The following is a 144,179-nucleotide window of genomic DNA, read 5'->3' on the forward strand; positions in this document are numbered from 1 at the left end:
CAAAGGTATTGTTAAATTACCGGTTCGTTTTCCAATTCATGTTCAAACTATAACATATTCAATTTAAACCAAGTTGTTCCTTGATCATAAATTAACTTTTGTCGACAGACAAAGGGAACCAATTGGTAAACCCCGATTTTTGCTTCGTGCGTGTGGGGTAATAATGTTACGAATCTGGAAGCCATCGCACACAACAGCCAGAGTCCCCGTAGATCAGTTATCTCGGTAAGTATGTGTTTATAGTTAGGGTCCCGTCCCTTAAGTCTAATGGGAATTTCATGTGTGCGCTGCGGGTTTATTTTTCGTCAGGGTTTTTTACAACAACAACAACAGCGGCACCGTCACCTCGCCCCACCGACGCCATAACGCACGTGCTTCTGGCTGCGGATGTGGGTGGGACCCCTCGTTTCAGAGTCGACTCCGCCCACGAGGGCAAGGGCGCGACCTTCGTCCAATCAGGAGGCTCATCGCCTCAGAGCCGACTCCGCCCACGAGGGCAAGGGCCACACACCCTTCGTCCAATCAGGAGGCTCATCGCCTCAGATTGGGACTCCACCCAGAAGGGTGGGAGTTGCCCCGCCTACCGTGGGCCTGTCCAATGAGGGACAGCCAGCGAATCGCGACGCAACCGTCCAATCAGGAGGCGAGTGGCCAGGGAAGAAATCCCCCCCACCTCACGAGAGGTATAGAAATCGGCACGTTCTGTCAGGCTGTCTGGGTCTGCCTCGCCTGGTGTCGTCTGATCCGTGGAGGATTTTTCGGCCTTGATCGCCTGTCGCCTCGTCCGCCTTCATGCTGGCTGGCGTCCGTCGCTCTATCCCTAGTCCTTGGTGCTGCATTGAGTTAGAGTCCCACCACCGGACAAGCTCAACCAGACCGCACGAGGCGGACAGGTGCAAGTGCAGGCTCTTGCCCTCAGCTCGCCTTCCCTCCCGAGCTGAAGGGCCAAATAAAGGCCGCGGCCACCATTTCGTGTGTGTGTGTGTGTGTGTGTGTGTGTGTGTGTGTGTGTATGTGTGTGTGTGTGTGTGTGTGTGTGTGTGTGTGTGTGTCGCCAGTCTATAAGTAGCAATTGTTTAAGTGCCTTGTACATTACTTGCATTCCTTCTTATAGTCGTGATAACTCTGCTCTCTGTGCTCCCCTCCCCATTATAAACCCCAATTGTTCAATGTACCAGCTCGTTGTTGTGCTTTCTATTATTGGCCCAGCACGGTTCGTGCTTGAGAACCAGTAAGCCGATTGGGCTGTAAGTTGTCGTTTGGACCGACGGACTTTGGTAATTCCGCTCTGTTACACCGGACCGAGGTCACTAGAGCGACGCGGTTCGACAGAGTCCTTTGAGGGGTGTGACTTCCCTGGTAATTTGACGACGTGGGTACTTAGGTATATTGAAATTTGGCTATTAACCCAACCCCACGCCATCAGCGAATTGGCGAGCACAGTCCTTAAGTGACCCGTGACTTTCGGAGTTGTCCGAAGGTTATGACTTGCAATTCCGGGTGTTCGGTGAGAGACGGCTCCACTGCTCCACCTGGCGGCCGTTCCTCGCCACCGATCCCCGGCCCACAACAATAGTACCAATGCCTGTCCCTTTGTCTATCTGGTTTCTTTTTGTCCTCTCACATCTTTATGCATTGCCACCAACCTCTGAGCTTAATTACACCTTACAATTCTACTTACGGCATCTTACTTTACTCACAACTTTGATTCCGTTCAGACAAGTCAATAGTAAATGGTTTTTCAAAGTGGTCGCCCAGCTGATGACATCACACCATTGTGGTAGGCAACGCTTCCAGCAGCACAGTCACAGGATTGTTGTTGTTGATGTTATTTCATGTTTCTCTCAGATACGGTTCCATATCATCATTAAGGCTGGTGTTGGCTTGAAGATTAAGGTGCATGGTTTAAGATCTTAGGGTCTTAAGTTTTAGCCCCTGTTATTGCATTTAAATAACACCAGGTGGGTTAACTCGGCTTGTCATCCTTCCATTGTCTGCAAAATGAGCACCAGCTTACTCGTAACAGGGACACTGAATCAGCGGCACAGCCGCGCTCCTAGAAAATGATACAACCAGCAGCCACAGGCTGCATATGAAACAGCAACATATCATCATTTGTCCATGACAGGTATATCTGCTAGTTAGTCTCACTCTTGTCACAGCTTTGGGGTATTCATGGCAAGTTAAGAAACGTTGCAAGACGAGAACCAATGTTGGACAGATTGTCGCTCTGTCACAGACACTCGACTAAAAGTGGCAGCAATTTGTGCAGGGTCCCAGCAATGACCCCCCTCTTCTGGGATCTTTAACGTCCACCCACAAATACCAGCAGACAGGACACCCGTTTGTCCATCCCAGGGTGGGCACACATTGATGAATCAACTGCCTGCGAAACAGCAAGATGACTGTTTACAGCTGGGTCGGGATTCAAACCCAAGCGAGACGGCTCAAGGTTAAGTGTGAATACATTTTGGCTATCCTATCATATTATTACAAAGAGACTGAAAATAAATTAAAAATAAAGAACGCTTGTGTTGCACGTCCTCCGATCACATCAATCCTACTATTAATTGGCAATTGGTCACTGGCTTTGACACCAATACAAATATGTTTATGACAGACCCTAGCCATCAAAAAGCGACATAGATTGAACAGTTTCAAATGGAGCACCTCATCGCCATTAGAGTATTTAAATTGCATCAGATGTGGCAATAAATGTGAATTGTTGCTCCCAGCTTGGCGGCTCGATGAGAGAACATGCCATTTGCGTTTTTACCGCCTCTATCCCAACCCCGTCTCAAATCCTGTGCGTGAACGGAAAACTTGCTCGTGTGTCTAATGTACAATTATCATCTCAAATAAACTGTTAATACGTCAATAAGGTTTATAGACCAGGATTAAACATACCGCTCCGTGTGCAGCTCCGAACGTACGGCATTTTGTTCAGCTCGTGAAACCAACGATGATGCATCGCTCATGAAAGTAGGAAGTTTGAATTTTCTAGAACTTATAAAAGAATGCATTTTATTTGAAGACCCCTCTCCGTACTTAGCCTGAAACGAGTTGAACTCTTCCTCCGAGCACAACGCCAAGGGGGGACAAACGAAGGGCAACGAGGCCATGCTGTGGACGACACCCGCATAAGTGTGCTACAAAGCATAAAAAGGCAGAAGGGCAAAGGTTTTATTTAAAGGCAAATAATTAAGATTGCAAATCACATGTCCGAGCAGCTGATTGCCAGAGAAAAATATATTATTATTATTATTAATATTATTATCTATAAATGCAATGTTGCATGGTATAAGTTATGGAGACTGACATACACCAACATGACATCATATAAATTAATATTCTTTGCTGTGTGTGCTGTGATCGATGCGTTATTTGCAAGTGGCGTTGGAGGAATGGATGGGGAGGACAATATCGAGGAAGAAGAGGAGGAAAAAAAACAAACAAACCCAAAATACAATGAAAGTAAAGGATGAAGAATGACAAAAGAATAAGAAATTAGGAGTGTATCCGACAGCGCAAGGTACACAAACACGCTGTCCGAAAGAAGGGTGTTCTGCAAGAACGACTCGTCCGTCCACCAAGGATGGATTGAGAGAGCTACAGAGGGAGACAAACAGGAACACACAAAGTATTATCATTGGTTCACGAAATAATATTTTCTTGAAAAAATAAGTGACCACTATATTCGTTATTGTTGTGTGTGTGTGTGTGTGTGTGTGTGTGTGTGTGTGTGTGTGTGTGTGTGTGTGTGTGTGTGTGTGTGTCTGTCTGTCCCGAGCATAGCTCCGTGGGTTTTGATCCGATCCTGATAAAATTTTGGTGGGAGGTTTATATCATGATCTAGTTGTAGTTTCCTGAAAATGGGCGTGGTGCGCCCATTATGGGCGGAGCCACGCCCAAAAATCATGTGTATATAGGGGTTAGCCGATTTCAATTTGCATCTTCTCAGAGGAGGTTTGTCGAATCTGACAGGGGTTTCAGTATTTGGTTAGCCCAATGGCACCTGCATAGCCCCACGGAGCTCGATTTTTCATTTTCGTCCCAAGGTCAAGGTCACAAGGTCACGAACTTAGAAAATTGCGAATTTTGACATAAAATCCATCTTCTCCGAGGGGTTTGTCGAATCTGGCAGGGGTTTCGGTATTTGGTTAGCCCAATGGCGCCTGCATAGCTCCACAGAGCTCGATTTTTCATTTTCGTCACAAGGTCACGAACTCAGAAAATTTCGAATTTTGACATAAAAATCATACGATTGCCCAAACTTTGAGAGCAAGGATGACAATATTTTTTATGCATAATCTTGAGGTCATTCCCCACCTAAAGTTTTGAAACCCTTTTGCTCTATCTCAAACACCTTGCCCGTGGCGCCCCCTTCAAGTTTGTTTTTATGCCGATTTCATCAAAGTATGGATAATCCGAGGAGTGCGAAATGCCATATAGCCTATATGACGTTATATTGTTCCTGGAATGTTCCAGAGGAAGTTTTGCACCAAAGGTCATAATCCTTGACCTTTGACCTTTAAAATTCACAAAGGTCAAATTTTCAAAGTTGTGGGAATCGAACCGAGTTTTCGACCTTCTTCGACGAACTAACTCCAATAAGCTATAGCACGTATCCCGTTTCCTTATTTTAATGTCCACAACATTGTTTTGTGACCTTTAAAGGTTTTGCAAAGGTCAAATTTTGAAACTTGTTGAACGAAACCGAGTTTTCGACATTTTGCAGGTCATAACCTGTCACTCGTACCACATCATGTTGATCATTTTTATAACTTGGTCAAACATTATCACATTGTCTCATCCTTGACTTCTGAAACAATCTACATCGTCAAATACCGCTCGTGAACCATCGTCGTCTTCAGACTTGTCATCATTTACAATCATTACAGTTAAACCAATGTGTATTGCTTTAAATGACTGGATAGTTACAAACGATACACGTATCAAGTTAAAGCACAAGCTCGAGGATCCACATCGTTTTATAAATACTCTCAAGAGTGTGTGTGTCTGTGTGTGTGTGTGTGTGTGTGTGTGTGTGTGTGTGTGTGTGTGTGTGTGTGTGTGTGTGTGTGTGTGTGTGTGTGTGTGTGTGTGTGTGTGTGTGTGTGTGTGTGTGTGTGTGTGTGTGTGTGTGTGTGTTCTTTCACAGCCAAACCATAGCACCTTCAAGCCTCAAATTTTGGGTCTCGGCACTTCAGAATCTGGGTAAGGTTTTAAGCGACCGCACATTGGTCGTGACGTCCATTTTGAGGCCACCAAAGGCTGCTACATTAATTTTATATTGGGATGTGGGGTCAGGCAGTACTGTCGCCAGGCTGCAGGCACAAGGTAATCGCCACGAGGCCAATAACTCCATAGGTTTTCGATATCCAACTCGTCCCGAAACTCCCATCAGGAAAAGTTCACCCAGCCGGGCAGCACCGGGTATCCCCCTCCGGGTAGCGCCGGTAACTCCGGCGAGTTAAATAATAATGATAAATAAATAAATAAAAATAATGAAAGAGAAATGGACAAATTGTTCACAAATGAGGCATCGACAAGACAAAATGAAAGTGGTTCAGAAACCAGGAAGTCCTTGGAATGGAGATACAAAGGAGGTAAATGACGACTGGTTACGATATGGTACCAAATAAATGTCTCGATTTGTCGCTCTGTAGAACACCGCCCCCCTCCCCCCCACCCCATCCCTACCACTCCCCAGCAATAAGGAAGATTAAAACATCAACAATCACACACATATCACCTGTAGAGACTTTGGGGTTCCCCCTCTCCTCCACACTACCAGAGGAGCTGCATTATGGAGCACACAGACTCAAGGTACACACTAACCTTCAAATATGGAGCGTGACCCCAAAAAAGTGGGTCCTGGGAAAGTTTAATAACCTCCACAATTTTTACTCAATCCCTTTCATTTTTCAGGACGTCAGAACTGAGTTAAGGAAGAGCGTATCTGCCAAGTTTCTTGAATCTGTGACATTCACAAACCATGTCATGGACACCTGAAGAAAAGTCATTTTCGGTTTGTGAAAAGATGTCGACAGCATGGCACAGTCTTGAGTATGGATTCACCAAACAGAAGAGGCCACTGGCCGACTAAAATCAGGAAGGTAACCTTAGAATATTGGTGCCGTCGCTGACTTGGTCATCTGCAGTCCCGAGAAATCTCTTCGGCACAGCCATCAAGAGCTTAACATCAGCAAAGAAAGCTCGAGCAGAATTATGATAACAGTGCATAAAAGGAAACGATAAGTTCCCTCGACGTGTGGTCCTCTGCATTACACACTCTCGTGTGCTGCCTGTGACTCCTGGCTGCATCATTGGTTAGGGATGCGGCTATGCTGCTACTCATAGAGTAGCCCCTATTACCAGTACTCTGGTGCTCATTGCGCCGACCTCGGAAGGATGACAAGCTGAGTCAACCCCACCTGGTGTTGATTCAACAGCTGACAGGGCTCAAACTCAGAACCCTCAGATCTAACACCAGGCTTGGCCCTCTGCATCAAGAGAAATTGTGCCCATTTAGAGCATATCAAACATCGACATAGTCAGTGATTTCATTGTAAAATTGTCAAATCTCTTTGTGGACAACTAAAAAAAAATTTGTGATCTGAAAATTTCGTTGCATTTGATTAGATAATACGAACGTAATTTAAACTTTTCCCAGGACCCACTTTTTTGGGGGGGGGGGGGTCACCCTGTTGTCTAGTTTCTTGAAGAGGCAGATACACCCACAATGAGAAATTCAAACCGCATCAAGCAGCCGTGAAACCCACGCATTGAAACCAGATAAACCACTCTCCTCGCGAGGGAATCCCTGGCACTCAACTCTCCTGAAAGGGTAATCCTTGGCAATGATGGGATCATCTCTCAAGAACCATGGGTCGAAAGCAAACCGGGCGCAAATCTGCAAGTGTCAGACGAACCGAGAGGTAACAAGCAATGGGATTGGGGAGACTGACAAAGTCCCTGTTATCGTAATGCAGTGTAAGTGGTAACGGCTGTACACGTGCACGTAAAGCTATATTCCCATGTAACGTACCATGCAGTCAGTTAATGGGAAACTGGATAGGCCAGCAATAAATAAGACGGAGGAAGGACAGCAGTTCAGCTGTTCAGTTTCAACTTCCAGTGAAAGTAGAGTCATCACCGTCATCATTTCACATGCAGCATGTGGCTTAAGGTTTTTATCAGTCTCGAGAGTGCGGTTGTGCTGCTCATATGCTGCCCCCTGTAGGTTATAGAAAGAATTTGTAATTTGTTCAAGGTGCCGACGATAGGTCTTTGTGAAGGACACCATGGGATATTTAACGTCCACCAATTAATGCCGGCAGACAGGACACCCGTTTAATGTCCATCCGAACGACCGCACATGCATGGATGAATCACTCTGCCTGTGAAACACCGGGACGACAGTTTGTAACTCGGTCTGGATAGCTCGGAGACAAGTGTGCGTACCTCGAGACGAGGCAATCCTGCCCGCCCAAATTTGTGATGGGTATGTTGGATTAACATCCCAAACTAACAACCAGTCATGTTCAACGTGGCCCAGCCTCGACGCCCATTGAACAATTTCCTTAAGGCTTGGAAGATCATCGACACCAAGGCTGATGACATGAACATAAGATGGCAGGTTCATCGATTGGACAAGTACAAAAATGCAAATGACTACGAAAAAGGCACGCGGAGTCACCACCAAATAAAGATGTCAGGTCAGGTAACCGTGCGTGCAACATTTACCTGCAAGTGTACAGGTGCTAACACCATCCAAATGGGAAAAAAAGCAGAGAGCTCAGGACGGCACCCGTCATGGCGCCTGCGAACATCCCCAACGCAGGATCTGCAGCACAAGGACAGCTCTCACACCTGGGTTTTATGGGTAATCCGTTAAAGGACAAAACATCTTAACCAGAATTTACCAGCAATTAATTAGAACCAATATTTTTTGTTTCCATAGGAGGGCATATCGAAAGTAAAAGGAGCTATGACACAGGAGACCATTTGTCCCATCATACCTGCATTCTATCAACACCACATTAACTAATTCCATCAGGTTATCTAGTTAATTTCACTGGTGGTGGTTAGGGGAGTTGTACGGAGAGGAATGAACAACACCGGCAAGATAGTCACCTTTTGACGAGACCTCACAATCACTAACTACATAGGTGTACAATAACCAATCCATACCCAAGGTACCTACCATTCTTGTCAATATCCATGTACGCTTCTATCTCCAATGCTTCGAGGTACCTATCAAATTCACGTTTAAACCTATCTACTGGTTCTGCTTCCACTACCTTTTACAGGGAGACCGACCACTCCATACGTTAACTCGAGAGTTCATACATAGAACACCTTACTCCGTGCAGTGTTGAGAAAAAGGACGTGGGAAGGGCCTTTCAAACTCTTGCTTTGTGTTTCCGAGCACGATCTACATTTCTGACGAGTCGCGATTTTGTCTGAACTCAATATTCCCAATGAACGCCGAAAGCGCGAGCGGCAAATTTGATTGGTCGAGATGGTTTGAAACGGCACAATATTTTGGAAGTGCCAGCAAGGTGATTTGTGCTCAACAGATTACTTAAACCCACTTTGCACGTCGGGTAACTACTCTGAGTGAAAGAACCCTGCCTTTACGACCTTCCTAACTCTCCTCTTCATTCTCAGGCTAAGACCCTGGGCCTACGACTGTTCATTCTGCAGAGAAACTCTTCTGCACTTGTTCCTTCTCAACCCTTCATCATCTTCAACATCTCTGTCTCGTCACCTCCTTCCTCACGAATAAAGTTCCGTCTCCTTCAGCCGCTCATCATAGCATAGCCTATCTATGGCCAGATTCAATCGAGTCGCTCAATGATGAACCCTCTCTATGGTGGTTATGTCAGATGTGGAGACCAAAACTGCGCATAACATTTGAGAAGACATCTCACTAAATTCCTGTAATGTGTAAACACAATCTTCTCTTAACTTCCTGTTACTTTACTTCCGACACTCCGACCTGCATCTTCTGTAAAAGCGCTTCCTCACTCCTTGTATCACTTCTCTCAGCTATTGACAATCCCCTGACTGTTATCGTGTGAACATCATTGAAGCAAAATAATTATTTAATAATCCTGCCATCTCACTTTCATCTCGAACCAATCTTCCTGTGCTCTTCCTCGATGGAGCCCACACTAACCTGAACCTGTTCTTCCACCTTATGAACACAGCATACTAAATAAAATGGACTATACATGTAGTACTTGCAACACAAGGTGATGTCACCAACAGAAGCCCTTTGTTCCAAACACGCTACGTGCCATGAACAGTGCACGATGCGGCATCGGCACTCGTTTGAAGAATTCTCCTTTCACACTTTCAGATGCGCGAGACAAGGATCATACCGGGAATGTCTCGGTCAAAGAGGGGAAATCAGTGTTTAGGGAAATTAGTTGAGCCTTTGGAATGTTGACCCGATGGGGTTCAGTGCTTCATGTTAATAAATAAAGTTTGCAATAGTCGGTAACACGAGTGGCCGCACCATCGGCGCACGGACACAGTTGAGGAGCGCTTGGTACCCAGGAGAGGAAAACTAAAGGGCTGGCTGCTGAGAGCATGATGCTCTGCTTTATCCTGAAGCATCGACCCAAGACTATCTATTTATTACATATGCAAAGATGGCATGTTCAGAACAAAGGTGGATTAAAAAAAAAAAACAAAGGAATGCTTCATTCGAAGAGAATCTGAATGGATGTCGACGAGAGTACGATGTGGATTTTTTTTGGGGGGGGAGGGTGGGGGGGTTCTCTATGTGCAAAAATCTCGGGTCATGAAAGGGTTCAGTGACGAACGATATAAAGACAACGTACCGAAAGTGAGACAATGGAATAATGAGCAATGTAAACAGGAAAAGAATAAATATTCGGGAGTCAATGTTGCTTTCATGATGCATAGAAAATGTACCAAGAGCCAATGAGGAAACGATGGACGTACCTTCATAGGGATATGGATATTGGTAAGGGTGTGGAGGGGGGTAGTGATGGTGGGGATAAGGATAATGGGGATAGGCGTAGGGCATTGGTGCTGCCAGTCCCTCGTCATATGGTGGAGGGGCAGCGAGGGCTGACATCTGCACAAGGGAGAGAGAGAGAGTGAGAGAGAGAGATATTTAGACAACCGTACAGCCGAGCTGTGCGAGTGAGTGAGTGAGTGAGTGAGTGAGTGAGTGAGTGAGTGAGTGAACACGAGAGTGGGAAAAGGAAGTGGAATGCACACCAGAGTGGGACAGTCAAGCAGAGTTACAATGTGCAACTTGGCGATTAGGGTTGTTTGTACATGCATGATGTCGTTATGAAATATGTGCGAAGAAGCAGCGGCGAAACAATAACGTGCACAGCAATGTGGTACGTACCACTGCTGCCGTTCCTTCCCTCAGTGCAAATGCCCAAGCTCTGCAAGAGGAAATGAGGACGGTAAACAAAACAAACCGACAACAGTAAACATCGAACATCACGTGCAACGACTTCGCACGGGAAACCTACGACATTGTGAAGCTCCCAAGAAATATTTCAACATCAGCTGCAAATAAATTGATAAACACACGAATAAACCCGTACGTACGTACATACACGTGTAACTGACAAGCCGACGAGAGCGAGCCCGAGGCCCCGTCTCTGCACGAGTGAGCCTTTTCAACCTCCTCTGTTCCTTATTTGAATCGAAACAAAAGATAAGATATTGCATATGTTGTTGTAGTTAGTTGTGGGTGGTACACGTTGTGCGTGTGTATATATGGTACATCAATATCAGACTATATTACTGTCGTGGGTACTGGGAAGCAAGAGCCACACCAGGTATTGCCACACGTATCTTGACCAACAGGAAATGCCTTCCACACGTTAACCTGTCTGTGGGACAGAAAACAGTTGTGGGGTTCGCCAGGAACAATTGAAACCTTAAAAAGGCTCTTCTGGATAAACAGTTGCACCGGCTCCACCCCACCTATAAGGCCCGATCTTGGCAGAGCTACAGCCCCCTAACTCCCAGTACGATTGTACCGCAGCCAATACTAGAAAGAGAATTTAAATCTCAGTTTTATAGACCAGTCCACCCCGGAGAGGGAACATCCACGGACACGTGTTTTGGGATTGTTGGCTCTCGTCAGCGAGGAGCAGAAGCTCCTACTCCCACTCCCACTCAGGCCCACTGTCGTCTCGCCAGCCTCGTGTACACTCACATATAGGAGCATTTGTCTGTATTCATGTCTGAACTCTCAACAACTCGAACTGCATTTTCTTCCAGTTCCCCTGTTCTAATCACCTGTGCTAACCAAGGTATCAAAATTACAAACCAAGGTCCTGCATTCCGTTGATAACTTGGCCAGCAAATAACCGATATGGATCTCATCCTAAAAGTGATTTGCAGTCCAAGCCATAAGGATAGGTTTTCCTAATACTTCTGGTCAATAATAATAATAATAATAATAATTTAATCACACAGAGATGGCAGTCACAATAGTACTGCTTAAAGTCACCAGAAATTAAAGTTCATTTTCACATCACCGGAACAAAGAGCCTCGAAGGTGGCTACAACTGCCTCCGAACATCATTTACAAACACACGGGTTGGATAAAGTGAGAGTGAACAATCTTTCGTGTTATAACAGACAACGAATGGCAATACCAAGCATTCCGCAAGGCACCGAGTGCAAGCTCCTCGAGAAGGTCTTGCATTTGGAAACGCGATGCTCGTTGTATTTGCAATTCACATTATGCATCATTGGTTTGAGATTTCATTTAAATTACTTTTCTATTTTCTAGCAAACAGACATTTATGGGCTGAATCAAATTTTACCACATTGTAGGCCAAATCAGCCATGATCTTTCTTGGGTAAACCACATTTCAAATTTGGCTTCCAAAGCCCGTCGTCGATTGGGCATCCTCCATCATACGAAGTCCTTCCTTGGCACACCTGAACACCTATCCACCTACAAGGCTTTCATCCTCAGCTTGATGGAGTACTGCTCTCCCTTCTGGGCTGGCTCCCCTGTCTCACGCCTTGCTCAGCTCGACGCCATGGAAACCAAGGCCTTCAAAGATCATTGGAATCTCCCGTGCTGAAGCTGAAGCTTAATCCATTGGTCTAAAATTTCGCCTTCGCAGACAGGTCAGGGGGTAGGGGGGAAACTACCTGAATCCAGGATCACTGCTCACCTCCACTCATTTGTTCCTGTTGTTTTTTTGTTTTTTCCACCTTCCCTGTGGAATCAACTTCCACATTCCCTTCAATCTCATTCCTCCCTCCAGGTCTTCAAGACTGTTCACCACCATCTCAAATTGTCTCCAATCCAAAACCATGATCTTTTCTACTCTCGTAAACCCCACCCAAATCCCTCCTCCTTCCAAATTTCCGGTTTTCCCTCCTTGGAGTTTCCTTCTTTGTCCATCGTATCCACCCAATGCATGCGTGTTTTGTGTCCTGTTTGTGTCTGTTACGTCCCGATCCATTCAGTGTACTGGCTCTTCCACAAGCCTTGACTATGTATACAAAAAAGGTGTACGTCAACACCGTGGTCCAAGCTCTGCATTCTATATTTTATAAGCCAGGTGCATCAGGAGTAAGTACATGACAAAATGACCTTCCATGAGCCTTCACGTCTGGACTGAATCTATAGGTTGTCTACATCGAGAATGAGAACTCTCAGACTTGTCCACATTGTCAAGCCATTCCATCATGCATATTCACCGCACGACGATACGCTCGACTTCCAAAAGATTCCGACACCGAACCAGACTCCAATGGTGTACCTTGTCCTTTCAGGGCCATCCATATGATGGTCTAGGACTCTAGGTTATTTGGTATTAAAGGAGTAACCGGATTTGGACCCACCGACAACGTCTTTTGATTGCCCATTGCAGTTACACAGTTCTTCAGCGAATCGCAAGAACATTGGACATGCCAAAGCATCGCGGCCGTACCCATACAGATGATCGGGCCCAACACACACAGAGGTCATAGGAAAATAAATGGATCACACTCACCTATACTTCACACTCAACGGAACACTATGGTGGATTCTTAACAAGCTCCACGTTTCGGAGGCAAAGTTTTACTCGATATGAAAACATGTCTATGAGGGTGAAGGTTCTGTATGCTGAGGAAGTTAGTTCAGTTGCATGACATCACACGTAAAAACAAACACGAGAAATGATACAAAGACTCCTATTCTAGTCGTGAGGCGATGTAACTCCCTCGTGTCTAATAACAAGCTGCAGATTGAAAATGTTAATGAAACAGAGCATCACGCAATGAGGAAGGAGAGGCGAACAGAAAAGGTGGAAATAGAGAAATTAAAAAGATAAACGACGACCCAGGAGAACGTACATGGCATCATCTTCCGTCTCTGCGCACAGATTCACCGACGAGTTGTTGATCAGAATTATAGACAACAGTGATTCTCTTGGCTTGTCTTCTGGTGGATTCAAACCTGACAGAAGAAAAGACAAGAACGCAATTAAACAAAATTCCTTAAATCCGGGACGAAACCACTGAAATAACCATGACCCCGGAGATTCAGCTAAAATCCCCGGTCTCATCCACGAGACACTCACCACAACATTCGAAGCCGGTGTGTAGCGTGTGCGTGTCCGACAGCAAAAGGGCAAGCTCGAGGTCCGAGCGGCTCGGATCGGTGGAGAAGCAAAGCCGGCCGTCTAGAAACAAATCGAACCAAGCTCGCCGCCATCTCCTCAACACCGAGGCTAAAAAAAGGCAACGAGAGAGAGAAAGAGAGAGAGAAAGAGAGAGAGAAAGAGAGAGAGAAAGAGAGAGAGAAAGAGAGAGAGAAAGAGAGAGAGAAAGAGAGAGAGAAAGAGAGAGAGAAAGAGAGAGAGAAAGAGAGAGAGAAAGAGAGAGAGAAAGAGAGAAAGAGAGAAAGAGAGAAAGAAAGAGAGAAAGAAAGAGAGAAAGAGAGAAAGAGAGAGAGAGAGAGAAAGAGAGAAAGAGAGAAAGAAAGAGAGAAAGAGAGAAGAGAGAAAGAGAGAAAGAGAGAAAGAGAGAAAGAGAGAAAGAGAGAAAGAGAGAAAGAGAGAAGAGAGAAAGAGAGAAAGAGAGAAAGAGAGAAAGAGAGAAAGAGAGAAAGAGAGAAAGAGAGAAAGAGAGAAAGAGAGAAAGAGAGAAAGAGAGAAAGAGAGAAAGAGAGAAAGAGAGAAAGAGAGAAAGAGAGAAAGAGAGAAAGAGAGAAAGAGAGAAAGAGAGAGAGGATGGATCGAAGCTGGAATCACAAGTCAACTCTCGGCGCAAAAGGGAATCGGCTTACACAAACAACAATCATTCACGGACAATTCCTGGACATTCAGATCGATGGTGTTGACTGGATTCATTTTTAGAGACAACAAGAAAAAAGTAACGAGAGCGAAGTTGATGGCCTGCAATCGCAAATCCCCACGCTTCCCACCGAAAGCAAAGTTGAAAGATGACATAAAGTTCCAACAGGAATAACCCCATATCAAATGTTGAGTTAAAAAAAACAAATCAACAATCTTCTGTTTTGACCTCTGTGACCACGAGTCCACACCCATTGGGGCATGAACCGGGGGTCCAACCCAATTTTTAAAAATTAAAATATTACATATTTCATACGTCCCCCCAATGTTGATTGCATGTACAAAGATTCATATGGATACAAACAAACACGACATAATAGTGACCGAAGCTTTTCGTGCTGCACTCTTCAGGGTAAAAATCGCAGCAAGTGAAGGAGGACGTGAAGGCGCGTGCTTTATACGCAGGTCTCAATAAAGGTAGATGCTGATTGGTTCAACCGTAATGACGTCTCGGTTAATCCAAACGCCCATTGGTCGGCTCATCATCTTCACCTCGAGCTCCCATTGGCTGGAGCAGAGTTCGTCGATGATTGACGTTTGCAACCTCATCCTGGAGAGAGGGGGGATGGGTTTCCCCTAAAGTCCATTCACCATTTGTTAACGTACTTCCCTTGATCTTTCCATGCTGAAAGAGACACAGAGATCGTACAAATTCCTTTTGACGACGTAATATTGGATCGGTGCTAAGGATGAAGGTTGCTCCTAATATAACATACGTAAATGAAACGAGCTCCGACCTCGGCTCAATATCCTGAACATATCTGCATTGTACTGGTCTGCACAGATAGGGTTGGCAACCAGTGCTGTGCAATGGCAGATGAAGCAGATACAGTGGTGGGTGGTTGCTGGATGTTTCTACATGCTCGCACTGGTTGTGTTCTAACCCTCACAATCTTTCTTCGAATCGCCAAGGGGACGTGTTGTTTGATCCGATCAGCCAATCTTAGTGTTGTGCGGCCCACGTACCGAGCTTCACATTGGCACTTAAACTCATAAATTACATTGCTTGTTTGTGAGGTGGGTAGCACATCCTTGTTGAGCGACGTCAGCAAACGGCGAGAGGTAAAGATTACTCGGGGTTGCACAGCCGGAAACGTGTTGGACACAATACGTTTGATTTGTACTTCAAACCTTCGTGATGATTGCCCTTTCCAGAGCATCCTGATATAGAATGGACATTTGTCTGGACCAATCTTCCGATCTTTTGTCGTGTTGAAAAACTTGTGTATGTATCTCTTACCTATATGCTCAGGATAACCATTCTCACCAAGTATATTCATGATTTTGTCAATTTCAGCAGGAAGATTACAAGGTGAACAAATCCTGTGCTCTGTTAACCAGGATATTGATCAAGGCAATTTTGTTTCTCGTGGAGCTGTAGGAGTCCCACCGAGTATACTGCCCTGTGAAAGTGGGCTTCCGGTAGATGGATGTTGTGAAACCAAGGCTGGATCTATCAACCAACAAAGATTGAGGCAATACAAGGATTGAGGAGGAATGCTGCCATTCACATATGCAAACCGGATCAAGGTACCGGAGTGGTAATCATGAATAAGATTGATTGCATTGACAAGATGATGGACATCCTGAAAGACGAAACGAAATTTAAACATCTGGGCGGTGTAACGGAACATGATCGCATGCCTCAGGTGGAAGGTCAGATCGTCAAACGACTGTTAGAGCTTCTCAAACGTGGAGAACTATCAAAGGAGGTGTACGACAGCATTAAACCTGTTGGAGCCCAACGTCCAAGAATGTACGGCCTGCCAAAGATTCACAAGGAGAATATCCCTCCCAGACCGATACTGTCCATGGTGTGATCAGCACAACATGAACTTGCCAAGTGGTTGGGAGAGGTACTGCAACCAGTATTGGATTCACTTTCTCATTTCGTGGTTAAGGATTCCTTCACATTTGCAGAATCCATTGGAGCTAAAACACCGACAAGTGAGCACAACATCATGGCATCCTTTGATATTAAAAGTTTGTTCACGAATGTACCATTGACGGAGACGATTGAGATATGCGCACATTTGCTGTGCACAAAATTTGTCGACGAGCTCGGCGTACTACGACGTATGCCAGCGTGCTTCAGCATGCTCTTAATGTATACAAAACTTACCCATAACGTATTCGACGTGTGCCAGCATATTCGCCAAATTTTTCATACGTCGGCATACGCTGGCGAAAACGTCAAGGTGTGACAGCTTGGCTTAAGTTATCGAAACGTTCTGTGTACATTACTAATACGTTATGCATACGTCCAACTCGTTATGAATACACTATGATACGCCCAAAACTGAAAAAAAAACATCATTAGTTCAGCGTAGGCCAGCGTTTTAGATAAATTTTGATACGTTGCCATACGCAGGCTAAATCGTCAAGGTGTGACAGGGGCTTTGGGTGTTCACTTTTAACCCTCAGCACCGAACACCTGCAAGCAATTATGTTTTTCTTTGCCCTCATGGCTGTTTTTTTAAAGCAATTGCCAATTGGTTATTTTATATAAATCGGGTGTGCTTTAGAAAGCCTGTGCCGATTATCAGTACGGCGATCCATGATCATCATACCAGCCTGTGCCAATTATCGGTACGGCGATCCACGATCATACCAGCCTGTGCCAATTATCGGTACGGCGATCCACGATCATACCAGCCTGTGCCGAATATCGGTACGGCGATCCGCGATCATCATACCAGCCTGTGCCGATTATAGGTACGGCGATCCACGATAGTCACACAAGCCTGTGCTGATATGACTATCGTGATCCACGATAGCGATACTGGCCTGTACGGATTTCCAAAATTGATCTTGCTTTAAAACAAAAAAAAAATCATTTTTTAATTCAAGTTGAAGTTGGAAGTAAAATAACTCGTCTCATTATAGGGGGTGGGGGGAAGCCCCGTGTGAGAATACTGTTGCGGCCGTGGAAATTGACACTACACCATGAGGGTCCGCAGGTCAGTTATACCGATAAGTATATGTGTAGTTAGATTTCCCCACGGTTGTTTAAAGGGAATTTCCGTGTTCACAGGGCTGTGATCCTTTGAGTTAGCCGTTTTTCTTTTCTCTATCATTATTTTGGACCAAGCATCCCCCAACAACCAGATCGCCACCACCAACACCATCCCCAAACCACCACAGCAAACCCCCACCACCTTCGCCTTTTTCCCTCCACGACCATCAACAAACACCACCCGCAAACAAGAAGTCGCCTTCGTCCCAGAGTCAACACCGAAGTCGCGCTGTCCAAAGCCCGTTCGGTGATTTTTACCACGTCCAGACATGATTTGAACAGAGAAATAGAACACGTTACCGAACGTCGTGCCATTGGTTGTGAATGAGATCCTTTTGAAGGAGAAGTCGGATCAGGAATCATACACGCCGACTTTTCATCCATCCAATGGCTGAGCATCAGGTGGTGTAGCCCCACCTCCAAACCCGATGTGATTCTCAAATTTGCATATGAACTCCTTCACAGACGGACTCGATGCATTACACGCATCGGTTTGGCGGGACAAAGGCCCCAGCGAAACCCGCATACACACATCGGCTGGTCAGGCAAAACGAAGCCGCGTGGCGGACGGACTCGATGCATTGCACGCATCGGTTCGGTGGGACAAAAGCCCCGGCAAAACACTCACACACACACATTTCCTCAGCCGGATCGAAAGCGTGCGGTCGGGGCTAAACACCACCATCAGCTCGAAGGGGTAAAGCTGAAGCTGACAGGGTGAGGCTTTGGTGATTCCTACCACGTCGGCTATGCCGGGGTCAGGGGTCACGCTGACAGGGCAAGGCCCTGGTGATTTCAACCATGTACGCTTTCCAGAGGTCGAAGGTCATAGGTCGGGGGTTGGATTTTTCCACTCCCCCGGCCTATATAAGGGCGAGCACAACGGAGCTCGCGGCAGACGGGGGCAGACGGGGGACGTCGATGGAGAGGAAGCATCTTCGGAACGAAGCTCAGGTCGAAGTTGAGGGGCGAGGATGGCGAGTTGCTGAGTGGAGCAGGGATGCGGAGAAGGGCTCAGAGGCAAGCCAGAGGGCTGAGTGGGGACCACCGCCAGAGAAGGGGCGTTGTGGAGGCCACAGCCAGGAGGAGTTTTGCCGGAGCCAGTGCGGTCCAGAGCGCCAACTCGCTGACGGGAGCAGCAGCAGTTCCCCTCTCCCAAACCGAGCTTTGCGCTGAGAGAGCGCCGATAACCCCTGTCTCGCCAGGAGGGCATCGACATTGCTAAAAGAGCATCAACAACCCTCCCCATACCGGGCATCAACAATCCCCCCCCCCATCCGCGCTGAGAGAGTGCCGGTAACCCCGTCCGTTCCCCTCCCCAACCGTGGTGCCGACTGTGAAACACGTGCCTGCGTGGAGAATGCCGGAGAGAGTTCACCGGCCACGGCAAGGGCACGAAGTCAGGCGCGGCTACGCTGACATCGCGGCTTGCCCACCATCGCGCCACGAGGGTGCGGGTAAGACCCTTCGGTCTCGTGGACCTGGCCGCTCATCCAGGTTCGCCGTACATTTGGTCCACAGACCTGTCTGTCACCCTTGTCTTTGAGGGTGGCTTTTCTTTGCTTTTGTGTAAGTGCATGTGGTGGCACCATCTTGTAAAGTAAACCTGTTTAAGTAAATGTGTGAATAAATATTCGGTTGGAACTCTTCAATTGCTTTCACTGTGTTACTGTTCTTACGTGCATGATTTACTGTATGGCTGTAAATACGTGCCTTGTCTGAGTGTGAAATAAATGTGCTTGTTGAACTGTTCCCCGTTTTGTTGCGTCAGTTCCCTTGTTTGAAAGTTCCATCTTGCATCATGGAAGGAATTGGTAGAAGGGTGTAAGCACCCAGTAAATAGAATCACATCCGTCGGGGTCGGCGATAACACCGCTTGGTTATCACTGAAGCAAGGAACGGACCGCTTAAACGGTTCGTGTCCAAGGCCGGCCAGCGGCGAGGTATGATCGCCCGGTTAACTACTCGCGCAGGTACTTAGGTAGGTCGAGTTAGGCGAACAACCCAATCCTGCGCGGTCCGCGGGTGGCCAATTGGCACGATTGTGGTGAGGTCGAAAGACCCAACCGTGACTAGCTCCCGTCGTTGTTCCGGGAGGGTCACGACAGAATTGTCCGTTCCGGGGGGAGACATGGTCGCGATTCGAGTTACGTGGCAGATTGCACGCCGGGCGGACATGAATTCGTAACACTGGTGTACAGGAGTGTGGGATTCAAATCCACCTCCTTTTGAAGGAGATCCTTTTGAAGGATCAACAGCTTGGTCTCCAACTAAATTTACGGGGATCGGACCAGGGGTGTGTGAAGTCACGACAAGGTGAGGTAACCCCCCCCCCCCCGTTCCCCCCAAATTACGAGCAAGCCAAATAAATTCCTTTCCGAGAAATATGATGGAGTTTCAAGGCGAGCGGGAGCCGGGGGTAGATATGGATTTAAAATGTGTAGAATCCATGGCTCAGGATGAAATCCCCGAGCAGGAAATGCTTGTGGTGCAGGACGAACTCCCCCAACCAAACCCAGAGCCCGAAATGGGTGCGGCAGCGGCCTCAGTGTATGCCACCTCACCTCCCCCTCTCCGCCAAAACCCCCCGATCCTGGCCGAGTGCACCTGACATGGCCCATCTATGTGCCATGCTGGCAGGATTAAACAACAAAATGGATGGAATGGCACAACAGATGGGAAACAAAATAAACGGAATAAACAGCGAAATAAATGGCATGACGCAAGCGCTGCGGGAAGAGATGCAGCAAATGGGCCGAGGCCTGCAGGCAGGCAAAGAGGCAATTGTGTGCAGCGAAACGCGGACGGTGGAGCTCATGACGGCGGCACCACAGGCTAGAACGAACGAGCTTAGGGGGAGTGCAAACGGCTGTCAGGCCCGCAATGGAGGCGGGTGAGGGCGAATTAATTCAGGGGACGTATTGGGCGAGAAGCGTGAAGGTGACGGAGAAAGTGACGGTGACCGGGAGGGAAAAACCAAACGAGGTTACGGAGACGTGCAAGAGACACGTAGAGACGAGGGGGATAACAAGGGAAGAGACGGAAATAACAGAGACAAGGGAGATGGGAACGGTAAAGGAGAAACTGCACGATGAAGACGGGGTTAAAAACGAGCACACACACACACACACACACGGAGGTAATGGAGGACAATGGGGGCGAGCTGGCAGAACGAGTTGGGACCCAGTGCGAGCAGCTGGATAGCCTCCTCCAGGAACGAGGGGAGGGAGTATGCCCCCTTGAAGCGGATTGTGACCAGGTGGGTCCGGTCGAGCTTCGCTAATTTGAGGGGGCGAGTGCTGCGGACGGGTGCACGAGGACCTTGGGGGGTATGGAAACCCTGGAACCCCTTGTGGTGGCACTAATCCCCAGTGCGATTGTCCCGGTGTGTGTGTGTGTGTGTGTGTGTGTGTGTGTGTTTACGAGTGTGGCGAAATGTGTGCTGAAACGCGCGCAAAGCGTGGGTGAAACGCGTTGTGTGAAAGGGACCGCGTATGTGAGTGGAGTGGTGTGCGAGGTTGCGAGTGAGCCGAGGTGGGGGCCTCCCAGCACGCCATGTGTGGATGAGGCACCGTGTGTGAATGGAACCACGTGTGCGAGGGAAATGGCATGCGTGAGTGAACGGCAGAGTGTGAGAGGGACAGCGTGTGTGAGGTCGCTGTACGTAAGGGAGATGACGGTTGGCATGCGGGAGCACGCAGCCGCGTCTTCGAGTGTGAATGTCATGGAGTGGTGTGTGAGCGTCGTATCACACAGGAGTGAGTGCGTGGAATGGCGATGGAGACGGCGACAGAGGGACAAAGGCCGGGCAGCGGCCGTAGCTGTATTGGGGACCGCGCCGGGTTTCCCCAGCAGCGAGCGTGAGGTTCGGGCCGTGCTTCGCACGAGACCGGCGCGTGCGTGTCTGCGGGAGTGAAACCCGGTCTGGAAACGCCAGCGGTGGATGTTGCCGATCCCACGGACGGACAAAAGGTAGGCTGGACAACGGATTTGGACCGGATGGGTTCTCCACGCGAGCGTGTGTGAAGCTCCGATGGGCAGAGCACGTGTTCACGTGGGGAACCCCTCAAAACGCGAGGCTTGTTTTTTTTTGATGCGCAGGGTGACGTCATGGCTGCACGTGTGGTTGGAATCTGGCAGGAGGGTGAATCCCTGCCGGATGGTGCCGTCCAGGAGAGACGAGGTACAAGGTGCGTGAACAGCTGCCATGACGTCACGTAAGGGAGCGCAGGTTGCGAGTTGCCGCGCTCGTGCTGTGCGAATAAAAAATTAAAAAAAAAGAAAGGCAAGCCTCGCTTTGGGTGAACAAGATTCCCTGAGCAAGGGGTTGAAGACCCCCTTGGCCAGGGCACAGGACAACACTAGTTCGGAGGAAGGGTTAGTGTTAGTTAGACCGGCTTCATGGGGCAGGGGTAAGTCCTCATGGAGCCCGTTGTATGGATTAGATAGAGGGATTTTAGTTGAGACTTCGGAGGGGAAATGATTTTTAGAGATTTGAGGACAGTGACAGACTGTGAGTGTGTAGAGGGGACGTAGCTCAGCTACGTAGGTTAAATGGAACGTGCTGTAGTTTAAGGGACGACATGGGAGCACGAGTTAGTTAGGGGAAGTAGTGAGCAGGATGGCAGAAATCAGCGATGTGTGAGTTGAGAAGTGTGGGAAGGAGACATGTTGAGAGAGTGAGGCCAGCGAGCCTGTGTGTATGGAGTGAATGTGGAATGCATGGTGCGACGAGTGATTGGGGGGAGGAGTGATTCCCACCCAAGGGACCCCGGGGTCAGAATAATGTGAGTTAGTGGGTTAGTCAAATTGACAAAATGGAGGTCGTTTTGCTGTTGGTGGGAATGTAGGCTCAAGATCCATTTGGAGGGGTGCAGGAGTCCTGTTGACGGGTTGGGAGCATGGCCACGAACGGTGAGTTTCGCTGAGTGGGTACCCCAGGCACCGGGCTAGTCGGCCGGGGTAGGCCAAGGGTCCAGTGGGGGCCGGGATAGTGTAGTGGGCACGGGTGGCCCGCATGATGCGGGGCCCGGGGCGCCATATGTCACGAGGGCAGTGTACTGGGCACGGGCGACCCTCGGAAAGGGACCCGGGGCGCCAACACGCCACGTGGGCATCGAGGGGGAGTAGCCGAGGAGGGCACTCCCCAGTTTTTAGGGAGCTGGCAGACTCGGAGGCAGTGTAGTGCCCGGGGATGCCATTGTTGGGGAATCAGCAGAGGGTAGTTCCTGCCAAGGGAGCCACACGTCTCAGCCGTGAGACCGTGTGAGGGCACGGAAAGAAAATTGGGGGGGCATCGCCCGAAATTTGAGAGGACACCAACACAGGCGACAGGAATCTTGGATGGTAGAACCGATAGATTAAGCGAGAGGCGCTTGTTGAAAGCCCCAGGGTAGTTTAAAGGTTAATGGTTAGAGTAGATAGGAAGTGTACCCCTCCGCACCATCCATTCCTTCGCTCTCGTTGTGGGCCGCTGAAGTCAGAGGAGGCCATCCTGAGGCTTGAGTTGCGCCTCGACACAGGATGCTAGCTCTCCCTTATTCCCCTCCAGGAAGGGAACATAGGGGTTGTGAGCAGGCTAGGTTCGCCGAACAAAGACTGTAAAGGGGGTTAGGGGACGATTTATAGGGGGGAAGTAAAAAATAAAAATAAAAACAAAAAAATAAGTTGGGGCTAAATTGGGTTTTACAAATTAAGGGGGTGGGTATGGACAGAGACAGGCAAAGGCGATAGGTTGGGAGGGAGACAGTAGGTAGGTCCGAGCCCGCCTTCCGAGTGGCCAGCACCACCGCACTCCCTCCACCAACCTCCATTGAACAAGTCCTGTGCCGGCCACGTCATCAGCTGGCTGTTACTGCAAGGCCTGTGCCGGTCGGATCGTCTGACGGCTGTTTTTGCTTCAAGGCCTGTGCAGGTCGATCATCTGCCGGCTTTTTGCTACAACAGCCCTGTTTTGCCATGCCTAGCCTGCCCACCTTTGCCATCCATGCCTACTGCCCATGTCCACTAGCCACGTTCTGTTTTGCATTCCCCCCGCCCCCTTTTTTGTTCAATGCCATGTGCGCCAGGATCACCGCGCAAATTTGCAGGGACTGCCCTGATGGCAGCTGCAACACGGGCCTGCACCGGCGGCCCGTGTATTGTTCATTGCATGTGTCACTTGAGCTGACACGGAGACTGCATTTGTGCAGCTCGTGCGGCGTTGTGTTAGCTGCATTCATTTCCGAGGAGGAGGTCTTGGACTGCGTGTGAACAGCCGGCCACGTTTCCTGTCACCTGCATTGCATGAGCCAGAGACTGCGTGCGAGCAGCCTGGCTCCCTGCTGACTTTTCTCTTTGCAGAGTCCATCGATCCTGGGCCATGGTTAGTGTAGAATTTGTAAGTTGTTAAGTTGTGTATTGTATACGAGTGCACCCCCGGCATGTATGTCATAGCGCCGGCATTTTATTTAAGTCATCCGTATGTGTGGGTTTGTTAGTTAGTTACTCAGCCCGTAGGTTATTTATTTTGGGGACACGAATACACTGAATGTCGCACTCAGGGATCCGAAGATAAACTGTACGAGGGGAGAACTACACATGATGGCACACGAAAATTCGGCGACTCGGGACGAGTCTGTAAAAAGGAGAGGGGGTAGTGTTGCGGCCGTGGAAATTGGCACGACAGCATGAAGGTCCTCAGGTCAGTTATACCGATAAGTATATGTGTAGTTAGATTTCCCCACCGTTGTTCAAAGAGAATTTCCGTGTTCACAGCGCTGTGATCCTTTGAGTTAGCCGTTTTTCTTTTCTCTATCATTATTTTGGACCAAGCATCCCCCAACAACCAGATCTCCACCACCAACACCATCCCCAAACCACCACAGCAAACCCCCACCACCTTCACCTTTTTCCCTCCACTACCATCAACAAACACCACCTGCAAATAAGAAGTCGCCTTTGTCCCAGAGTCAACACCTAAGTCGCGCTGTCCAAAGCCCGTTCGGTGATTTTTACCACATCCAGACATGATTTGAACAGAGAAATAGAACACGTTACCGAACGTCGTGCCATTGGTTGTGAATGAGATCCTTTTGAAGGAGAAGTCGCATCAGGAATCGTACACGCCCACTTTTCATCCGTCCAATGGCTGAGCATCAGGTGGTGTAGCCCCGCCTCCAAACACGATGTGATCCTCAAATTTGCATATGAACTCCTTCACGGACGGACTCGATGCATTACACGCATCGGTTCGGCGGGACAAAGGCCCCGGCGAAACCCGCATACACACATCGGCTGGTCGGGCGAAACGAAGCCGCGTGGCGGACGGACTCGATGCATTACACGCATCGGTTCGGCGAGACAAAGGCCCCGGCAAAACACACACACACACACACACACACACACACACACACACACACACACACACACACACACACACACACACACACACACACACACACACACACACACACACACACACACACACACACACACACACACACACACACACACACACCGCCTCAGCCGGATCGAAACCGCGTGGTCGGGGCTAAACACCACCATCAGCTCGAAGGGGTAAAGCTGAAGCTGACAGGGCGAGGCTTTGGTGATTCCTACCACGTCTGTTTTGCCGGGGTCAGGGGTCACGCTGACAGGGCAAGGCCCTGGTGATTTCAACTAGGTTCGCTTTCCAGAGGTCGAAGGTCATAGGTCGGGGGTTGGATTTTTCCACTCCCCCGGCCTATATAAGGGCGAGCACAACGGAGCTCGTGGCAGACGGGGGACGGTCGATGGAGAGGAAGCATCTTTGGAACGAAGCTCAGGTCAAAGTTGAGGGGCGAGGAGGGCGAGTTGCTGAGTGGAGCAGGGACGCGGAGAAGGGCTCAGAGGAAAGCCAGAGGGTTGAGTGGGGACCATCGCCGGAGAAGGGGCGTTGTGGAGGCCACAGCCAGGAGGAGTTTTGCCGAAGCCAGTGCGGTCCAGAGCGCCAACTCGCTGACGGGAGCGGCAGCAGTTCTCCTCTCCCAAACCGAGCTTTGCGCTGAGAGAGCGCCGATAACCCCCGTCTCGCCAGGAGGGCATCGACATTGCTAAAAGAGCATCAACAACCCTCCCCATACCGGGCATCAACAATCCCCCCCCCCGCCGGGAACGCCGTCCTTTCCCCTCCCCGACCGTGGTGCCGACTGTGAAAAACGTGCCTGCGCGGAGAATGCCAGAGAGAGCTCACTGGCCACGCCAGGGGCACGAAGTCAGGCGCGGCTACGCTGACATTGCGGCTTGCCCGCCATCGCGCCACGAGGGCGCGGGTAAGACCCTTCGGTCTCGTGGACCTGGCCGCTCATCCAGTTCCCACGTACATTTGGTCCACAGACCTGTCTGCCACCCTTGTCTTTGAGGGTGGTTTTTCTTTGCTTTTGTGTAAGTGCATGTTGTGGCGCCGTCTTGTAAAGTAAACCTGTTTAAGTAAATGTGTGAATAAATATTCGGTTGTAACTCTTCAATTGCTTTCACTGTGTAACTGTTCTTATGTGCATGATTTACTGTATGGCTGTAAATAGGTGCCTTGTCTGATTGTGAAATAAATGTGCTTGTTGAACTGTTCCCCATTTCGTTGCGTCCTTTCCCTTGTTTGAAAGTTCCATCTTGCATCACGGAAGGAATTGGTAGAAGGGTGTAAGCACCCAGAAAATAGAATCACATCCGTCGGGGTCGGCGATAACACCGCTTGGTTATCACTGAAGCACGGAACGGACCGCTTAAACGGTTCGTGTCCTAGGCCGGCCAGCGGCGAGGTACGATCGCCCGGTTAATTACTCGCACAGGTACTTAGGTAGGTCGAGTTTGGCGAACAACCCTATCCTGCACGGGTGGCCAATTGGCACGATTGTGGTGAGGTTGAAAGACCCACCCGTGACTAGCTCCCGGCGTTGTTCCGGGAGGGTCACGACTGAATTGTCCGTTCCGGTGGGCGACGCGGTCGCGATTCGAGTTATGTGGCCGATCGCACGCCGGGCGGACCAGAATTCGTAACAATACATTGAAAATTTTTGTGTCAATGATGTGTACCTCGTATGAATACGTAATGGACCATTGCATATCTTTGGAACGTGTATTAATAAAAGTTTTATTTTATTAAATTTTTAAAATAATGAAATACCGGTATATACGTACTGGTATGAGCCCACTGATATATCGATATCGGGGGGGAAAAAAAAGATATATAAATAATAATAATTTTTTAAAAACCATACGGACGGAGCCTACCATACTACTCCACTTCTCTTTCTCAGACTTGTGGAACTTCTGCCCAAGGCTGTTCTTCCCACTTCCCTCCACGGCTTCAAGCACCATCACCTTACGTCATCCCTCATTGATACCTGCAATCGTTTTTAGCCCCTATTAACCCTACCGAGCTCAACACTTTTTCTTGCAGGTTTCCGTTTCCTTCACTCATTTATTCCCTTCCAAGTATCCAACTGTTGCCCCGCTGTCAGTTTGTTCCCTTTTTGTCACCTCACTCTTCCATGAGCATCAATCTTGTACAAGAAAAAAAAAAAATCCATCTAAGTGTTTAAAAGCCCTGTGTATGTATTTATTTCTCTGTCACACAGGAAGTGACCTCATGTTCACCACTGAAGGTGAGCACACGCAATATCAGTGTTAGCACCGTTCGCCATTTTGTTTCCACTCGGGAAAGGTGTGCTGAATTTATTCCATCCCAAACTTGTACCACACACATCTAAATTTGGATGGATTGCATGACCATTCCGGTTGTTTTCACAACTATAATTATTGCTACAAGTGAGACATTAGTAATTTTTATTTACAGTAAAAAGATCATGCAGTGTGTGCGGGTGAGTAATTGTATTCACTCATTTGAAATTCCGTTATCACTTTGATAATCAATATATTTCGAATATAATCATACTTTTCTTGCTGAAACAAAAGTAAATCCACAATCCTGTGTCATGGTCTTTAACGTGCCGTGATGCTGGATGCTCTCGGCCCCATCATTTTTGATGGGCTTCACACGAGTATATAATAAAACTAGACATTTGTGACACAGAAAACTCGCCCGAGATAGAGATGAGGGAAGAAAGGAAGAAAGTTTACTTTGTCTATGGAGCCATCCACTCTTCACAAGAGCCATCTCACCCTAAAACAAAAAAGGAAGAGAAAAAAACAAAACAACAACAATTAGAATGGGCCAGGTGCCAAAGACCGCATTAGGTAACCCAGCAAGCCCATCACCTACAAACTTCAATCAGATATGTCACACACAGCTTATGCTTTCGAAGCAAGATCTCAAAGCGCTTCCATTTGGTTGATCGTTTGAGTAATGAGTGCTTTCACTGGTGATGAGAATCCTTGTGGAAGTGTTATTTGATATTCCATCCCCATCATGTCTCTCCATATTTGATACGAGCGAATACAACCAGTCACTTAGCTGACGGGAAAAAAAGGGGGTGGTGGGGGAGAAAGCGGGAGAGGAGGGTGGGGAGATCAAGGGGGAGCAAGGAATGGGTGGGGGGGGTGGAGGGAGCGACGCCTCAACAAACGTCGCTATACATGCCAGGAGGGGGTGGGAGCAAGGAAAACATGGGGAACAGAGATGGAGGGAGAGAGAGATGGAGGGAGGGAGATGTAGTTGAGAGAGGAGAGGAGAGAGAGAGCGGAGAAGGAGGAGAGAAAGGGGAGAGAGGGGAGAGAGAGGAGGGGGAGAGGAGAGAGAGAGGAGAGAGAGGAGGGGGAGAGAGGAGAGAGGAGAGAGAGGAGAGGGGAGAGAGGGGAGAGGAGAGAGAGAGAGGAGGGGGGAAGAGGAGAGAGGAGAGAGAGAGGAGGGGGGAGAGAGAGGAGAGAGAGAGAGAGAGAGAGGAGGGGGAGAGAGGAGAGAGGAGAGAGGAGGGGAGAGAGGAGAGAGGCGGAGGGGGGAGAGAGGAGAGAGGCGGAGGGGGGAGAGGCGGAGGGGGAGAGGCGGAGGGGGGGAGAGAGGAGAGAGGCGGAGGGGGGAGAGAGGAGAGAGGCGGAGGGGGGGAGAGAGGAGAGAGGCGGAGGGGGAGAGGCGGAGGAGGGGAGAGGCGGAGGGGGGAGAGGCGGAGGGGGATAGAGGCGAGAGGGAGGGGAGAGAGGGGGAGAGAGGGGGGAGAGAGGGGGCGAGAGGGGGCGAGAGGGGGAGAGGAGGGGGAGAGGGGGAGAGGGGGGAGAGAGGGGGGAGAGAGGGGGGAGAGAGGGGGAGAGAAGAGGGGGTAGAGAAGAGGGGGTAGAGAAGAGGGGTAGAGAAGATGGGGTAGAGAAGATGGGGTAGAGAAGATGGGGTAGAGAAGATGGGGTAGAGAAGATGGGGTAGAGAAGATGGGGTAGAGAAGATGGGGTAGAGAAGATGGGGTAGAGAAGATGGGGTAGAGAAGATGGGGTAGAGAAGATGGGGTAGAGAAGATGGGGTAGAGAAGATGGGGTAGAGAAGATGGGGTAGAGAAGATGGGGTAGAGAAGATGGGGTAGAGAAGAGGGGGAGAGAAGAGGGGGAGAGAAGAAGGGGGAGAGAAGAGGGGGAGAGAGAAGAGGGGGAGAGAGAAGAGGGGGAGAGAGAGGAAGGGGGAGAGAGAGGAAGGGGAGAGAGAGGAGGGGGAGAGAGAGGAGGGGGAGAGAGGAGGGGGAGAGAGGAGGGGGAGAGAGGAGGGGGAGAGAGAGGAGGGGGAGAGAGAGGAGGGGGGAGAGAGAGGAGGGGGAGAGAGAGGAGGGGGAGAGAGAGGGGGAGAAGAGAGGGGGAGAAGAGAGGGGGAGAAGAGAGGGGGAGAAGAGAGGGGGAGAAGAGAGGGGGAGAGAGAGGGGGAGAGAGAGGGGGAGAAGAGAGGGGGAGAAGAGAGGGGGAGAAGAGAGGGGGGAAGAGAGGGGGAAGAGAGGGGGGAAGAGAGGGGGGAAGAGAGGGGGAGAAGAGAGGGGGAAGAGAGAGGGGAGAGAGAGGGGAGAGAGAGGGGGAGAGAGAGGGGGAGAGAGAGGGGGAGAGAGAGGGGGAGAGAGAGGGGGAGAGAGAGGGGAGAGAGAGGAGGAGAGAGAGGGGGAGAGAGAGGGGAGAGAGAGGGGAGAGAGAGGGGAGAGAGAGAGGGGAGAGAGAGAGGGGAGAGGGTGGAATACCTCCAGCACAAGGTGTCGAGTTATTGGGGAACACCAGCAGGTGTCAAATGGGTAGGAAGTATTGGGAGAACAGCACCAGGCATCATGGGGAGGAGGCAGGGGGCATCGGGAGCCAGCATGGGCTCCGAAGAAAACAACCTCAGGGTCCCCACCCCTACCCTTTCTCTCTTTTTTTTGTTGAGGGTTTAATGACGCTGTCAGAGCCAGGAGGCTCGATCCACGCCACGCACCAGAATCTGGTCAAACTCGCCTACAGCCATAGCCCTTCAAAGGCCGATACATTTTAAATGGGTCTCCCTCATTCCTTCAGGAATTTTAATACCGCCTTACAGAGTTGAGGGTGCTTCCAGTTCTTTCTCTCTTACATTTGCATTAAAAAGTACAGTTTCAGGAGCTCATTATTGGGAGAACAGCACCACGTGTCATGGGGAGGAGGTACTGGGAGACCAGCAGCAGTTGTCATGGGGAGGAGCTTTTGGGACAACAGCACCAGGTGTGGAGGGGAGGAGATATGAGAACAACAATACCAGGTGCTGTGAGGAGGAGGTATTGGGAGAACAGCACAAGGTGTAGAGGGGAGGAGGTATTGGAACAACAGCACCAGGTGTCATGGGGAGGAGCTATAAGGAGAACAGCACCAGGTGTCATGGGGAGGAGGTATTGAGAGAATAGCAAGCACCAGGTGTCATGTTGAAGAGGTATTGGGAGAACAGCACCAGGTGTAGAGGGGAGGAGGTATTGGGAGAACAACACCAGGTGTAATGGGGAGGAGGTATTGGGAGAACAGGACCAGGTGTAATGGGGAGGAGGTATTGGGACAACAGCACCAGGTGTCATGGGGAGGAGGTATTGGGACAACAGCACCAGGTGTCATGGGGAGGAGGTATTGGGACAACAGCACCAGGTGTCATGGGGAGGAGGTATTGGGACAACAGCACCAGGTGTCATGTTGAGGAGGTATTGGGAGAACAGCACCAGGTGTCATGGGGAGGAGGTATTGGGACAACAGCACCAAGTGTCATGGGGAGGAGGTATTGGGACAATAGCACCAGGTGTCATGGGGAGGAGGTATTGGTAAAACAACACCAGGTGTCATAGGGAGGAGGTATTGGGACAACAGCACCAGGTGTCATGGGGAGGAGGTATTGGGAGAACACCACCAGGTGTCATGGGGAGGAGGTATTGAGACAACAGCACCAGGTGTCATGGGGAGGAGGTATTGGGACAACAGCACCAGGTGTCATGGGGAGGAGGTATTGGGACAACAGCACCAGGTGTAGAGGGGAGGAGGTATTGGAACAACACCACCAGGTGTAGTGGGGAGGAGGTATTGGGACAACAGCACCAGGTGGAGTGGGGAGGAGGTATTGGGACAACAGCACCAGGTGGAGTGGGGAGGAGGTATTGGGACAACAGCACCAGGTGTAGAGGGGAGGAGGTATTGGAACAACACCACCAGGTGTAGTGGGGAGGAGGTATTGGGACAACAGCACCAGGTGGAGTGGGGAGGAGGTATTGGGACAACAGCACCAGGTGTTGAGGGGAGGAGGTATTGGGACAACAGCACCAGGTGTTGAGACAACAGCACCAGGTGTTGAGGGGAGGAGGTATTGGGACAACAGCACCAGGTGAAGTGGGGAGGAGCTATAAGGAGAACAGCACCAGGTGTCATGGGGAAGTGGTATTGAGAGAATAGCAAGCACCAGGTGTCATGTTGAAGAGGTATTTGGAGAACAGCACCAGGTGTAGAGGGGAGGAGGTATTGGGAGAACAACACCAGGTGTCATGGGGAGGAGGTATTGGGAGAACAGGACCAGGTGTAATGGGGAGGAGGTATTGGGACAACAGCACCAGGTGTCATGGGGAGGAGGTATTGGGACAACAGCACCAGGTGTCATGGGGAGGAGGTATAGGTAAAACAGCACCAGGTGTCATGTTGAGGAGGTATTGGGAGAACAGCACCAGGTGTCATGGGGAGGAGGTATTGGTAAAACAGCACCAGGTGTCATGGGGAGGAGGTATTGGTAAAACAGCACCAGGTGTCATGGGGAGGAGGTATTGGGACGACAGCACCAGGTGTCATGGGTAGGAGGTATTGGGACTACAGCACCAGGTGTAGTGGGGAGGAGGTATTGGGACAACAGCACCAGGTGTTGAGGGGAGGAGGTATTGGGACAACAGCACCAGGTGTTGAGGGGAGGAGGTATTGGGACAACAGCACCAGGTGTAGTGGGGAGGAGGTATTGGGACAACAGCACCAGGTGTTGAGGGGAGGAGGTATTGGGACAACAGCACCAGGTGTTGAGGGGAGGAGGTATTGGGACAACAGCACCAGGTGTAGTGGGGAGGAGGTATTGGGACAACAGCACCAGGTGTTGAGGGGAGGAGGTATTGGGACAACAGCACCAGGTGTAGTGGGGAGGAGGTATTGGAACAACACCACCAGTTGTCATGGGGTGTTATTAATATCCTGTAAACGAGTTTAAAACAATTTTTAAAAGTAAACAAATAAATATGTATTTAAAATGTTCGACAAGAAAATATGACGAACAAGGTGTAACAGAGAACCCAAGAAACCGAAATGGAGACGGAGGTAAAACAACCAAGATGACGCAGACAAAGCTGAGGGAACTAAGATCGGGACAAAAAATCCCGAAAGGTAAAAAGACAAACAAAGGATTCTTTAAGATATTTACGGGCAAAGAGATTGTATTTTGAACAGAGAAAACACCTGAGGCGCGAACACGAACACACAAACACGAACACAAACAACATCCAGTGAGACGTTAAAAATTATGCACAAGATAGAAAAATAAAAACCCACACGACAACAAACCTAAAGATGGCTTCACGACAGGTAACCAGCGCCCACCACTTGTACACACCTTTGCATCCAGGCGATGCCCTGGAGGCGTCGACCGGTGCAACGTTCCCCACCTCAGTGCGATTCCGATGCCCCACGAGCATATGTACTATTGTAAAATGTACTACCTCGCAACACGGCGTCTCTCTCGAGACGCTTGTGGAGGGGGCCAGGTGAGCAGTTCGTGTAATGGTTGATTTACCGAGCGAGGCCCGTTCATCGAAAGGGTTTGTGTCGGATGCAGTGAGGACAGGAAGAGGGTCGAGGGCAGGAAGAGGGTCGAGGGCAGGAAGAGGATCGAGGGCAGGAAGAGGGTCGAGGGCAGGAAGAGGGTCGAGGGCAGGAAGAGGGTCGAGGGCAGGAAGAGGGTCGAGGGCAGGAAGAGGGTCGAGGGCAGGAAGAGGGTCGAGGGCAGGAAGAGGGTCGAGGGCAGGAAGAGGGTCGAGGGTTTCACACGGACACCAGTGTGTACTCCCCATGGTCGTACCGAGCATCCTTCAAATATCCCACACCTGGTTACCCTCACCGGGTCCAGGCTTGATGCTTATGTTCAAACCCTCCAGTCCCCAAAAGTGCTACCTATGGTCACCTGCCTCTAAACCTCCTCCCCCACCCCACTTCTAAACCTCCTCCCCCACCCCACTTCTAAACCTCCTCCCCCACCCCACTTCTAAACCTCCTCCCCCACCCCACCTCTCCTCTCTTTCTCACCCCACCTCTGATTCATCCACTCATGTGTGATGTCCTTGTCCCTCTGTTCCCCGATATCGTTTCGCTCCTCCCTGAGCGAACCTTTGTGCAGAATCTGTAGATAAATAAATTAAATAATGTAGCTACATGAATTATCAAGAGGTCGTGGTGTCTCTCTCAGAACACCTAATGGTCAAACGATGGCTTTTTAAACATTTCTGGATGACCACAACTGAAGAGGGTAAACCATAAATTATTCCGTGTGGCTGCTCGTTGCATCATTACTGCTGAACCGCTGATGCAGTGCCCCCGGTAGGTTGGAAAAGGAATTAGTAATTTGGCCATGATGCCGGCGATAACTCGCCTGCCGACTCTTCGCGAAGGACACCGTGGGGATCTTTGAGGTCCACCAACGAACGCGGCACACGGAACCGCCGTTTAACGTCCATCCGAGGGATGGCACACACATCGACGAATCCCTCTGTCTATGTAATGATTCTAAAACACCAAAATGACTGTTCATAACTGGGTCGGGATTCCAACCCAGGCGAGAAAGCTGAGTGAGTGTGTATACTTCCAGACCAGTGATTCTCAACCCTTCCTCTGTCATTTACCCCCTCGGCTTGATGCATTTCTCCATTTACCCCCTTACTCCCATGCAAAAAATGCATAGCCGGGAGAGAGGCACAGTAAACCAGAGTTGGTGTCAAAGCCACCCAATGCTCGCCTGTTTCTACATTTATCGTTTTTAAAAGACTAGTCTAATAATATTTTTTATAAAGCATTGCAGTGAAGTCTGATCCAAATAATTTTAAAGCAATATATGTATTTGTATATTATAATCAGTCAAAAATAGTGTGGTAGATAAAAACAGAAAGGACAACTAGAGGGGGAGCACTCGGGAGAGTGCAAAACCTCCGCCGCCAACACTGCTGGGTCACTCAAGTGAACCTTATATCTTATTCATTAAATATGATGTCAACAGTGCTGACAGAGTTATAGTTCTTTTCTCCATTTTTCTTTTTTTTTTTGGGGGGGGGGTTGGAAATCACTTAAAACATGTAGAAATACAAAAAAAAATGTTTCCCCTTTTTTGGGGGGGGGTTGGAAAACACTTAAAAAATGTAAAAATGCAAAAAAAAAAATTTTCTAAAATTTTTTTTGGGGGTTGGGAATTACTTAAAATATGTAGAAATGCAAAAAAAAAAATTTTTCTCTTACAATTTTTTGGGGAGGGGTTGGAAATCACTTAAAACATGTAGAAATGCAAAAAAAAAAGTTTTTCTCTATTTTTTTTTTGGGGGGGTAACAATTTTTTTGGGGGGTTGGAAATCACTTAAAACATGTAGAAATGCAAAAAAAATTGGGGGGGAGGGTAAAAAAATTGGGGGGGGTTGGAAATCACTTAAAACATGTAAAAATGCAAAAAATAAAAAAAAACATCGAAATTTTGTTGAAAAAAAAAAGTTGCAAAATTTTTTTTTCTCTAACAATTTTTTTGGGGGGGGGGGTTGGAAATCACTTAAAACATGCAGAAATGCAAAAAAAAATGTTTCCCCTTTTTTTGGGGGGGGGGTTGGAAATCACTTAAAACATGTAAAAATGCAACAAAAATTTTTTCTCAATTTTTTTTTGGGGGGGTTGGAAATGACAAAATATGTAGAAATGCAAAAAATAAAATAAAATTTTCTCTAACAATTTTTTTTGGGAGGGGTTGGAAATCACTTAAAACATGTAGAAATGCAAAAAAAAAATTCTTTTTTTGGAGGGGGGAAAAAAATTGGGGGGGGGGTTGGAAATCACTTAAAACATGTAGAAATGCAAAAAAAATTTCTCTATTTTTTTGGGGGGGAAAAATTGGGGGGTTGGAAATCACTTAAAACATGTAGAAATGCAAAAAAAATTCTTTTTTTGGAGGGGGAAAAAAATTGGGGGGGTTGGAAATCACTTAAAACATGTAGAAATGCAAAAAAAATTCTTTTTTGGGGGGGGGGAAAAATTGGGGGGTTGGAAATCACTTAAAACATGTAGAAATGCAAAAAAAAATTTTTTCTCTATTTTTTTGGGGGGGTAACAATTTTTTGGGGGGTTGGAAATCACTTAAAACATGTAGAAATGCAAAAAAAAAAATTGGGGGGGGGGGTAAAAAAAATTGGGGGGGGGTTGGAAATCACTTAAAACATGTAGAAATGCAAAAAAAAAAAATTTTTCTCGAACAATTTTTTTTGGGGGGGGGGACCAAGTCCAAAATTTAATGGCAAGATCCTTGGACCATACCTCACCCCCCCCCCACCAAGTTTCGTCGAAATCCGTCGAGGAGTTTTTCCGTAATACTGTTCACAAACAAACAAACAAACAAACAGAAAGGGGTGAAAACAGTAACCTCCATCCATCTTCGAAGATGGTGGAGGTTAACAATGAAAACATGAACATGACAAAATCTTCTGATGTTGCGGGTGTTCCCGATGACGCGTTCAGGCCAAATCAAGTTGTTGTCGTCAGTCTCCAGTCTATGTTTAAATTCACATTAGGTTTCAAAACTGGTTTTGACTCTTCGTGAATTAAAAACTCACTGTAAAAGTCCTCTTCCTGCAGAAAGTCAATTAATTTTCCTGACTCATTGCAGAGAGGTTATTCTTCTTACTTGGGTCGACGTCGTTATTTATCTATATGGTATTTATATTTACGTTTATTACCTTGCATTGTTAACCGAAACTTGAAAAACGTAGAATGAGCGAGGTAAACCGCAACTGAGCTAGAAAAAGTTCAATCCACACTCAAGTGTCTTCCCTGATCGCCACGGCTGTTTGTGTGTTTCCCTGCTTTCTTCAGTGATGAGTTTGTGACCTCAGAATATATTTAGAGAGATATTGATTTGGTAAGAGTATGTATGAAGAAACAAGAGGTCCACACGGGGAATTCAAAACTCAGAGGGGTGAACTTTCTCGCTGCAAAAAGTCAACAAAGGCTTTCAGAGGTAGGAAATGCCAATGGCATGGATGGTCGAGGTGTTTCTACTGTTCAGATTAGACTCAAAGCAAGATCGATCACTTTTTGTGGCTAATTTTCGGACGTTTTTGCGCTTGGTTTTTTTTGTGCAACATTTGCGGCTTATAAACCAGTGCAGCTTGTGTGTTTCAATTCCAGATTTTTAAAAATTTAGGGGATTCGGCTTATATAACGATGCGCTCAATGGTCCGAATTTTATGGTACTTGCCTTGCCATGAGAAATGCATCTAAAAGAAAAAGTAATATGTAGTGTTGGGAGTTAGAGTGCGGACAGGAGTGGATGGAAAACAGCAACCACTTTAGATGACGAACGTATGTCATGACACACCGTCTCCAGTCTGTACATATGTACCAAATATGAAACGTGAAAGTTGAAAACTTTGGGAGTTCGAGTGGGGACAGGAACGGATGGAAAACAGCATCCTGGTTGCCATGGCAACCACTTTAGATGACAAACGTATGTCACGACACACCGTCTCCACAGACTGTAACTATGTACCAAATATGAAACGTGAAAGTTGAAAACTTTGGGAGTTAGAGTGCGGACAGGAACGGACGGACAGACAGACAGACGGACGGACGACCGGTATCACATAATACGCCCCGACATATATATATATATATATATATATATATATATATATATATATATATATATATATATATATATATATATATATATATATATATATATGGCATATTAAAAAATAGTGTGGTAGATAAAAACATTAGAAAGGAAACTAGAGGGGGGAGCACTCGGAAGAGTGCTAAACCTCCGCCGCCAATACTGCTGGGTCACTCAAGTGAACCTTATATCTTATTCATTAAATATGTCAACAGTGCTGACAGTTATAGTTCTTTTCTCCATTTTTTTTTGGGGGGGGGGGGTTGGAAATCACTTAAAACATGTAGAAATGCAAAAAAAAACAAATCGAAATTTTGTTGAAAAAAAAAGTTGCAAAAATTTTTTTTATCCTCTAACAATTTTTTTGGGGGGGGTGGGGGATGGAAATCACTTAAAACATGTAGAAATGCAAAAAAATAATTTTTTTTCTCTAACAATTTTTTTTGGGGGGGGGACCAAATCCAAAATCTAATAGCATGATCCTTGGACCATATCTAACCCCCCCCCCACCAAGTTTCGTCGAAATCCGTCGAGGAGTTTTTCCGTAATACAAAAAATTTAACATTTTCACGCTCACGCTCACGCCGGGGGTATCGCTATAGCTCTCTGTTCTTCGAACAGGTGAGCTAAAAAGAATATGGAACAACTTTATTATTAAGGTTTTGCACAAAATAAACTTTGATAAAGGCAAAAAAAAAACAGTCCACTTATATCAAACAAGATCAAACAAAAATACCAGAAGCATTATCAGTGGGAACTCTGCTGATTCATTGAGTCAACCAGTTTATTTATTCGAGGAGCTGTTGATGACGACGCTACCCTCATGTCGTCATCGGCTTTCAGGCGGTTCCTTGCCTTCGTCTCCATTGCTACGAAAGTAGAGAAACCTGATTCACATAGATATGCGGTGACAAAGGGAACAAGCACTTTGAAGGCTCGCTGAGTAAGAAGTGGGAATGAATCTGTGAGTTTCATCCAGAAATCAACACCAACTTGATCAAATTCTTCTTTAAGAGTAGCAGAGGACTGAAGATCAATCAGCTCCTCTTTTGTTGGGGTGTCATCTCTCATTTCTGACAGATCAGTGGTAAAAGGTCTTAATATCCATCTTTCTGTCGGTATCATGTCTTCTGGAAAGTAGCCAGTGAAGTGATGCTTCAAGATGTTCAAATGTGCTGTGATGTCTTCATTTATTTCAGGTAACGCACCAGGTTCTTCTCTCATAGCCTCATCCAAGTTTGGAAAATTTGCAAACATTTTTTGATGAACTTTTCGTGCCCATAAATCCAGCTTTGTCTGCAATGCTTTCTTCTTTTCACCTGCTTCAACGATGGTTACTGATTTTCCCTGGAGTTGTTTGTTGACTTGGTTAAGATGTGGTAAATATATCTGAGAGGTACCCGAAAGAGGCGATGAACTTCGAATCAGAAAACTTTTCCCACAGCTTTGAATCCCGGTCACGAAGAAAAATCTCTACCTCAGTACGGAGCTCAAACACATTACTTATTAACTCATTAACTCAACATTACTTATTAAGAATAAGTCCACGTGAGAGCCACCTCACCTCAGTATGAAGCAAAGGAATTTAATGCACAGAGCCCATCTCATCACAAAAAGCTTTGAACAAGCGGTGATTCAGTGCTCAGGCACGAATGAAATTAACAGCCTCAATAACTTTCTGCAAAACCATTTTCAGGAAGGGTTTTCGCAACTAATGCATAACTGTGAAGAACAAAATGCGTTGTTATCACATAGGGTGCCTTGTGTTTTACAAGTGCAGTGAAGCCTGATCTGACTCTCATCATGGCTGGGGCTCCATCAGTACAAATTAACCAAACTATGTCCCATGTGAGATTGTTCCTTTCAAAGAAGTCTTCTATTTTCTGCATCATGTCAGCAGCCTTTGTGGTTTGTTGGAGAGTTTCACAGAAGAGAAATTCATCCTTCAGTTCTTTTCCACATATGTACCGGACAAAAACAAGCAGTTGTGAAAAATTTGATCTGTTCAACATCTTGTTGACAAATATCTTGAGACATTTCACTCATACGTCGATGAATTGTGTCATGAGAAAGGGGAATGTCTTGAATCTTCTGTTTTGCTTCTTTCCCACATACATGTTCAACCATGTCTAAGGCACAAGGTTTAATCAAGTTCTCGACGATGCCGTGAGGTTTCTTTGCCTTTGATTAGGCCTGAGTGTACACGTCCAGAACGAAAACTGGACGGGATCAAGACTATCTTTCTCTTTTTCTCTTTTGGGTGGTCGCTAGACTACCCTTATTCTCAGGTTTTCCGTCTGTCTGTATGTCTGTCTGTTTGTTTGTATGTAATGGACAGCTCTGGAGGCCAGAGGAGTCAACCGATTTTGATGAAACTTGACTGGTAGGTTCATACCAGGATCTAGTTGTATGCTTTTGAGCACCGTTGCTTAGCAACGGGACTTTGACATTTTTGAAAAAATCCGAAAAAAGAAATTGAAAAAAATAAAAATAAATAAAAAAAATCGGCTTCTGCGTTTTTATGCGCACTATAATCAACCTCTGTCAAAAAATTTCAGCCCGATCCGTCAAAAACTGTATGACTAGTATGCAATTATATTACTATATATTTTCACCCCAACGTTCACGTTGGGATTCCCTAACGTAGGGTTATGGAATCGAACACAAATGATGAATGGACAGTTGCTCGTCATGTTCCTATATGGAACAACAAATGGCAAAAATGCCATCTGATGTGTTCTCTTATCTACATATTTCAAATTCGCCTTAGTCTTGCGACCACCCATGTCGCCTACTGGCTTGTTTCTCTTTTTCTTCTTTTTCTTTCTCTCTCATCAATTTTCAAAATACATACACAGGTATTTGTACTTTTTTGAATATTTAATTCTAACCTAAATTGTAAATAAATACATTTAAGTGAGTATTTAATCCTAACTTACATTTGAGTGAGTATTTCACCCTAACTTAAATTTTAAGTAAATAATTATATATATATAAATATATACATATACATATATATATATATATATATATATATATATATATACATACATATACATATACATACATATACATATATATATATATATACATATACATATACATATACATATACATATACACACATATATATATATACATATACATATACATATACATATATATATATACATATATATATATATATACATATACAGGAGACTGGGCATAAGTCGGCAGGGTGTAACTCGTCACTTCGCCTAAGTCGGCTGCGTCAAAAGTCCCGAATTTTTCTCATGTTAAATCCCTTTGAATAAAGGGTCATCCCTCTGTAAGTCGTCATCTCTAAGTCGTCACTTCGTCTAAGTCGTCAGATGTTGTCCGTTCCCGCGTAATGGAAACTTAAGTAAATTACCACTCATAACTCGTCACACGGAACTGCTGCCACGTGAGAAGCCCGATTTCATGGAATCGTGATGCTCGCTCATTGGTTTACACCGCCAGTGAGAGGCTATTTATAACTGCGTACACACGTTGATCGCACTGCAGGCAGGACAATGGCGACTAAGCGTAAGCTTACAACTAAAACCTACCAAGAAAAATATGACATTATCCAGTTTTGTGAGGCAAACCCACTGATGAAGAAAACAGCCATAGCTGAGAAGTTGGACATCAACCGGCAGACATTGAACGATATCTTGAAGAATAAGGGCAAGATATTTGGACAAGTGGAGAAGATCGTGAGGCCGGTGGTAAGTGTGAAATGTGTGTCCTTTGAAGATGTCGATGACGCGCTCATCATCTGGTTTCGGTAAATGTCGGCTCAGCCAAATATTCAGTTTCGGCCGATTCGGCCAAATATTCGGCCGATACTGTCTTTCAGTGGAGGATTGCCCAGACAACATCATGGAATACAATGACCGGTTTGAGTCTTTTCTCATGTACCAGATGCCCAAGAGTTTGAGGCAGTCAAACATAACGGATTACTTCGCGAAGGAGTAAAGGATCGATCGAGCTTCGTGTTGAAGTCCGATCATGGTTTTATATTGGCTTGTTTTGTACATTACCGCACTCACTTACACATAGGCATTGAGTGGTAATCATCACCAAGATTACTGTGTCATGTAATTTGTCACCATACCATCACCGATGGTATACGAGTTGTCTTGCAGTTGTTCATTGTCTTTACTTTTGATAAACTGATTCATGAATTCCATCTTTGCTTGATCACTTTCCAACTCACCAATGAACCCCCACCTATGCCCCGAGGATTGTGTTTTCCTTTTGGTACAATAGCCGGCTCTCACACATACGTGTCCAGGCCACGCGCGACTTCATCCTTCACCCCACAGTCATCATGAATGTTCGCATACGCATAAGTCGTCACATTTCTAAGTCGTCACTTTTTTCTCGGTCCCGATGGTGACGACTTACGCCTAGTCTACTGTATATATATATGTTTATATGTATATGTATATATATGTTTATATATATATATATATATATATATATATATATATATATATATATATATATATATATATATATATATATATATATATATATATATATTTATATATTTGTCCACACATACATACAATTTTGTCAAAAAACTAATGCAGAAAAAATTATCTCTTTTTGGCCAGGTGCAAAAAAAAAACAGGTAAAAACTGATTTAAAACAAAAAAATAAGGCCGAAACTCAATTCCTGACCCTCAAAATCCAAAAATATTTTTCATAAGAAAAAAGAAAAAAAACAGCAAAAGAGAAAATTGCGGTGGGGGGGGATTCATTTTTGAGTCTGTTTCGAATAATTTGTATAGAATGTGAGAGTCTGTATGTTATAATGTATTATGTGTTGTCTGTCTCGCATCACAACGATAACGGTGTTATTGATTGTGTCTGAAGTTGCTAAAAAAAAAATCGTCATAACATGATGTATCAAATAAAAAAATGAAAGTTACTATCAGCATCATCATGATAAAAAATAGGGACATCGAGTTAGAAATGAGTTATGATTCATAAATTTTGATTGAATATATATGATTTTATTATGACAAACAAAGGAATTTGAGGGGGGTATGAAAGATAGTTCATACTCCCCATCCTACATGAAGGGGGGTGGGGATGCATCCCCCCTTTCCCCCCAGGATCTAAATCCATGCCAGCCAAAATTTTTAGATCCTCGTGGAGGGTCTCTAAGTCTTACTCACGTTGTTGTTCTTCATCTTCTTCTTGTGGACTTTTTTGTTTCACAGCCTACAGTTTTCATCGAAACTTCCTGAAATTTGGCATATATACGTAAAAATACCCTGCGCAGACAGTAACCATCTCCGGTTTTGAAAATTCCTCCGAGAAAAAAAAGTTACGACGTCAAAATATCTCCGCTAATGGAAATCGCCGAAAAAATTATCTCCGAAACTAGGCAAGCTTTTTGAATTCTGTTTGTGGGAATCGAACAGGGCATTAGCAGAGATGAATTACCGCACATATGATACATCACTATGATGTCATATCAATTTTTATGACGTAATTCCTATTTTTTGACATTTTTGGTTTCACAACCAAGAGTTTTCATCAGATCTTCGTGAAACTTACCACGTATATGCAGAAAGCCCAAGCGCAGGCAGTAGCCATCTCCGATTTTGGAAATTCTTCCCAGAAAAAAAGTTGACGTCATAATATCGCCGCTAATGGAAATCGCCGATACCATTATCTCTGAAACTAGGCATGCTGTTTGAATTTTGTTTGCGGGTATCAAGCCGGGCATTAGCACAGATAATTTATCGCAAACCTGATACATCACTATGACGTCATATTCGTTTTTATGACCTCATCATTAAGAGGACGAGGATCTTAGCTCATTTGAGCTTGTTTTCAAACAGGTTGACCAGGTATAGTGTATTACAGAATTAATACTTAATTTTCAGGTATGATGTATTTACCCCCTGCCATGTAAGTTTTTACCCCTGGTTGAGAATCACTATTCTAGACCATCATGGCAGGCTGAAGGAGAATGAAGACCATCATTCAGGGTGTTGAGACCCATGTACGAACTTCGGAGGGTTTCACACTGAAAACGCATCCATTGTGGTGTAAGTGTCCAAGTGATGTTTTGTTTTTGTTTGTACACACAGTCGAGGCTCGTGGAAGAGCTTGTGTTTTTACACTGAACAGAACAAGACGAGGAAACAGCAGCGCCGAATAAGCCAACACATGGGGAGGTGCACAAACAACGGATGTGGGGAGGATGCATGGGGCGGCCAAGATGGACACAGAAGGGAACTCTCAGGAGGGAAAACCGGAAATTTGGATCTGGTCTTTTGATTTTATATATCATATCTTGTCTTTATACCACGTCGTTTCATTCCATACGGTGTCTAATCTGTACGTGATATAATATCGTGCGGTGTAGACGGTGACCATTCCGTACGGTGTATAATCTGTACGTGGTATAATATCGTGCGGTGTAGATGGTGACCATTCCGTACGGTGTATAATGTGTACGTGGTATAATATCGTGCAGTGTAGATGTAGGCACTATCATTAAAATTTCAAAACCCTATATATTTATTTTATGTTATTTTCTAATAGCATAGTTTAATATGAACTCGTAGCTTTTGGAATTTTTAAAAATGACTGAATATTTTTTGAGATATTCAAGTTTTAAATTTTCAATATCGGCTGAGGTGTCGTCCACCAGACGGCGGTCTCCTTGGGTTAACCTGAGGCGGTCCCTTCGGGTGGGTGCCTGGAATGTCCTATCCCTAAGAGAGGATGATCACCTGTCTCTGTTATCATCTGAGCTCAAGCGTTTGGACATCGGGATTGCAGCTCTCTCTGAGGTTCGGAGACCGGATTGCGGCGAGATAATGGTGGGTGGTTACACCTACTATTGGTCTGGTCGCTCTGATGGTTACCATACCCAAGGAGTTGCTGTAGCTGTGTCCAATAAGCTGACCCCAATGATAATTGAGGTAACACCGGTCAACGAGCGTATTATGAGATTAAGGATTCGTCACTCCTTAGGTGTCATTTCCCTGGTCTCTATTTATGCTCCGACTGAGGCGAGTGATCTTACCGTGAAGGACGCATTCTACGCCACACTCGAGTCTGTGGTTGATCAGTGCCCCAGACGAGATACACTTCTAGTCTTGGGGGATTTCAATGCATCGACTGGAACTGATAGGGATGGTTATGAGGTGTGTGTTGGTCCCCATGGGTCAGGAACTATGAACCAGAATAGCACTAAGTTCCTTGACTTTGCAAGAAGTCATGGACTTAGGGTGGCTGGTTCATGGTTTCAGCGCCCGCAAGCTCATCGCTGGACTTGGTATTCCAACGCTGGCGGTGTGGCAAAGGAGATTGACCATGTCCTCATTGACGGTCGTTGGAGGATGATCCAGAACTGCAGGGTCTACCGGAGTGCTCAGTTCCTCAATACTGACCACAGGCTTGTTGTAGCAACTCTAAAGCTGCACCTTAAATCCTGGAGAATGGTACCATCCCAGCCTAGGCTGGATGTTGCCAAGCTCAGGGATGAGAGAGTAGCTGAGGAGTTTGCGAACAGGCTGAGTGGACACTTGGGGGGTCTGGGTGCTTTGGGGGTCCTGAAGAGTTGTGGAGCACCTTCAAGACCACCGTCCTTGATGTTGCCGGTGGATGCCTTGGAGTTCACCGCAGGGCAAAGAAGAATTTTGTCTCTCAAGGGACACTGGATACCATTGACCAGAGTCGCAGGGCCAGGCTGAATGGCAGAGCTGAGCTGTTCAGGGAGCTGAGGGGTAAAACTGTACGTGCACTGAGGGTGGACAAGGAGGCCTATGTGCGAGGAATCTGTGAGGGGGTAGAGCATCACCTGTGGACAGGTGATTCTCGTCCCGCTTACAGGGGAATTCGCGCATTACGTTCATCCAAGCCCATCCCTCGGAGCACTGCAGTTCGAGCAGAGAGTGGTAGGCTCTTGACAGAGGAGTCTGAAGTGAAGGCCCGCTGGGCTGGTTACTTTGAGCGGTTGTACCAGGCTGATCCCCCAGCTGTCGAGTTGGACGTCAAGGGTGTTACAATCCCTGTTGCTGACCCTCGAATCAACTGTGGTCCACCATCGCTTGTGGAAACACGGGCTGCGGTGAACCAGTTGAAACGGGGCAAAGCTCCAGGGATCTGTGGCATCCATGCCGAACTTCTCAAGGCTGGTGGAAATGCTGCACTCGCGTCGTTGCATGCAGTTTTGTGCTCTGCCTGGAACACAGGCATCATCCCAACTGACTGGAAGAGGGGCCTTGTTGTCCCTCTCTGGAAAGGGAAGGGTGATCGCCAAGACTGCAACAACTACCGAGGGGTGACGCTGCTCTCAGTGCCGGGCAAGGTCTTTGCTCGGATAATTCTTGATAGGGTTCGCCACCATCTGCTTGAGCACCAGCGTCCAGAGCAGTCAGGCTTTACACCAAAGAGGTCAACGATTGACCGTATCCTTGCACTTCGTGTCCTCACCGAACGCAGACGAGAGTTTCGGCAAGGGCTGCTTGCAGCCTATGTTGATCTCTGTAAAGCGTTCGATTCAGTGAATCGGGATGTCCTCTGGAGGATTCTTGGTCTTCGTGGGGTGCCACCAAAACTGATCGATCTGATGTCTGAACTCTACTCTGGTACTGAGAGTGCTGTGAAGTGTGGTGGTACCATCTCTGACTTATTTCCAGTTGTTACTGGAGTTCGTCAGGGGTGTGTACTTGCCCCCACACTTTTCAGCACTTGTATGGACTGGATTTTTGGGAGGATGTCGGAGAGATCAAGTTGCGGTGCATCGTTTGGCAATGTCAAGATCTCGGACCTTGATTTTGCAGATGATGCAGTCATCTTTGCGGAGACTTTAGACATCCTCTTGGGGGCCCTCGAGGTGCTGAATGAGGAGTCGGAGCCGTTGGGATTACGGATTTCTTGGGTCAAAACAAAGATCCAGGCTTTCGGTGACATCTTGGATGCTGCTGTCCTGTCTGTGTCTGTTTGTGGTGAGGATGTTGAGGTCGTGGATAGATTCACTTACCTTGGCAGTGATATTCATGTCTCCGCAGGTTGTGAGCCGGAGGTCAATAGACGTCTGGGTCGGGCCTGGGGAGTCATGGATTCACTGGATCATGGGGTGTGGCGCTGCCGGTACCTGTGCGGGAGGACGAAAGTCCGAGTCTTCAGGTCCTTGGTACTTCCAGTCTTGCTCTATGGGTGCGAGACTTGGACTTTGACCAAGGATCTGAGACGGAGACTTAATTCCTTTGGTACCAGGTCTCTTCGGAGAATCCTTGGCTATCGCTGGTCGGATTTTGTGTCCAACGAGCGGTTGCTGAGAGAGACTCGGATGAGATTTGTTACCTGCATAGTCCGTGAGCGTCAGCTGCGGCTGTATGGACATGTGGCTCGTTTTCCTGACGCTGATCCTGCTCACCAGATTCTCTCAGCGAGGGAGTCTCATGAGTGGAGGAGGCCAGTGGGCCGACCACGTGCCTCATGGTTGCAGCAGGTTGACCATCATCTCAAGAAGATGGGGATGGGCCTGGCATCTGCCTGGGGGATGGCCAGACGGAGGCCCCTGGAGTACCGGCGGAAAGTGGACGCAGCGACGCGCTGTTCTGGCACATGCTCCCATACCTGACCTGACCTAATATCGGCTGTATTTGGGGACAATATGTAATACATTTATTATGTAACGAGTTGTGTCCAATACCCATTAGGAAATTGTGTAAAAATAACACAAAAATAGATACAATGTCAATAACGTGCTTTATTACTGGAAAAGACATATAAAACCATATATCAGCATTTAGGAAATATTGTAAGCAATACAACCGAAGATAAATAAATGACCTTGGGAATGACCTTGACCTTATTTCTCAAGGTCAAAGCGCGGATATCGTGAAATCAGAAATGTATGGATATTACGTAATAATGGTAGAACGCAAGATAAAATGCCAATAAAACACCTGTATTACTCATAAAAAACATGTAAAACCATATATCACCATGTTTGTAATATTGTAAACAAGACAAATAAAGAGAAATAAATGACCTTGGGCATGACCTCAACATAATTTCTCAAGGTCAAAGTGCAGATATCGTTAAATTCACAATGTATGGATATTACGTAATAATGTGAAAAATGGTACAACGTAAGATAAAATGCTAATAAAACACCTTTATTACTCATAAAAAACATGTAAAACCATATATCACCATGCTTGTAATATTGTGAACAATACAAATAAAGAGAAGCAAATGACCTTGGCATGACCTTTACATAATGTCTCATCAAGGTTAAAGCGCAGATATCGTTAAATTTACATTGTATGGATAGTATGTAATAATATTTAGCTAAAATGCTAATCAAGTATCTGTATTACTCATAAAAAATATATAAAACCATATATCATCATGCTTCCAATATTACAATCAATACCAATAAAGAGAAGCAAATGACCTTGGCATAGCCTTGACATAATTTTTCACGGTCAAAGCGCAGATATCGTGAACTTATTGCCAGTTATTAAGATTTTGCGTAAGTACGGTTCAAAACAAAATTCTAAAACAAAAAAACTCATAGAAATATGTACAACCATATATCATCATGCAGGGAATATTGTCAACAATACAAATAATGGCAAATAAATTACCTTGGCATGACCTTGACCTATTTTTTCAAGGTCAAACAAACTAAACACCTTAGACAAATTCCAAGTCCTTAAACAAGAGGTCTGCGATGAACTGCTTCACCTGAACATCAAAATCAACGCAGTCATCCACACTTTCGTCAGGTTTCCAGTATGAGATGGTAAATACTGTTCCCTTACGTTTTGCCTTCTGGACTATCCCCTGATAGCAGACGTCGACGCTGTTCTCATCCATCCAAGTGTGCAGTACATGCTGATTAACAACACTCGCAGGATTTTGGAGAATGGGGATGATGATGTCGAGCATCTCGGCAGAAATATCAGTGAACATCTCTTGCAGTTGTTCTTCATTTGGGGTCTAACCCACCAAGGGACGTATTCTGGACTCGAGTTTATTTCTAACCGTTTTGTCTCGCTTGAGCTTGGTTCTATATACACAGCTAGACTGGTAGTTGGGCCTGTAATATATAATTTCTAACTATCATTCCAACTATAAAATATGAATCAGTAACATTACGATTATCAGAAACACGGGACATTTCAATGTGTCATAAAAACATTGTGACAAGTGCTTATGTTTACAAATATTGCATCTAAACTGGTCACATGACTTCACAAATATGTTAATATGGACATAAAAAATAATCAACAAATATTCGTACAGTTTGTTTCCAATGTGAAAAATAAATAATATTGTTACGGCTGTGGAAATTTGCACAACACCAGAAAGATCCTTACAACAGTTATGCCGGTAAGTTTATGTGCAGATAGTTCCCCACCGTTGTTTAGAGGAGATTATTCGTGTTCACCGGGCTGCGACGCTTTGAGATAGCCGTTTTTCTTTTCTCTAACATTATTTTGGACCAATCATCCTCCAACAACCAAATCACCACCACCAACATCATTCCCAAACAACTACAACTCAAACACCACCACCTTCGCCTCTTTACCTCCACAACTCCACCCCGCAAACATCGCTTCACCGCCATTCTCAAACGACGCCCACAACAACCAAATCGCCACCACCAACATCGTTCCCAAACAACCATAACCAAACCACCACCACCTTTGCCCTTTTCCCTTCACGACAATCAACAACGCCACCCTGCAAACATCGCTTCACCTCCATCCCGGAGACAACGCCATCTTCACGCTGTCAGGACGAACACTCCGATGATTTCTACCACGTCCGTTTTTCCGGGGTCGAAGCCGCGCTGGCAGGCGAAGCTTCGGTGAATTACACACATCGGCTCGGCCGGGACGGAGTCGCTCTGTCGAGGCGAAGCTTCGATGAATTACACACATCGGCTCGGCCGGGACGAAGCCACGCTGTCGAGGCGAAGCCTCGGTGAATTACACACATCGGCTCGGCGGGGTCGAAGCCGCGCTGTCGAGGCGAAGCCTCGGTGAATTACACACATCGGCTCGGCGGGGTCGAAGCCGCGCTGTCGAGGCGAAGCCTTGGTGAATTACACACATGGGCTCTGCCGGGGTCAGGGGTCACGCTGTCGAGCGAGTGTTTTGGTGATTTCTACCACGTCCGCTTTGCTGGGGTCAGGGGTCACGCTGTCGAGCGAGTGTTTTGGTGATTTCTACCACGTCCGCTTTGCCGGGGTTGGAGGTTAAGGGTCTGGGGTCGATTCTCACTTCCCCGGCCCTATAAAAGGGCGAGCAGAATGGAGCTCAGGGCCAGTCGGTCGGTTGCCAGTCGGTTTTACGGAGCTCGAGGCAGTGTCGAGAGAAGTGTTGGTGGGTCGGTTGCCAGAGTCGGTTTTACGGAGCTCGAGGCAGTGTCGAGAGAAGTGTCAGTGGGTCGGTTGCCAGAGTTGGTGAACGGAGCAGGGACGCGGAGAGGGGCTCGGAGCCAAACCAGAGGGCTACGTGGAGACCACCGCCGGGAAAGGGGGCGAAGTGGAGACCACAGCCAGGGAGAGTTTGCCGGAGCCAAGGCGGTCCAGGGTGCTCATTCGAGCGTCAACTCGCTAAGAGAGCATTGACGTGCTGAGAGAGCACCAGCAATTCCCCCCATACCGAGCATCTGCGCTGAGAGAGTGCCGGTAACCCCGTCCGTTCCGTGGTGCCTGCTGTGTGGCGCGAGCCTGCGCATCCGGGTGGGGAACGCCCGAGAGAGCTCACCGACCAAGCCGGGTGCCCGAGGACAGGCGCGGCCATGCCAGGCCGTGGGGGAGTCGACGTCGCGACTTGCCCACCATCGCGCCACGAGGACGTGGGTAAGACCCTTCGGTCTCGTGGGCCTGACCGTTCATCCAGACTCCACGTCACATTCGGTCCACAGACCTGTCTGCCACCCTTGTCTTTGGGGGTGGCTTTTCTTTGCCGTTTGTATAAATGCATGTGGTGGCATTGTCTAGTAAGTAGACTTGTTTAAGTGACTGTGTGTGCGAATAAAACGCTTTATTCGGTGGTAATGCTTTTATCTGCTTGCTTTGACTGTACATACGTGCATGATCCATTGTGTTGGCTGTATATACGTGTGGGTTTGAATAAATGTGCCTGTTGAACTGTTTCCCGTTCGTTGCGTCCTATTCCCTGTTTTGAAAGTGCCATCTTGCATCACGGAAGAAATTGGTGGAGGGTAGTAAGCACCCGGTAAACAGAATCACATCCGTCGAGGTCGGCGATAACACCGCTCGGTCATCACTGTAGCACGGAACGGACCGCTTAAGCAGTTCGTGTCCTCGGCCAACCTGCGGCGAGGTACGATCGCCCGGTCGACTACTCGCGCAGGTACCAAGGTCGGTCGAGTTTGGCGAGCAACCCTATCCTGCGCGGGTGGGCAATTGGCACGATCGTGGTGGGGTTAAACCCCCACCCGTGACTGGCTCCTGGCGGTAGTTCCAGGAGGGTCACGACTGAATTGTCCGTCCGGTGGGCGACGCGGTTGCGATTGGAGTCACGCAATCGCTCGCACGCCAGGCGGACCAGAATTCGCAACAATATATACTACGAATAAAGAAAGTATGGGTTGTAATATGTGTGATTGGAGCAGATTATTACGTAACAAATAACGAAAATAAACAGGTGCGCGGCCATCTTGGTCTTGATGAATGGATCAATTTCTGGGTTTTTTTCGGGCCTAAATAAAGATGCTATTTCGGACCGTAATTTTCTCCCCTTAGACCTGACCCTCCCCCTATAAACCAGATATCAAAATGACCGGTGAGTATTCAATTTTATGATAGTCTTTATCTTTTACGTGCTGCTTTCAAGGAATATGCGATATATTCACTACTTCTGCTTACCACATTTTCGTGAGAGAGCCCCGCCATCTTGGAAATATGCAAATCCACTTCAGAGTGACACAGTGATGGTTGAAAATAATTCGGAATCTCATCATATTATTTTTTTTTAACACGTTATACGCTATTTCTTTGCTTTACCGCCAATTTATAAATTTATAATAAAACGCAACGTAAAAAACATGGTTTTTGTACCATGGTTTTGCACAATATTGTACCACGTAAAACATGGTGACGTCAAGACGCAATGGCGTCTTGACGTCACTATTTTAACCGCAGCACCCCTGGCGAGTACGGAAGTGCGAAGTGTAATCTGCACGTGGTACAATATTGTGCGGTGTAGACGGCGAAGCCCGTTGGGTGTATAATCTGTACGTGGTACAATATCGTGCGGTGTAGACGGTGACCACGGTGAAGCCCGTTGGGTGTATAATCTGTACGTGGTACAATATCGTGCGGTGTAGACGGCGAAGCCCGTTGGGTGTATAATCTTTACGTGGTACAATATCGTGCGGTGTAGACGGTGACCACGGTGAAGCCCGTTGGGTGTACACTGCAGGAAGTAGAATAAGTCCGGTTTGATTTGATGCGAAAGGATCAATATGGTCGTTTTCCGTTTGAAGTGATGAACACTCGAGTCGTGTAATTGTTTTTAAATTGATCATATTATTATTATTGTTTATGTTTTCGGTTTTATTGTTCATACAAAACAGAAACTCCACTGCCTGATGGACAAAGGGCTCATTCAGAGCGAGTTTTTTGGGCACCAACAGGTAAGAAGTTATTGTTCGCTGTCCCTCCTCAACATTACCCAGTTATAATATACTTGGACAAATCAACCGAATGGGTCGTTGGATCCGGAAACAGTACGGGGAGTCCGGGGTGGGACGGACGGACAGTACGGGGAGTCCGGGGTGGGACGGACGGACAGTACGGGGAGTCCGGGGTGGGACGGACGGACAGTACGGGGAGTCCGGGGTGGGACGGACGGACAGACAGTACGGGGAGTCCGGGGTGGGACGGACGGACAGACAGTACGGGGAGTCCGGGGTGGGACGGACGGACAGTACGGGGAGTCCGGGGTGGGACGGACGGACAGACAGTACGGGGAGTCCGGGGTGGGACGGACGGACAGTACGGGGGAGTCCGGGGTGGGACGGACGGATAGTACGGGGGAGCCCGGCGACGGACGGACGGACAGCACGGGGGAGCCCGCGACGGACAGCACGGGGGAGCCCGCGACGGACAGCACGGGGGAGCCCGCGACGGACAGCACGGGGGAGCCCGCGACGGACAGCACGGGGGAGCCCGGGGACGGACGGACGGACAGTACGGGGGAGCCCGGGGACGGACGGACGGACAGCACGGGGGAGCCCGGGGACGGACGGACGGACAGCACGGGGGAGCCCGGCGACGGACAGACAACAATGGGAGCCCGGCGATGGACGGACAACACGGGGGAGCCCGGGGACGGACGGACAGCACGGGGGAGCCCGGGGACGGACGGACGCACAGCACGGGGGAGCCCGGCGACGGACAGACAACAATGGGAGCCCGGCGATGGACGGACAACACGGGGGAGCCCGGGGACGGACGGACAGCACGGGGGAGCCCGGGGACGGACGGACAGCACGGGGGAGCCCGGCGACGGACGGACGCACAGCACGGGGGAGCCCGGCGACGGACGGACAGCACGGGGGAGCCCGGCGACGGACGGACAGCACGGGGGAGCCCGGCGACGGACGGACAGCACGGGGGAGCCCGGCGACGGACGGACAGCACGGGGGAGCCCGGGGACGGACGGACAGCACGGGGGAGTCCAGTCTTTTCACATTATTTCCTCTTCCTCTTCACCCGGTCATGCAGCCTCACCAGCCGGGCACAATTTTCATTAAACATGTCGGAATTGGTTACAGTTTGATTGTTCATTTCTCAAAGTTTAGTTAACAATCTCTTTGAGATTGCTCATCAGAAAAATCTAATTTTTGCCAAAACTGAGATACGGCTTCATGAGTACATGTTGAAGTGTGAATTGAACCTCGACAACTCGTACGTTGCGTATCGAAATGAGGTAGCAGATAGACATGGGGAGGTTTTATGTTTTTCATTCCTAATGACATACTATACAGTACCATCTTAACAATTCGACAAGTTTATGTCAAACAAAGCATTTCTTCAAGTAATGGCCATTAAACTCTTTAAAGGAATCAAGTCCTTGATAGTTATCTGAGTTTATCGACCAATTCATTATAAAGATTATTTTGATTCGTTAAATATAACAAATGACCCATTGCTTAATTATGGGAGATTTCAATTTTCCTCATATTAATTGGGATTTATATTAAGTAGTTGGAAAGGGACATGATTTAGATGTCTTCAATTTTTCGATCCTCAATGTTTTGAACCAGATAATTAAAAGTTCGACTCGTGGGAATAATTTACTTGATTTGGTCTTACAATCTGAAATTGGATGAATTAATAACGTTGAGATATTGCATCCATCAGGACCATACTCTGTGCAGAGCGTTGGTGCTGCTGAAGCAGTGTCCTTGGCTGTTGGACACAATCCTGGACGGGTCGGGACAACCCTGGGTCATTCCATGTCAAATCAGCCAAAAAAAATGAAATTCTGCGGTGACCCCCTCAGATTTTCCTGTAAAAATTCTCAAAGCTACCTTAACATATCGTGGGTTGAGACACATAATGTTGTAACTGAAAATTTCCATTTCCTGCAAATTGCTAAATAATGGTGTTGAAAGACATGAGAGCCATTTTATTCAATTTCGCCAAAAATGCAGTGACAACATTATGTCTCTCAACCCGCGAAATAATGTTGTTGAAAGACATGAGAGCCATTTTATTCAATTTCGCAAAAAATGCAGTTACAACATTATGTCTCTCAACCCTCGATATATGAGGAAGGTTTGCCAAGTTATAGCTCAAAATTCCAAGTAGTGTCTGAGATATGGCCCTACAAACACCCGAGGGGTGTTTCAATTCTGGCAGTCGTGAGTTGCAGATTTGTATCTGAAGCATTTTTGGAGGGCTCTAAATTCCAGAGTTTTACAAACAGAGTTCTGAAAATTCACACAAATGGTGTCTATTGGTGATATGAGGCTTTCAGAATCTGACATAAAAAATGTTCTACTTAAAATACTTTTTAAGATAAGTACTCTCAAAAGTAGTGATTTGTAACATGCGGTCAAAAAAATTGGAGTTTTCAAATTGCTGCCAACAGTCAGTTTATTCATCATGAAGAATTTTGTTGCCTGATTTACATAATCTAGTGACTGGATCATTTACACAAGAAAACTGAAACCTTTTGGAACAAAATATTGGGTTCTATAGATATCTGAACTTTGCTCCAGACTCAACGACACTGAAATTTACCCCAAGTGTTCACCATGTTGACAGTTACACAGCTCTTTTAAATTTTTGTCACTTCGACACATACATAGGCAAACTGTGGTAGAAAATTCAAGAGTTGTTCTCAATCCCTTCTATTTTTTAACGATTTTTATAAAGGCCCACTATTTAAAAAGAAAAACATGTTCGATGAAAGATGGAGAATAAAAGCAATAGGTGTGCTTTTTGAAGTGGAAGCCATGTCAAGAATTCCTAAGCTGACACCACAATGAGCATGCAGTAGTGTTTCATTGTCAGAATCTGTGTTTCTTTTATGAAATTATTTATCTCATATCATAGAATTAAATTTGCACATAAACATCAAATTTCTACCAAGTAAATACTTGTGTTAACCTTTATATTCATGCAAAATATCAGAAATGTGGGGTTTGAAATTTTGAAGTAATTTACAAAAAATGTATCAATTTCTAATGATTCTTCAGTCCCAAAAGCTACTTTTTTTCAATAAATTTTTTACGAACAAACATATAGAAAAAATAAAGATATTGTAAGGAAGTGTGACTTAAGTGGAATCTAACAATATATAAATCAGTTTAGTAAAGCTTAAAGAAGTGTACCAAAATCATTTCTAAAGTTAGGCATGAAGCACAACCATCTTATTTAGGCTTTAACCTAATACACAGCCCTGAAGAAACTGCCAATAATCATTGTTACATTTTATTATATCCTGGCAATTATAAAACTATTCACTTTGTACAATGGATCCAAGTACATTTGTCCAAACAATTTGATATGAAATTATGAAAAAAAAAAGTTGAATCAGATATTGTACCTACATTTACAAATGGATGTAGACTTTAGTACAATGTACACGAAGTATATAAACAATTAGATATGCAAATGAATATTTATAATGGTGATTATTATGATCACATTATGTGTCTTAATTTGTAATTGAGATTGGCGGCAGCCTTAAACTAAAATATCCTTTTTTAAAAATGTGAGCCAAATTAAAGTAACCACGTACTTGTTCTGACCAAAAAACACAACAATTTGATCATTGTGGTGCCAACTTACGAATGTTTGGCATGGCTTCTACTTCAAAAAGCACAGCTATTGCTTTTATTCTCCATCTTTCATCAAATATGTTTTTTTTAAATAGTGGGCCTTTATAAAAATCGTTTAAAAATAGAAGGGATTGAGAACAACTCTTGAATTTTCTACCACAGTTTGCCTATGTATGTGTCTAAGTGACAAAAATTTAAAAGAGCTGTGTAACTGTCAACATGGTGAACACTTGGGGTAAATTTCAGTGTCGTTGAGTCTGGAGCAAAGTTCAGATATCTATAGCACCCAAGATTTTGCTCCAAAACGTTTCAGTTTTCTTGTGTAAATGATCCAGTCACTAGATTATGTAAATCAGGCAACAAAATACTTCATGATGAATAAACTAAATGTTGGCAGCAATTTGAAAACTCCAATTTTTTTGACTGCATGTTACAAATCACTACTTTTGAGAGTACTTATCTAAAAAAGTATTTTAAGTAGAACATTTTTTTAAGTCAGATTCTGAAAGCTTCACTAATAGGCACCATTTGTGTGAATTTTTAGAACTCTATTTGTAAAACTCTGGAATTTAGAGCCCTCCAAAAATGCTTCAGATACAAATCTGCAACTCGCGACTGCCAGAATTGAAACACCCCTAGGGTGTTTGTAGGGAAATATCTCTGACACTACTTGGAATTTTGAGCTATAACTTGGCAAACCTTCCTCATATATGTTAAGGTAGCTTTGAGAATTTTTTCAGAAAAATCTGAGGGGGTCACCGCAACCCCCGGCTGAAATGACACGGAATGACCCCACTCCGACACAGAATACCAACAAGCTGGCACTCATTTTGCCGACCTCAGAAGGATGATAGGCAGAGCAACCCCACCTAGTATTAATTCAACAGCCAAGCAGGAATTGAACTCAGGATCCTTGGATCCCAAGCCCACCACCCTAACCATTAAGCCAACACCAGGCACATACATACATATATATATATATATATATATATATTTTTTTTTTTTTTGCCAAAAGTACTTGAGAGTAGTTCAGTTTTATGTGTTTGCAGATTATTCGAAGATAGTGTTTTCGTACAGGGAGATTGGGGAAACAGCCAAACTTGAAAAAGGATTTGAGGCAACTTTTTTTTTTTTATCGGGCAAACAAGATGCAATTGACATTAGAAATTGAAAAATGTGTAGTTGTGCACCTTGGAGGTTTAAATCTAATAAAGAAAAAGTTATGCGGTAAAAAGTGTGAAGATTAACAGGGTTGACTGCATATAAAGGATTCCGGGGTCGTTATGAGTCGCGATTTGGGATTTACTAACCATTGTACGATGATTGTTAAAAAGGACAGTATTCGTATGAATTGTTTGCTTGGATCCTTTGTAACCAAGGAGATGGGATTCTTGGGGAAAAAAATAAACAAAATGTTTCAACGCTTTTGTACGACCGACATTGTACGACACATCACAAGTCTGGTCACCACATTTTAATAAGGGTATCAAACTAATTGTATCGGTACGAAGGCGGTTCTCACGCAGAATACCTTCATTTAATCATTCAGGCCTCACATGTAGAGTAAGACAATCGGTGTTTAATAATATTCAAACTTTGACAATTTGGAATCCTTTGGACTCCTGGCTTGTTCTTTCCCCAAATTTGAACAGATTTATTATCGAGTTGGAAAAAGTGGATTTCAGCAATATTTTAAAGTTCGAAACGGTTAAAGCTGTAATCTCTCTCCGAGTAAAGTTTATTTTGAATTTGCCTTACTTATTTGGCTTTTTTTAATTTTAATTTAGAAATTTTTGACTCGCGGATAATAAGTCGCCGGAAAGGCTGCTGTCTGCTTGGTCAGGTCTTTTTCACGAGTAAATATTTTGTTTTGTTCTACTGTGACTGTCGGTGTGTGGGCACACGCCCTTTTTGGATTACATGCTCTTTCGTTTTGGTTTTTTGCATCGAGGGTAATGTGAATAAATGAAACAAAATGAGTAATCGCATGAGGAGTCCAAATCTACTGTATCTGCTGCCGCTACCTATCCATGGAGACCATTCCATGCATCAACGACTCTCTTGAGTGAAAGACCCCTCCCTTAACTCTCCGGCTATGTTGCCTGGTGCCATCAACGTCCACTCTGCTGAATAATTCTTCTGCACTTATTTTGTCAATACCCTTCGTTATCTGAAACATCTCCATCATATCTCCTCGAAACTGCCTCCTTTCTCGGGTACAAAGCCCCGTCTCCTTCAGCTGCTCTTCATTGCTTAGTCTAGCTAGGCCCGGAATCGGTCTCATAGCTCGATGCTGAACCCTCTCCACAGCAGCTACGTCCTTCGTCAACTTCACAAGCCATCAACCTGTGCAAGCAGCCTATGGTAACCATGCATCACTAACAACATAGGCTGGCTTGTGGCTTTGGATACAAAATGGAGGCTTATGGAGGAGCTCGAATGTATCTGTGACCAACCACCTACACAGTCACTTGACAGCTGAGCGGAACAGTCAACGAGGAATGGACTTGAAGGGGAACCTGAATGCAATTTTCTTTTTCTTTTTCTGAAAACCATTGAAAATCATTAATCGCGGTCAAATTTGAAGGGAAGTTTAAAAAAAATCTTTTTTGCCAATCAGTGTCAAATCGGCATTAGGGTGTCCATTTTCGATTTGGCCAGTGACGTCACACCATGACCTCGCCTCGATCCAAATGGCGGTTTTACATGGAGAAACGGTGCATGTCAAGCTCGGATTCCGATACTGATTCCACCGTCATCAGCAAGTCTGAAGGTTCTCAATGTTGAAACTGATCAGTGAGATTTTGAAGAAACTATTGAAGACAAAGTTAGTGATGGAAACCCTTTCGGGGGAATTATGAAGCCGTATCGTTCAGCGTTGTGTGAGAGATTCAGAGGAAGAAGGTGGAAGTGGTAAAAAGATCACATCATAGGTTGCTGAATACTACAACTCGGGAGGGTTTTGATTTTCATTCAATCAACGGTTTATTGGGGAAGAATGTTGTATTAATTGATAAATCGGTTCATAAATTACTCGAGCAGAAATACCCGTCATCTCCACAACTGCACGGGTACCACCCAGGCAGACTTTGACATCACGGACAAAATGGGTGACGAAAGCTTTGTCCCACTGTTGCAGGCTGACCAAGTGTCTTGTATGATACGGGATCGTCCCGTTTTCATACTTCGCCTGAACGCCATTTGTGTCTGTGCTGTGTCTCACCGTCATGTCCGTGAGGTGTCGATATCCCTCCCCAGTGGAGGGAGGAGTGCTGCTGTGGTGGAGTGGGGGGGGGGGGTTAGGGGAGTGGTGGTAGGTATTGTAATGTTGATGTGGGGATTGTGTAGGAGGTGGGGGTGAACCCTGAAAGCTTTTGCGTCCTCGGTTAAATCCTCTCGGAGGAGTAGTAGATGATACGTACGTACTTTCTCTCCACTATCGACGGCGGTTCATTTGATTTGTAGAAATTCATGTTGATAATGGATAATTATTTTTTCCGGTGCTCTTGCGGTAACTTCCGGGCATTGGCAACAGGTGTTTGATTAATCGCTCAAATTGTCCGTGTCCATGTACTTGCCGGTAGTTGGGTAGAGATGGTGTTGCAGTTTCGAGCGACGGCTGTTTCTTCCACTTAATCGTGGGGATGGAATCGTCTCTCAGTCGTGGTGGATAACCCCAAGATTGAGCCATCTCTGTTGTTCCATAACGTGCTCAGTAACACATTCCGAGTACAAAAACTAACATTTTCTCTGCCTGATCCACACTCGGGTATTTCGGACAAACCTCATGTACAGAAGAAGATTTTGACTTTTGATCGCAAATTTACTTGTTTTATAATTCAGAAAAACACATCATATCTATTTTGTCGGGTATCGAGGGATAGATTGGCGTCGAGGTGGTCTGAGCGTTTGGGTTACCACTTTAAATACCCTCTGGCTCATATAATCCTCCATTTCTTCATGTACTTGTCGCTTTGTGTTTTTGAAGCCCTTCTCTGAAGTAGCACTAACTATGGCCGCTGTTTGCACATTCAAATGGCTCAACTCCCTCTGTGTATTAGTACTTCCTGATGTGCAATCTGCTGCGGCGCTTTCCTCAACTACAGGTGGTGGTCACATGTCTTCCATTGTCAGACTCCCAAATGCCCTTCCCTCTCTCTTCCATAGGCTAAGCGTTTTGACTGTTCCTTCGATGGGTGCACCCGCACTTACAGCACCGCTGGGAACCGACGGACGCACGAGCGCTCGCACCGCGGGGAGCTTCCTTTCACGTGTGCCCGTCCCACGTGTGGGAAAGCCTTCCTGACGTCTTACGCGCTGCGCGTGCACTCGCGCGGCCACACGCACGAGCGGCCCTTCGCCTGCAATGCACAGCAGTGCAATAAGGCTTTCAACACCCTGTACAGGTGGGCAGCACTCGAGGTGTGAGAATTTGAGGCAGGTGAACGAGCTTCGCAATTGATCCCTCACTCACTCCCCCCCACCCACACACACACACACACAACCTCCTTTCTAAGGTTGAAGGCGCACAGCCGTCTCCACACGGGCGAAACCTTCAACTGTTCTACCCTCGGCTGTGTGAAATTCTTCACTACGCGGAGTGACCTGCGCAAGCACGTCCGCACGCACACGGGAGAGAGGCCGTTCCGGTAACGTCCGCCGATCATTCCACTGCACCTCATGCCCGATCTTCCACGATCTGTGGCCAAAATTGTCCTCGCAATGGTCTTCATCCGTTCGGTGCGTCTGTGAGCATAGGTGGTGTTGTGCCCGGCAGGTGTGATTACGATGGATGTGGAAAAGCATTTGCAGATGGACATCATCTGCGGACGCATGCACGTCGTCACTCGGGTAAGAAATAACACGCATCCAAGAGGAGAGAAAAAACGAGAAATTGTGTCGCAGATAATTATGGGATCGAAACCATATTTGACGACTGTGGGCAAAGCTGAAGTGGTATTCATCAGAACAACCTACCACGTAACATTTCCAAAACAAATGTAAATGGACAACAAAGCCGTCATTTTAAAGACCACTGCATAATACATCACTTAATGCAATGAGCGGCTAACCGGCATCTGAGACGGACGGATGGTCAGTGGCTGGTGGCTCCGTCGAGACGGTCGGTGGCCGGCGTCTCCAAGACCGACACAAAACCAATCGAATACAGTGCGTTATGGACGAGGAAACTGTGGCCTGTGAGTGTGAGGTGTGTTTGTGTGTTTGCCGGTGTGCAGAGGTGAGGCATCTGGTGAACAGCATCAGCAACGGGTTTCACCCCAACCTGCCCATACCCCAGCCCTCGCACCCGGAGGTAGGTTGACACAGACAAACGGAAAGCATCCTGGAGATCAGAGGTCATCGTGGTCGGACAATGTTTTGTTTGTTTTTTCAGGACCTTTGTAGTTTGCCATCTTTACCTGAACTTTCACCGGTGACTGCGATGTCCGATATCAGCGAGGTTCGATCTCCCAGCCTGCTGGTAATGCCCCATTATCAACATTTCATTTTCTTATTAATTTTGAATGCGGCCAGACCGAGCATTCCACTCTGAAATCCTAGTACTTACAATAGCCAGGCCTCAACTTCCATCTCTCCTACTTTCATCCTCATTGGCCAACGTCCCAGGCAGGTGGGGATTTCTCCATGATTTCCCCAGGAACACTCTTTTCATTCCTCATGCCCGATGAGGATCAAGAGCCGAATGGAGGTATGCAGTCTTATCACGTCAAATACGTACAAATATCAAACTCTTCATACGAGTGAATTTTTTTGGCCTGACGCTACATTTATCTTCATCTCCCGTTCTCTTTGCAGCAGTATCGGATTGCAGTTCTGGAAACGGCTTGCCGAACCTGACCTTCATGAGCCCTCCGCATCCTCTCTACCAGCCACGGCCTCGGGCCATCTCTCCCACGCTCCCGGCCTCGCTTCCCCTCTCTGCTCTTGCTCCCGGTATCGAGGAGAGGACGGAGTTGGAGAGGGGGGGCGTCAAGACTGTGCATGAAAACCTTTCGGATAACATCACTGGATCCAGAAATGAGGGTCTTGCGAATGTCGAAGATGTCACTGTCCAAGGGATGAGAAACATCTGTGGGGAGGATTCAAACCCCAACTCCACTTGCAACCCCAGTTTTGCTAAGATTTCAGTTTCTAATTGTACAACGACCAAAAACTTGATAGTTTCCACTTCCTCATTTTCTCCATCAAACCACAATCCTATCCCCTTGACAAGTCACCGTCTTACTACGACCCATGGACACATCCCTGCTGTTACTAACATTCCTGTACTGAATTTATCTCTTCAAAGTCTGACTTCTACAAACCCGGGTCTTTCCCCGATCCCCACCCCAAGCCTCCCTTCAACCTCCGGCCCCACTTTTCCATTCACCTCCATCTTAAATTCCAATCCCACCTGTACAATGCCAGGTTTTACCTCGATGCTCCCTCCAAATGAGATCAGCAATGTGGCCTCCACACCCGATTCTGTGTCCAACTCTCTTCCTACTAATCCCGACGTCTCCGGGGTCGGGTCGTCCCGAGTGGGTGGTGTCCAGAGTGTGCTGGAGGGGTTGAGGGAGTTGGGAATTGTGCTGGGGGATGGAAAAGCTTCCCTGGGTGTAACGGGACAAAGTGAAGTACCTCCAAAGGTAGGAGTACTTTGTATGCTGGATAGTTATCTCCACTCACTCACCACAGTTATTTTCATTACTAACTAATCGTTAGATTTCTTTGTGTTACTTACAACCAGTCTCGCCAAAAAAATGATAATTTTTTTACTGTGATGTTATCCGTGGCAATGTAAGGACATTGGTCATTCCCAAACCTTAATCAACTTGATGTCATTATCTCCCCACCGTTGCATGTAGAGTGGGAGGGAGAAGGTAACGGTGGAAGGAGTTTATTTTGCTACAGCTGGGAGAGTTGCAGGACAAGCTGCAGGTACTGAGCAGCCAATCCCTTGTCTCTCTGTCCTTTGAAATAAATTCCCCAGTTCTCCCAGCCCGCAAGACCAACGGGCAGCCCCCCTCCCCAGCCTGTGGTCCCCCTCCTACAGGCTGTTGCGCTCCACCTCCTATCCAGCCCTGCCCCTCTACCCCTGCATCCTTCACCCCAACCTATCTCCCTCCCCCTCAGCTCAACCCGGTCTCCGTCCCCCTCAGCCCCGTGTCCCTCAGCCCCACGTCCGTCCCCCTCAGCCCCGCGTCCATCCCCCTCAGCCCCGTCTCCGTCCCCATCCCCCTCAACCCACATCTTATTGGAATGGAATGATTGAAGCAATGCACTTATTAAACGTTGGCAAATTCTGTTCTTTCTTTTTTTTGTCATAATGGTATTATGATTAATATTCTTATTCCTCTGGTCACAATGCAAGCTGTGTTTGATCCCAGCCGATTATACCGATTGATGTTCCCCATCAATTGGTTTGGGATAACCTGATCGTTTACGTTACCGACTGCTTTGACTGTACCACGTGCTTATGATGAGGTTCCACAGACGTGGTACGAGGGGATGTCGAGAAAGGCCAAAATGACAGGAACGCCAACGACGTGGTTGTGTGTGCATTGCAGGGTGCTGCTCTCCGACTGTGCCTGTGATCGTCATTAAACAGGAAGAGGCCTGCATTTGCCAATGTGTCTGCAACATCAACAACTGTACCAGCAATAAAAAAGATTCATAACAACAAGTGTCCAATTAACATCCTTAATTTGCATCAAATCTGTTCGTAAAGAAATTATTTTGTATGATTAATGCAATATATTGTGTAAATACATCGATTAATAAAGATTATATGTGATTATAGTACACAGGTGGATTGTGGTTGTTTGTTTGGCAAGAATCCCTCATCCATCTCATCATCCCCCATCCTGACCTCTAATCTTTTCTTCCACCATTGATCCAACCTTACCCCAGCCTCTGTTCCAGGTTTCCTCCCCTCTTCCTTTGTTTGTGTGCACCTGCGACCCCACAGTCGGTTTGTTGCCCTCTTTTTTTTGCGCTCCGTCACCTTGATCTTGGACACACGCGCGTTGTTCGGGTAAAAGGTGAGATGGACAGGTGATTTGCGGAGTGAGTGGTGACATCATTCGAGATAAAGTTGTTACCATGACTTGATGTACACACGTCAGGACTTTCATTTCCAACACTTAGCTTTGTTAGACCGTCGCCCGTGCAGCGGACATCGGGGTTTGGCAATCACTTCTGTGTTTGTCCAGGTGTCTGGGACCGTAACTTTTTTTACCACTTGAGTTTTTGTCATCACATTTTCAACAGTTTTATGATGAGAATATGGAGAAAATAAATTTGTTAAAATAATTTGTCATAATTATAATTATTCTTTGACAATTTTTTTTTTGAACATTTTTTTTTCTTCTTCTCAGAAACCACTTGTCTGATTGACGAATTGTCAGGGTAGGAGTGACCCCCCCCCCCCCCGTGTGAGGGTCATTTGACATGAGGAGGACCTTGTGCAGAGAGTAGAGTTCGAGACATTGTTCTTGTCTGTACCAAAGGGGATGGAAGAGGAGACACAGATAGACCACTCACCAGGCCATGCCACCTTGTTCAATTGAACTGCCAGCACGGTAGATGAGGTGCCAGCACGCAACCAGATGACCAATGAAACGAGCAGAGTGAACTTGCTCACAAGATCCTGGTTTGAAAGCGGAATGACGAGGTTAGATGTGCTGCCTTTTGGAAACCTTTTGCTGCAATGCCATACTTAGAGGTCACAGAAACCAGAGCAGGCCATTTCGGCAGAGTTGCATTTCAAATCACAGATTATAAACGAGGAGCAAGAATTAGTAAATCGGTCTGAGGGTTTTGTAGATGGTGTCATTGTCACGATGCAGTACAGTACACACAAAAAACGATGTTATAGTGGAGGGGAATACACAGCCAGAGATATACAAAGGTAGTTACAAGGATCAACTGAGGAAGGATGCAGCCTCTTTAACGTCTCTGCTGACCTTGACAAATTCACATGATGGTCAAACACTTGAAATATGTCTTTCAATCCTGACAAATCTCACACACTCACCATCTCTCTCAAAGGATCATCTGGCAAACCCTCCCATCCACTTTCTTAACAATCCTCTTGAGGAAGTTCAGTCATTCAAACTCCTGGGTTGAACTGCCATCCATGATCTTTCTTGAGCAAACCACATTTCAAAGTTGCCTTCCAAAGCCAGCCACCGACTGGGCATCCTCCATCGTACAAAGTCCTTCCTTGGCACACCTGAACTCCTTATCCACCGACAAGAACTTCATCCGGAGCTTGATGCAGTATGGCCCTCCCCTCTGGGCTGCCGACCCTGCCTCACATCATGCTCAGCTTGACGCTGTGGTAAGCGATACCTTCAAGATTAATGGAATCTACCGTGTTGATCCTGAGTCCCTGGTCCTATCACTTCTTCATCACAGACAGCTCGGTGGTCTCTTGTTCTTCTACCACCTCCTTTCTGATCTTGTACCCTCTTTTCTTTCCATGCTTTGTCCCCAACCCAGGTTACTGCAGGGTTCACACAGTCCACCGGCAAACCCCTTTTGTGGAAAACTACATAAATCCAGGATCGCTGCTCACGTCATTTGTCCTTTTTTTTTTTTTTTTTTTCCCCACCTGTGGAACAAACTTCCACATCCTCTTCAATCTCATTCTTCACTCCAGGTCTTCAAGACAGCTGTTCACCACCATCTCATATTGTCCCCAATCCAAAACCATGATGTTTTCTACCCTTGTTAACCCCCCATCCCACCCCAATCCCTCCTTTCAAATTTCCAGTTTTCCCACTTGAAACTTTCCTTCTGTATCCAGCTCATCCACCCCATGCATACTCTCCTACCACCCCCCCCCCAACTCCATTGCTCCCCACACTTATTGTTTGTCCACCTCTCACCATCTTGGTCTTCGGTTCTGCTGCTGGTGTTTTCCCCCTCTCTCAGCTGTTCCTTTTGTCCTAATCCGTTCAGTGCACTCGTACTAGCTCTTCCACGAGCCTGGACTGTATATACATAAAAAAGTGACACCTCCTTCAGGGGGTGGGACAGGCTGCACAAGGCAGTGAAGAGAGTAGCCATGAGATGCTGGAATGTGGTACATGACTTCAGAGGAAGATTTCACAAGGAAATTCCAAAGTTCTCATAGAACACCTTACCCCACGCAGTCTTGAGAAACAAGGACATGGGCGGGGTCTGTGAGCAGTAAAGTTTGATTGGTCGTGATGATGTAAAATGGCAAAATATTTTTTCAAAATTCCACTAAACAGAAGGGTTTTGAAAGTGCCAAAAAGATAATATGTGTTGTCCAGTGTTCTTGTGCAGAATTCAATTTCAATAAAATTAAGATTTTGAAGGATGTACAAAAAAAAGAAAGTTTTTCGTAAGTTAACCACCATTGATGCAGCGACTTTTACACCACCTTATTGTTGAAATATCGCATGAATAATTAATGAGGTGGAAGGAAATGGGAGCGAAGGAGGGAGGAGTGGCTTGCCGGGGTTGTTGATTGACGTTTCTTGCAGTAACCTGGATGCTGGTTGTGCTGGGTAAGCGAGTGTCACTTAAGGTGTTTGTAGAAGTTGAATCAGTTCTGGAACACGTACGGTTGCAACACAATTTAACACGTTACATTCTGTTGTTTGTGTCCTTTATAACTTCCTTAAAAACAGGAAGTTTCCTGTTTGGAATTATTTTCAATTTTGTTTGACTGCCAGGCAGGCAGACAGAGTAAAAACATTATCTCGCTTCTCTCTGCGCACGTGCGATCGGGACGAATTCAGGGCCAATGTACTGCTAAACTGCAGGTTTGTTTCCCAATCCATGTTCAAGATATAACATTAAATTTGAATTGAGTTGTTCCTCAATTGTAAACAGATGGGTGTCGACAGCCGGACGGACAGAAATGAATCGATTGCTTAACCCCGTTCGCATGCGTGGGGTAAACAGGGAGGGTGGAGGAGGGGAAGCCAGGAAAATGGGTGGCAGGTTTGATGATCTGAAAAGGGGTGGAAGCCCGAATAGGATGGGAGAGAGAGGGGCAGGTGGGAGCCTGAAACGGAATATATGCGGAACCAAACACGTACGCACGCATTTGGGGAAGAAGAGAGAGGGTGACTTCACATACTAGAGAGAAAACTTGCATGAATTATCATGATTATCACAGGAAGGAAGAGCAAGGAAAAGAAACTGTGTTCGAGGATTTCGTTCGAGAATCAGCTAGAAGGGCAATCTTCGACGTTGTGATGTCATCAATGTGCCTCCACCCATATTATTATACATGCTTGATTTAAATCCCTGAACCCAGATTTAAAATAAATAATTCTGGCTGCCAGACCATGCATCCGATCCGGTTGAAATTTAAAACATATATTCCCAACGAATACTAGATCATCACTGTGAAAGTTTCATGTCAATTTCTGAAGCGGTTGAAGAGAAAGTATTTTGTTTTTGAGGTTTACATTCAATCCAATATAGCTGCCAGACCATGTGACCTATTAATTATTCCCGTACAGCCTTGTATCCCCAAGGCATGGGAAACATGTGGATGAAGTTTCCCCTCGATCTGTCAAGCCGTTCTGGAGAAGATTTTTGAAAGGTTTATTCTTTAAAAAAAAAAAAAAATCAGTTGCCAAACCATGTGACCCATGATGTCATCGGTGGAGAACTTTTTCTTCCTCATGGATAGGCGATCATAGCTGTAAAGTTTAGTCTCGATCTGTTCAGCCGTTGCGGAGAAGATTTTTATGTAAAAAAAAAAAATGGCTGCCGAACCACTGACCGATAACATCATCAATTTTTTTTCTGCATACAATTTGGCCCGATGACCCTCAAATTTTCGCACTGATATTGGAAAGCGGTCGACGTATGCATTTATGACGTCATAATGAAGACACTTATGACATCATCAAAAAAAAATCACTTCAGGCAAAGTACTTCACACGTGCCAAGTTTCAATTTTTTCCATGAAGCGGTTTCAGACATGGAGGTCCAACGTTTTTCCTTTTTTACAACATGGCTGCCACACCACATGACCGATGACATCATAATTATCATTAAAACGTTCTACATGAATAGTCGCACCGACAGTGAAAATTTCGTGTCTATCGGATAAGCGGTTGCAGAGATTATAAGCACGGACGGACGGATGTACATACGGACGAATGTACAGATGGACATCTGGACAACCCGAAAGCAATGCCTCCGGCGACTTCATCAGCGTAAGCATAAAAATCTGAAGCTTTGCTCGTACAATCGGCCAGCTGTGCGGCGCGTCACTTCGCAATGCACTCGGCCAGCCGCCGATCCGACACGTGCAAAGTCGTTTGGATGAAGGAAAAAGGGTGACGTACAACTGATGTAAAAAAAAGAAGTTTATTGGAATAACAGCCATTTACACGAGCAATTATAATTACATCAAGTGAAAATGAAGTCAACGAAATAGCATTCTACATAAAAACAAATATAGCACAAGAAAACTAAAAATAAAAAATACTCATAATATTAATGTCATCATCGGTGTTATCATCATGTCAACGGATGTTTACCATCGAGCAAAGTGCTACCAACCAACACGCTTGTGATAAAAGCTCAACACGTGCACCAAAAGGTCGCTCGGTGTGCTAAGGTCACGCTGTTTCGCATCGAGAGCGTTCGGATTGTTAGTAACTGAGCAACACATTTGTTTCAAACGAGGTCATCCAAATATAATGTATGCTCGGTAGTGATTTTATAAGGTTCAGAAGAGGTGGGGGGGGGGGGGAGACGAGGCAAATGAGACAGCAGTTAGCGAAAGGGACGAGGTGTGCTGTGAGCACGGTGTAAGAGAGAGTTCAGGTTTGGGATGTGTTTTTTTTGCATACATAATAAATAGATGGCACACAAGGCAGCTCATTGGCTGCACAGCACTGAATGTCACTCATTGCCGTTGCAAGAGACTGAGGATGGGAACTTGGACATTTTAATCGAAACGTTGGTAACCTTCGATGAGTTCATAACCACGGGGGTATTTCCAACTGAGTGTCCCCTTTCACCCAAACTCAACCTGGCACAATTACCCACACCTTTCGTTCATACGAGGCTCCCCCAGCCTTCAACAACAACCCCAAACCTCCACATTCCTTTGCCTAACCGAGCTACTCCTGTCCGACGCTCATCTCCTTACTCAAGAATAAACACATGGCGCCAACACGAGACAGTCTTGCCTGCAATGTTCACCACATGACTCACGCTTTACATGTCCAGGTTCTGAGGGTGAAACGGAAGGATGGGGAGGAAACGTGAGTGGAGAATGTGAAGTGAAAACAGGGTGGGAAATGTCGGCATTTAACCGGGGCAGAAGTTCAAATACAATTTCAAAGCACGTCAGTTCGGGTTTCTTCTTCCTCGACCGTCAATCAGACATATTTGCTTCTCCTCACGCCGACGCGAGCACGTGGTTCACGCGAGCTTGTATTCGCTCATTTAAAAATGCAGGAAAATTCTCATTATACAAGGCTTTCGGTGGAGAATTTGTGAAACGTTTCCCACAATCCCTTGTGGAGCTCGGTTATTCCTGGTGGAACCGCAAAATCTGCGGAGCGCAATCTGCAATGGCCAATGTTGTCACTTTTGTTGTTGGCCTTTCCTCCGACAGTGTTGGTTTTTTTTGTTTGTCCACGGTCAGTGTGTCCAAGACGCAACACTCGGATTATTTTGCCGGAGCGTGCCGTGGGGTGAGGTGACTTTATCCCGCGAAGTGTGCGGCGTTCCCCGACACTTCGTCACTGAACCACAAACGCGAACGGACAGTACCACGGCACTCTACCTAAAAGGAGTACTTCACACGTGCCAAAAAAAAAAAATCCACATCGTTGAGGAACGCAAACCAAAATCGCCACTATCCCTCGCGTACCCGTTGCAGCGGGTCTGTTGCATACACACCATTTGAGTAAAAATGAACACAAGCACTCGTAAACATAAGGGTGATGAAACGGTCATTGCACATCAACGAGGAGGAGGCGGAAGATATGTCTGGCTGCTCAAAACACCCACCTGCCCAGGTAATAGGCTCACTCAGCGTGTGCAGAATTCACGTTGAGGATGTGAAATGACAGACCATAATGAGAGTATCACAAAGATGGATAACTATCAACTCAACGTAACCCCAGTGGAGTTGTCTTATCTGGGAGCTTAGTTCCCAATTCGACTGCAAGCTGTCGTGTTAGCGCTTCAAGGACGGGGCGTTGCATCGAGTCCACGGTCCTTCGGGAAGGAGGGATTAAGCCAGTTGCCTTGTCTGCCTGCTTCTGTTTATGGACATCGATGGGTGGTGCTCCAGTGCACCGGTCAAACTGCAAATTCCTGTCCTTACCACTGGGAAGAGCAATGGCAAACCACCTTGTATATTATCTGCCAAGTGACAGCTTTGTCAGCGTCATCGTTCCAGAAAGAATGTGGCCAAGAACGGCAACTGATGGATTACACGAGCCTCTGGCACGTGAGAAGAGCTTATACACGTATCGTACACACAAGACAAGGATATAGGATTGATGTACTTTTGCATGAAATACAAGGACATTAGGAGACAAAGTACAATTCAACATAACAATGGGTGGAGGGATACAAACCTGGGGTCTCAGCATCATCAGCTATGTGGGACCGCCACAATGCCAGAGGCCAATCTAGCTCTCACTTCGTAGAATGAACGCAACACATAAAGCTTCCTTCGGAATGCGAGGAAACATCACTCGAAACGCTCCTGATGTGCACACAGCACTCCGTGTTTGATTGCTATGATTTCAATTGAACATTCATGTGAAAACACCTTGAGACGCGGCGGGTTGACAACGCCGTGCTGTTTGCAAAATCAAGATCGCAATCGACCAATGTGGAGGCAAAACAGAGGGGAACACGCCATGCGGCAGAAATCAGGCACATCTGCAAATATCAAACCATTTAAATGGCTGTTCATTGTTGACTAGATGCCGATTGTTTGTAAAAATGAGCTCAATTGAAAATAATGTTTTTTTTTGATAATATTGTGCTGTATACATTATTTGAAAATGTCCAGTTTAATCCTCAGGGATTGTCAAAACTTGCCAGAATGGCCAACACAATAATGACGAGTCCCCCCAGTCCCCGTTTTCTGCTAATGCTTGTCCAAACTCACACTGAAAGTTCCGGGTTTGCGAACTTTGAAAGGATGGTGGAACGGTGCGCCGGACCCATCATCTTCCTCTTCCTCTTCTTCCTCATCAGAATTCACAGGCCGGTTAATTGGGACGTCATCATCCAGGCTATCTGCAATTTCCTGGCACTTCTGTTGTGGGATAAACATAAAGGAAAAAAGTGGGGGGGGGCGGGGGGGAGGTGAGGGTTTGTGGGAGGATAAAACGAAACAAGACAGAGCATTTAACAATGTAAAGGGCTCAGGTATACTATATAGATTACAGTAGATCTAACGAGAGCAGACACACTCACTCACAGAGACCAATTACAAGTCTCTCCCATCCCATCCCTCCAGGAATGCACGAAGCGAACCAAGTGGAACAAGCGCAAGATGGCCACGCTCACAGTGGCCAGCGTGACTGCGGTCCCATGCCCAAAATGGCAAAATAGGTCTCAAACTAATGCAATTAAAGCAAAACAAAAGGTATGTCATCACAAACTGAGAACGACTACATCTGATCATCATCAATCTCTTCACTCTACATCCTTCCATGAACAACTAAATGAATGAATCGTGGACTACATCCGGAAAGGCTTTCGGGGAGAAGCGATACGTATAACCCAGCACGGTAAAATGTTCCATTTGAAAGGCTGAGTTGAGAGTATCCTGGAAAACTTGGATAACCCACAAACATTTCATTTGTCACAAGACCATTTCCACCTTGAAAACATCCCAATGTGACGCCTACTCTGAGGAACTGTATTGGAATGGAAGTTGGGCTTTGTTTTTGGATTTCATATTTGCCAATCACATTGCAGGGAAGACTGAACCAGTTTTCAGATTCCTTCATGTGTAATGCAGAAGTGTCGTCCTCCGCAGATCTTGAGAAAATAACTGGTAATCTACCTGGAACGTAGCTTTGAATGCAACGAAGACCCATGTTCTCACTTAGCAACCTCAATAAGGATTTGTAGGCAAATCCACAAATTTATTTGAGCTCCTGGGTCTCACTATCAGCTGTAATCAGTCTTGAGCGGATCACATCACCATGTGGGCCTCCAAAACTGGCCACTGCCTCGGAATTCTCTGCAGGGCCGAGTCTCACTCGACACCCTTGGCCAAATGAGTGCAAGGCCCTCATCTGGAGTGTCATGGGACACGCGGCTGCCCCCTCCCCTCCCCCTCACCACAACCACATGGATTGGTGCTGCTGCATCTCATCATTCCACTCGAGCAGCCCTCGATGCCAATGAGTCTCAGGGTAAGTTTCTTGTTCAGCGCAGGCAGGTTGGTGGCCTTGCAGTTTGATATTTTTTTCCAGATCTATTCTCATATTGCTCCTTCTGCCCTCTCCCCCCTATCAGTGTGTCCAACCCCTTCCTCCCATAACATTGCACACATTCTACCAAAAACCTTTTCCTTGTTGCCATCCTGAAGTCAAACTTAAACATCCACCTCCGTTCCTTCATCCCCTATTCTCAATCCTGTACAAACGGCTTCTCCAGCCCATGTCTTAAGCTCTTCCTTTCCAGGATTTCAAGTTTTCTACCAACCACCTCCGGGTCAATCCTATTCCTACCTCTGAACTTTACTACAATCGCTGAGATCCTGTTCCCACCCATCACCCACAATTCCTCCTCTTGTGCTGTCATATCTCCTAATGTGCTCTTGTTTTTGCCTCGCCCCATTTTCTGTCTTTTACCCTTTGCCACATTATTTTGCTCTTCTGTGAACCCTGACAATTGCAGAAAAAATTAATTAGATTATACCACAGAATGAACAAAATTATGAACAAACCTCCGTATGCGTTACACGCAACAATGAACCACCAATTGTATTGCATGATGGAACAAGAGTGCATTTAAACGCAATGGGACTATAGATTGGAGTAGATCTGAGAATAAAGGATCGATCGTGTCGTAGATCTGCATGTGAACCCAATCAAACTCACTGAGCAGTGAGCAATGGAAGTAAGTGAGTAATAAAGCTTCTAAATCCAATGTAAAGGCCAAACAGCATTTCTATCATGAAGGAGTTGAAAATCTCAAATCTTCAAACCCAGCACAGTGGTATCACCAAATGCGGAATCAGTTCCAACCCCACCATTGAAACACCCCCCCCTCATGTTGACCTAGAGGATGACCAAGCAATAGCCAACTGCAATGAAGATGCTAAAAGAGTTTAACTTCGCCATGGAAGATTTGCTTACCATTTACAAAGGCTATGTTAGATCACTTTTAGAGTTTGCTGTTCCAGTTTGGAATGCTGGTCTCACAATCTGCCAAAGTAACGAATTGGAACAGGTTCAGAAAAGGGCTCTCCGAATCATTTGAGGACAACAACACAGTGGTTATGACCAGGCCCTTCAGTCTTGTGATATTCCAACCTTGAAACAACGCAGGTGTGAAATTTGTCTGAGATTCGCACACCGATTGCTACACATCTAAATAGTTTAGACATTGGCTTCCAGACCTCAGGCAGGAAAGGATACAATACTCTCTCAGAAATTCATCTCAACTTTCACAAATTACGTACAAAACCCAAACGTACAAAAACAGTGTCGTTCCGTACTTTGTTTAAATTCTTAATGAATAATGTACTTTCTTCTCCCCCCCCCTTTTATTCTATTAATTAACTTTATATATATATATATATATATATATATATATATATATATATATATATATATATATATATATATATATATACATATATACATATACATATATACATATACATATATATACAGTAGACGAGGCGTAAGTCGTCACCATCGGGACAGAGAAAAAAGTGACGACTTAGAAATGTGACGACTTACGCGTATGCGAACATTCATGACGACTGTGGGGTGAAGGATGAAGTCGCGCGTGGCCTGGACACATATGTGTGAGAGTCGGCTATTGTACCAAAAGGAAAACACAATCCTCGGGGCATAGGTGGGGGTGAGTTGGTGAGTTGGAAAGTGATCAAGCAAAGATGGAATTCATGAATCAGTTTATCAAAAGTAAAGATAATGAACAACTCTGTAAGACAACTCGTATACCATTGGTGATGGTATGGTGACAAATTACATGACACACAGTCATCGTGGTGATTATTACCACTCAATGCCTATGTGTAAGTGAGTGCGGTAATGTACAAAACAAGCCAATATAAAACCATGATCGGACTTCAACACTAAGCTCGATCGATCCTTTACTTCTTCGCGAAGTAATCCGTTATGTTTGACTGCCTCAAACTCTTGGGCATCTGGTGCATGAGAAAGGATTCAAACCGGTCATTGTATTCCATGATGTTGGCTGGGCAATCCTCCACCGAAAGACAATATCGGCCGAATATTTGGCCGAATCCGAATATTTGGCTGAGCCGACATTTGCCGAAACCAGATGATGAGCGCGTCATCGACATCTTCAAAGGACACACATTTCACGCATTTCACACTTCCCACCGGCCTCACAATCTTCTCCACTTGTCCAAATATCTTGCCCTTATTCTTCAAGATATCGTTCAATGTCTGCCGTTTGATGTCCAACTTCTCAGCTATGTCTGTTTTCTTCATCAGTGGATTTGCCTCACAAAACTGGATAATGTCGTATTTTTCTTGGTAGGTTTTAGTTGTAAGCTTACGCTTAGTCGCCATTGTCCTGCCTGCAGTGCGATCAACGTGTGTACGCAGTTATAAATAGCCTATCACTGGCGGTGTACACCAATGAGCGAGCATCACGATTCCATGAAATCGGGCTTCTCATGAGGCAGCAGTTCCGTGTGACGAGTTAGGAGTGGTAATTTACTTGAGTTTCCATTAAGTGGGAATGGACAACATCTGACGACTTAGAGATGACGACTTACAGAGGGATGACCCTTTATTCAAAGGGATTTAACATGAGATAAATTCGGGACTTTTTTGACGCTGCCGACTTACACCTAGTCTACTATATATATATATATATATATATATATATATATATATATATATATATATATATATATATATATATATATATATATATATATATATATATATATATATATATATATATATATATATATATATATATATATATATATATATATATATATATATACACACACACACACACACACCGGGCGTAGTGGCGTGCGCCTGTAATCCGGCTACTCGGAGGCTTGGGTTGGAGGATCGCTTGAGGACGGGGGCTCTGCACTGGGCAGGGTGTAGAGCAGCCTGGAATCATGGCGAAACCCAAATCCTGATCCCTGTGTCGTAAGAGGCGACCAGGGTTGCGTCAGGAAGGGCATCCGGCGTAAAACCTGTGCCAAATCAGTATGCGGATCATAACGGATGATCCGCTGTGGTGACCCCTAACGGGAGCAGCCGAAAGATGAACAACAACATATACACACACACACATATTCCGGGCGTAGTGGCATGTGCCTGTAATCCAGCTACTCGGAGGCTTGGGTTGGAGGATCGCTTGAGGACGGGAGCTCTGCGCTGGGCCGCGCGATGAGAGGGTGTAGGGCAGCCCGGAATCATGGCGAAACCCAATCCTTATCCCTGTGTCGTAAGAGGCGACCAGGGTTGCGTCAGGAAAGGCATCCGGCGTAAAACCTGTGCCAAATCAGTATGCGGATCATAACGGATGATCCGCTGTGGCGACCCCTAACGGGAGCAGCCGAAAGACGAACAACAACATATATATATATATATATATATATATATATATATATATATATATATATATATATATATATATATATATATATATATATATATATATATGTATTTTTAAATTTTTTTTTAATGAAATCCCTTTCTCATGATTTTCTAGTCATGGAACACCATTCTGATTCATTCTGCTGATTTTGATTTTAATTGATTTTAGATATCATGCAGCTGCTGTCCTCTTCTTACGTTTCATCGTAATTTCTCACGAGAACACCTGTCCCTACCTTTTGGTCTGAGGTCGCTCACATGTTTATTAACTCTCTAGTTCTTTGAACCTTATATAGCCTGGTTCCAAGGCTGAGTTTTCCTTTTCCCTTCTTAAATCCCATTTACCCTGGTTTCCCCCTTTCTCGTGTTTACCTTATCTCTGTTTCCACATAGTCATGTGCTATTTGCACCTATTGTCTAATCCTCCTCCTGGTTAAATTTACCCTCTTATGGCATACATCCTGTCCTCTGGTCACGGTGTTTTATCATGTAAATTGTGAGTATTTCTCGTCATGCAGTCATGGCCACAAATATTTACTCCCTTGCACTTTTTTCAAATAATGACCATTTCTTCCAGAAAATTTTTGAAATTAAAAAATATTTTGGTATCCACAGATGTATTTCTTTGGTTTGCAGTGGAACAAAACAAAAACAAGTTGAAAAAAATTACTAAATTTTACCTTATTCCACATAGAAATCCGAGAATGGCCCAGACAATATTATTAGCACCTTTCAGAAGTTGTGAGAAATAATTAGATTTCAAGCATGTGATTCTCCTTTACTTTGGAATTGACCTCACCTGTGGTGAGTTCCAGGTGCCTGCAATATAAAAATCACTCATTGAACCAGTTTGAATAGAGAAAAGGAGACATTGTGCTGTTTTGTGTCACTGCGATGAGCTTGGAGAAAAGAAAGAAAACCAGAGAATGGTCTGAGGAGGTTAGACACAAGATTGTATCCAAGCATGGACAATCTCAAGGCAACAAATCAATCTCCAGACCATGATGTTCCTGTGTCCACCGTACGCAATGTTATCAGGAAGTTTAAGGCCCATAGTACTGCAGCCAACCTCCATGGACGTGGCCGCAAGAGAAAACTTAGTCGAAGATTGCAGCGAAGGATTTTTCTAATGGTGGAGAAAGCACCTCGATCAACTGCCAAACAGATTCAAGCTGACCTTCAGACACAAGGTACGACAGTTTGAACTCGCACCATCCATCACCAACTCGATGAAAGGAGGTTCTATGGTAGGAGACCCAGGAGGATCCCACTGCTGAGAGAGAGACAGACAGAAGAAAGCCCGACTGGAGTTGGCCAAAACACACCTGAACAAGCCAAAATCCTTCTGGGAGACTGTCCTGTGGACAGATGAGACCAAATTAGAGCTTTTTGGTGAAGCACATCATCTCTATGTTTACAGAAAACAAAATAAAGCCTTCAAAGAAAAGAACACCTTCCCTACAGTCAAACATGGAGGAGGTCCAGTGATGTTTTGGGATTGCTGTGCTTCCTCTAGCACTGGGTGCCCTGAATGTGTGCACGGCATCATTAAATCAGGAGATTACCAAGGAGTTTTGGAGCGCAATGTTCAACCCAGTGTCAGGAAGCTGGGTCTCCATCGAAGGTCGTGGGTCTTGCAGCAGGACAATGACCGCAAACACACTTAAAAAAAAAACACCCAGGAATGGTTCAAGACAAAACGCAAGACTGTTCTGAAGTGGCCAGCAATGAGTCCATATCTAAATCCCATTGAACACCTGTGGGGAGATCTGAAAACAGCAGTTGGGAGAAGGCACCCTTCAAATCTAGGAGAACTGGAACAGTTTGTACAATAAGAGTGGAACAAACTGCCAGTAGAGAGATGTAGGAAGCTCATTCATGGATACAGGAAGTGCTTCACTGCAGGTATTTTGTCCAAAGTCTGTGCTACCAAATATTAAATCTCGGGTGTCAATTATTTTGTCAATTCCATTTCTTTTTATCTTCTGATTTAAAAGGATATATTCAGTTCTGAATCAAAAACAAAGGTTCTGTAATGTTAACAGTGAAATAAAGAATTGTGGAGACAAAATACTTTCATCAATTTCAACTTATTTTTGGAGAAAATTGTGACTTATTTGAAAAAAGTGCAAGGGTGCCAATATTTTTGGCCACGACTGTACTTATTCCTCAGAATGTGCAGGTGACAGGCCTTTCTTGTGCTGTTTCTTTGTTGTTTTATTTATATGTCACATGTATAATGGGGCTGGTTTACTCTTTGTGGCTTACAGTGATCAAGTCTGTTTGTGAATTCATTTGTCACATCTGTCCTTTGTTATAATGTGGAACAAAACACGTCGCAAAATAACGTCGTTTTTATCTGCACGTTAATTAGTACACAATTTAATTATATTACATTGTCCTATTTTGCAGCCATTTCCCTTTTTCCATGTTTCAATGTTTATCTTTAGTTGAATAAAACCATTACCACCACCACTGACAGACCAATTACAAGAACCTCTCTCCGTCCCCTTCGGGAGTCAATCACATTATACACGTGCAGCATCAACAGGGGGAAAATGTCTGCCCCCACAGATATTTCACTCATGTTGTTTTGACATTTAATGTCTTGTTTTCACAAGGATGTAAAGTGCAAAATTAGAAATTAAAAAAATTTGGGGGCAAATTTGACAATGACAATGACTGATGCAGTGAATGAGAAACAACATTGCGCAGGGGCCATGATGCAATTATGGGTTTAAAACAAAAAAAATACTATTTCTAACAGATGAACCTCATTTAGCGTCTAATTTAAAGAAAACCGGTGATCTAGCAGTTTGTTTGTCTCATTGAAATTGGTCATACCTGTGTCAATTCTTGGATCGTGTGCTGAGCATGTCCCTTGTTTGCTGCCACAACTGCAGCTCGAAGCTTCCCAAAGTCCGGTGCACCACCACCTCTGATTCTGCCCGTAGCACCAGGACCATCTGATGGGACGGCCAGGTCTGGGCCTGGCGCCGCTGTCTGCGATGATACTGCTATTGCCAGGGGAAGAGCGGACAATGGAATTGGCCCAGAAGGTAACGCACCTGGCAACTGAGCAGTGACCTGCTCCTGCTGTTGCTTGAGTAACAAAGGCAATAATGCAGCAGCAGGGCCGATCGAGTTCATCACGCCAACAGCCACCTTGGGATTCACAACAGCTGCATTGGCACGAGCTATCTCCAGCAGCTGGGCTTTCTCTGAGACAGGAGTAAAAACGAAGGAAATTGATGTTGAGGAAGGAGAGAGTATGTTGCCTGGAGCTGAAGAAATGGGGTAGCAATAAAAAGAAATAATCAAAATTAAAGGGGGAATCAGTAGCTGAATTATGAGGGAGAGGGAGATGGAGGGGAGAGGGAGGGAGAGGGAAAGGGAGAGGGAAAGGGAGAGGGAAAGGGAGAGGCAGAGAGAGAGGCAGAGAGAGAGAGGCAGAGAGAGAGAGGCAGAGAGAGGGGCAGAGAGAGACAGAGAGAGAGAGAGACAGAGACAGAGACAGAGACAGAGACAGAGACAGAGACAGAGACAGAGACAGAGAGAGAGACAGAGACAGAGACAGAGACAGAGACAGAGACAGAGACAGAGACAGAGACAGAGACAGAGACAGAGACAGAGACAGACAGAGACAGAGACAGAGACAGAGACAGAGACAGAGACAGAGACAGAGACAGAGACAGAGACAGAGACAGAGAGACAGAGACAGAGACAGAGAGACAGAGAGACAGAGAGACAGAGAGACAGAGAGACAGAGAGACAGAGAGACAGAGAGACAGAGAGACAGAGAGACAGAGAGACAGAGAGACAGAGAGACAGAGAGACAGAGAGACAGAGAGACAGAGAGACAGAGAGACAGAGAGACAGAGAGACAGAGAGACAGAGAGACAGAGAGACAGAGAGACAGAGAGACAGAGAGACAGAGAGACAGAGAGACAGAGAGACAGAGAGACAGAGAGAGAGAGAGAGACAGAGAGAGAGAGAGAGAGAGAGAGAGAGAGAGAGAGAGAGAGAGAGAGAGAGAGAGAGAGAGAGAGAGAGAGAGAGAGAGAGAGAGAGAGAAACACCAAAAAACAAAAAGGTCCTCACCTTCTTTGGTTATACGAAATGGCGATGTCGCTCCACCTCGTGCTGCTGGAGATGGAAGTGGTGACGCCAACCGGCCTCGAGGAAATGCTGGAGAGCTCCTACGTCCCCGTGGACCCCACCAATGCCTGGGTGCTCGTTCTCGGGATCGAGAGCGGGACCAAGCCGATTGTCGAGCACGATTAAAATTGCCTCCAATCTTATATTCCCTGGATCGAGACCGAGATCTTCCTTTGTCTCGGTCTCTGCCACGTGGCCGTGATACCGAGCGCACTCTTCCACGATCACGAGATGGAGATCGCACTTTCGAACCTCCACGGCGTGAAACTTTCTTGTCCCGAGATCGGGAATGGGATTTACGGGATCGCTTCCGTGACCGTGACCGTGAGGCATGCTTGCGAGATCGTGACCGTGAGGCACGCTTGCGGGACCGTGACCGTGAGGCATGCTTGCGAGACCGTGACCGTGTGGCACGCTTTCGGGATCGGGACCGCGAGGCACGCTTCCTGGATCGGGACCGTGAGACACGCTTCCGGGACCGGGACCGCGAGGTGCGCTTCCGAGACTGGGACCGCGAGGTGCGCTTCCTGTCTCTGCTGCAGTCAGTCTTTTCTTTCTTTTGATCCCGGTCTTGAGCATGATCGAGTGATCGAGACCGGCGCTTGGAGTCAGGATCTTTGGAACGTGATGAATGTTTTACCAATTCAGGACTTCTCTTTCTTTTCCTTGTGTCTTTCTCTTTTTCCTTCTTCTTTTCATCTTTGTCCTTCTTCTCCAGCTTTTCCCTCTCCTCCATTTTTTTCTTATCCAGTTTCTCTTTTTCCCTGTTCCTTTCTTTTTTTTCCAGCTTTTCTTTATCTCTTGGCGGCTTATCTTTTTCTCTTTCTTTTTTTTTCTCTTTTTGTCTTTCGAGCTTTCCTCTTTCATGCTCCTTTTCCAGTCGTTCTCGCTCCTCTTGCTGCTTTTTCAGTCGTTCTCGCTCCTCTTGTTTCTTTGCCAGCCACTCCCGCTCCTTTTCCTGGAGCTCCCACTCCTTTTCCTGTAGCTCCCACTGCTCTTCCTGCAGCTCTCGTTCCTCTTCCAGTCGCTGCCGCTCTTCTCTCTTCCTCTTTAACTTCTTATCTTCCACTTCCTCCAGCCTCGCTCTTTCAGCCCTCTCCCCCTCAAACCTCTCTCTTTCAGCCCTCTCCCCCTCAATCCTCTCTGTTTCAGCCCTCTCCCCCTCAATCCTCTCTCTTTCAGCCCTCTCCCCCTCAATCCTCTCTCTTTCAGCCCTCTCCCCCTCAATCCTCTTTCTTTCAGCCCTCTCCCCCTCAATCCTCTCTCTTTCAGCCCTCTCCTCCTCAATCCTCTCTCTTTCAGCCCTCTCCCCTCAAACCTCTCTCTTTCAGCCCTCTCCCCCTCAATCCTCTCTCTTTCAGCCCTCTCCCCGTCAATCCTCTCCCTTTCAGCCCTCTCCCCCTCAATCCTCTCTCTTTCGGCCCTCTCCCCCTCAATCCTCTCTCTTTCAGCCCTTTCCCCCTCAATCCTCTCTCTTTCAGCCCTCTCCCCCTCAAACCTATCTCTTTCACCCATCCCCCCTCAATCCTCTCTCTTGCAGCCATCTCCATCTCAATCCTCTCTCTTTCAGCGATCTCCCCCTCAATCCTCTCTCTTTCTGCCCTCTTAATACTCTCTCTTTCTTCCCTCTCATCAATACTCTCTCTTTCTACCCTATCATCAATACTCTCTCTTTCTACCCTATCATCAATACTCTCTCTTTCTTCCCTCTCTTCCATAGTCCTCTTTATTTCTGCCTCATCATCCTCAATCCTTTCTCTTTCTGCCCTCTCCCACTCAATCCTCTCTCCTTCAACCTTCTGCCACTCAATCCTCTCTCCTTCAGCCCTCTCCCACTCAATCCTCTCTCCTTCAGCCCCCTCCCACTCAATCCTCTCTCTTGCTGCCCTCTCCCTCTCAATCTTCTCTCTTTCTGCCCTCTCCCACTCAATCCTCTCTCTTTCTGCCCTCTCCCACTCGCTCCTCTCTCTTTCATCACTTTCCGTCTCCATCCTCTGTTTTCCCTCCTTCTCCCTTCTGCTACTCTCAATATCCTCCCCCTCCCTATCCATTCTTTCAATTTGCTTTTCCTCCCCCTCCCTCTCCATCCTCTCCTTTTCCTCTACCTCCCTCTCCATCCTCCACTTTTCCTCTACCTCCCTCTCCATCCTCTCCTTTTCCTCCCCCTCCCTCTCAATCCTCACCGTTTCCTCCCTCTCATTCCTCGGTCTGTCCCCCCACTCAACCCTCGCTCTTTCCTCCCTCTCGATTCTCGCCCTTTCCTCCCTCTCGATCCTCGCCCTTTCCTCCTTCTCAATCCTCGCACTTTCCTCCTTCTCAATCCTCGCACTTTCCTCCCTCTCAATCCTCGGTCTGTCCCCCCACTCAACCCTCGCTCTTTCCTCCCTCTCGATTCTCGCCCTTTCCTCCCTCTCAATTCTCGCCCTTTCCTCCTTCTCAATCCTCGCACTTTCCTCCTTCTCAATTCTCGCCCTTTCCTCCTTCTCAATTCTCGCCCTTTCCTCCCTCTCAATCCTCGCCCTTTCCTCCCTCTCAATCCTCGCTCTTTCCTCCCTCTCAATCCTCGCTCTTTCCTCCCTCTCAATCCTCGCTCTTTCCCCCCTCTCAATCCTCTCCCGTTCCTCCCTCTCAATCCTCTCCCGTTCCTCCCTCTCAATCCTCTCCCGTTCCTCCCTCTCAATCCTCTCCCGTTCCTCCCTCTCAATCCTCTCCCGTTCCTCCCTCTCAATCCTCTCCCGTTCCTCCCTCTCAATCCTCTCCCGTTCCTCCCTCTCAATCCTCTCCCGTTCCTCCCTCTCAATCCTCTCCCGTTCCTCCCTCTCAATCCTCTCCCGTTCCTGCCTCTCAATCCTCTCCCGTTCCTCCCTCTCAATCCTCTCCCGTTCCTCCCTCTCAATCCTCTCCCGTTCCTCCCTCTCAATCCTCTCCCGTTCCTCCCTCTCAATCCTCTCCCGTTCCTCCCTCTCAATCCTCTCTCTTCCCTCCCTCTCAATCCTCTGCCTTTCCTCCTTCTCAATCCTCTCCCTTTCCTCCTTCTCAATCCTCTCCCTTTCCTCCATCTCAATCCTCTCCCTTTCCACCCTCTCAATTCTCTCCCATTCCTCCCTCTCAATCCTCTCCCTTTCTTCCCTCTCAATCCTCTCCCTTTCCTCCCTCTCAATCCTCTCCCTTTCCTCCTTCTCAATCCTCTCCCTTTCCTCCCTCTCAATCCTCTCCCTTTCCTCCCTCTCCCTTTCCTCCCTCTCAATCCTCTCCCTTTCCTCCCTCTCAATCCTCTCCCGTTCCTCCCTCTCAATCCTCTCCTTTTCCTCCCTCTCAATCCTCTCCCTTTCCTCCCTCTCAATCCTCTCCCTTTCCTCCCTCTCAATCCTCTCCCTTTCCTCCCTCTCAATCCTCTCCCTTTCCTCCCTCTCAATCCTCTCCCTTTCCTCCCTCTCAATCCTCTCCCTTTCCTCCCTCTCAATCCTCTCCCTTTCCTCCCTCTCAATCCTCTTCTTTTCCTCCCTCTCAATCCTCTCAATCCTCTCCCTTTCCTCCCTCTCAATCCTCTCCCTTTCCTCCCTCTCAATCCTCTCCCATTCAATCCTCTCCCTTTCCTCCCTCTCCATCCTCTCCCTCCCCTCCCTCTCCATCCTCTCCCTCGCCTCCCTCTCCATCCTCTCCCTCGCCTCCCTCTCCATCCTCTCCCTCGCCTCCCTCTCAATAATCTCTCTCGCCTCCCTCTCAATAATCTCTCTTGCCTCCCTCTCAATAATCTCTCTCGCCTTCCTCTCAATACTCTCTCTCGCCTCCCTCTCAATAATCTCTCTTGCCTCCCTCTCCATTTCATCCCTCTTCCTCCTCTCCATTTCTTCCCTCTCTCTTTCCTCCCTCTCCCTTTCTTTTCGCTCCCTCTCCAGTCTCTCGCTTTCTTCTCTCTCCCTCTCCAGTCTCTCACTTTCTTCTCTCCCAGTCTCCAGCTTCTCCCTTTTCTCTAATGCACCCTCTAGGTTCTTTCTGTTCTCTTGCTCACTCTCCATATTTTCTGTTTCCTCAGACTTTAGCATTTCTTTGTTTTTCTTCCCCATTTCTTCTCTCCTTTCCTCCTGATTCTCCAGCTTTTCCCCTGCATTTTCCATCTTCTCTTTTTTGATTTGCTTCTTATTTGCTTTTTCTTCCATGTGCTGTGACTTCTTACTGTGAAAGCTTTCAGATGCTGCAATTCCTCTTCCTGAAGAATCACTACTGCTCTCCCATTGGTGACCAGATCGTGACTTAGACTTGCCTTGACCAAGATGAGACTGGGACTCTCGGCAACGAGACTTGGACCTCGCCTTTTTCGACCGAGAGGAAGTTTTGGATACCAAGTTGTGAGGAGACCTAGAATACTTCTCGCGATTTTTGGATCCGGCCTTTTTTGACCGTGAGTCACTTTGTCGAGACGAAGATGCAACTCTGCGTTTTCTGGACCCACTATGGCGCGATCGAGAGTAGGATCTGCGTGACTTTGAACCACTGCAAGACCTAGATTTACTACGCCGATACGAAGATCGAGTTCTGCGACATCCCGAATCACCTTTTTGGGACTTATAGTCCCGAGGCAGTGGTGATTTGTTACGTGACCTAGATCTGCTATGGCGGGCCCGAGACTCAAGCCTGCGAGAACGTGAACGACTCCTGCGACTCAGAGAGCGACGACGAGATCTGGATAAAGCTCTCCGAGATCGCGATTCACTACGACGAGATCGAACGTTTACTTTTCTAAAAGGTGATTCATTGCGGGACCTGGAATCAGCATGAGTATAGGAATCTCGACGAGATTGAGAGGTACCTCCACGAGAACGAGAATCAGCCCAACGGGGAGACGCATCTCTGCGACGAGATCGCGAATCTGTGTGGTACGGACGGCGATCACTGAGAGACCTTGAAGTTCCGAGACGTGTTCTTGAGTCTGCCCTTCGAGATTGAGAACCAGCACGACCTAACCTTGAGTCAAGCCGATCTCTACACCTGGAACGCGAGTCTCTACGCCTACAACGAGAGTCTCTGTACCACGAATGAGATCTTGACCTGGACCTGGAGTGGTCACGAGTTCGTGAGCGAGAACGGGAGAGGCGACCACGCTTCCGGGTATTACAAAGTGATGGGGATCTTCTTTTTCTCTCGAATTCTGGAGATTCAGAACGTGATCTGTTTCTGGTAGGAGATCGAGACCAGGACCCTTGTTCTCTCTTAGCAGTCCGGTATTTCCTTTTACGTTTTGGAGACCGAGACCTTGATTTTTTTTTCCATTTTGGTGAGCGCGAATTGCTTTTTGCAGGACTTAAGGAGCGTGAATTGCTATGATCATGACCCCTAGATGTAGCACCAGGGGATTGGGAATTGCTCAAGCTACGACCTCTGTTTAAATATGTTTTTGCAACCTTAGACACCGCCTTGGGAGACTTTGACTTGCTACGAGGTTTTGACTGAATTTTTTTACAGGTGTCCTCATGCTTTGGGGACAGGGATAAGCTTCTGGACTTGCTTGAGTGATGAGCAATTACACTGGTAATTTTGCAGGGCGACTTGGGCTTATTCAAATTTGACTTAATTGGATTTGGTGATCGAGATTTACTTCTGGCCGAATTGTCTGTTTCGGAATCGGATGAGGCGGAGAAGCTTCTCCCACAAACTAAAGATTTGGTCTTTTGTTCATCCTTCAAAGTTTTTACAACATTTATCTTGCATACTGTGGATAGGGACCTAGGACAGTCCAAGGAGCCTACAGCTATACCTATGCTAAAAGCATCAAAGTCACCTTTATATTTAGGAGAACTTTGTACCATTTCCATCTTCTGGTCTTGTACCCCAGCACTCTGTGCCTCCAAACATCCAAATACAGCCTCCGGGTTGACCTCGAGTCCACTGTTCTTGGCTTGATCCACAAATCCTGCATCCATGCCAGGTTGTTGAACGAGTTTCACATCGACCTCCTCCACAAACATTTCAACAGCTATTTTCGACATTTTTTCAGCTTGTATCACTTTATCCCCACATTCTTCTCTTACTCTCAGTTCCGTTACCTCCGTTCCCACAATACCCTGATCGTTATGCCCAATGAACTCGGCTTCAATGCCACCAGTTATTCTTTCAGCTGACAGCTGCTGTTGACCATCCCCCTTAGATTTAAAATCATCTTCTAGAGTTCTCCATATCTTATCCACTTCTATTGTCCCACCTTTCTCAGCTCTAATCCTATATTTCCCCTTTAACCCTCCACCCTCACCATCTGTAGACATCACAATGTCCTCCACTTCTTCACTTTCTTTCAGATCACCTCCTTGACCCTGCACACCACTTTCACACCCCAGACACTGCTCCTCTGTGCTCGACGCCTCGCTCGTACCTCCCGTCTGCTCCATGTGCACGTCAATCACATCCGCCGGTTCTCCGCCACCTCCTTGATGCTCTCCAGCTCTCTCCACCGACACCACCATCATCACATCCGCCGCTGCTGCTGCTGCTCCCTCTGGGGCCGGGCAGGCGGAGATTGGGTTCGAAACGGCCGAACTTTGCAGAGACCCAACGGTCTCAGGTCCAATTGACCTATCACTGCATAACAGGGAACCCTCAGACATCGCCATCTCGAACGCAGATACAGCCTGCTCGTTTCCTGTTGTAGGGTCACTCCCCTCATCAATCACTCCCTCCGCCCCCGCCACCGCCTCTGCCACCACCACCGCCTCCAGCTCCGTCTCTGCAACTGCCACCGCCTCCACCTCCACTGCCATGTCAATATCAGCTCCCCATTTTTGTTGACTCCTGAGCCTGCGTCGCACTCCACAGGAACGATGTCTCTGGCTCCAGCTCACCTTCCCCTCGCTGAGTAACGCAGACGAGCTTCCAGCTTCCTTCTCAGCATTCGGTCCTTTGCCTGTCCCTGCATCGCCTCGGCACGCTGCTGCCAGCCCAGGGCCTGAAAGAAAATGTGACATCAACTCCACGCCACAAAAGCTCGCAAGTTCCCACACTCAACAAATAATACTTTAGCAAGAATATTATTTTCAGTTATCTTTAAAACAAAAGAAAAGGAATCCTCTGAAAAAAACGTTTGAAATCAGCACCCAAATCAGACACATGCATGCTTGAATGGGGCCAAACTAGAAAGGTCTCAATATCCAAGACTTCTCAAATTGATATAAGAATCCAATTTTCTTTCCAAAGTCTTATAATCTCGTTAACATCCAGAATTTTCCATCAAGTGTCGTCACCAAAATAATAAGCAATCTGTTTGAAGAACAGCTAATGACACTCAACGTAAAGAATGATGGCAAGAGCTCTGCTTGCCATAACAACTCACCATATCGGATTACCAGGCAGAAAGTCTTTTTATTGAACTTTATGAAGACCCAGACACACAAAACAAATTCCAGTCCCCCCACACCCCGTTTCAGGAAATGATTCCATCCCAAAGTTACCAACAGATGATGTTACTGACTCTGGACCGTTCTCCAGACTTCCTCAGCAGCCCTGGTTTCCTGCATCCACCACACACCACTCCCAGAACCCTGCCCTTTGTCCACAGCTTAGGACTCCACCAACTAAGTCCACTTAGTTCCTAAGTATGACCTGATGTTCCACATGGGCACATCACTATACAATGGCATTCACGTACTATTCGCAGAGAATTACTGAACTCATTCCATAACGGAGCAACCTTCGTCTTACTTTGCAATTTATTTGAAGCAAAGGCACACAGCAAATTTAGTATTTTACTTTCCAAAACCGATGAAAAGCACAAATAAAATAACATCTGACCATCGATTCATCCGCTAGAACGCAGACAATACCAGATCAGTTAGCAGCACTGCAGGACCTACAAAACACAGGCACACAAGATTGCTAAAATGCTGTTTCTCCTCCTCTTCTTTTGCTCTTTCTCACAAAAGAAAAAAATATAGGACATAAGAATAAATAAATAAAGTTACAATTCTAAAGCTGCAATCAAAACCCGATCCACAAGGCTTTCACATGACACCCAGAGAAACCCCTTCCACCCACCCCAGGTAGCTGGACACTCACCTTGCTGTGGAGAAGATTGATTGCTCCTGCGTGTTGAAACATTGTCCATTTCACCCACACCACCTTCTTGTCCATTCAGCTCCCTGCAGACGGGTGGGGAAAGCGGGAGAGGGGGAGATTAAAGATATATATCGTTATGCTTATTTCCCATATGCCAGATTCATGTTTAATTCAGACTGTATTTCAATTTACAAACAGTAATGGAAAAGAACGACATAATTAGCTTTTGATTTGAAGAGGTACAAGACACAAAGCATAAACACAATTAATAACAACTAGAAGTGTACTCGGTAGAGCGCAAAGCTCCACCACATAATGCCTGAGCCCCATGAGAACATATCGGGCCCAATACATTTTTGAAATATCATGCTCCACACTCCACAGTACGATATCGTTTTTGGCCCAATCTCTCAATGGTGAAGAATCACTGGAAAATTAAATAACTCTCGCATCCAGATCCGGATTCGGATCTTCGCCAAAATCAAATTAATTCATCCCATTCATATACCCAATGTGTCCACCAAGTTTCGTCGGAATCCATACACAATTTTTGGAAATATTGTGATATATATATATATATATATCAGTTTAGCCCAATCTCTCAAAAGGTGAAAAATCACTTTATAATTGTCAGATCCGGATCTTCACCAAAATTGAATCAATTCTTCCGCATCACAAACCCAACGTATGTACCAAGTTTCGTCCGAATCAGTCGACAACTTTTTGAGATATCGTGCTACATATTATTCTTGGCCCAATGACTCAATGGTGAAGAATCACTGAAAAATTTATAGCAGTCGGATCCAGATTTTCACCAAAATCTAATCAGTTCGTCCTTGTCACACACCAAACCTGTCCACAAAATTTCATCCGGATCCGTCCACAACTTTTTCAGATACCTGCGTGGCACAAGTGACCATTGCCACGCATCACGACAGCGCCATGATGCTCATTGCCGGCTATCGCGACAACGCCACGACGAGCATTTCTGCGCATTGCGACCGTGCCATGGATCGCATTTCCGCGCATCGCAACCGTGCCATGGGGCGCATTTCCGTGCATCGCGACAATGCCGCGGCGCGCCGTTCCGTGCAACGCGAGCACGCTGTAGTGGGCATTTCCGCGCATTGCGACCGCACCGTGGCGCACATTTCCACGCATCGCGACCGCACCGTGGTGCGCATTTCCACGCATCACGACTGCGCCGTGGCGCGCATTCCCGCGCATCGCAACCGCGCCTTGGAGCACAATTCCGCGCATCGCGACTGTGCATGGCGTGCATTTCCGCGCATCGCAACCGCGCCGTGGCGCGCAATTCCACGCATCGTGACCGTGGCATGCATTTCCGCGCATCGCGACCGTGGCATGCATTTCCGCGCATCGCGAGCACACTGTGGTGGGCATTTCCGCGCATCATAACCTTGCCGTGGTGCGCATTTCCGCGCATCGCGACTGTGCCGTGGCATGCATTTCCACGCATCGCAACCACGCATTTGCGCACCGCAGCGCGCATTTCCGAGCATTGCGACCGCACCATGGCACGCATTGTGACCGCGCCGTGGTGCACATTTCCGTGCATCGTGACCGTGCCATGGCGCACATCACGACCAAGCCGTGGCGTGCATTTCCGCGCATCGCGCCGTGTCACGCATTTCCGCATATCGCGACCGCGCCGTGGCGCGCAATTTCGCCCATCGCGACTGCACCGTGGCGCGCAATGTGACCGCGCTGTGGCGCGCATTTCCACGCATCGTGAGCACACTGTGGTGGGAATATCCGCGCATCATGACCGCACTGTGGCGCGCATTTCCACGCATCGCGACCGCACTGTGGCGCACCTTTACGCGCATCGCAACCGCGCTGTGGCGCACATCGTGCCGTGGAGCACATTTCTGCGCATAGCGACCGCGCTGTGGTGCACAGAGCGACCGCGCCGTGGCGCGCATTGCGGCCGTGGCGTGCATTGCTGCGCATCGCAACCGAGCAGTGGCGGTCGGGATGCACGGCACGGTCGCTATGCGCGCCACGGCGCGGTAGCTATGCGCAGCAATGCGCCCCACAGCGCAGTCACGATGGGCGGCAATGTGCGTCACAGCGTGCTCGCGATGCGTGGAAATGTGCGTCACGGCATGCTCGCGATGTGCGGAAATGTGCGCCACGTCATGCTCGCGATGTACGGAATTGCGCGCCACGACGTGCTCGCTATGTGCAGAATTGCGCACCACGGCACGGTCGCGGAAATGTGAGCCGCAGCACGGAAATGTCCACCACAGTGTGCCCGCGATGTGTGGAATTGCACACCACGGCGCGGTCGCGATGCGTGGAAATGCGCGCCACGGCGCGGTCGCGATGCGTGGAAATGCGCGCCACGGCGCGGTCGCGATGCGTGGAAATGCGCGCCACGGCGAGGTCGCGATGCGTGGAATGTGCAGTGCAGTGCAGTGTGCAGTGTGCAGTGTGCAGTGCATTTACGCTGACACAAGTACAGTGCAAAATTAAAATTCATCTCCACAGCTGACTTATCATATCCCCTCCAACCACCACTAGTGACACGATAGTTGTTGTTTTTTTTAAATGCCCCAGATCCTCCCAGCTGCACCTCAGGTATGAACACCAAATTTCACGTTATTACATCCAGGGTTTGGGACTGCATACAGTGAAAACCAAAAAAAAACAAAATGAAACTTTTTATTGTTGCTGTCGTTGAATGACCTCAAGAATGGGGATGCTGATCTTTTTTGAAGGGGGGGGTGGAACTTGTTTGTCGTTTCCATCAGTTTGGATTAATTTGATGCAACTTTTCCTTCATTTTGTGTCTGAGGAGCATTTCCGTGTTTCAGGGTGAGACAGACATACAGCATGAGCCCATCGTTATACATGTATATATGGATGATCATTGTCAAGTGGAGTTGAGACATCCCTTCACGTCAATGCGAGTCAGACACTCATCATTATTATTATTATTATTATTATTATTATTGTAATTGAATACATTAAGAGATTTGTTTTTCCCGATTATATGTGTTAATACCAGATCCATCAAAGTTCATGGAAATCCCAGAAAGTGTTTTTGGTTTTACATCATACACACTCATTTGATCACATCGACATCGAATGCAATACATTCCCTACTGAACTCAATAATACCTTTGTACCTCATTAACCTCCACCATCGAAGATGGATGGAGGTTACTGTTTTCACCCCTGTTTGCTTGTTTGTTTGTTTGTGAACAGTATTACGGAAAAACTCCTCGATGGATTTCGACGAAACTTGGTGGGGGGGTTAGGTCTGGTCCAAGGATCATGCCACTAGATTTTGGACTTGGTCCAAAATCCAATATGGCCGCTATAGCGGCCAATTTGAAAAAAATATTTGAATTTTTTCTTTTTTTTGCATTTCTACATGTTTTAAGTGGAGCCTGGTGTTGGCGCAGTGGTTAGGGCAATGGCTTGGGATCCAAAAGGTCCTGAGTTCAAGCCCCATTGGGCCACTGAATTAATACACCAGGGGGTTGACTCAGCCTGTCATCCTTCCGAGGTCGGCGAAATGAGTACCAGTGTACTGGGCCGGTGTATACCCCGGTTAAATAGGTGTACCATATCCCTGTGTCGTAAGAGGCAACTAGGGTTGCGTCAGGAACGGCATCCGGCGTAAAACATATGCCAAATCACTATGCGGATCATACGGATGATCCGCTGTGGCGACCCCTAACGGGAGCAGCCGAAAGAAGAAGAAGACATGTTTTAAGTGATTTCCAACCCCCCCCCCCCCAAAAAAAAAAAATTGTGAGAGAAAAAAAAAAATTTGCAAATTTTTTTCAACAAAATTTCGATTTTTTTTGCATTTCTTCATGTTATAAGTAATTTCCAACAAAAAAAAACATGCCAAAATTATAATTGCGGCTGATTTTTGAACTTCAGGTGGATATACCCACGTAAAATCAATTTCTGTCTCAAGGAATCGAGTTTCCTTCACAAACTTTGTTGCGAAGGTTATGTTTTGATCGCTGTGTATTTATTTATTTATTTGTTTGTTATTTGCATAACTCCAAAAGTATTGAACTGAATAGCAGCAAATTTGGTGGGATGATTGGTTATTATCCGAGGACCATTTGATTAGATTTTGGGAGCGATCGGGTCAAAGGTCAAGGTCAAACTCATGAAAAGGTCAAAATCGTCTTTTTACCATAGCGCAGTCAATTTGTATCCAATTTGCATGCAACTAATGCCAAAATGTTCAGAATTCAATGCCCCCATCTTGTGATATGTGACATGACACAATGACGTAATAACCCTTATTAGCGGTTGGTCAGGGGGGGTCACGACATTGCAAAATGTGCGGTTTTAGTCATAACATGGTCAATTCTTATCTGATTTGCATGAAACCAACACCAAAATGTTGACTGTTCTGTTCCCCAAACTCTAATACCAATTACAAAATTAAGAGTACAAAGGTCAAGGTCGAGGTCATGAAAAGGTTAAAATCGTCATTTTGCCATAGTGTGGTCGATTTTTATCCAATTTGCATGCAACCAATGCCAAAATGTTGTGAATTCAATGCCCAATCTTGTGATATACGATATGACACAATGACGTCATTACCTTTGTTTGCGGTTTGGGTCAAAGGTCAGGGGGGGGTCAACGACCTTTATTATCATAATTCTTCTACAATTTGAATGCAAGTCGATTCAAAATATTTAGAATTCAATTCCTTATCCTGTGATGTGTAATATTTGATTTCTTATAATGTGACCAGTTGTCATCAGATTGACTTGACACCGACACCCAAAAAGGTCAGGGAGTTCATCCAGAAATTGTACAATGTACGTGAATCAGTGTCAAACAGCAGGAAATTTAATGTTTTTAAGCCATCATAACACATATGAGATGGCAGATGTGGTATGGGATTAAATACCCTCACAATCAACGGTTTCTGGGGGATGGGGGGGGCGGAAAAATGTAGCGTTGGCGAAGGTATGCGCTCTACTGAGTGCCCGTTCTAGTTATGACGAATGAATTGAGTATGTAAAAGTAAAAGGGAAAGTTGCAAACTATAACTCTGTGAGCAGTGTTGACGTCAAATTGAATGAATAGGATATCAGGTTCACTTGAGTGACCTCGCAGTATTGGCGGCGGAGGTTTTACACTCAACCGAGTGCTCCCCCTCTAGTTTCGTCTGCAAAGATATCGTTAAAAGACTTCTTTCGCTCATCACTCATTCACTCACTCCCCTAAACTGCTTTTCATCCTTTTATTCATTGCATCACCTTCTCCACAACCCCCCCCCCAAACCACAACCCCCACCCCTCCTTTTACCTCTTTTTTTTTTACCTCCGAGTAAAGTTTTGGTATTAAATTCCGCAAAACATGTAAATACCAATAAGTAGGTGTTCAGGTTCGGGTTACATTGATCGTTTAGATTTGTTTTTAACCCTCAACACTGTTTACCTTCCGTGCACGCATCACGATATGTCGCCGAGTCGAGCAAGGTGAAGGCTTTTCGTGCGTTGCTAGGCAACACCTCACCGATAAACACCAAATTCACACATGCACACACACACACTCATGAAAGGACAAATATAACCGTCTTAGCGAACATGATCGACTTCGTGCAAAGATGAAAGAAACGGCCCCGGGTCTGGCATGCCGCGGCCTAGTCACCCTCGTCACAGCCTCTAAACAGCGGGCATCGAAGCCTCAAGACACGGATCGAGCATATGGCGGACACGTCCCTTCCCCAAACACGAAATATACGGAGTGCCAATCGCGGGCGCGTCGCCTCACCCCTCAGCTTTAGAACTCCGCGTCCTCATGGTGCATGAAGGCGCGAAATGGCGCTGAAAAAAATGTAATGGCGTCCTGAAAGAAATCCGCTTGTAATGGAGACCAAAGGCGAGTTGTTGTGTGAAGCCGAAACGTGTCTCTAGTTGATTATAACATACCCCGTGCGAGGTATTCCCCAGTTTACAATGTTAATCATCTTCAGTTGGAGAACACGTTAACGAAACGATAAAAAAATATCACGACATCGATGCACGACGTTCGGCGATACACCGCTTATTGTTAGCCACGACGTCACGACGTCACGACGCAGCATAACAAGAAACTAACGCATGAGGAGGGGAGAAAAACGAGGAAGAAGACAAGACGGAGGAGGGGTGGAGGGAGGGGGAGAGAGGAGGTGGAGGGGAGAGAGGAGGTGGAGGAGGGAGAGAGGAGGGGGAGAGAGGAGGAGGTGGAGGGGGAGAGAGGAGGAGGTGGAGGGGGAGAGAGGAGGAGGTGGAGGGGAGAGAGGAGGAGGTGGAGGGGGAGAGAGGAGGTGGAGGGGGATAGAGGAGGAGGTGGAGGGGGAGAGAGGAGGAGGTGGAGGAGAAGGAGGAGGTGGAGGAGAAGGAGGAGGTGGAGGGGGAGAGAGGAGGAGGTGGAGGGGAGAGAGGAGGTGGAGGGGAGAGAGGAGGTGGAGGGGGGAGAGAAGAGGAGGAGGTGGAGGAGGTGGAGGGGGAGAGAGGAGGAAGAGGAGGTGGAGGAGGAGGTGGAGGAGGTGGATGGGGAAGAGAGGAGGAGGTGGAGGTGGAGGAGGAGGAGGTGGAGGGGGAGAGAGGAGGAGGAGGTGGAGGTGGAGGGGGAGAGAGGAGGAGGAGGTGGAGGTGGAGGGGGGAGAGAGGAGGAGGAGGTGGAGGGGGAGAGAGGAGGAGGAGGAGGTGGAGGAGAAGGTGGAGGGGAAGGAGGAGGTGGAGGAGGAGGAGGTGGATGGGGGAGAGAGGAGGGGGTGGAGGAGGAGGAGGTGGAGGGGGAGAGGAGGAGGAGGTGGAGGTGGAGGGGAGAGAGAGAGAGGAGGAGGGGGAGAGAGGGGAGAAAGAGGTGGAGGGGGAGAGAGGAGGAGGTGGAGGGGGAGAGAGAGGAGGAGGAGGAGGTGGAGGGGGAGAGAGGAGGAGGAGGTGGAGGAGGGAGGTGGGAGGATGTTGGGGGAGGAGGATGGGAGGTGGAAGGAGGGGAAGGGGTAGGAGAAGGTGGGGTGGGGAAGGGGTAGGGGGAGGTGGGGTGGGGAAGGGGTAGGGGGAGGTGGGTTGGGGAAGGGGTACGGGGAGGTGGGTTGGGGAAGTGGTACGGGGAGGTGGGTTGGGGAAGGGGTAGGGGGAGGTGGGGTGGGGAAGGGGGAGGTGGAAGAAGAGGAGAAAGAGGCCAATCTTCCCATCATTCCTCCACTAAACCAACACCGTACCAAACAAAAACATCTCAAGCCCGAGACACAATCTCAATGGGGGTTGGTCCCATATAATATAAGAAAAAAGAAACATTGTTTTTAATGTAAAATTATGGACGGAATGACTCCAAGGTAGGAATGAAACCACAATCCTCTTCTTTTGACATTTCACTTTTGTTGTGAGATTGTGATGGAACAACGTCAAAAGATGTCGTGATGAGATGGTAATCCAGAAGAGGATAGTGGTTTCGTAATGTGGAGTCATTCCAACCTTGTCTGGTTGTTTTTTTGAGATTTCATCCCATCTATATGTTTTTACATACTTTTAAAAAAAAATTTTCTTGTTTCTGCAATTTTTTTAAGTAATTCAATGCTTCATGCTTTATATATTTTGCTATTTTGTTATGGATTGAATCCATCTATGTTGTTCAATTTGGCTTATGGCACACTAGCGTGTTTTGCCTCTCCACACGTCATTGCAGAGATTGACGTCACAGATTTGCTGTGTTTGCATGATTTGCACCAATCATAATACAAACATTTATTTTCTACACATTTATTTGTAATATTGATGATATATTTATTTGAAATTTATTTGTGATCCAAGTAGGTCCAAATGGTCTAAATGGTCAAGGATCTAAGCTGTCTAATCTGTCTGAAGGGTATAAGGGGTCTCAATGGTGTTAAGGTCTAATGGGTCCAAAGGATCTGAGGGGTTTTTGGGGTCCTCAGTAACTTTTGGGTCTTTTGAGTCTTTTGGGTCCTCCGGGATTTTTGGGTCTTCTAGGTCTTTTGAGTCTTCAGGGACTTTTGGGTATTTTGGGTCCTCTGGGTCTTTTGTGTCTTAAGGGTCTTCAACGGTCGAAGGAGTCTCAGCAGTCGAAAGCGTCGAAACATACGTAATTAATAGACGTATATGCCTGGTGTTGGCTTAATGGTTCGGGTGGTGGGTTTGGGATCCGAGGATCCTGAGTTCAAATCCTGCTTGGCTGTTGAATTAATACCAGGTGGGGTTGACTGCCCGTCATCCTTCCGAGGTTCCAGCTTGCTGGTATCCTGCGTCGGAGTGGTGACCCGTCCAGGATTGTACCCAATAGCCAAGGAGACTGCTTCGGCAGCACCAACGCTCTGCACAGAGTAAAGTCCCAATGGATGGAATAGATAGATGTATGTGTGCGAAGTCAGGGTGCAACTGACGTTCAAACAGTCTGCAATTAATAGACATATACAGGTAGTCGTCCACTTACGACCTATGCGATTTACGACTGTTCGACTTTACGACCACGTTTTTAATTTTTTTTTTGCATGTAAAAAAATGTTTTTTTTTTGGTTTGTTTTTTTGTATGTAAAATATACGTTGTTCGACTTACGACCGATTTGTCAGAAGCAAATGCGGTCGTAAGTCGACGACTACCTGTAGTCACACAGCTTCACTGTGAAAGCAGCATTCCAATAGTACATAATTTATAGATGGTTGTGTCGTCCGCAATTAACGTTCAAATGGGACATGATTCATAGGCAGAGAGTCTTCATGGACTGATGGATGGCTTCATGGCTTCACTGCCTCACTGTGATTTATGTTTTAATATGGATTTATAATCTAATATATACAGGGTGTTTCAAAAAGATTGACGCAACTTTGACTTCCCGCCATTCCTTTGTTTTTTGACCGATACCGTTTTCCTTTTCAGGGTTTGGTGGTGTTTTCGTGGTGTTTGTTCCGCGGTATTTATAGCTCCGTCACTCAACTACGCCATTGACAGTGAAGCAGAAGACAAACGTGGTGGCTCTGTGGTAGGAGACTAAATCATGTGTAGACACCCGCCGGATGGTCTGCCGGGAATACGACCTCAGAACACGTGATGATTCCCACAAATTATGCCATTCAACGTATTGTGAAACATTTTGAGCACAAGGGGACAGTGCACGACCGGAGGGAGGACAACAGTGGCAGGCTAGCATCAGCAATCAAGAGCCAAGCCAACATCGACGCCATGCGGGATTCTGCAGTGGACAGTCCAAAGAAGTGAACTCCTCCAGAGATGGTACCACCACACTTCACAGCACTCTCAGTCCCACCGCCGGCGCTCCCGGGAGCTCGGCGTCAAACCCACATCAGTGTGGCATATCCTCAATGAGGAACTGAAGCTTTTCCCATCCATCGTCTCTTTTGGGCATAAACTGAGTCAAGATGTCATGAGGAGACTTGATACGTGCAATGGGTTGAGGGAATGGAACACACCCCGGATTTAGTGAAATATCTCCACAGCAGAGTACCCGCCCGACGGGTGATCTTTTTCCAAGCGTGCAAAACGTTCTTTGATACATTGCTTTATTTGGGCGGTGTATGTCAGGTCAGGTATGGGAGCATGTGCCAGAACAGCACGTCGCTGCGTCCACTTTCCGCCGGTACTCCAGGGGCCTCCGTCTGGCCATCCCCCAGGCAGATGCCAGGCCCATCCCCATCTCCTTGAGATGATGGTCAACCTGTTGCAACCATGAGGCACGTGGTCGACCCACTGGCCTCCTTCACTCATGAGACTCCCTCGCTGAGAGAATCTGGTGAGCAGGATCAGAGTCAGGAAAACGAGCCACATGTCCATACAGCCGCAACTGACGCTCACGGACTATGCAGGTAACAAATCTCATCCGAGTCTCTCTCAGCAACCGCTCGTTGGACACAAAATCCGACCAGCGACAGCCAAGGATTCTCCGAAGAGACTGGTACCAAAGGAATTAAGTCTCCGTCTCAGATCCTTGGTCAGAGTCCAAGTCTCGCACCCATAGAGCAAGACTGGAAGTACCAAGGACCTTAAGACTCGGACTTTCGTCCTCCCGCACAGGTACCGGCAGCGCCACACCCCATGATCCAGTGAATCCATGACTCCCCAGGCCCGACCCAGACGTCTATTGACCTCTGACTCGCAGCCAGCAGAGACATGAATATCACTGCCAAGGTAAGTGAATCTCTCCACGACCTCAACATCCTCACCACAAACAGACACAGACAGGACAGCAGCATCCAAGATGTCACCGAAAGCCTGGATCTTAGTTTTGACCCAAGAAACCCGTAATCCCAACGGCTCCGACTCCTCATTCAGCACCTCGAGGGCCCCCAAGAGGATGTCTAAAGTCTCTGCAAAGATGACTGCATCATCTGCAAAGTCAAGGTCCGAGATCTTGACATTCCCAAATGACGCACCGCAACTTGATCTCTCCGACATCCTCCCTAGAATCCAGTCCATACAAGTGCTGAAAAGTGTGGGGGCAAGTACACATCCCTGACGAACTCCAGTAACAACTGGAAATAAGTCAGAGATGGTACCACCACACTTCACAGCACTCTCAGTACCAGAGTAGAGTTCAGACATCAGATCGATCAGTTTTGGTGGCACCCCACGAAGACCAAGAATCCTCCAGAGGACATCCCGATTCACTGAATCGAACGCTTTACAGAGATCAACATAGGCTGCAAGCAGCCCCTGCCGAAACTCTCGTCTGCGTTCGGTGAGGACACGAAGTGCAAGGATACGGTCAATCGTTGACCTCTTTGGTGTAAAGCCTGACTGCTCTGGACGCTGGTGCTCAAGCAGATGATGGCGAACCCTAACGAGAATTATCCGAGCAAAGACCTTGCCCGGCACTGAGAGCAGCGTCACCCCTCGGTAGTTGTTGCAGTCTTGGCGATCACCCTTCCCTTTCCAGAGAGGGACAACAAGGCCCCTCTTCCAGTCAGTTGGGATGATGCCTGTGTTCCAGGCAGAGCACAAAACTGCATGCAACGACACGAGTGCAGCATTTCCACCAGCCTTGAGAAGTTCAGCATGGATGCCACAGATCCCTGGAGCTTTGCCCCGTTTCAACTGGTTCACCGCAGCCCATGTTTCCACAAGCGTAGGTGGACCACAGTTGATTCGAGGGTCAGCAACAGGGATTGTAACACCCTTGACGTCCAACTCGACAGTTGGGGGATCAGCCTGGTACAACCACTCAAAGTAACCGGCCCAGCGGGCCTTCACTTCAGACTCCTCTGTCAAGAGCCTACCACTCTCTGCTCAAACTGTAGTGCTCCGAGGGATGGGCTTGGATGAACGTAATGCGCAAATTCCCCTGTAAGCGGGACGAGAGTCACCTGTCCACAGGTGATGCTCTACCCCCTCACAGATTCCTCGCACATAGGCCTCCTTGTCCACCCTCAGTGCACGTACAGTTTTACGCCTCAGCTCCCTGAACAGCTCAGCTCTGTCATTCAGCCTGGCCCTGCGACTCTGGTCAATGGTATCCAGTGTCCCTTGAGAGACAAAATTCTTCTTTGCCCTGCGGTGAGCTCCAAGGCATCCACCGGCAACATCAAGGACGGTGGTCTTGAAGGCGCTCCACAACTCTTCAGGACCCCCCAAAGCACCCAGACCCCCCAAGTGTCCACTCAGCCTGTTCGCAAACTCCTCAGCTACTCTCTCATTCCTGAGCTTGGCAACATCCAGCCTCGGCTGGGATGGTACCATTCTCCAGGATTTAAGGTGCAGCTTTAGAGTTGCTACAACAAGCCTGTGGTCAGTATTGAGGAACTGAGCACTCCGGTAGACCCTGCAGTTCTGGATCATCCTCCAACGACCGTCAATGAGGACATGGTCAATCTCCTTTGCCACACCGCCAGCGTTGGAATACCAAGTCCAGCGATGAGCTTGTGGGCGCTGAAACAATGAACCGGCCACCCTTAAAGTCCATCACTTCTTGCAAAGTCAAGGAACTTAGTGCTATTCTGGTTCATAGTTCCTGACCCATGGGGACCAACACACACCTCATAACCATCCCTATCAGTTCCAGTCGATGCATTGAAATTGATGTGGTGTATGGGCAACAGACAACTTCCCTATATTGGGGGGAAAAAAGCAATAAACCCGGGTTACGTGCATGAAGCAAAAAACACATCTCCTGTCGATGATTACAAACATCTCCCAGCACTGGAAAACGTGGGGGACAGAAACACTGCACTGTAAATGGTGAGGACTTGTAATACCTTCTCCCACCTATAGGGGGCGCTACACGGTACACATTTACATCGAGAATTTACAACGATAAAAACATCCCGAGACATTAATCGTGGTCATGCTGATCCGACGTGACAAGTCTTGATGAAAATAGCTCAGAACTGTAGGAGTAGCATGACCAACAAACACACACACACACACACACACACACACACACACACTCACACACACACACACTCTCTCACTCACACACACACCCAGTCTCATTGACACACACTCACACACAAATATGCACACACACTCACACATATATACACACACACACACACACACTCACTCACACACACACACGTACACACACTCACTCTCACTCACACACACACACACACACACACACACACACACACACACACACTCACACACACACTCTCTCACACTCTCACGCACACACTCTCACACACACACACTCTCACTCACACACTCACACACACACTCACACACTCACTTACACACACTCACACACACACACACTCACACACACACTCTCACTCACACACATATACACACATACACACATATACACACATACACACACACACTCACTCACACACATACACATACACTCACATACACACACTCAATTACACACTCACCCACACACACGCACACACACTCACACACACACTCACACACACACTCACACGCTCACTCACTCACACACTCACTCACACTCACACACTAACACACTCACACACTCACATACACACTCACATACACACTCACACACTCACTCACACACACACTCACACACTCACTCACACACACACACACACACACACACACACACACACACACTCACACACACTCACACACTCACTCACACACACTCTCTCTTGAACCTTTTTTAAAGACGAGAAACCGATGATGTGATCCGAGAGTTGAGGCAGCAGCAGCTGTTTCATGGAAGGGAAAAGTTGAATGAATCTCACACAAACACCAGGAGGTTGAATGAAGATATGAATGAGCCGTAGTGAATCATGTGACCCCCTTTACATGTACACAGTGACCCCCTTTACGTATACACAGTGACCCCCTTTACATGTACACAGTGACCCCATTTACATGTACACAGTGACCCCCTTTACGTGCACACAGTGACCCCTTTACGTATACACAGTGACCCCCTTTACATGTACACAGTGACCCCCTTTACGTGTACACAGTGACCCCTTTACGTGTACACAGTGACCCCCTTTACGTGTACACACCACCGTATACAAAGTGCTTTGTTTTACACAAAAACGGATACACAATGAAATGGGACACAGGAGCTCATTCAGCCCCCTGATAACCCCCCAAATTCAGTCCCCCCACCCCCTGATAACTCCCCAAATTCAGTCCCCCCACCCCCTGATAACCAATAACAATGGACATGATTCAAATATTTTCACCAGTTACAATGAACACAATTTTATTTTCCACGTTTTAAACAAAGATGTGATGACGAAAACCGTCACGGATAGTAACTTACAGATTGAAAACCCGGGACCGCCCTGTGTCCCTCCCACGGGTCTGATTGTGGTCCACGACGCGGGCGTTGCCTAGGAACCGCTAAGCCACGCCCCTTAACTCAGTTGTGTTTATCAATGAGTCAAAATCGATAACTAGTGTCACTTATAAACGTTTGAATGTTTAACTTGGAGCTGCGTCGTCATTTAAAACGACAGAATAACCTTTGTACACAGAGGTGGTTTGATCGAGAGGAAGGAACGAGGTTAGAATACCTTCGAGGTCTTAAACTTGCTAATTTGAGTTGTGATTTTAACATCTTTTGAGGATGTTTGAAGGTGATTAAAGGAAAGTTATTCGAATGTTTCCTTTTGGAGGATTACTCGAGGAAGTCCGCGATGAGGGAAACTCACGTGAGCCCGATGGGACTCTGAACGGAGGGAAGACGAGAGTCGAGAGAGAGAGAAAGAAACACAAACGGTGGGACACCCAGGGAGGTGTCTCCAACGACGTCCGCGTTTACGGGATATAAAGTGTGCAGTTCAGGTGCTCAATCGAGTTGCGAACAGTCACGACCTTTTTGTCAAAACTGTACACGTGCTCCCACCCTTGAACCTTTTCCCCCATTTTTCTGGGAAGGCTCGGGAATGGTCCGCTCCCTTCTGGTTCTCCAGTGCGGTTAAGAACACCGTCCTCAAGAACCAAGTGGATAGCATTTTACCCCTTATCCTCACTATGGCCTTAACCCTTCCCCCCCCTTCCCATGCTTACCCCCCTCCCAAACATTCAAAAACAAAAAACAGATAAATGAAGCCTCACAGAGGTCCTCAGGGTGAGACAACATCTTGAAGATGGAGTCTCAGCTCCATAAGCCCTGTACTGAGATGGGTCTCGGTCTTTGCACCATGAGCTCTGCATTGAGATGGATCTTGGTCTCGGCACCATGAGCACTATCTTGAGATGGATCTCGGTGTTGGCACCATGACTCCTGCATTGAGATGGATCTCAGTGTTGGCACCATGAGTCCTTTGAGTTGGATCTCGATCTCGGCACCATGAGCCCTGTAATGAGATGGATCTCAGTCTCGGCACCATGCGGCCTGCATTGACATGATTTCGGTCTCGGCACAATGAGCCCTGCATTGAGATGGATCTCAGTCTTGGCACCATGCGGCCTGCATTGACATGATTTCGGTCTCGGCACAATGAGCCCTGCATTGAGATGGATCTCAGTCTCGGCATCGTGAATGCTGCTTTGAGTTGGATCTCAGTCTCGGCACCATGAGATCTGCATTGAGATGGATATTAGTCTCCACACTATGAGTCCTGTATTGAGATGGATCTCGGTCTCGGCACCATGAGCTTTGCATTGAGATTGATCTCAGTCTCAGCACAATGAGCCCTGTATTGAGATGGATCTCAGTCTTCGCACCATAATCTCGACATTGAGATGGATCTCAGTGTCGGCGCCATGAGCCCAATATTGAGATGGATCTCAGTTTCGGCACCATGACATCTGCATTGAGATGGATCTTAGTCTTCACACCATGAGTCCTGCATTGAGATGGATCTCGGTGTTGGCACCATGATCCCTGTATTGAGATGAATCTCAGTCTTGGCACCATGAGCTCAGTCCAGACTCGGTCTCAGTCTTGGTCCAGACTTGAACCCTCTGGCCAACTGGTTTTGGGGGAATGCCAAGGGCTTTTTCGATGACAACCACCCTGCCACACTGGATGATCTGAAGCATGAGGTGTCAGATGACCTCCAGGCAGTGCCACATGAGACATACAGGAAAGTGGGACAGAACTTTGGAGTCAGGATCAATGCCTGTCTGAACCATGGAGGGGCACACATTGAGAACGTCAATTACAAGGACTAGTGCGGGCCCATAGGTGCATAAACGACGACTGGATTGGGGCATTTTTTCATCCCCCCCCTCACCTCCACCCCCTCTCTCACGCCTTCCTCTCTCCTCCTCTCTCGTGCCAGTACCCTCTCTCGTGGGTGAGATGTGCCAGTATGTGCAGCTTCGTTCCTTCGCGGAGGGCGGAGGAGCTTCGTTCCTTCAAAGGGAGGAGGAGCTCCTTGTGAGCCAACGGCCATCCATATCTAGTGCCCAACTGTGTCTGCGGACGTCCTCCTGCAGTTGGGTTACTTCTTATTAGGAGGTTGGTGGCAGGATTTGCACTCCGGCCACCGTAAAACCCTTCATTCCGCAAAACGCAAAAACGCAAAAAAATCTGAAAACCCACTCCGTGGGAGTACCTCCTGTGCAGCTTCCCTTCGCAGGGCAGCTCACCGGATGACGGGATTGGGGCAAAGCCTTCGGGACACCCAATCTTTGATTGGAGGGAAACCACGGGGTAACATCCCTGGGTCAGATTGCGGGAGAGTGTGTCGGAGTGGTGCTGAGGTGTCGTCCACCAGACGGCGGTCTCCTTGGGTTAACCTGAGGCGGTCCCTTCGGGTGGGTGCCTGGAATGTCCTATCCCTAAGAGAGGATGATCACCTGTCTCTGTTATCATCTGAGCTCAAGCGTTTGGACATCGGGATTGCAGCTCTCTCTGAGGTTCGGAGACCGGATTGCGGCGAGATAATGGTGGGTGGTTACACCTACTATTGGTCTGGTCGCTCTGATGGTTACCATACCCAAGGAGTTGCTGTAGCTGTGTCCAATAAGCTGACCCCAATGATAATTGAGGTAACACCGGTCAACGAGCGTATTATGAGATTAAGGATTCGTCACTCCTTAGGTGTCATTTCCCTGGTCTCTGTTTATGCTCCGACTGAGGCGAGTGATCTTACCGTGAAGGATGCATTCTACGCCACACTCGAATCTGTGGTTGATCAGTGCCCCAGACGAGATACACTTCTAGTCTTGGGGGATTTCAATGCATCGACTGGAACTGATAGGGATGGTTATGAGGTGTGTGTTGGTCCCCATGGGTCAGGAACTATGAACCAGAATAGCACTAAGTTCCTTGACTTTGCAAGAAGTCATGGACTTAGGGTGGCTGGTTCATGGTTTCAGCGCCCACAAGCTCATCGCTGGACTTGGTATTCCAACGCTGGTGGTGTGGCAAAGGAGATTGACCATGTCCTCATTGACGGTCGTTGGAGGATGATCCAGAACTGCAGGGTCTACCGGAGTGCTCAGTTCCTCAATACTGACCACAGGCTTGTTGTAGCAACTCTAAAGCTGCACCTTAAATCCTGGAGAATGGTACCATCCTAGCCTAGGCTGGATGTTGCCAAGCTCAGGGATGAGAGAGTAGCTGAGGAGTTTGCGAACAGGCTGAGTGGACACTTGGGGGGTCTGGGTGCTTTGGGGGGTCCTGAAGAGTTGTGGAGCGCCTTCAAGACCACCGTCCTTGATGTTGCCGGTGGATGTCTTGGAACTCACCGCAGGGCAAAGAAGAATTTTGTCTCTCGAGGGACACTGGATACCATTGATCAGAGTTGCAGGGCCAGGCTGAATGGCAGAGCTGAGCTGTTCAGGGAGCTGAGGCGTAAAACTGTACGTGCACTGAGGGTAGACAAGGAGGCCTATGTGCGAGGAATCTGTGAGGGGAGAGAGCATCACCTGTGGACAGGTGATTCTCGTCCTGCTTACAGGGGAATTCACGCATTACGTTCATCCAAGCCCATCCCTCAGAGCACTGCAGTTCGAGCAGAGAGTGGTAGGCTCTTGACAGAGGAGTCTGAAGTGAAGGCCCGCTGGGCCGGTTACTTTGAGCGGTTGTACCAGGCTGATCCCCCAGCTGTCGAGTTGGACGTCAAGGGTGTTACAATCCCTGTTGCTGACCCTCGAATCAACTGTAGTCCACCTTCGCTTGTGGAAACGTGGGCTGCGGTGAACCAGTTGAAACGGGGCAAAGCTCCAGGGATCTGTGGCATCCATGCCGAACTTCTCAAGGCTGGTGGAAATGCTGCACTCGTGTCGTTGCATGCAGTTTTGTGCTCTGCCTGGAACACAGGCATCATCCCAACTGACTGGAAGAGGGGCCTTGTTGTCCCTCTCTGGAAAGGGAAGGGTGATCGCCAAGACTGCAACAACTACCGAGGGGTGACGCTGCTCTCAGTGCAGGGCAAGGTCTTTGCTCGGATAATTCTTGATAGGGTTCGCCACCATCTGCTTGAGCACCAGCGTCCAGAGCAGTCAGGCTTTACACCAAAGAGGTCAACGATTGACCGTATCCTTGCACTTCGTGTCCTCACCGAACGCAGACGAGAGTTTCGACAGGGGCTGCTTGCAGCCTATGTTGATCTCTGTAAAGCGTTTGATTCAGTGAATCGGGATGTCCTCTGGAGGATTCTTGGTCTTCGTGGGGTGTCACCAAAACTGATCGATCTGATGTCTGAACTCTACTCTGGTACTGAGAGTGCTGTGAAGTGTGGTGGTACCACCTCTGACTTATTTCCAGTTGTTACTGGAGTTCGTCAGGGATGTGTACTTGCCCCCACACTTTTCAGCACTTGTATGGACTGGATTTTAGGGAGGATGTCGGAGAGATCAAGTTGCGGAGCATCGTTTGGGAATGTCAAGATCTCGGACCTTGATTTTGCAGACGATGCAGTCATCTTTGCGGAGACTTTAGACATCCTTTTGGGGGCCCTCGAGGTGCTGAATGAGGAGTCGAAGCCGCTGGGATTACGGGTTTCTTGGGTCAAAACTAAGATCCAGGCTTTCGGTGACATCTTGGATGCTGCTGTCCTGTCTGTGTCTGTTTGTGGTGAGGATGTCGAGGTCGTGGAGAGATTCACTTACCTTGGCAGTGATATTCATGTCTCTGCTGGCTGCGAGTCAGAGGTCAATAGACGTCTGGGTCGGGCATGGGGAGTCATGGATTCACTGGATCATGGGGTGTGGCGCTGCCGGTACCTGTGCGGGAGGACGAAAGTCCGAGTCTTCAGGTCCTTGGTACTTCCAGTCTTGCTCTATGGGTGCGAGACTTGGACTCTGACCAAGGATCTGAGACGGAGACTTAATTCCTTTGGTACCAGGTCTCTCGGAGAATCCTTGGCTATCACTGGTCGGATTTTGTATCCAACGAGCGGTTGCTGAGAAAGACTCGGATGAGATTTGTTACCTGCATAGTCCGTGAGCGTCAGTTGCGGCTGTATGGACATGTGGCTCGTTTTCCTGACGCTGATCCTGCTCACCAGATTTTCTCAGCGAGGGAGTCTCATGAGTGGAGGAGGCCAGTGGGCCAACCACGTGCCTCATGGTTGCAGCAGGTTGACCATCATCTCAAGGAGATGGGGATGGGCCTGGCATCTGCCTGGGGGATGGCCAGACGGAGGCCCCTGGAGTACCGGCGGAAAGTGGACGCAGCGACGCGCTGTTCTGGCACATGCTCCCATACCTGACCTGACCTGTTCCTTCGCTCTTGTAAACGACGACTGGATTGGGGCAATTTTTCAATTAGATCGGACCAACCGTTTCATTAATGGCCATAACTTAGGAAACACCTGGGAAACATACTCAGGTCCCCAGCGTCAATTGTGACGTCATATCAAGTGAAGAAGAATTGTGACGCCCCCTCTCTCTCTCACCCCCCTCTCTCCCTCGCTCTCTCACCCCCTCTCTCCTCCCTAGTCTCGCCCCTCTTCTCTTCCTCCTCCTCTCTCACCCCCACTCTCTCACCCCTCTCACCCCCTCCTCTCTCCCCCCTCTTTCCCTCTCCTCTCTCCCCCCTCATCTCTCGCCCCTCTCTGTAAATGTATTCACAAAAAAACAAAAAAATAAAGAAATAAATAAACATTAATTGTGACGTCATTCGTGATGTCATAGCACCGTGTCCTGTCATTGGTTTGGTAAATAAATGGCCATAACTTGGGCACCGCTTGTCCGATTAATATTGTTGTGGTTACCAGATTCGCAAACCACCATTCAGGTCCCTTAGGTGAGGTATCTCGGTAAGTGCATGTGTAGTTAGGCCCAAACCCGTTGTCTAGTGGGAATACATGTCATTTATGCGAGCTGCGACTCTTCAGGATAGCCGTTTTTCTTTTACTATCTTTATTTTGGACCAACCGCCATGATCACAACCACAACATCAACCACCAACCACAACCACCGCTTCACCACAACCGCCACGACCTTCACGCACACCTCACAACCGTAGCATCGCCACCGTTCTTGCCCCGCTGTGGGTACCGGTGTTGGACTCATGCAGAACGCGCGTCGAACAGCGTGTACAAAATCACGGATTTTGTGCTTCAAAAACGGATCAAAAACGACACACGCCCACTTTTTGCCGTCCAATCGGTGAGCGAGGGGCGATTTGGCCCCGCCTCCAGAACGATCGATATATGCAAATTTGTGGATCAAAAAGCCTTCACGCCCACTTTTTCTCGGGCCAATGGGGAGCGAGGTGAAAGGTCAAAGGGAGGGGGTCAAAGGCGAAGTTACGGGGGGATAAAAGGACGGTGTTCGTCAGTCAGAAGAGAGTCGCAAAGGAGAACGAGAACGAGAAGGAGTCGAGAACGAGAAGGAGTCGGAACGGAGGGGACGAGTGTGGAAGACTGGAGCCCGAAGCCTGCAGTGGCTGGAGAAGCTGAAGAGAGTCGGACGAGGGGGTGCTCGCGTCGGTGCCAGGAGCTGCATGCCCGAGGGAGGCCGGCAGCGCGACCTGGCCGAGGTGGAGACGCACACCAGGGATAATAAAGATCCTCTATACCCCGAGCATCAGCAACCCCCCTCCTGTTTCCCCCCGCGCTGAGATAGTGCGACCAAGGGGGCCCGTTCCCACCCCCTGCCAGGCACTGTCCACGAGGCCCGCGGGTTGCGGGGCCATCGCCGCTCCGCGTCTCATCACCAGACGGGTAGGCCCGACCCGGTCTCGGCCTCAGGCCTGCCTCATTCTTGGGGATGTTCTTTTCCTTGGTTTTGGGTATGTGTTGTCGGCGCCGTCTGTGAAGTAGAATTGTATAAGTGTTGCCGTGTGCTCGGTAGTCGGTATTAGCTCTGCACTGTGTTTTCACTTTTATGTTTGCTTTTTGTGTAAATGGAATTGTGTTTTCTTTTTTTGTGTGCATTTGGTGGAATTGTATTTGTGTGCTTCCCGTGTGCCGCGAATAAATGTGCTTTATTGTTGAACTGTTCTCCCGCTTCGCTTCGTCTTTTCCCCCATTGAACCCTCATCTTGCTTCACGTAAAGGGTTGGTAGTGGGCTGAGTACGCCCGATAATTAATCGAACCGTCGAGGTCGACGATAACACCGCTCGGTTATTCTGATAGTACGGAACGGGTCGCTTAAGTGGCCCGTGTCCGAAGTCGACCTGCGGCGAGGTGCGATCGCCCGGTCTACCCTCCGCGTGGGTACTTAGGTAGGTCGAATTTGGCGAGCAACCCTATCCCACGCGGGGGCTGATTGGCTCGATCGCGGTGAGACCGAAAGGTCCACCCGTGACTGGTTCCCGGCGTTAGTCCGAGAGGGTCACGACTGGATTGTCCGTCCGGTGGGCGACGTGCCGCGATTCGAGTTACGTGGCCGTCCGCACGCCGGCGGGCGCGAAGACCGCAACACTGGTGTCAGGTCGTGCGATACAAATTCATCGCCCTCCTCGCGGCACTGGTATCGGAGAACAGGAAAACGGGCTCTCCTGTCTCCGGCTAAATTTACGGGAATCGGTCCAGGGGTGAGAGAAGCGACCCCGATTCCCTCCAAATTACGAGCGAGCGAAATGAACCCTTCACGAGAAGCAAGATGGCGTCTCAAGGCGAGCGGGAGCCGGGGGTATTAGAAATGTATATGTGTAATAATGTAGAGTCCATGGTCCAGGATGGAATCCCCGAGCAGGAAATGTTGATTGTGCAGGAACACGGACTCGCCCAACTGAACCCAGGGCCCGAGGTGGGTGCGGCAGCGGCCGCGGTGTATGACACCTCCCCCTCTCCACCAAGACCCTTCCCCAACCCTTGCCGAAACGGCTCAGCTGAGTGCATCCAACATGGCCCAGCTATGCGCCATGCTGGCGGCAATGAACGAAAAAATGGATGCAAACACAAATGAAATGAAAAACGAAATGAAAGACATGAACAAGCAAATGAATGAAGTGAAAACGACGATGGATGCGAATACACAACAAATAAACGAAAAGATGGATACAAAAATGAACGGAATGGAAACAAACATGAAGGAGGAAATGAAAAAGCTGCGGGGTGAGACGCAGAACATGGGCCGAAGCCTGCAGGCGGGCATGAAGGCCGTGACCGGGGAGATAAAAATGGCGACTCCACGTGTGGGAGCAAACGAGCTGGGTGGGGGTGCAACGGCTGACAGGCCCGCGGTGGAGGCGGGTGAAAAAATAATTCGTGGAACGTGTTGGGCGAGGGTCGTGACGATGACCGAAAGGGAAAAATTAAATGGGGAGACCAAAACGTGTGAGACGAGACACGAGGTGACGACAACAGAAATAATAGTTGAGACAAGGGAGGTAAAGGGTGAAGAGGTGACAGAGACACGGGAGATGGGAACGATAGAGGGAAGACTACACGATGAAGACGGGGTAAGTGACGCGCACGCACACACGGAGGTAGTGGAGGACAATGGGGTTGAGCTCGCGGAGCGTGTTGGGACCCGGTGCGAGCACCTGGATGGCCTCCTCCAGGAACGAGGGGAGGGAGTATGCCCCCTTGAGGCGAGTCACGACCAGGTGAGTTCGGTCGTGCTTTGCGAGGTTGAGAGGACGGGTGCTGTGGACAGGTGCACGGAGAGCTTGGGGGGTATAGAGGCCCCGGAGACCCTTGTGGGGATACGAATCCCCAGTGTAGTTGTCCCTGTGTGTGTGGTGCAAGGCGTGAGTGCGTCCCCGTGTGTGAGTGGTGTGGTGGCGATGGTGCTGGAGTGCGTGCTTCCCAGCACGCCGTGTTTGGATGAGGCACCGCGGGTGAGTGCCCCCGCGTGCGTGGATGAGGCACGGAGTGCGAGTGAGGCACCGCGGGTGAGTGCCCCCGCACGCGTGAGTGAACGGCCGTGTGCAAGGTCGCTGTGTGCAAGGGAGACCGTGTGTGTGAGAGAGCGGTATGTGAGGGAGATGTCGGTTGGCATGCGGGAGCACGCAGCCGCATCTCCCGGTGTGAATGTGATGGTGTGGACTGTGTGCGTCGTAACACGCAGGTGTGCGTGGGTGGAATGGAGACGGAGACGGCGACAGAGGAGAGAAAGCCGAGTAGCGGCTGTAGTTGTTTCGAGGACCGTGCCGGGTTCACCCAGCAGTGAGCACGCGGTTCGTGCTGTGCAACGCACGAGACCACCACGTGCTCGCTTGCGCGAGTGAAGTCCCGGTCCGGAAACGCACGCGGTGGATTTGCCGATCCCGCGGACGGACAAAGTTTAGGCAGGTAAATGGATTTGGACCGGACGGGTTCTCCACGCGATCGTGTGTGTTAAGCTCCAACGGGCAAAGCACATGTGTTCGCGTGGGGAACCCCTCGAGACGTGGGGCTTGTTTTTTTTATGCGCACGGTGACGTCATGGCTGCACGTGGGGTTGGAATCCGGCAGGAGGGGTATCTCTGCCGGATGGTCCCGTCCAAGGAGGGACGAGGAACACGTGCAGCTGCATGACGTCACGGGCAGGTGCAAAGTGCGCGAGCTCTGAGTTGCCGCGCAGGTGCTGCGCATGGAAAAAAAAAAAAAAAAAAAGCCTCACTTTCGAGTGCACAGGATTCCTGGGAAAGGGGTGGAAGACCCCCTTACCCTGGGCACAGGATGGAAACTAGTTAGGGGGAAGGGTTAGCTTAGTTAGACCGACTCCATGGGGCAGGGGTAAGTCCTCATGGAGTCCGTGGAATGGATTAGTTAGAGGGATTGTAGCCAGATTTAGGTTGGGAAATAAAATGAATTATTTGGAGACAGAGACAGACAGTGAATGTGTAGTGGGGACGTAGCTTAGCTACGTAGTGTTAAAAGGAACGTGCCACTAGTTTAAGGGACGACATGGGAGCACGAGTTAGTTAGGGGATGCAGTTAGGAGGATGGCAGAGTTCGGTGGTGTGTGTGTTGAAAAGAGTTGGTGAGTGAAATGGAAGCATGTGCTTGGTGAGTGAGTGAGGCCAGCGGGTCTGTGTGTATGGAGTGAATGGGGAATGCATGGTGCGATGAGTGATTGGGGGGAGGAGTGACTCCCGCCCAAGGGACCCCGGGGTCAGTATAAAGTGAGTTAGCTGGGTTAGTCAAATTGAAAAATGGAGGTCGTTTTGTTGTTGGTGGGAAAGTAGGCTCGAGACCCATTTGGACGGGTGCAGGAGCCCTGTTGACGGGCTTGGGAGCGTGGCTGCGAAAGGTGAGTATCGCTGAGTGGGTACCCGGGCACCAGGCTAGTCGGCCGCGGTAGGCCAAGGGCCCATGGGGGCCGGGATAGAGTAGTGGGCACGGGTGCGCCTGCTTGGTGTGGGGGCCCGGGGCGCCATGGCCGCGTGGGCAGTGTTGTGGGCACGGGTGACCCTCGGAAAGGGGCCCGGGAGGCCGGCCTGCCACGTGTGCGTTTCAGGGGAGGTGCCATGGGGGGCACTCCCCGGTGTTAGGGAGCTGGTAGGCTCGGAGGCAGTGTAGTGCCCGGGGGTGCCATAGCGGGAGATTCGGCAGAGGGTCGTGCCTGCCAAAGGGAGCCACGTGTCCCAGCCAGGAGACCGTGTGAGGGCACGGAGAGAAAATTGGGGGGCGAGGCCCGAAATTGTAAGGACACCAACACAGGCGACGGGAATCTGGGTTGTTAGAACCAATAGTTTAAGCGAGAGGCGCTTGTTGAAAGCCCCGGGGTAGTTTAACAGTTAAATGGTTAGGGTAGATTAGGAGATGTACCCCTCCGCACCATCCATCCCCTCGCTGTCGTTGTGGGCCGCTGGACCCACTTTGGTTAAAGATCGCCGAACTCTGAGGAGGCCATTCTGAGGCTTCGTTGGGCCTCGACACAGGACGTTAGCTCTCCCTTATTCCCCTCCGGGAAGGGAACGTAGGGGTTGGGAGTAGGCTAGGTGACAGGATAGGTTAGCCGAACAAGGACGATAAAGGGGGTTAGGGGACGATTTATAGTGGGGGAGTAAAAATAAAAACAACAAAAAAATAAGTTGGGGCTAAATTGGGGTTTGACAAATTAAGGGAGTGGGTATGTACAGTGACAGGCAAAGGCGATAGGTTGGGAGGGAGACAGGTAGGTAGGTCCGAGCCCGCCTTCCAAGTGGCCAGCACCACCGCACTCCCTCCACCAACCTCCACTGAACGGCAAAAGCTGGCCAACTTCATCGGCTGGCCGTGTTTTTCTTCGAGGCGGAGGCCGGCTAACTTCGTCTGCAGCTGCTGTGCTGCAAGGCCTGTGCTGGCCGGATCATCTGCAGCTGTGGTACTTCAAGGCCTGTGCCGGCCAGTTCATCTGCCGGCTGTGTTTGCCTGCAGCGGCCTTCTTCTGCGGGCTGTGTTTGCCTGCTGCCTTTGCCATGCCATGCCCACTGCCCCTGTTCACCAGCCCCGTTCAATTTTTGCTTTGCCCCCCCTGTTCGTTTCCATGTGCGCCAGGATCTGAAAGCAACAGTTTGCAAGCGGCGAGAACTGCCCTGTTGGCAGCTACAACACGGGCCTGCAGTGGCGGCCCGTGCACCGTGTTTGCGTCCATTCATTCGTTGTGCTCATTGCGTGTGCCACTTGAGCTGGCACGGAGACTGCGTTGTGCGGCCCATGCACCGTTGTGGTTCACTGAGTTCAGTTCAAAAGGGAAGGCCTTGGACTGCGTGTGAGCAGCCAGCCACGTTCCCTGTCACCTGCATTGTTTGAGTCAGAGACTGCATGTGGGCAGCCTGGCTCCCTGCTAACTGCTTTCTTTTTGCAGAGTTCGATGATCCTGGGCCATGGTTTAGTGTAAAATTTGTAAGTTAAGGTTAAGATGTACTGTACATATGAGTGCGCCCCCGGCATGTTTGTCTTAGCGCCGGCAATTTTATTTAAGTCGTCCGTGTGAGTGAGTTTGTTTAGATAGTTACGCAGCCCTTAGGTTATTTATTTTGGGGACACGAATACCATGAATGTCGCACTCAGGGATCCGTAGGTAAAGTGTACTAGGGGAAAACTACACATGATGGCACACGAAAATTTGACGACTCGGGACGAGTCTGTAAAAAGGGAAGGGGGTAGTGTTGTGGTTACCAGATTCGCAAACCACCATTCAGGTCCCTTAGGTGAGGTATCTCAGTAAGTGCATGTGTAGTTAGGCCCAAACCCGTTGTCTAGTGGGAATACATGTCATTTATGCGAGCTGCGACTCTTCAGGATAGCCGTTTTTCTTTTACTATCTTTATTTTGGACCAACCGCCATGATCACAACCACAACATCAACCACCAACCACAACCACCGCTTCACCACAACCGCCACGACCTTCACGCACACCTCACAACCGTAGCATCGCCACCGTTCTTGCCCCGCTGTGGGTACCGGTGTTGGACTCATGCAGAACGCGCGTCGAACAGCGTGTACAAAATCACGGATTTTGTGCTTCAAAAACGGATCAAAAACGACACACGCCCACTTTTTGCCGTCCAATCGGTGAGCGAGGGGCGATTTGGCCCCGCCTCCAGAACGATCGATATATGCAAATTTGTGGATCAAAAAGCCTTCACGCCCACTTTTTCTCGGGCCAATGGGGAGCGAGGTGAAAGGTCAAAGGGAGGGGGCAAAGGCGAAGTTACGGGGGGATAAAAGGACGGTGTTCGTCAGTCAGAAGAGAGTCGCAAAGGAGAACGAGAAGGAGTCGAGAACGAGAAGGAGTCGGAACGGAGGGGACGAGTGTGGAAGACTGGAGCCCGAAGCCTGCAGTGGCTGGAGAAGCTGAAGAGAGTCGGACGAGGGGGTGCTCGCGTCGGTGCCAGGAGCTGCATGCCCGAGGGAGGCCGGCAGCGCGACCTGGCCGAGGTGGAGACGCACACCAGGGATAATAAAGATCCTCTATACCCCGAGCATCAGCAACCCCCTCCTGTTTCCCCCGCGCTGAGATAGTGCGACCAAGGGGGCCCCGTTCCCACCCCCTGCCAGGCACTGTCCACGAGGCCCGCGGGTTGCGGGGCCATCGCCGCTCCGCGTCTCATCACCAGACGGGTAGGCCCGACCCGGTCTCTGCCTCAGGCCTGCCTCATTCTTGGGGATGTTCTTTTCCTTGGTTTTGGGTATGTGTTGTCGGCGCCGTCTGTGAAGTAGAATTGTATAAGTGTTGCCGTGTGCTCGGTAGTCGGTATTAGCTCTGCACTGTGTTTTCACTTTTATGTTTGCTTTTTGTGTAAATGGAATTGTGTTTTCTTTTTTTGTGTGCATTTGGTGGAATTGTATTTGTGTGCTTCCCGTGTGCCGCGAATAAATGTGCTTTATTGTTGAACTGTTCTCCCGCTTCGCTTCGTCTTTTCCCCCATTGAACCCTCATCTTGCTTCACGTAAAGGGTTGGTAGTGGGCTGAGTACGCCCGATAATTAATCGAACCGTCGAGGTCGACGATAACACCGCTCGGTTATTCTGATAGTACGGAACGGGTCGCCTAAGTGGCCCGTGTCCGAAGTCGACCTGCGGCGAGGTGCGATCGCCCGGTCTACCCTCCGCGTGGGTACTTAGGTAGGTCGAATTTGGCGAGCAACCCTATCCCACGCGGGGGCTGATTGGCTCGATCGCGGTGAGACCGAAAGGTCCACCCGTGACTGGTTCCCGGCGTTAGTCCGAGAGGGTCACGACTGGATTGTCCGTCCGGTGGGCGACGTGCCGCGATTCGAGTTACGTGGCCGTCCGCACGCCGGCGGGCGCGAAGACCGCAACACTGGTGTCAGGTCGTGCGATACAAATTCATCGCCCTCCTCGCGGCACTGGTATCGGAGAACAGGAAAACGGGCTCTCCTGTCTCCGGCTAAATTTACGGGAATCGGTCCAGGGGTGAGAGAAGCGACCCCGATTCCCTCCAAATTACGAGCGAGCGAAATGAACCCTTCACGAGAAGCAAGATGGCGTCTCAAGGCGAGCGGGAGCCGGGGGTATTAGAAATGTATATGTGTAATAATGTAGAGTCCATGGTCCAGGATGGAATCCCCGAGCAGGAAATGTTGATTGTGCAGGAACACGGACTCGCCCAACTGAACCCAGGGCCCGAGGTGGGTGCGGCAGCGGCCGCGGTGTATGACACCTCCCCCTCTCCACCAAGACCCTTCCCCAACCCTTGCCGAAACGGCTCAGCTGAGTGCATCCAACATGGCCCAGCTATGCGCCATGCTGGCGGCAATGAACGAAAAAATGGATGCAAACACAAATGAAATGAAAAACGAAATGAAAGACATGAACAAGCAAATGAATGAAGTGAAAACGACGATGGATGCGAATACACAACAAATAAACGAAAAGATGGATACAAAAATGAACGGAATGGAAACAAACATGAAGGAGGAAATGAAAAAGCTGCGGGGTGAGACGCAGAACATGGGCCGAAGCCTGCAGGCGGGCATGAAGGCCGTGACCGGGGAGATAAAAATGGCGACTCCACGTGTGGGAGCAAACGAGCTGGGTGGGGGTGCAACGGCTGACAGGCCCGCGGTGGAGGCGGGTGAAAAAATAATTCGTGGAACGTGTTGGGCGAGGGTCGTGACGATGACCGAAAGGGAAAAATTAAATGGGGAGACCAAAACGTGTGAGACGAGACACGAGGTGACGACAACAGAAATAATAGTTGAGACAAGGGAGGTAAAGGGTGAAGAGGTGACAGAGACACGGGAGATGGGAACGATAGAGGGAAGACTACACGATGAAGACGGGGTAAGTGACGCGCACGCACACACGGAGGTAGTGGAGGACAATGGGGTTGAGCTCGCGGAGCGTGTTGGGACCCGGTGCGAGCACCTGGATGGCCTCCTCCAGGAACGAGGGGAGGGAGTATGCCCCCTTGAGGCGAGTCACGACCAGGTGAGTTCGGTCGTGCTTTGCGAGGTTGAGAGGACGGGTGCTGTGGACAGGTGCACGGAGAGCTTGGGGGGTATAGAGGCCCCGGAGACCCTTGTGGGGATACGAATCCCCAGTGTAGTTGTCCCTGTGTGTGTGGTGCAAGGCGTGAGTGCGTCCCCGTGTGTGAGTGGTGTGGTGGCGATGGTGCTGGAGTGCGTGCTTCCCAGCACGCCGTGTTTGGATGAGGCACCGCGGGTGAGTGCCCCCGCGTGCGTGGATGAGGCACGGAGTGCGAGTGAGGCACCGCGGGTGAGTGCCCCGCACGCGTGAGTGAACGGCCGTGTGCAAGGTCGCTGTGTGCAAGGGAGACCGTGTGTGTGAGAGAGCGGTATGTGAGGGAGATGTCGGTTGGCATGCGGGAGCACGCAGCCGCATCTCCCGGTGTGAATGTGATGGTGTGGACTGTGTGCGTCGTAACACGCAGGTGTGCGTGGGTGGAATGGAGACGGAGACGGCGACAGAGGAGAGAAAGCCGAGTAGCGGCTGTAGTTGTTTCGAGGACCGTGCCGGGTTCACCCAGCAGTGAGCACGCGGTTCGTGCTGTGCAACGCACGAGACCACCACGTGCTCGCTTGCGAGAGTGAAGTCCCGGTCCGGAAACGCACGCGGTGGATTTGCCGATCCCGCGGACGGACAAAGTTTAGGCAGGTAAATGGATTTGGACCGGACGGGTTCTCCACGCGATCGTGTGTGTTAAGCTCCAACGGGCAAAGCACATGTGTTCGCGTGGGGAACCCCTCGAGACGTGGGGCTTGTTTTTTTTATGCGCACGGTGACGTCATGGCTGCACGTGGGGTTGGAATCCGGCAGGAGGGGTATCTCTGCCGGATGGTCCCGTCCAAGGAGGGACGAGGAACACGTGCAGCTGCATGACGTCACGGGCAGGTGCAAAGTGCGCGAGCTCTGAGTTGCCGCGCAGGTGCTGCGCATGGAAAAAAAAAAAAAAAAAAAGCCTCACTTTCGAGTGCACAGGATTCCTGGGAAAGGGGTGGAAGACCCCCTTACCCTGGGCACAGGATGGAAACTAGTTAGGGGGAAGGGTTAGCTTAGTTAGACCGACTCCATGGGGCAGGGGTAAGTCCTCATGGAGTCCGTGGAATGGATTAGTTAGAGGGATTGTAGCCAGATTTAGGTTGGGAAATAAAATGAATTATTTGGAGACAGAGACAGACAGTGAATGTGTAGTGGGGACGTAGCTTAGCTACGTAGTGTTAAAAGGAACGTGCCACTAGTTTAAGGGACGACATGGGAGCACGAGTTAGTTAGGGGATGCAGTTAGGAGGATGGCAGAGTTCGGTGGTGTGTGTGTTGAAAAGAGTTGGTGAGTGAAATGGAAGCATGTGCTTGGTGAGTGAGTGAGGCCAGCGGGTCTGTGTGTATGGAGTGAATGGGGAATGCATGGTGCGATGAGTGATTGGGGGGAGGAGTGACTCCCGCCCAAGGGACCCCGGGGTCAGTATAAAGTGAGTTAGCTGGGTTAGTCAAATTGAAAAATGGAGGTCGTTTTGTTGTTGGTGGGAAAGTAGGCTCGAGACCCATTTGGAGGGGTGCAGGAGCCCTGTTGACGGGCTTGGGAGCGTGGCTGCGAAAGGTGAGTATCGCTGAGTGGGTACCCCGGGCACCAGGCTAGTCGGCCGCGGTAGGCCAAGGGCCCATGGGGGGCCGGGATAGAGTAGTGGGCACGGGTGCGCCTGCTTGGTGTGGGGGCCCGGGGCGCCATTAGCCGCGTGGGCAGTGTTGTGGGCACGGGTGACCCTCGGAAAGGGGCCCGGGAGGCCGGCCTGCCACGTGTGCGTTTCAGGGGAGGTGCCATGGGGGCACTACCCGGTGTTAGGGAGCGGGGAGGCTCGGAGGTAGTGTAGTGCCCGGGGTGGCCATAGCGGGAGATTCGGCAGAGGGTCGTGCCTGCCAAAGGGAGCCACGTGTCCCAGCCAGGAGACCGTGTGAGGGCACGGAGAGAAAATTGGGGGGCGAGGCCCGAAATTGTAAGGACACCAACACAGGCGACGGGAATCTGGGTTGTTAGAACCAATAGTTTAAGCGAGAGGCGCTTGTTGAAAGCCCCGGGGTAGTTTAACAGTTAAATGGTTAGGGTAGATTAGGAGATGTACCCCTCCGCACCATCCATCCCCTCGCTGTCGTTGTGGGCCGCTGGACCCACTTTGGTTAAAGATCGCCGAACTCTGAGGAGGCCATTCTGAGGCTTCGTTGGGCCTCGACACAGGACGTTAGCTCTCCCTTATTCCCCTCCGGGAAGGGAACGTAGGGGTTGGGAGTAGGCTAGGTGACAGGATAGGTTAGCCGAACAAGGACGATAAAGGGGGTTAGGGGACGATTTATAGATGGGGAGTACAAATAAAAACAACAAAAAAATAAGTTGGGGCTAAATTGGGGTTTGACAAATTAAGGGAGTGGGTATGTACAGTGACAGGCAAAGGCGATAGGTTGGGAGGGAGACAGGTAGGTAGGTCCGAGCCCGCCTTCCAAGTGGCCAGCACCACCGCACTCCCTCCACCAACCTCCACTGAACGGCAAAAGCTGGCCAACTTCATCGGCTGGCCGTGTTTTTCTTCGAGGCGGAGGCCGGCTAACTTCGTCTGCAGCTGCTGTGCTGCAAGGCCTGTGCTGGCCGGATCATCTGCAGCTGTGGTACTTCAAGGCCTGTGCCGGCCAGTTCATCTGCCGGCTGTGTTTGCCTGCAGCGGCCTTCTTCTGCGGGCTGTGTTTGCCTGCTGCCTTTGCCATGCCATGCCCACTGCCCCTGTTCACCAGCCCCCGTTCAATTTTTGCTTTGCCCCCCCCCCCCTGTTCGTTTCCATGTGCGCCAGGATCTGAAAGCAACAGTTTGCAAGCGGCGAGAACTGCCCTGTTGGCAGCTACAACACGGGCCTGCAGTGGCGGCCCGTGCACCGTGTTTGCGTCCATTCATTCGTTGTGCTCATTGCGTGTGCCACTTGAGCTGGCACGGAGACTGCGTTGTGCGGCCCATGCACCGTTGTGGTTCACTGAGTTCAGTTCAAAAGGGAAGGCCTTGGACTGCGTGTGAGCAGCCAGCCACGTTCCCTGTCACCTGCATTGTTTGAGTCAGAGACTGCATGTGGGCAGCCTGGCTCCCTGCTAACTGCTTTCTTTTTGCAGAGTTCGATGATCCTGGGCCATGGTTTAGTGTAAAATTTGTAAGTTAAGGTTAAGATGTACTGTACATATGAGTGCGCCCCCGGCATGTTTGTCTTAGCGCCGGCAATTTTATTTAAGTCGTCCGTGTGAGTGAGTTTGTTTAGATAGTTACGCAGCCCTTAGGTTATTTATTTTGGGGACACGAATACCATGAATGTCGCACTCAGGGATCCGTAGGTAAAGTGTACTAGGGGAAAACTACACATGATGGCACACGAAAATTTCACGACTCGGGACGAGTCTGTAAAAAGGGAAGGGCGTAGTGTCGTGGTTACCAGATTCGCAAACCAACATTCAGGTCCCTTAGGTGAGGGATCTCAGTAAGTGCATGTGTAGTTAGGCCCAAACCCGTTGTCTAGTGGGAATACATGTCATTTATGCGGGCTGCGACTGTTCTGGGTAGCCAGTTTTCTTTCACTATCTTTATTTTGGACCAACCGCCATGATCACAACCACAACATCAACCACCAACCACAACCACCGCTTCACCACAACCGCCACGACCTTCACGCACACCTCACAACCGTAGCATCGCCACCGTTCTTGCCCCGCTGTGGGTACCGGTGTTGGACTCATGCAGAACGCGCGTCGAACAGCGTGTACAAAATCACGGATTTTGTGCTTCAAAAACGGATCAAAAACGACACACGCCCACTTTTTGCCGTCCAATCGGTGAGCGAGGGGCGATTTGGCCCCGCCTCCAGAACGATCGATATATGCAAATTTGTGGATCAAAAAGCCTTCACGCCCACTTTTTCTCGGGCCAATGGGGAGCGAGGTGAAAGGTCAAAGGGAGGGGTCAAAGGCGAAGTTACGGGGGATAAAAGGACGGTGTTCGTCAGTCAGAAGAGAGTCGCAAAGGAGAACGAGAAGGAGTCGAGAACGAGAAGGAGTCGGAACGGAGGGGACGAGTGTGGAAGACTGGAGCCCGAAGCCTGCAGTGGCTGGAGAAGCTGAAGAGAGTCGGACGAGGGGGTGCTCGCGTCGGTGCCAGGAGCTGCATGCCCGAGGGAGGCCGGCAGCGCGACCTGGCCGAGGTGGAGACGCACACCAGGGATAATAAAGATCCTCTATACCCCGAGCATCAGCAACCCCCTCCTGTTTCCCCCCGCGCTGAGATAGTGCGACCAAGGGGGCCCCGTTCCCACCCCCTGCCAGGCACTGTCCACGAGGCCCGCGGGTTGCGGGGCCATCGCCGCTCCGCGTCTCATCACCAGACGGGTAGGCCCGACCCGGTCTCTGCCTCAGGCCTGCCTCATTCTTGGGGATGTTCTTTTCCTTGGTTTTGGGTATGTGTTGTCGGCGCCGTCTGTGAAGTAGAATTGTATAAGTGTTGCCGTGTGCTCGGTAGTCGGTATTAGCTCTGCACTGTGTTTTCACTTTTATGTTTGCTTTTTGTGTAAATGGAATTGTGTTTTCTTTTTTGTGTGCATTTGGTGGAATTGTATTTGTGTGCTTCCCGTGTGCCGCGAATAAATGTGCTTTATTGTTGAACTGTTCTCCCGCTCCGCTTCGTCTTTTCCCCCATTGAACCCTCATCTTGCTTCACGTAAAGCGTTGGTAGTGGGCTGAGTACGCCCGATAATTAATCGAACCGTCGAGGTCGACGATAACACCGCTCGGTTATTCTGATAGTACGGAACGAGTCGCTTAAGTGGCCCGTGTCCGAAGTCGACCTGCGGCGAGGTGCGATCGCCCGGTCTACCCTCCGCGTGGGTACTTAGGTAGGTCGAATTTGGCGAGCAACCCTATCCCACGCGGGGGCTGATTGGCTCGATCGCGGTGAGACCGAAAGGTCCACCCGTGACTGGTTCCCGGCGTTAGTCCGAGAGGGTCACGACTGGATTGTCCGTCCGGTGGGCGACGTGCCGCGATTCGAGTTACGTGGCCGTCCGCACGCCGGCGGGCGCGAAGACCGCAACACTGGTGTCAGGTCGTGCGATACAAATTCATCGCCCTCCTCGCGGCACTGGTATCGGAGAACAGGAAAACGGGCTCTCCTGTCTCCGGCTAAATTTACGGGAATCGGTCCAGGGGTGAGAGAAGCGACCCCCGATTCCCTCCAAATTACGAGCGAGCGAAATGAACCCTTCACGAGAAGCAAGATGGCGTCTCAAGGCGAGCGGGAGCCGGGGGTATTAGAAATGTATATGTGTAATAATGTAGAGTCCATGGTCCAGGATGGAATCCCCGAGCAGGAAATGTTGATTGTGCAGGAACACGGACTCGCCCAACTGAACCCAGGGCCCGAGGTGGGTGCGGCAGCGGCCGCGGTGTATGACACCTCCCCCCCCCTCTCCACCAAGACCCTTCCCCAACCCTTGCCGAAACGGCTCAGCTGAGTGCATCCAACATGGCCCAGCTATGCGCCATGCTGGCGGCAATGAACGAAAAAATGGATGCAAACACAAATGAAATGAAAAACGAAATGAAAGACATGAACAAGCAAATGAATGAAGTGAAAACGACGATGGATGCGAATACACAACAAATAAACGAAAAGATGGATACAAAAATGAACGGAATGGAAACAAACATGAAGGAGGAAATGAAAAAGCTGCGGGGTGAGACGCAGAACATGGGCCGAAGCCTGCAGGCGGGCATGAAGGCCGTGACCGGGGAGATAAAAATGGCGACTCCACGTGTGGGAGCAAACGAGCTGGGTGGGGGTGCAACGGCTGACAGGCCCGCGGTGGAGGCGGGTGAAAAAATAATTCGTGGAACGTGTTGGGCGAGGGTCGTGACGATGACCGAAAGGGAAAAATTAAATGGGGAGACCAAAACGTGTGAGACGAGACACGAGGTGACGACAACAGAAATAATAGTTGAGACAAGGGAGGTAAAGGGTGAAGAGGTGACAGAGACACGGGAGATGGGAACGATAGAGGGAAGACTACACGATGAAGACGGGGTAAGTGACGCGCACGCACACACGGAGGTAGTGGAGGACAATGGGGTTGAGCTCGCGGAGCGTGTTGGGACCCGGTGCGAGCACCTGGATGGCCTCCTCCAGGAACGAGGGGAGGGAGTATGCCCCCTTGAGGCGAGTCACGACCAGGTGAGTTCGGTCGTGCTTTGCGAGGTTGAGAGGACGGGTGCTGTGGACAGGTGCACGGAGAGCTTGGGGGGTATAGAGGCCCCGGAGACCCTTGTGGGGATACGAATCCCCAGTGTAGTTGTCCCTGTGTGTGTGGTGCAAGGCGTGAGTGCGTCCCCGTGTGTGAGTGGTGTGGTGGCGATGGTGCTGGAGTGCGTGCTTCCCAGCACGCCGTGTTTGGATGAGGCACCGCGGGTGAGTGCCCCCGCGTGCGTGGATGAGGCACGGAGTGCGAGTGAGGCACCGCGGGTGAGTGCCCCCGCACGCGTGAGTGAACGGCCGTGTGCAAGGTCGCTGTGTGCAAGGGAGACCGTGTGTGTGAGAGAGCGGTATGTGAGGGAGATGTCGGTTGGCATGCGGGAGCACGCAGCCGCATCTCCCGGTGTGAATGTGATGGTGTGGACTGTGTGCGTCGTAACACGCAGGTGTGCGTGGGTGGAATGGAGACGGAGACGGCGACAGAGGAGAGAAAGCCGAGTAGCGGCTGTAGTTGTTTCGAGGACCGTGCCGGGTTCACCCAGCAGTGAGCACGCGGTTCGTGCTGTGCAACGCACGAGACCACCACGTGCTCGCTTGCGAGAGTGAAGTCCCGGTCCGGAAACGCACGCGGTGGATTTGCCGATCCCGCGGACGGACAAAGTTTAGGCAGGTAAATGGATTTGGACCGGACGGGTTCTCCACGCGATCGTGTGTGTTAAGCTCCAACGGGCAAAGCACATGTGTTCGCGTGGGGAACCCCTCGAGACGTGGGGCTTGTTTTTTTTATGCGCACGGTGACGTCATGGCTGCACGTGGGGTTGGAATCCGGCAGGAGGGGTATCTCTGCCGGATGGTCCCGTCCAAGGAGGGACGAGGAACACGTGCAGCTGCATGACGTCACGGGCAGGTGCAAAGTGCGCGAGCTCTGAGTTGCCGCGCAGGTGCTGCGCATGGGAAAAAAAAAAAAAAAAAAGCCTCACTTTCGAGTGCACAGGATTCCTGGGAAAGGGGTGGAAGACCCCCTTACCCTGGGCACAGGATGGAAACTAGTTAGGGGGAAGGGTTAGCTTAGTTAGACCGACTCCATGGGGCAGGGGTAAGTCCTCATGGAGTCCGTGGAATGGATTAGTTAGAGGGATTGTAGCCAGATTTAGGTTGGGAAATAAAATGAATTATTTGGAGACAGAGACAGACAGTGAATGTGTAGTGGGGACGTAGCTTAGCTACGTAGTGTTAAAAGGAACGTGCCACTAGTTTAAGGGACGACATGGGAGCACGAGTTAGTTAGGGGATGCAGTTAGGAGGATGGCAGAGTTCGGTGGTGTGTGTGTTGAAAAGAGTTGGTGAGTGAAATGGAAGCATGTGCTTGGTGAGTGAGTGAGGCCAGCGGGTCTGTGTGTATGGAGTGAATGGGGAATGCATGGTGCGATGAGTGATTGGGGGGAGGAGTGACTCCCGCCCAAGGGACCCCGGGGTCAGTATAAAGTGAGTTAGCTGGGTTAGTCAAATTGAAAAATGGAGGTCGTTTTGTTGTTGGTGGGAAAGTAGGCTCGAGACCCATTTGGAGGGGTGCAGGAGCCCTGTTGACGGGCTTGGGAGCGTGGCTGCGAAAGGTGAGTATCGCTGAGTGGGTACCCCGGGCACCAGGCTAGTCGGCCGCGGTAGGCCAAGGGCCCATGGGGGCCGGGATAGAGTAGTGGGCACGGGTGCGCCTGCTTGGTGTGGGGGCCCGGGCGCCATTAGCCGCGTGGGCAGTGTTGTGGGCACGGGTGACCCTCGGAAAGGGGCCCGGGAGGCCGGCCTGCCACGTGTGCGTTTCAGGGGAGGTGCCATGGGGGCACTCCCCGGTGTTAGGGAGCTGGTAGGCTCGGAGGCAGTGTAGTGCCCGGGGGTGCCATAGCGGGAGATTCGGCAGAGGGTCGTGCCTGCCAAAGGGAGCCACGTGTCCCAGCCAGGAGACCGTGTGAGGGCACGGAGAGAAAATTGGGGGGCGAGGCCCGAAATTGTAAGGACACCAACACAGGCGACGGGAATCTGGGTTGTTAGAACCAATAGTTTAAGCGAGAGGCGCTTGTTGAAAGCCCCGGGGTAGTTTAACAGTTAAATGGTTAGGGTAGATTAGGAGATGTACCCCTCCGCACCATCCATCCCCTCGCTGTCGTTGTGGGCCGCTGGACCCACTTTGGTTAAAGATCGCCGAACTCTGAGGAGGCCATTCTGAGGCTTCGTTGGGCCTCGACACAGGACGTTAGCTCTCCCTTATTCCCCTCCGGGAAGGGAACGTAGGGGTTGGGAGTAGGCTAGGTGACAGGATAGGTTAGCCGAACAAGGACGATAAAGGGGGTTAGGGGACGATTTATAGTGGGGGAGTAAAAATAAAAACAACAAAAAAATAAGTTGGGGCTAAATTGGGGTTTGACAAATTAAGGGAGTGGGTATGTACAGTGACAGGCAAAGGCGATAGGTTGGGAGGGAGACAGGTAGGTAGGTCCGAGCCCGCCTTCCAAGTGGCCAGCACCACCGCACTCCCTCCACCAACCTCCACTGAACGGCAAAAGCTGGCCAACTTCATCGGCTGGCCGTGTTTTTCTTCGAGGCGGAGGCCGGCTAACTTCGTCTGCAGCTGCTGTGCTGCAAGGCCTGTGCTGGCCGGATCATCTGCAGCTGTGGTACTTCAAGGCCTGTGCCGGCCAGTTCATCTGCCGGCTGTGTTTGCCTGCAGCGGCCTTCTTCTGCGGGCTGTGTTTGCCTGCTGCCTTTGCCATGCCATGCCCACTGCCCCTGTTCACCAGCCCCCGTTCAATTTTTGCTTTGCCCCCCCTGTTCGTTTCCATGTGCGCCAGGATCTGAAAGCAACAGTTTGCAAGCGGCGAGAACTGCCCTGTTGGCAGCTACAACACGGGCCTGCAGTGGCGGCCCGTGCACCGTGTTTGCGTCCATTCATTCGTTGTGCTCATTGCGTGTGCCACTTGAGCTGGCACGGAGACTGCGTTGTGCGGCCCATGCACCGTTGTGGTTCACTGAGTTCAGTTCAAAAGGGAAGGCCTTGGACTGCGTGTGAGCAGCCAGCCACGTTCCCTGTCACCTGCATTGTTTGAGTCAGAGACTGCATGTGGGCAGCCTGGCTCCCTGCTAACTGCTTTCTTTTTGCAGAGTTCGATGATCCTGGGCCATGGTTTAGTGTAAAATTTGTAAGTTAAGGTTAAGATGTACTGTACATATGAGTGCGCCCCCGGCATGTTTGTCTTAGCGCCGGCAATTTTATTTAAGTCGTCCGTGTGAGTGAGTTTGTTTAGATAGTTACGCAGCCCTTAGGTTATTTATTTTGGGGACACGAATACCATGAATGTCGCACTCAGGGATCCGTAGGTAAAGTGTACTAGGGGAAAACTACACATGATGGCACACGAAAATTTGACGACTCGGGACGAGTCTGTAAAAAGGGAAGGGGTAGTGTTGTGGTTACCAGATTCGCAAACCACCATTCAGGTCCCTTAGGTGAGGTATCTCAGTAAGTGCATGTGTAGTTAGGCCCAAACCCGTTGTCTAGTGGGAATACATGTCATTTATGCGAGCTGCGACTCTTCAGGATAGCCGTTTTTCTTTACTATCTTTATTTTGGACCAACCGCCATGATCACAACCACAACATCAACCACCAACCACAACCACCGCTTCACCACAACCGCCACGACCTTCACGCACACCTCACAACCGTAGCATCGCCACCGTTCTTGCCCCGCTGTGGGTACCGGTGTTGGACTCATGCAGAACGCGCGTCGAACAGCGTGTACAAAATCACGGATTTTGTGCTTCAAAAACGGATCAAAAACGACACACGCCCACTTTTTGCCGTCCAATCGGTGAGCGAGGGCGATTTGGCCCCGCCTCCAGAACGATCGATATATGCAAATTTGTGGATCAAAAGCCTTCACGCCCACTTTTTCTCGGGCCAATGGGGAGCGAGGTGAAAGGTCAAAGGGAGGGGTCAAAGGCGAAGTTACGGCGGGATAAAAGAACGGTGTTCGTCAGTCAGAAGAGAGTCGCAAAGGAGAACGAGAAGGAGTCGAGAACGAGAAGGAGTCGGAACGGAGGGGACGAGTGTGGAAGACTGGAGCCCGAAGCCTGCAGTGGCTGGAGAAGCTGAAGAGAGTCGGACGAGGGGGTGCTCGCGTCGGTGCCAGGAGCTGCATGCCCGAGGGAGGCCGGCAGCGCGACCTGGCCGAGGTGGAGACGCACACCAGGGATAATAAAGATCCTCTATACCCCGAGCATCAGCAACCCCCCTCCTGTTTCCCCCCGCGCTGAGATAGTGCGACCAAGGGGGCCCCGTTCCCACCCCCTGCCAGGCACTGTCCACGAGGCCCGCGGGTTGCGGGGCCATCGCCGCTCCGCGTCTCATCACCAGACGGGTAGGCCCGACCCGGTCTCTGCCTCAGGCCTGCCTCATTCTTGGGGATGTTCTTTTCCTTGGTTTTGGGTATGTGTTGTCGGCGCCGTCTGTGAAGTAGAATTGTATAAGTGTTGCCGTGTGCTCGGTAGTCGGTATTAGCTCTGCACTGTGTTTTCACTTTTATGTTTGCTTTTTGTGTAAATGGAATTGTGTTTTCTTTTTTTTGTGTGCATTTGGTGGAATTGTATTTGTGTGCTTCCCGTGTGCCGCGAATAAATGTGCTTTATTGTTGAACTGTTCTCCCGCTTCGCTTCGTCTTTTCCCCCATTGAACCCTCATCTTGCTTCACGTAAAGGGTTGGTAGTGGGCTGAGTACGCCCGATAATTAATCGAACCGTCGAGGTCGACGATAACACCGCTCGGTTATTCTGATAGTACGGAACGGGTCGCTTAAGTGGCCCGTGTCCGAAGTCGACCTGCGGCGAGGTGCGATCGCCCGGTCTACCCTCCGCGTGGGTACTTAGGTAGGTCGAATTTGGCGAGCAACCCTATCCCACGCGGGGGCTGATTGGCTCGATCGCGGTGAGACCGAAAGGTCCACCCGTGACTGGTTCCCGGCGTTAGTCCGAGAGGGTCACGACTGGATTGTCCGTCCGGTGGGCGACGTGCCGCGATTCGAGTTACGTGGCCGTCCGCACGCCGGCGGGCGCGAAAACCGCAACAATATCAAACCTTGAAAAGGCACAAACTCAGGTCCCCAGCGTCGATTGTGACGTCATACCAAACGGAGCAGAAGAATTGTGACGTCAATCGTGGAAAAATAAATAAATAAATAAACATTAATTGTGACGTCATTCGTGACGTCACAGCACCGTGTCTTGTCATTGGTCGACAGATAAATGGCCGTAACTTGGGAACCGCTCGTCCGATTGACATCAAACCTTGAAAAGGCACATCCGCGGGTCCCCAGCAATATTCCTGTCAAGTTTCAATCAGATCGGACCTGGGGTTGCACTAGGGCTTTGAGCCTTGATGTGGAGTGCCGCTCGCAGATTGCCTGGTGTGCGTTCGTCCCGCTACGAAAGAAGCGCCTCAATTCCAGTTCCACAAAAATCAGCTCTGGGCAAACTAAGTAAAGCAATAGGTTGGAGGGAAGGTTTTTCTTTTCATTTTGTGTCACCTTTGTCTATATTTGAGGGTACAGTGTGTGGGAGGTGCCTTGACTGTACGATTTATTATTTTATTATTTTCATTATCTTCGAAATTATTGTCTGTTGTAAATATTCATTTATTTTCATTAAATGTATTCCTTTTAAGACACTGTAACATTGTGCTGTCCTGGTGCAGTGCCCATGTGCTGTGCTCCTCCCTGGGTGGATCGTCTCCGCCATTATGCCCCGTAAATGCGCACAGTAATCTCCGAGTCTCGGTTATAGCCTTCAAGGGCTTTTTTCTTTGGTATCCAAGGCCATCTCCACTCATGGCTTGCAGACTTCCTCCCCGTCACAGTCAACGTGTGGCCCTAAATGGAGTTCTTTCATCCCCTCTTCCTGTCCAGGCTGGAGTTCCTCAAGGTAGCGTTCTAGGTCCTGTTCGTTTTCTGGTTTTCATCTATGATCTCTCCGACTCTCTGGAAAATCCTCTTTATCTCTTTGCTGATGACTCCACCCTCTGCCGTACCATCTGTCATCCCTCAGACCGGCAAGCAGCAGCTTCTTCGCTCTCTGCAGATCTTGGTAAAATCACAAACTGGTCCAACACATGGAACATGTCTTTCAATCTGGACAAATCTCACACTCTCACTTTGTCTCTTAAAAAGGACCGTTTGGAAAGCTCCCCCATCCACTTTCTCAACAATCATCTGGAAGAAGTGCTTTCTTTCAAACTTCTGGGTCTCACGATCTGCCATGATCTTTCCTGGGAAAGTCACATTTCCAACCTGGCCTCCAAATCCAGTCGGCGACTGGGAATCCTCCGTCGTGCAAAGTCCTTCCTCGGCGAACCTGAGCTCCTGACCACATACAAAGCTTTCGTCCACAGCCTGATGGAGTACTGTTCTCCCCTCTGGGCTGGTGCTCCTGCCTCTCACCTTTCTCGGCTTCACGCTGTAGAAACCAAGACATTTCGGATCATTGGTATCTCCCGCGATGAGCCTGAGTCCTTGGGCCTCTCACTCTCTCACCGCAGGCAGGTCAGTGGTCTTTCTATCTTCGACCATCTCCTCTCCGGTTTCTCCCCACCCCTCCCCCCTACTCTGTCTGTGATTTGTCCCCACCATATTTCCGCAGGGCGCTCAAGGTTCGCCAACAACCCCCTTCTGGTAAAACTACCAAAATCACGAATTCCTGCTCACCTTCACTCTTTCATTCCTCTTTTTTCCCCACCTTTGGAATAAACTCCCTCACTCTGTTCAATCCCATTCTTCCCTCCTGGCCTTCAAAACACCTGTTCACCACCACCTCTTATCGTCCCCCATCCAAATCCTCGATCTTTTCTACCCCCGACAATCCACCCCAAGCCCATCTCCTTCAAATTCCCTGCTTTCCTTCCTGTTAGTCCCTGTAATGTCCATCTTCTATTCCCCATGTTCCCCACCCCATCCCTCTCCCTTCCACAGATCTCCTCATGTCTGTTCCCCACTGTTTTGTCCTTCCCTCTCCCACCCATCTTGTCTCATGCCCCCCTTTCTGTGCGTTGTGTGTTGGCTCTCATACGAGCCTCGACAAGGTATACAAAAAAGGGAGAAACTTTGCCATCTGTCAAGGTAGGGTTTAAACCCCCTGGACACAACTGTTATCAGAAGGAAGCGAGGCGGGGGGACAGTTGAGTGATATTGAGAGAACTGGAGTCTCCCCCGTCTCAAGCGTCAGTCTCCCTTCTCCCATGGTGATGGAAAATGAGACATGAGGAGCAAGGGCAATGGGCAACCATGACTTGTTTCATTTATTAAAAGAAAGAATTATTGAACAAATGAATATACTAACGCGTGAAATGAAGGAACAAAGGAATGAAATTTTTGGAGGATTGGAAGGAAAAATCGAAGGGGAAATAAAAGGCATCACTGATCAAATGAACGAAATTAAGAAGGGAATAACACGGGAACTGGAGGTACGAGTTGGGAAAGTGGAGGAAGAGGCAGAGCTCCGAATGGAGGGCAAACTGGGAGAATTTGAGATGGAATTGGTGGCCCAATTTAGAGAAATGGAAACAAAGAAGGAAGAAATATTGGGAAAAATGGAACAGGGTCACATCCAGGTGGTCAGAATGGGAGAAAAGTTGAAAGAAGAAATTGACCAAGTAAACGAGGACATGGAGGGTTATCGCACCTGTGTGGAGGCCATAAAGCAATGACAGAAAGAGGAAATGGGATTTTGTAAGTGCCAGAGTGGTAGTTTAATTGAAGAGGTGCAAAAGTTGGGGGCCCGCCTGCTGGAGAAAGTTCAGTTGTTTGGTGGTAAAGGCTCATGGGGATCATGATTGACGGAAGAGGTGCAAAAGTTAGGGGCCCGTGAAGCAGAACAAGAGTGGGCGTTAACTGATAGAGGTCCATGGGAGCCGCAATTGAATGGGGACAGAGTGGATGAGATGTTACAGGAACGGCTGAACATCGTGGACAGCAATATTGAGGCAAAGGTTGCTTGGGTCCAACGGAATCTGCGAGACGAAGTGCATACGAACAGCGCTTCCCCATTGTCTCAGATCGCTCACCTGCATTTGATTTTTCATTTATTTATTTTAATTTATGTTTTTCATTTATGTATATTTTCATTGATGGAACCAATAAAGTAATGCTCTCTTACAATGTGTAAGCATACCGCGCTAGTACTGGTATATAGATACATAGATTGTACCCCTCAATCCTAGCTTTTGATTCATTCCACGATGTGGATGACCACATTTCTGAAACGATGCAATTATCATTAAAACAAGCTCGAATGAGCCAAGATCCTCGTCCTCTTAATGATGTCAAAAAAACGAATATGACGTCATTGTGATGTATCAGGTTTACGATGAATTATCTGTGCTAATGCCCGGCTTGATTCCCGCAAACAAATTCAAACAGCTTGCCTAGTTTCGGAGATAATGGTATAGGCGATTTCCATTAGCGGCGATATTATGACGTCAACTTTTTTCTAGGAATAATTTCAAAAATTGGAGATGGTTACTGCCTGCGCGTGGGCTTTCTGCATATACATGGCAAGTTTCACGAAGATCCGATGAAAACTCTGGGTTGTGAAACAAAAAATGTCAAAAAATAGGAATGACGTCATAAAAATTGATATGACGTCATAGTGATGCATCATATGTGCGGTAATTCATCTCTGCCAATGCCCTGTTAGATTCCCGCAAACAGAATTCAAAAGGTTTGCCTAATTAGAGATAATTTTTTCGGCGATTTCCATGAGCGGAGATATTTTGACGTCAAAACTTTTTTTTGTAGGATGAATTTTCAAAATTGGAGATCGTTACTGTCTGCGCAGGGTATTTTTACATATATATGCCAAGTTTCAGGAAGTTTCAATGAAAACTGTAGGCTGTGAAATAAGAAAGTCCACAAGAACAACGTAAGTAAGACTTAGAGATCCTCCACGAGGACATAAAAAAAAAGGCTTAATGTTTTATATATTTTATTTTGGTGTGGATTAAATCCATCTATGTTATGAAATCGTTTTAACACTTGTTTCAGTTGATTTTGGGGATGGTGTTTGGATATGTATCGCTTATAGAATGGTTCTGTCCACTGTCCATCCCCCCCCCCCTCATGTTCCTGGCCTGCTTTGGTTGAGTCCACATTTATGTTAAATTTATTTTCCTAATAAAACGATTGATGTTTTATATACTGTTAAATTTTGGTTTGCGTGCATTAGCCCAGAGACAAAGTAACTTCCTCATGTTGGAATAACGATCATAGCTTCAGTCGTTATTGAGGTAGGTTAGGCTACAGTTTTACATTGTTTTGACAGAAGAAGTACTACAAAAGTAGAAGGCGAAGCACAAATTGGCATTTTGGCGATCTCTCGTTGTGGTACTTTAACTGTGTATTCTGGCATCTTTTTAAGTCTTTGGTAGTCTTGGTAAAACGCTCGAGAATAAAAGTTACGGCTTTTAAATGCTTATGACTTCACTCTTTGGTAGTTTATAAGCCTATCATTGTGTACACATTTTAATGGGCGGCCATTTTTTCCCCGTATCATCCCTCAATATGGAGTACTACCGTACTTCATGATGATAGCCAAGTGTGTGTGTGTGTGTGTGTGTGTGTGTGTGTGTGTGTGTGTGTGTGTGTGTGTGTGTGTGCACGCGCGTGCGTGTCTCCATAACTCCAAAACCATGAAACCTAGCAGCCTGAAACTTTGCATGCATACTAAGAAAACTCCAAACAAGTGCAAGAGTGAAAATTGGGTGTTTGGGTGAATTACAACACCCCTTTTGAAAATAATTAATGACCTCATTTAATTATTCTTGAGAAAAATGTCAGGGGCATAGAAAAACAGCTCACCAGATGACGGGATTGGGGCAAAGCCTTCGGGATTCCCACTCTTTGATGATAGGAGGAAAACAACAGGGTAACTTTCCCGGGTCAGATTGCGGTAGTGTATGTTGGGGTGATGCTGAGGTGTCGTCCACCAGACGGCAGTCTCCTTTGGTTAGCCAGAGGCGGTCCCTTCGGGTGGGTGCCTGGAATGTCCTATCCCGAAGAGAGGATGATCACCTGTCTCTCTTATCATCTGAGCTCAAGTATTTGAACATCGGGATTGGAGCACTCTCTGAGGTTCGGACACCGGATTGCGGAGAGATCATGTTGGGTGGTTACACCTACTATTGGACTGGTCGCTCTGATAGTTACCATGCCCAATGAGTTGCTCTAGCTGTGTCCAATAAGCTGACTCCAATGAAAATTGAACTGAAAAAATAAAGACGGGAGTCCGGAGGGAGGGGTGGTGGGAGTCTGGAGGGAAGAGTGGTGGCCCCGCCCAAAAATTAACTTTCCACCCCCCCCCCCCCCACAACATCACTGTTTCACCTTTATGTGTGATCTGCTTTTATTATACCACCCATCATTTGGACATACTGTATATACATATAAAAACGTCTATTGACCTCATGTTTGGAGTTCCTTGATGTTGGTTCGAGCTGTGAAAAGCATAGAGTTGTGACTGTGTTCGTTGTGGCTTGATAGATTTGAATTGAACTTCACAAATTTTCACTTCATCCGAATCCGTCCACAACTTTTTGAAATATTGTGCTACATATCATTGTTGGCCCTATCTCACAGTGGTAAAGAATCACTGAATATTAAAAAAATTCTCAGATCCAGATCCAATCGTCCCCAAAATCAAGTCAATTCATCCTCAACACACACCAAACTTGTCCAAGCTGTTAGCTGTGACTGAATCTCTCCATAACTTTAAAATATCCTGCTCACAGACAAATAGAAAAGAATGAAAACAACCTCCACCCACCTACAGTGCCAGAGGTATAAACACCTTTTACAAAAAAAATAAAACAACCTTGTGTTATTTATTAAAGTTACATTGGTTTTTACAAGCAATGCAGAAAACGGTACAAATCAATATGCCACGAAAATTAACAAATCCGGAAAAAAAACCTCCCACATCCACTGGTAATGGTTTTCCATGCGTCGACAATAGAATGGGAAACAATGGGAAACGCATTGTCACAACGATGCCAAAAGAAACACGCGAAAGCAAATACCGAGACGGCACACCAGATTGAACAACCAAAAAACACGCGGTAGCAATGGGGACAGTCAAATTGTTTAGGGGGCACGTTTACAAACGTTATCCCTGACGGATGAGCCACGTGCCCACCGAACACATACTTGGCTCGTTTCCATGCGCCAGCCAACCTGCGTTGGAAACTAGCCGTCCCAGATCCCGCATTTATGTCAATTTAGCCAACCCACGTTAGCTGGCATTGCGAGTTGTACCCAAATCTTTTTCAGATCCTTTTCTAAAGCTGGCCGAAGTGGGATGGGTGCAAGGCTGTCACAATGATGACCAATCAAGCACATCTTCATCTTTTGCAACCTCTCTGTTCACTTCTCCTTTCAAAGTGCTTCATGTCACAGCTCTTTATTTAGGCCGAGCGAAGTGAGGTCGAGGCCGTCTATTCCTGGTATGTGAAACAACGTGCAACCCATGCCTGCAGAAGACGGATTTTTTGGAACGCCATCCGCATTTTCTATTCAATTATCATGGAATTTTGTTAAAATGAGCAGATGCTCCTATGTCGAACGTTTTGTGCCAATTGCTCAAGCAGCTGCTGAGAAAACTAATTTAAAAGCGAATAAAGGTGAAAAAGTGAGGGTTTAAGGAACAAAATGAGTGAGGGTCTCTCGGTCGACATTCCACAAAATGGACAAGGATGGTTGTGGATGCCTATTGCTGCTCTTTTATTTTAGAAATAAAAAATAGCTCCGTGGGGGACTGATGGTTATTTTGAATCCTAAAATCTGAGGGATTATGGGAGGGAGGCCATGGCCCCCTTTCCAGGGGATATACGGCCATGGAGAGCACAACTTAAGGTTAGGGCAGGATCCTGATGTGTCATGACATCTGGAAGTTTCTGAGAAGACTTTTGAATAAAATACCAATATTTGGGGCAACACGCCTCCCTCCCCCTTTACAAGGGTGCATCTGCACGGGGAGCACAACCCCATGAGACCTTGCTATCCTGATGCATCGTAGCAAATTTGATCCATGTTAGTCAAGTAGTTTGCGAAATGTTGTTTTCGTCGAATGTGAACGTACGTACGTACGGACCCACTCTGAGCTTATTTTGGAGAAATAATCGAAAAACTATCAGCAAATGTTGCGATTGTCAAAGCAAAGCAATGGGCATCCACGCTTTCCATTGTGCTGCAAGGCTTGCTGGGAAATGGGAACTTTGCACTCAACTCAGGTAGGTTGTGGGTGAAACCGGATCAGCTGGAACCTGGGGTTTCAAACCGGGTTGAATGGTGCATGGGAACAAACACTGCAACACCCTGCTTGTAAAATGAAGGGGGCACAACAAACAAGTAAAACGAGTATTTAACAATTCTTCACGAGGATGCACGTCTCGGTGTCACTAGGTCACTTACATAAGTCACTGGGTGTTACCCCGTTATAGATCCAAACAATTTTATTACCCCATTTCATTGTTGTGCAAAACTGTGTTCATGTGATGGTTTGCTTGTTTGTAATTACCCTATAATTAATAATATAGATTAGAGCAGGCCCAGCAATGAGCACGGTTAACTTTGACGTAATTTACATTCAGGATATAAAATCGACATGTGGTTATATTAAACATGAAAATGTTCCAGTTACATTAGACAACTGTGAAACTGCGTGTAATGCCGGCTGGGCATGCTGGCCAATGCTGCAGGCCTTGCAGCATAGCTCAGGGTACAGGCAGCACGGACAAACACACACGCAAACACACACACGAAAGGGTGTGGAAACCTCGCGCGTAATCCAGATTCAATGTATAAAATCAACCTGTGTTTAAATTAGACAAAATTGTTACTTTATCGAACTGTGACGAATGCAGTCCGTGCAAGCGAGTCGAGCGCCTGGTCTGAGAGGAGCTGTCATCGCAGATTCTTTACTTGTGGTGAGACTTTAAGGTCATCGGAATATATTGATTACTTTAGATTTGGCAACGAACGATCGATGTTCAGGTTTATCTGCGTGCGGACCCGCACGCAAAGACAGCTCACAACAACCCCCCCCCCCCCCCGTCCCTTCACGCGAGGTTCATAAAAGCAGCAAATCAAGAGTAAAAGGTCAAACACGAACACAAAGTTGCTGTGATAAATGTACAGGTTTATGTGACGTTTTCATTTTTAAAACCTCGAAACAAGCAGCCAAGGTTCCAACGAACAAATTTCTGATCTACGTGATTCACACGTCATGTTTACCATACAAATCGACAATACACTGTATTTACAATCAGCATTAAGTGTAGCGTTACAACCATCTTGGGATTAAACATTTTGAGTCGCTCTCCTCGCCAAGACAAAAAGGAACTAACGATCCCCAAATCAACTCATTTACAATAAACCACCAACATTCCAAAAATGTCATCCCGAGTTGCATCTCACGTTTGTAACTTTCGTCTACAACTCACACGTAACACATAATAGCAATCACTTTGAAGAACTAGTCAAACAAAGTAGGGTATCAGAGTGCTCGATATAGTTTACAGGTAATTCGTGATCATGCATCTAAATACAATAACTACTCCACATAACAGCAGTTCTTCGAGCCAGGACATGATCAATTTGTCCTGTGGACCCGCAGAAGCGTCTTTACTACTCCCAGAGCTCCTCGCTTCGGCCGAATTTGAAGACCAGGCCACTGTAGAGGGAAGGGAGGAGGACAGCCCATTTCACTTTGACAACCAGAATGCTTCATAAGCAATTTATCAAAGGTGGCTTTACAGGAAAGCAATTAAGCCCACCATCCAAATCATTGATGTAAATTATTAACAATAATGGTCCCAGTACTTACATCTTCCCACTCACAGTGACTCTTGCTTCCTATCACTAATCCAGTTAGTTATCCGACCAGCCGCTTCACAAGCCCTCAGTTTGGCGAACAACCTCCAATGTGATACCTCATCAAACAACTTCAGAAAGTCTCGATATACATCAACTACACTTCCCTTATCCACCCAATCAACAACTGCTCCAGAAAACTCAAAGTTGCCAACTTTCAGTTTGGGGTTGCTCAGTGTAGGTCAAATCTACAACTGCTCCTGGTCTTTCCCCCTCTTCCCATCTTTCCCTCCATACCACACCTTCCCAGCCTCCTTCTCCCCATCCCTCATCCTCCAAGTCCTTCACCCTCCCAACTCCTCCTTCCATGTTCCTCACTGTGTGGACCTCAAACATCCCAGGCCTCCGCTCCAACCAAACAGGTCTTTAAATCCAGGCTGCTGCTGACAGCCCGAGCATCATCCGTTTAACAGAAGCCTTACTCCCATTGGACATCCTTGACTTCTTTGTGTTTCTCCCTGGCTGTAGTCTCCTTCGATTTGATAGGCGCGAACCCCGCCCTGACGGCAGAGTTGCTCTTTACATAAATAACACAATTTCTCGCTGTCCGTGTACTAATCTTACACCTCCCAAACACCAGGAGTACCTCTGACTGTGAATTCCCCTCTGCTCCCACCTCCTGTTTGTCTGTGTGTTGTACAGTCTTCCATCTACATCTCTCTCAGACAACATGGACAAACTTACAACTACTCATCCAAACTCTCTCCTTCTCATATGTGACAATTTAAATTGTCACCATGCAACTTGGCTGGGTCTTGGTAACCCTCTCAGCAGCCAAGGCACTTCAGCAAAGGACTTCTGTGACTCCATGGGATTGACTTAATCAGTGAACTTTCTGACCCAGCTCCTCCCTTCTGGACTTTGCGATGACAAAATTCCCTAAAAAATGTCTTCTGCTCTTCCTCTGCTCCAATTGGTTCATCTGATATGCTTGTGACAATCATACATCATCACAGTTGACATGAAATCCTTCCTTTTAATCCAACGACCTCATTTAAGATCACCAATTCTGATTCAGTCCAAATCACTCCACCTCGAACATGCTGCGTTTACTCTCCCATCAATGGATGGAGGCCCTCAATGTCAGACATGAGATCAGGGCCTTCTCTCGAGACATATGTCAAGCTTTCAATACAGTCTGGAATCCCACCATGCTCTCCAACTCTCTGCCTATGGCATCCAAGGCCAACGCCACACATGGTTTACCGACTTCCTCTACTCTCGTAGCTAATGTGTGGCTCTCAACGGAATCCTTTCATCTCCTCTCCCTGTCAGGACTGGAGTTTCCCAAGGCAGTGTTCTTGGCCCAGTCATATTCCTGATTTTCATCAATGATCTCTCTGACTCTGGAAAATCCTCTTTATCTATTTGCCGATGACTCCACCATCTGCCATGACGTCCTTCAGACAGGCAGGCTGTAGCCTCATCCCTCTCTTCAGACCTTGACAAAATCACAAACTGGTCAAACACTTATAATATGTCTTTCAATCCTAACAAATCTCACTCACTCTCTCTCCAAAAGGATCATCTGGCAAACCCTCCCATCTACTTTAACAATCCTCTTGAGGAAATTCAGTCATTCAAACTCATGGGTCTCACGACCAGCCATGATCTTTCTTGGGCAACAAATATTTCAAAGTTGGCCTCCAAAGCCAGCCGCCAACTGGGCATCCTCCGTCATACCTGAAATCCTATCCTCCTACAAGACTTTCATCCACAGCTTGATGGAGTGCTGGCTCCCCTGCTTCACATCTTGCTCAGCTTGATGCCATGGAAATCAAGGCCTTCAAGATCAATGGAACCTCCCGTGTTGAAGCCGAGTCTTTGGGACTATCACATTCCCATTGCCGACAGGTGGTCTCTGTTTTATACCACCTCCTTCCTGGTCTTGCACCTTCTGCCCTCTATTTGTATTTTTTACCGAGGCTTCATGTTGTGTTTTTTTTTTTTTTTTAACCTGTGATAAGGTTCTACATATGTATTGTTTTACAAGTTAAGACTGGGTCACCATTAGCAAACTGAGACTGGGTCACTCAGAAAATTATGTGTAGCTTTACCGACATGTCGCAGGAACCGAAACATTAACCCGAATAGATTGTTAAATGGTTGATCGGGTTATCGTAATGGAACCTTTTTTTAAACGTCTAAGAGGTTCTTGTGCGACATCAGCCTCATGATATTATAATCAGGACCTACCAATTGCTGTACAACACCTGGTACTTGAAACAATCAAATCCCCCCCCCCACCTCCAGCTCGGCCTCGAAAACACAATTTATATCGGTACATTTTGGATTGTATTAGTCCGTTTCCCATGTTATGGTCAGACACCCCATTGTGTCCCTACATATCCCTTCATCCCGAGACATTACAGTTCGAAATGGAGAGCAGTCGGCTTTTGTAGCATTATTGACAACGGAAAAACGATGCAATGGGTTCGCCCAGGGATGTTGGGCCAAATTACATTTTGTACAAATGAGGAAATCTCTTCGACAATCGCATAAGTACTCACGCAAAAAAGATGAAGGCATTTTGAAAGAATATGGCAACGCCAGGATATACAGGAGTCTCTGTCTTTCCTGGGAATGGATGAGAGTAAACAAATGGGATTTGTCGGATAAGAGCAGGAAAGGGTTGAAGATGTACAGTGGAGGGGGGGAGGGGCATGCTCTACAGGGGTAGTGGATCAGCAGGATGGGAGAGGACAATCTCCAAAGGGCATTACTACGACCACAGGCCAAAAGGAGCACGCACGTAGGCTTGCTAAGAAAGCACACCGTGGAAGTGATGATAAACCCAGGCTGTACGAGATGAAAGGCCATGTATACAAAGCATGGAGTAAAGTTTGAATGAGTGGTGCTCTTACTGTAAACTACGTAGGCTCCAAAGAGAATCCACATAGATGCGATAAGGGACCCGAATGCCATCATGAATCCCACAAACATCCAGATCCTCGCTCCTGGAAAGTCATAAGAAAAATAATTCATGTTCACAATTTTCAATACACACTCAGAAAAATAAACATTACAGTTCGTAAGAGAAAATGAAGATTATAAATTATATTAGAGGATGTCACCATCACGTACTTACAATCCCTCTATTTTGAACAAATACTTCACAAGACAAGACATGACAAAAAAGACGACGACTACCACCACTGCATTTACACCACAAGTGTTGGACTTGGTTTATTCATTCATTCATTTTGTGTGCAGACTGTGGCTGCTAGTTTCCACTTCCGACAACTAGGTATTATTATTATTATTATTATTCAACAACCACAATTATTCCCACCTTCCTGTAGGGTCGGTCAGGGAAAGATTTTGTCCCAAGTCTTTCGTAAACTGGCTGGTCAGGCCAGTCGGTCAACTGAAGGCGATTTGAGAATTTGCAATTTGTTCAGGGTGCCGGCGATGACTCGACTACGCTCCGCAAAGGACACTGTGGGATCTACAACGTCCGCAATAATGTCAGCAGACAGGATGATCAGCTTAACGTCTGAGGGATGGCACAATCTGTGATGCAATGCCCTGATGGTTTACAGTCGGATCGGGAATCAAACCCAGAACAAACCTCTCAATGTAAGTGTGCTACCTCTGCACCACCCTGCTGCACGAAACAAGACCATTTCACAATGACAATTACTAGGCCATGCTGCAATCAAAACCAGTTTCAATCACGCAATGAGTTACCATCGTCTCGATTTTGAGGGCGTTAAAATTTGTACAATGATGAAAAACATAGTCGCGTTAACGGGTCCAACCAACGCCACTAGTCGCACCAGGAGTGTTTGATACTCCTGAAGAGCACCAAGCTTACCAACTTTACACTGCATTCAATCAACTGTTCTTTACTGTTTACAAACCCCAAGGAGAGGTCTAATCGGAGGTCAAACTTGGCGTCCCAATGTGCAGAAGACAAAACATGAGAAAACGTCTCTTCTCATAAAAAGGTTTATTATAATGAAATACAACAGGGGGATCGACAAGACAACATCACCCGGACAGATGGGGTGCACGAGGACACAAATGGGGGAGATAAGACACAAAAAACCAAACTCATGTACAGGAGGAAACAAGATGGCACTTGGTAGACCACATACCCCTGCCTGTTGGCTTAATGGCTAGAGTGGGGGGGGGGCTTGGGATCCTACGATCCAGAGTTCAAATCTCACTCAGCAGTTGAATTAATACCAGGTGGGGTGACTCTGCCTATCACCTTGCGAGGTCAGCAAAATGAGTGCCAGCATGCTGGTATCCTGTGTCGGAGTGGCGACCCGTTCAGGATTGTGTCCAATAGCCAAGGAGACTGCTTCGGAAACACCAACGCTCTGCACAGATTGTGGTCCCAGTGGATGGATACCTGAGCAGTTTACATTTTGCATCCCACTGATAGGGCAGTTCTAGATGCGGACCTGAACCAAAATGGAGTCGGCTTGTTCTTATCACCTAACCAACTCATCCACCTCGTTGTCACAACTCACCTACACCTTTTTTTAAAATATCATGCTGTATATCATTTGTGACGCATCTCTCAATGGTGAAGAATCACTTTAAAATTCTCGTATGCAGATCCAGATCTTCACCATAATTGAATCAATTCTTCCTCGTCACACACCCAACTTGTCCATCAAGTTTCATCTGAATCCATCCACAATTTTTGAAGATATCCTGCTCAGACAGACAGACTGGAGTGAAAACATAATCTCCATCCACCTTTGGTGGCGGAGATAATATGTAAGCAACTACGGCACCATAAATACCAGGACTCGTACAACAATATGAAACGAGCGAGGGCTTGAGCAAGGCATGAGCTGGTTTTGGGTCTGGTACGGCCCATGCAGGCTGGTGGTGCACAGGGCTGAAGGATGGTGATGAGGAGAGGTATTCTGCCTCTACAAAAGTCCGATTCAAACTGCAACTCCAACACTGGGTCTACAACTCCAACTGACATGCTCCACGTGGTCACGGCCCTCATAAACTTTGGGACGGCCTTCATGCACTGCGAGAGTCCTTGTCATTGGCTGCCCGCAGCTGTGGGCATGCCATCTGGGCTGTCTCACCCCACGGGACGGCCCCAATAAAAAGTCTTACGCCCCCTCTCTGAGGCTCCGCAGCGGACCTCTCCACCATGGCCTGCGGTGCGCTGGCCAAACAAACAGACCATGCCGTTTCCTTTTGGAGTGAAATGCACTTGCTTTCCAGTTGTGTCAGATTTGCACCCAAATCTTCACCAGGCCTCGCCCCAAAACAGGAGGTTTTACACAACAAACTTACTCCATACCGTCTTGAAGTTAACACTTCCTGCCTCCTCTTTGAAAGTTTTATAATATGACTTACTCTGACATTTTTCACCGATACAAGAGTAATCTAAGGATTCTAAGCCATGCGGCCACACAGTCCATGCTTTTCTTACCACAATTGAGCTTTGGATCTCCCGCCTTCCCCTTCAATGTAACACCCCAGAGGTGGTTGTTTAAAGTGGTACACATCATTAAACAATAACTAGTGTAACCGCACCAATCTGGAATAAACCGGTTTAGATTTGGTATCAATTGATGGTGTAACCATGGTAAAGAATACAGCAATGGCTCCTTGGCTATGTTTCATCAGCTTGACTCTGCAGGTGATTCGCCATTCAACGGTTCTTCAGGTTCAAACACTCCCTCACCTGTTCTTCCCATGCAACCATCGCTGTAAACCTCTCCACGCACCTGTGCATTAGACACCGCATTCACCCTGCACAGATCGCAACAGGTATTATGGCATCATTCTGGTCACATGAAGGCAAATCATGTTCTACAATATGAACTCTCTTTTCTTACAACTGTAAAAACATAAAGATGCAGCAGTTTATATCCACCACAAGCTCACCGAGGCAAACGCCACCAATCCACAGCAAACCATAATGATGTCTTGATGGTTGATTTCAACCACCAATGAATGGTGCAAAGTGTAGTTTTAATATTTCAAAAACGGCCTTGGGTCCAGAGTTTTGACCACCAAGTGGTCTTCATCTGAGATTGTGTAGGCATCATGTGCCTGGGGTCAAGTACCTTGCCATGGGGAGGTGTGGCAGTGGGGGATCATGTGCATGAGACAAGCAGATGGTGAGTCCCATCATCTTTTCATGATCACCTTGCGTGTTGTGACACTTGCAGTCACGTGATGTCCCCCAACACTGAGTGGTCGAAACATCGGACCTGAACCTTGCCTAAGGGGAGCAGCTGTACCCATACGTGTGGATGACTTAATTTCAAAAATAAATAAATAAGGATCTTTACAACTCCAAGCAGGGCCAGATTTAAGAGGCAGGCGATCCAGGGAACCTCTTGGGGTGCCAGGCTCGAAGGGCCACCGGCTGCCATGTTTGGAATGTGCCTGCCACGAAACTATAACAAGGAAATGTGACGCAGGAGGCCATTCGGCTCATCATGCCAGCACGACACCAACACCAGATTAAATAAACCCGTCAAGCTAACGACTTAATTTCATTGGGAGTGTGGGGTAGAGGAAAGGGATGAGAAAAGTGTGGCAAGTTCAGGGACATTACTAGGGTATTATAAAGGAAATTAAAAAACAAATTGGGAGGGAGAGAGGGATACAATAACCAATCCATACCCAAGGTACCCTAGGCATACCCTAGGCTTGGGTGATTCTTAAAATTTGAGTTTACCTTGTACACCGTACACTGCCCCGCCCGGTTTAGCCGGGCGGTGTACAAGGCAACAGACGACCACTCCTCAAACTCAGGAAGTAAAAGTTTATTTTCTGTCAATAAAAATGATTATTTTGGAATTTCACAATACTCGAAACAGATGTAATAAGCGAATGCTTTCTGTCGGACCCCGGAAGGAGAAGTCCGACACACATGCACGCAGTTTGTGAGTAGGTCTGTTCATTTTCTTCACAACTTGAAAAGTAGAAAAACGGAGTGCCTTTGTCTGTTTTGTAAAAAAAAAAAAAAAAAGTGACCGAAGCTAAGCTTTTGATATAATTTGCTGAATCAATCAAACGGATTCTCGATGGAAGGAGCGAGATAAGTCGTAGTAGGAATCGACTCTGGAAACTTGGAACCATTACAGGCGAGTATAATTGGCTCTGTATAATTTGGGGTTCGATTCCCGGTTCCGATGGAGGGAATTCATTCTAACCGGGTAATCATTTTTGTTGCTCAAGCCAACAAGGTACCTACCATTCCTGTCAACATCCCCATATCCCTCCATCTCCAAGCTACCTATCCAATTCCAATTTAAACTTATCGACTGTTTCTGCTGCCACTACCTTTCCAGGGAGACCATTCCATACATTAACTACTCTCTGAGTAAAAGACCCCTGCCTTGCTACAGTCTTAACTCTCCTCCTATTTACTTTCAGGCTATTTCCTGGTCCTATCACCATCCACTCTGCTGAATAATTTTTCTCACTTATTTTGTGTGAACCCTTCATTATCTTCCCAGATCTCAGAAAACATGACCTCACAACCCTTTCCTTTCAGCCATTTACCCAATAACCTGCATGTATTTTTCAAATCCTCCGAGTAAACGTTCCCTAAATCATTTGCTCTGAGGTGTACCACAACCAACATCTTCCTGCCGTGACATGATATGGTCATTTCACCTTCCTTCAATGTCCGTAACTCCTGCTCCTTCAAAACTGCACAGAACTCTATGCAAGTCTGGTGTTGGCTTCGCGGTTTGGGTGGTTGGCTTGGGATCTTGGGGTCCTGAGTTGGAGCGCCTGTCAGACCGTTGAATTCACACCAGGTGGGGTTGACTCAGTTTGTCATTCTTCCGAGGTCAGCGAAAGGAGTACCAGTGTACTGTTAACGGGGGCGCCTCGGCGGCAAAGCCACGCCTTCATCCAATGATGCAGGCCTTGTGCTGCTCACGAAGGACGACTCCATGTCTACGATTCTTCCTGCAGAATGAAGAATCAACATATTTAATAGTCACATCACCCACAAAAACTATCTCCCAGACCTCATTCCTACCAATCTCCAGAGCTGCACCCTCACCACTGCATGGGTGACACTGCAGAACTTTTGAGAAAGGGAAAGAAATGAGCAAAATGACTCCTTATTAGGGGGTCTGCCCCCAAGAAATCTTGGAAAAAATGAAAGTCAAAACATGCATTTTGGAGGTGATCCTATCCAAATTGTCACAAAAAACCCGGAGGGAAATTAAAGTGATATTTGGGGAATAATTTTTGTATTTCACCTGAACCCCTCTATC

The 144,179-nt window shown here is 48.1% G+C and overlaps 4 protein-coding genes across 9 annotated transcripts in view; 1 reads left to right on the forward strand and 3 right to left on the reverse strand.

Annotated features, from left to right (window-relative positions):
- Positions 1 to 3,169: 3,169 nt before the first annotated feature.
- Positions 3,170 to 50,661, reverse strand: LOC147016370 (pleckstrin homology domain-containing family B member 2-like). Of its 4 annotated transcripts, none has more exons than XM_085844990.1 (8): positions 50,595 to 50,661; positions 27,487 to 27,529; positions 13,599 to 13,748; positions 13,372 to 13,474; positions 10,400 to 10,439; positions 9,982 to 10,117; positions 7,750 to 7,849; positions 3,170 to 3,609 (listed from the first exon to the last, which is right to left on the reverse strand). In XM_085844990.1, exons 1-7 carry the CDS (start codon positions 50,619 to 50,621, stop codon positions 7,767 to 7,769), a joined length of 582 nt encoding a protein of 193 aa, XP_085701116.1. In that variant the 5' UTR covers positions 50,622 to 50,661; the 3' UTR covers positions 3,170 to 3,609; positions 7,750 to 7,766. The 4 variants fall into 4 exon arrangements, with proteins under 4 accessions (XP_085701116.1, XP_085701119.1, XP_085701117.1 ...); XM_085844993.1 differs by lacking the exon at positions 50,595 to 50,661 and adding an exon at positions 32,393 to 32,464; XM_085844991.1 differs by lacking the exon at positions 50,595 to 50,661 and adding an exon at positions 32,344 to 32,452.
- Positions 50,662 to 51,124: 463 nt separating this feature from the next.
- LOC147016371 (uncharacterized) lies at positions 51,125 to 62,830 on the forward strand. 2 transcript variants are annotated; one of them, XM_085844995.1, is made up of 10 exons: positions 51,125 to 51,364; positions 59,192 to 59,430; positions 59,542 to 59,673; positions 59,802 to 59,875; positions 60,262 to 60,338; positions 60,420 to 60,506; positions 60,653 to 60,734; positions 60,845 to 61,674; positions 61,894 to 61,966; positions 62,596 to 62,830. In XM_085844995.1, exons 1-10 carry the CDS (start codon positions 51,320 to 51,322, stop codon positions 62,703 to 62,705), a joined length of 1,749 nt encoding a protein of 582 aa, XP_085701121.1. In that variant the 5' UTR covers positions 51,125 to 51,319; the 3' UTR covers positions 62,706 to 62,830. The 2 variants fall into 2 exon arrangements, with proteins under 2 accessions (XP_085701121.1, XP_085701120.1); XM_085844994.1 differs by having other exon boundaries at positions 51,126 to 51,364; positions 60,842 to 61,674.
- A 4,138-nt stretch (positions 62,831 to 66,968) lies between these two features.
- LOC147016372 (uncharacterized) lies at positions 66,969 to 93,145 on the reverse strand. The gene is given in 9 exon segments (XM_085847846.1): positions 66,969 to 67,373; positions 70,170 to 70,319; positions 77,710 to 78,086; positions 78,967 to 79,848; positions 79,851 to 79,894; positions 79,926 to 80,063; positions 80,830 to 85,960; positions 87,067 to 87,149; positions 92,851 to 93,145. Coding segments are annotated over 9 exon segments (7,212 nt in total). The 5' UTR covers positions 92,880 to 93,145; the 3' UTR covers positions 66,969 to 66,995.
- A 42,048-nt stretch (positions 93,146 to 135,193) lies between these two features.
- TMEM50A (transmembrane protein 50A) overlaps positions 135,194 to 144,179 on the reverse strand; it is a 13,489-nt gene continuing 4,503 nt past the window's right edge. For both annotated transcript variants that reach the window (XM_085847843.1, XM_085847841.1), the window contains exons 4-7: positions 141,617 to 141,684; positions 138,813 to 138,905; positions 138,459 to 138,525; positions 135,194 to 135,748 (exon numbers count right to left, since the gene is read on the reverse strand). In XM_085847843.1, the coding sequence (XP_085703969.1) occupies positions 135,703 to 135,748; positions 138,459 to 138,525; positions 138,813 to 138,905; positions 141,617 to 141,684 (274 nt within the window). In that variant the 3' untranslated portion in view covers positions 135,194 to 135,702. The remainder of the gene's footprint in view (positions 135,749 to 138,458; positions 138,526 to 138,812; positions 138,906 to 141,616; positions 141,685 to 144,179) is intronic.

This window comes from Eptatretus burgeri, chromosome 11 (assembly GCF_056783735.1).
Source record: "Eptatretus burgeri isolate ZD-2024b chromosome 11, Ebu_testis_v1, whole genome shotgun sequence".
NCBI classification, from domain to species: Eukaryota; Metazoa; Chordata; class Myxini; order Myxiniformes; family Myxinidae; genus Eptatretus; species Eptatretus burgeri.

What these genes read in the sequence shown, in the direction of transcription:
- LOC147016370 (XM_085844990.1), bottom strand. Translation starts at nt 50,621, where the DNA reads ATGGCGGGGCTCTCTCACGAAAATGTG. An exon ending in GAGACGGAAGATGATGCCAT is followed by an intron (nt 10,440 to 13,371) that starts GTACGTTCTCCT and finishes TTCCTCTTGCAG; the next exon opens with AGCTTGGGCATTTGCACTGA. An exon ending in ATATCCATATCCCTATGAAG is followed by an intron (nt 7,850 to 9,981) that starts GTACGTCCATCG and finishes CTTGTGCTGCAG; the next exon opens with ATCCTGCGTTGGGGATGTTC.
- LOC147016371 (XM_085844994.1), top strand. Translation starts at nt 51,320, where the DNA reads ATGGACAAAGGGCTCATTCAGAGCGAGTTTTTTGGGCACCAACAG. An exon ending in AGTTTTTTGGGCACCAACAG is followed by an intron (nt 51,365 to 59,191) that starts GTAAGAAGTTAT and finishes TCTCTTCCATAG; the next exon opens with GCTAAGCGTTTTGACTGTTC. An exon ending in AAAGTGAAGTACCTCCAAAG is followed by an intron (nt 61,675 to 61,893) that starts GTAGGAGTACTT and finishes CGTTGCATGTAG; the next exon opens with AGTGGGAGGGAGAAGGTAAC.